At 41.4% G+C, this 144,179-nt stretch overlaps 1 pseudogene; it reads right to left on the reverse strand.

Moving 5' to 3' along the window:
• Nucleotides 1–94,316: 94,316 nt before the first annotated feature.
• On the reverse strand, nt 94,317–94,725 carry LOC124776781 (annotated as a pseudogene).
• Nucleotides 94,726–144,179: the final 49,454 nt, after the last annotated feature.

A 144,179-nucleotide genomic window follows, 5' to 3' on the forward strand; every position in this document is an offset into this window, starting at 1 on the left:
CTGCACTGTCACAGCCAAATTTCTGCACTGCCTGAGCCAGTAATCAAGATCAACTTCTACATACAACTTAAGTAAGGTTGTTGACTTAATTTTCTGGCTTAATCCTTTGTTTGTTTTAAAACTTCCCGATACCGTGCAACCAACTTTCACAACCACCTCCCGTTGGTGGTACGTTGGGATGTTTCACCAACTCTGTTAAGGCACCAGCCACTCCAATCATTTCCAGTGTTGTCCACAACAGCTTCTTTGGTACAGAATCATACGCTTTTACTAAGACAATAAATTCCAACTGCAGATCTTGATTTTTTGCCATCATTTTATGGTACAGCTGGCGTACACAAAAGATGTTGTCAACACAGCTTTTCCCAACATAAAAAGCCGACTGTTCCTCGATACATGAACCTGCGCCATCTTTTACAACCTGTTCGTTATTATGCTACTCAATAACTTACTCACTGAAGCCATAACACTTATTCTCCATTAATTAGTCGGATCTCTCCTGTTCGCTTTCAAAAGGTCGCAATGTATGATATCTTTCGTTTTTGGCCCACTTCATCTGTTTTTAGTAATGTTGATGCTCAAGAAAGGGAAGACGACATGCGGAGAGTTCCACCCCTTTATGCCAATTCGATCAACATCATTTGCATTTATATGATTTTGATATGTAGAGGTTTCAACTGCGCAAGCCCTATTTTTGGGTTGTGTTTAAATGTCAAATTACATCCACGATTTGTTCAATGAATCCATTGTCACGACGAATAAATTTTCATTTGTATAAATTAATACACCATGACCACCTACCAAATTTTGGTCTTTTTCTGTGGGGTATCAGATGGTAATTATTGTTTGCCAACGTAGAATTCAGTATCAGGGCCATACGCTTTATTAATCCGTTGTGCACAGATTAAAGAAGTGTTTCTTAAGGATAGCTCTGTGTCGAGGGTTATTCTGGGCCAGAAATTAAGCATAAGCTATTCCCGCACTAGGCATTAGGTATCTCGTAGCACTATGCCGTAAATCACATAGGAGAGTACAAAAAAAGTTTCGGTGTCTAGCACAGGGCACTAACACTTGGTCTCAAAGTAAGCATTCCGAACGAAGGACTCTACCGCTCATTTTAAAAATAGGTAATTTTTGCTCACCAGAACCGTAACATATGTTTTCTCCTCAACAATAATCGCAATTTTAGTTTGGTGAGCTTTCGTAACTGACGCTTTGTGTAAAGAACGACACGTTATCGATCGGCTGATGATCATCCTAGAAGAGGCTCCGCATTGACCTTCGGTTACAAAATTTATCAGAAGGTAGCTTGAAATAAGGGTGCGAAGATCTGGGTGTGTTAATTTTACAATTTTTTTCAGACCAACTGTTTTACATAGCTGGCAACCTGAGTACATATATTATTAAATTAAACACTCTTAAGCTAATCACTAAAATGTTTAAATTTAGCAACAAGTAAATCATACGCTTTAAACAAAACAATAACCTCCCTTGAAGAAAGATGTCTGTGCCTGAAAACTAGTGACTGACAGAATACCAATAATGAGATTTAAATTACAATCCACATATTAATTACAATACCATAAGAGCAAGTCAACAGCTAGCGAAGGAAGTTAGGGACTCATGTTGAAAAACTTACTTCAGAAGCTGGTAAAAGAATTATTTACATTCTCCATAGTTCTCAACAGATTTCCTCGGCAGATTAAGATATGTGTAATGAAACAGTTAGATTTTAGGCCTAAATCAGTGTAAAAGAATATTACCACACATGCCATAACATCTTGAAAAAGTTACATATAATAGTACCAGATTTTCCACAAATCAGCACCATAAAACAGCTTATGAGAGCATTGTTCAAGTAACTCAGCTGACTACACGGTTCCATTGGCCACAAATTTGTACCTAGAACGAGGTAATACCTTGGGAACCACACTTAAACTGCTGTCTTAAAATAATGTCTACAGTGACAAAACATCTCCACGAAAGATACCACAATGAAGAAACAATACTGACCGCAACCTCATCCAATTTAAAACAAAGTGAAACTTGTGGCAAGATGCCAACCAGGGGTTCAATTTTTACGGGGGCAATATTTACGGAGTAAATTACATCACATTGGTGCACAGGTTACTGTTAACACAACCTTTAGAACCTTAAATAAAAGAATTACATAATTTTAACACACTGTACCACAGTAGTTGGCACCTGATTTTTAAACATTAACCATGTAACAAATTATTTGTTATTACTGGGACAGCCGACTTCGCACAAGCAGTATCAGAGTTTACCCACGCAAGTAGTACATTCACTCGCTTAGACATAACTAAACCCTGTTAAGACGTAACTCAGCAGACGGAAGCTCACCATTAACTTCCGTTATCTCACACCAGATACGTCTCGGAGAACTACATTCGTGGCAGGATCGGAACCTGAATCCGTCACATGAAAATGTTTCACACCAGCAATTTAAAAGCAACGCAAATACAGAAGGATATATATGTGACTATCAAGTGCACAAACATCCCTAAACTGAAGAACCTGCCTGCTTCCCAAGTTGGCAGTCGGCACTGCAAGTGGAGTACGCCGACGTGTTTGTCACTGCTTGGAGACTCCGTGACTAGTGTCTCCCCAAATCCTCTCAGCCTTACCGCGCTTGAGGAGCGTAATAAAACTGGCGCATGCGAAACACGCATCTTCTCGCAAAGCGCCAAGGAAACTCCGGCCACTGCATGTCAAGGCACCGGGCCCCGCTTTTAATATACCAATAAGAATATACCACGCTATTTTGTCGAAAGTCGACATGTTGAACCTTTTTTAAACCATACATGTGGCTGGTAGCTGTTTTTTATATAAATTATAAACCTTAAGAATATACCATATGTGACGATTTGATTCCTGGTTGAAGACCCCCTGTTAGTAGCAGAGGATGAATTGTGTCCACAACTGGTCACAATATTGAGGGACATACGCAATGGAAAACAAATAAATACAGAAGAAATTAACGGGAAACAGTTCTGAGTCTATTAATACGTTTCCAGTGCGTTTTAGTTTCTCTGTGGTTAGTAACAATGTGGCAGATGTAGTGATCATTGATCAGCTTACTCATTTAGCTCGTAGTTAAATTTATGTAGTGTAACTTTTTTTCTTTCAGTTGTTTCCATTGCGTTAAACTATATTCTTGATTAAGTTCACAGTAATCATTAATTCATTACATATATTTTGATGAATATTTCCGATATTTTGATTTATAGTTTCCGTACCTAGATATCGAAATCTGATCATTATCTTCTTTATTACAACTTAAACGACAATAGCCGCCTTTAATTCACGAAACCAATATTGCTGACAGAATGAGCTGCGCTCCGCACTTCGCAGTTGACGAAAGCGCTCTCATTGTGTGACGAGCCGTTTCATGCACCCACAGGGCCAGTGCTTTTTCGAGCAAAAACGAAATATCGTTGCTCTAGAGAACACTAGCGTAAACACGCCTGCTGTAGACCTACGAGTGGCATTCAATACATAATGGGAGACATTTTCTTATCGGCCAGTTTCGTTTGAAAAATTAAGGAACTTTTGGTGGGACATCGTGGAATATTCACGCTGCTGCAGTTATAGTTTCATGAAGTTCCACAAGGTGGCGATGCTATTCGTGTTTTCAGAATGGCATCTGTAACAGAAACGCGTTCCAAGCAGAGAGTTCTCATTGAGTTCCTTTTGGTGGAAAACCAGAGCATCTGAGATTTTCATTGGCGCTTGTAGAATGTCTACGAATATCTGGCAGTGGACAAAAAGGGAGGTGAGTTGTTGAAGAGGTATCTGACATCATTGTAACTAGATTGCGCAACACTCTCACGCATCCAGCCTACAGCCCACATCTCGCACCTTCCGACATCCATGTGTTTGGCCTAATTAAGGACGCACTCCGCTGGAAGCAGTATATGAATGATGGTGAAGATTGTTCATGCAACAAGACGTTGGCTCTAACGTCGACCAGTAGAGGGGTACCATGCGGGTATACAGGCCCTTACAGTAAGGTATCATAAGGCCGTTTGAGGTTTTGTGGCCAAAAGAGCCTGGAATAGCATGGTGTATTGGAATCCTACATAAATGCAATCTGCTTGCAGAAAAGGTGTGTTACATTAATTACTGAAGGCCGCTCGTAAATTTGTCCCAGGCACTTTGTATCCATACTGAAAACGAAAAACGTCTGACACCCGTTGCTGTGTTTGTTACTGTATTTCTTGGAAAAACATCACCTTAGCTTCAAGACTTCATGACATACTAGAGTTGTCAGATAATTACGTCCAAGTTTCACTGCAACACATTCTGCTGAACACAAGATCCCCGCTTTGATTGGCGGTCCTTCACATTTTTAATCTTCCAAAATATTTCAAAACAATGAACACACCGGTGTTTACTAGTAAATCAAAGAAAATTTTTACTGATGAACATTACTGGTTTTGCTAATGAATCTTAATGCCGTGATGCTGTGCACCTATAGCTCAACCTGTATTTTCAGGAACACATAAATAAACTTATTCTTCTCGGAAAAAAGTTTCAGTTATTTAGAAGTCAGTAGTTTTCGGGAACTTATTATTTGTATGAATAACTTTCACAAAGAACCAGAAATTCCAGTAACTGCCCGGAATATTATATTCCGGCCAGCTGATCCTCGAAGTGGCTCAAAGTCTTAAGTAAATGAAGGTAAATAGCGAATATGTTGCTAGGTGACTGAAGCACCTTCAGCTAGTGCAAAAATTGGTTCAATTGGCTACGAGCACTATGGGACTCAACTTCTGAAGTCGTCAGTGCCCTAGAACTTAGAACTATTAACCTAAGGACATCACACACATCCATGCCCGAGGCAGGATTCGAACCTGAGACCGTAGTAGTCTCGCGGTTCCGGACTGAAGCGCCTAGAATCGCAAGGCCACCGCGACCGACCTCAGCTAATGCAGGCTCGTGTATGTTCCTCCATTTGATCTGAGGCTTTGGAAGACAAGACGGTTCATTTTATTCATAGGCTGGGTATTGTAGTTCTTGTATTACGTCAACAGTCGCTGAGATATATAAAAACATATTCACATTACGGTTCCATGAAATAGGTGCCATCTTCAGACGTGCTTAGTCTACAAAAAGATGTGTAAAGACAAATATAGTTACGCATTCTGAACCTCATAAAGTCATCTCAATGAATATACATCATATCTTAATATGATAAAAGATCTCTCGTCATGTAACAATATGATGTACGTTCATTGAAATGTCTTAATGATGTTCAGAGTGACTAACAATATCTGTTTATCTGTACGAAAAATTTTGTGCATTAAGCATATCTGAAGATGGCAAGTATTTGCCGAAACCGGTAATGTGAATATTTTTTCTATATCTAAGCTACCATTGGTCTAATAAGTTATTAGACAAACATTACAAGAGTCGCATACTTCCAACTGGCAATGTGTCAGTTTTCGTTTAATTGTAGCCGTGCTCCCTTCCAACGATTCATAGTTTTGCATGAACAATCTATTCATCCTAAGAATCTGGAGTCCGGTCAGACCCAATATTTGTATGACCAATTTGTTATACTTTTTGGTCATTGCGTTTCCTTACGAATCACTGTGTAAACTGCTACTGCAGAACAGCACGCTTTCTCTGCGATTACGGATACGACTTTAGCAACAAATGCATTAACACAATGTGGCTATCAGACGCTGCTGATAAAGATGTAAAATAATTTCTAACGCAACCTATTGTATTCCTTTTTTCAGCAGTGAACCAAAGTAGGATTCTGTTGTTAGAACCGCCTCTCAATGGCAAACGATGTCCATGATTTCTTGTCATAGAAGGGGCGAACGATATAGAAATCGGATGTGAATACTAAAGGAGCGGGTAAAGGAAAAATCTCACAAGTTCGGGGCAAGCACGTGTGGTCGTACATACATGTGTCATAGTGCATTGTTTCATATGTAACTAACTAACTATTAAAATATTTGACATTTGAACGATGATAAAATCTAGTAGTACATTTTACATAAAAAATAAAACATTTATGTATGAAACTGTCCATCAAAATAAGGTTACCGCTACATGTGTTCATACTAGACGTCCAACTGAGCAAGGTGCTTGAGGCTATAACTTACGTTTCGGATATGTGCATTACAACTACAATTTATAACGTGGACCCCTTTCTGAATCGTTCTTGGTGAAACTTAGCCTCTCATTCTTTCTCAAATTTACAACTAATTGGAAGGAAAGGCACTCGGCAATGAGTCACAGTCACATTAATTTTAATATTCTTGCAAATCTCTATTTCGGATGTAAATAATACTCCATTTGAGTTACAATTCAAGAGTCTCGTGGCAGTACACGTCACCTTGTGTTCTTACGACATATACTGCCGTGAGTCTCTTGAATCGTAACTCAAATGTACTGAAATTGGCTATTCATGGCCATAATCTGCAAGAATAATAGGAACTAATGGCATTGCAACCGATTCCTGTGTGTCTCTCTTTCCTTACTGTCTACTGTCGCTGTACACAACAGTTCGTTATGGAATCAAAATTGGTTGTAACCAACTTTCATCAAATAATGAAAAAAAAAATGTGTACTCTGGAAATAACTCCCCCTTAGTTTTGGTTCAAGAATAGAGGCTGTTGTCTGCATGAAATTGTGTAATTTCAGATGTGTTATTTCTATACTTTCACTCCTTTTGTACAAAATGTCATGAAAATGTAACACTTTCAGAGAAATAGAATTATCTAATAAGGTAAATGAATCAGTCAATAAAAGTGACATCTTTGGGCGCTAACACGTTAGTTTCAAATCGTTTCACGGTCGAAATTAAGAATATTTATGCTCTTGCTGCTGCAGACCAGCTTGCTGCGTGTCATAATGAGAGCTGATTTACTACCAAACAAAGTGTCGTCTACCTGAACAACGTGTCTTGGGCTACCTGGACCGCCGCGTTTTAAATATTTCTGGGACGCTGCTGTTACTCGAGCCTTACCATCACTAAGACATAATGTATTGGCGCCAAAAATGTATTGTAACTGTTAATTTGTGACTGGATAAATGAGTTTCTGACTACGTTACTCACAGAGATGGTAGAATTGCTCTACTGACTATATTTCACGTCAGGACGAATGGCGGTCCAATATACGGGCGTTCTACTCATCTTCATCCGTAAACCACCGGCAGGTAACGAGATTTATTTAGTTTCCTAGAGCATTGCTGAGCAATGCCGTTAGGCGGTAAAAATTATTGTCCTGTGGTCTGTGTTTTCATGTATCGAGACGATTCAATTTTCTTCAAAGAGGGGCCGAATCATTCATTGCAGTGCAAATGTCGGTGAAATATTACAATAGCAGAGTAGCTGTGAATGTGTAGCTATAGGCGTGATGGTTGGGTCTGTAACCAAGCATGTCAGGTGACGGGATGAGACGAAACGTGCTTCACTGACGTGCAAGGGGGATCATTTCCTTCCTCAAACGTTGATGCGGGACTCATATAGTTGACATTTTGAAGATAAGACAAGGGAATGCATACGCAAGCGAAGTCCGTAGGATAACTGTACAAGTAACCGTAAATCAAAATGTCGGAGTTGTAGAAACGTTAGGAAAATTTTGTTTCCTGTCGCCTGAATGCGTGCACAGCGCTAGAAACCATTAACACTTCCAATTCTGCTACTTTAGTTAATAAGAGGTCGCAAAGCTTAGGCATTTAAGAAGACCTGTCACTTGTGATTTCCTGTTTAGGAGCTTATGTGTTATTCATTCGCATATGACAAATGTTGTCCTCGTCACCAGACCATCGTTCTGCTTGACAAAAATCGTCTTTTAGGTTTTCACGAGAACTGTGTCAGCCGTCATCCATCTCTTGTCGGGCTCAGTGGGAAGTGTCTCTTTGGTCGTGCAGCAGGTAACGCGGCGTCGCCGGCCGCGGTGGTCTCGCGGTTCTAGGCGCTGAGTCAGGAACCGCGTTGCTGCTACGGTCGCAGGTTCGAATCCTGCCTCCGGCATGGATGTGTGTGATGTCCTTAGGTTGGTTAGTTTTAATTAGTTCTAAGTTCTGGGGGACTGATGACCACAGATGTTAAGTCCCATAGTGCTCAGAGCCATTTGAACCATTTTTTTTAACGCAGCGTCGTCTCGTCGCGTAGTAAAAGAGACAATTTTCTGGCGATAAACTGATCGAAATTGACAAAAATGTATGTTATTTTTCTCATTACTTTGAACGGTTAATACAACGTACTGTAGCAAACATATCTGTTGATCGCAGCAAAATGGCTTGGCGTCTTCGACATGTTCTCTAGCCCTCCTGCCCCCTCTGTCACCACGCGTAATAACACATCTCTTTCATGCTCTTCTGTCACCTTCACTATCTGGACTGTGTTTCTCTCCGACGTGATGAGTATTAAAGCAGCTCTTGGCCTTTTCAGCAGTCCACGATGTGTCGCTTCCGATTTCTTTCAGTTGTGCACATTTCCTCCTCCATTAACCAATCATAATACCAGGTATTCAGCATGGATCCCTTAACTTATTCAGGCAGTTACTAAGGTAATCAATAAGCAAATTGCTGTTTTGGGTCACTAGCCAGAGACCACACATTTTTCGCTGAAGATTGTACTTTCTGTTATGTATGTTATATGGGACAACGGTCGAATGAGTTATGATTCAATACATCGTTTCTTCTAGTGTAAAGCTACCTTCGAAAATACTACGTGAATGAGATATACAGACCTTCAGTGATACGGGTCTTATACCGTGATATTTATAAAAAATCCCAGTAAGACACCTCTTAGCTCTATTTGTTTTGTATCTGGTTCAGGAGATGGTAAGGGGCTACGCGCTAGGGAGGCCGCAGTTTCTGATTCTGGTGCCAGGCTACATCAGACATGACACTTAGTCAAGAAACGTTGCTGAGCGGTTCTAGGCGCTTCAGTCCTGAACCGTGCTGCTGCTACGGTCGCAGGTTTGACTCCTGCCTTGGGCATGGATGTGTGTGATGTTAGGATTAACTAGTTCTAAGTGTAGGGGACTGATAACCTCAGATGTTACGTCTCATAGTGCTCTGAGCCATTTTAACCATTTTTTGAAGAAACTTCAAGCTGATTATCTGTATTACATACATCCTGTAAACAGAGTGAAAACGTAACATATTCCTTCGTAAAACATGTTAGCTTAGCAAAGGGTTTCATAAGTTTCGAATTTCTTAAGTTTCGAATAACTTTTTCTGCACCAAACATAACTGCCAGCAGTTCAGCTAGCGCGAAAGGGCTGTCTTAAATTCTCCTGAGTATTTATTGAGCGCTTGCATTTACATTCAATGCACTATCACCTGAATTACGAAAGAAAGACTGTAGTACCTGAAACTTCAAAATTCCTTGTCCTTCTTGTAAGGTATCATTGAATGATATGATTATCATGGTAGGGTAACTGAACTGAAAGAGTACTTCTTTTTAATTTTACTGAATCGCTAGCCGAAATATCTTGACAGGGTAAGTCAAATAATAGTTTAGGACACTGAAAATGTACATTGATATGAATGCGTGGCGCAGATGCAGAAGTAAGTCCGACCTCCTCATAGTAGTGAGCATGGACGAGAGGGACGGGGATTGCGGGTAGGTGGCGCTCTGTGGGAAGGTCGATCGGTTGTGAAGCTTACCGAGATAGTCCGTGCTGTTAAAACAACAGTGTGTCACCGATGGCACAGCAATTAACGCACCTGAATAACAAGGAGGAGATCACATGATTCGAATCCCAGTACGGCACATATTTTCGCTCGTCATCGCGTAATGTCCCGATGCCCCTTGACGTCAGTCATCCCTTTCCCTTTCTTCCCCGTCCAACTTCTGTTTACATATAAAAGGTACAATATTGAAACTCAGAAGATTAATATGACTGGTTTGTTCCTCTTGCTGATTGCTTTTACTTCAACCGTTTCTCGTTCACTTACAGGTAATGCTGCCTAGTTGTTCCTTAATTTATATTTCCTGATAAATTTGAGGACAGTTTAAAGAACAAGTTGATAGAGTTAATGAAGAGTACCACCTGTGTGGTCCCTAGAATATACATGAGGTCTGAGGCAGCGTATTAAATGAGACGTCACTCTCTCTTTGTTTCTCTCACTGGACACAAAAATGTGTGAGATTAATCTGTTAATTTGGAAAGACTTTTGAAGTGTAAGTTTTCAAAGTGCAAGCGACTTTTAAAGTGGACGCTAGTAAATCTTGTAGTCCGATTTCATATCACACTGAACAAAAATGTACGAGCCAGATTTCTTCTAGACTCTGCTTCACTTCTGCCGAGTGAAATGCAGGTCTACTGACGAGTGGGAAACTTGGCCCAGTCTTAAAGTTCCTTTCTTTCGGTGAAAGCGAATAATCGGTGTAAGATGAAGCGTTCTCGCAGCAAAAGTTTTCGAGTTAGGAGAAATAACATTTTATTAACATACTTTCTTCGTCACTTTGCCTTATTCCACAGAGAGCCCTCCCGACATCGTGAGCCTCTGAAAGAAAACAGGGGGGTGGTGCGGCGTCCACAGGAACAAGCGGGATTTAATTTCCGAAGGCAGAGCGTGAGACCGACGCGACGGCTTCAAGTGAAGACAAAGTGGATCATGAAACTTTATAAAACTCCACTCCCGCCGACCATTCATCGTCGGGCATAATTTAATTCTGCGGCAAGCAAAGAGAAGATTATTAAACAAATCTGTCTGGTGGAGTCCCGCTGCCATCCATCACGGCAGGGAAACCCACTTTTCCGCATCGCGGCGGAAAATTGTGTTCCCGTCCCCAGCCCGGCCGACTTACTCTTTTCCCGGCGATGGCGGAAGGGTAGCATGCTTATAAGAGGCTACTCGCTAGGGAGCCCGCGGTGTCTAATTCTGGAGCCAGTCTTGAAGAGCCAAAAACAGGCTGTAATCTGCCGTGCACGGTATCCAGGAGCACCATAAGTGCTTCTTTGTAGTCCTACCTGCTGGTCCGCTGTCAAGATTGTCTGCTGCGTTGTCCCTGTGGATATAGAGTGCTTTTGGTACTGCAGTTTGATCTCTATTATAGTTTTCTCCCACAAAGGTCGGACCAAATTGCAAACAAGTAGAAAATTATTATAACAATATACATTATTAACCAAGGTTCCATCCTGTTCAGTAAACTTCAACGTAGAGATAAAGCACACTGGATACAGAAAAGTATTAATCACACCAAGGAGGCAACACAATCACAGTGTGTAAAACCACCTTTTGCTCTGATGACCTCATTTAAGAGAGAGAAAGAGAGTAGAAATGTCACCGACTAAGCCATATCCTTCTGGGGGTATTAATCGATCCTTCGATCCTACAGAGCAGGGGTAGTCAAGATTTCGGCTCGCGAGCCACGCCCTGGCACGGGTGCCGTAGCACTCAGCCTCGTTGCCCATTTCCCCCTCTGCTGCGCCACACGGCTGAGTGGTTGGTGTGGAGAGAGTGGAAAACAACGAATGCGACATCTTTAAATGGCAACACAATCGTACTGCATACAACATGATTTTATATTTAATATTTCTCAACAACTTAGATCACAAAAAAAAATTTTCACTGTTATTTACATTTGGGGCGCTTAATTAATAATTTATATCTGATACAAAAGGACAGAAGGCAGTTTCCCAGAGCACAGCTTCTCAGAGGCACAACATGTGACACATAAAGAGACGCACATTGACGGTTGTCCATTACTGAAACGTTTTCTTCTGCCACTGAAATCATGCTGGCGAACAGCAATAATCTTTTCGCTGGAGACATAAATTTTATTCAATCACCATGTGAGATGGTGCAGCTCCAGCGGTAACGAATCGTGAGCCCGAGGGCGGCAGCTATGATGCCTGTCCAACCACCCGGATTTAAATTTCTCATCGTTACTCTAATTTTCTTAGGGGGAATTTCGGGACGTTACGTGTGAAACGGAACAGCCGATTTCCTTCCCCATCCTTTCAGAATCCGAGCTTGTGCTCCATCTCTAATTACATCGCCGTTGGCGGTATGTTAAACTCAAATCTTCCAACCTCTCGTTTATGCAAAAAATGAAGGCACGCAGTAACCGTCTTAAAACATCTATCGTGCCAGAATAATGTGATGGACTTCTCGATAACGACCAGCGTTGTTGTTAGTTAGAACGACATTATTTATTTATTTAATCGTGTCTGAGCTACATCTGTAATTAATTAACAGGCTATATATACTAGGTTACAAATACAACTAAATAATAGTTACACATTAATATATACATTCATGATATTCACATATCGTAAGTCGTCATTATTGTCTATAGCAAGGCTAGTAACTCTCTCCAGTGTTCGGCACACTTCACTACAGCGTCGTTGGCCAACCACAGGTGTTGGAAAGTGCATAGGGCCAGCAAGGATGGACAGGTCAACATGTGTGTCATGGTTTGCTTTCCTCCACGTTGGCAGCGCTCTTCACCGGGGTATCTCGACTTGAACAGATTATCCTTTGATCTTCCAATTTGACACCTAAATCTATTTAGGCTCTTCCAGACTCTCCATTCTAACTGTGACCCAGCAGGTAGTTTTTCTTAAATGTTCCATTTCAGGCTGCCTTTATCCAATTTCTGTTTCCACATTGATTCTCTACTTGTGGATTGACTTTTGCTTATGGAAGTTCAGCTTTTATAAAATCTTTCCTAGATTTAAGTCTTGCCACCGCTGGCTGATGTGCTTGCAGGGAATGTCTTCTATCTTCGCACTGCCTGCTTCATTCGACCATCGCCAAAGTTTTCCATCTTATCGAGGGAGGGGGGGTGGGGGGGGGGGGACTGTTCCGGAATTTCAGGATTTGTTCCCCAGTGTGAGCTGGTAAGTTTGCGGATTAATATACCGTTTCGTGTGTTGTATTTCGCTCTAATTTTTTCTACATGTTTCTTGTAAGACAATGTTAGATCTAACGTGACTCCATGATAAACTGGGTTTGGGCAGTGTTTTAAGTTTCACTGAGTTCCATTCCAATTGTAATTCCCTGTATTATTCCTTATTGATCAGATGAAATAAACAAGTCTTATCTTTGCTGGATTCGGTCTAAGCTGGTTCCAGTTGTAATATTCAATTAGAACTAAGTCATCTGTTAGGTTTCTCTCAATCTGTTTGATTGATCTGGATTGACAGGCAATCGCTACATCATCAGCATATATAAAATTTTTTGTCTTTCATGCAACTGCTTCGTCATTTGTATGCAGATAGAAAAGTAGTGGGGAAAAGACACTACTTTGTGGGAGCCCAATCTTCTGGTTCTTCCAGCGACTTCGTTGGTCTTGAAATTCCACAGTGATCTCACAACTTCAGTAAGATGGTAGTTTCCCGTCATTTTGAAAATTTTTCGCAGGAGGATTTTGAGATTTACCGCGTCGTATGCCGCTAAGTCGATAAACACCACACCAGTCTTTTCTCTCTTCTCAAAACCGTCCTCTATAAATTGTGTGAGGCAGAAGACCTAGCCAGTGCGAGACATGATGGTACTTTGTCTATAACTTAAGCAGGGGGCAGCGGTGACAAGTTTCGGCTTCACTTTACCATTTCGGCCTGATTTTATCACACACGTTTTGTTTCACGCGTTTAAAACATTGTCACTGGTCTAGAATGAAAAACGTTTATGATTTAGATTTGCTTCTGTACTAAAGACAATTGCATGTAGAAGATAATGAGGTAGAGTTTTCACTTACAGCATTTTTATCTGGCTTCCGCTTACGTCTGAAAGCATTGTCTACAGGCAAATTTCCCTGCTATTCCTGCGCTTAGTACTAACGTTTTTGGCCTAATCTCACTTTGACTTGCTGTACTACATGGTTTTAACATAAAACACAGGAAAATTAACACCGCAAATCCTCGCTGAACATAAAATTTGTAGTGACGGCAACCTACCTGAGGAGATTTTCTTTTGATTTGTGGTTGTCGAATGTGTACTATGCCCTTTTATAACTGCGTTGAAGCGATTTATTTCAGTAGGTCCAGAAATATGTAGTTCTGTAAACCAAAAACATCAGTGGCTAACGCAGGAATACTAGGAACAATTGCTGACAGACAAGGGCTTCGTATGTAAGCTGAAATCAAACAAAACTGCAGTAAGTTATAATCACAGCTCATGTCTTCGTAACGAATTGTTTTCATATCCAGAATCAAAGGAAAGTGCTACATATGATTAATTCCAAACTACTGACGATTTAAATTAACAAAAACAAACAAGTATGTTAAAATTTGTTCACATACTTTAATAGGTGTAATGACGGATTTAAAACACTTCAGTAATTGTAAAGCAAGTATGGAAGTTATGGTGACACCAGTGAATATTTTATAATTATTTTATAAACAAAATTACTTGAATGAATGCAGTAATCGGCTACTTTTACCTAGTTTTTTTTAAATTAAGTGAAGCTTATTAACGAGAAAAGGATACAACGTATCAAGAGTAAGTTAAACGATGTGGTACACGAAGCGATATACATAGAAAGAGATGCTAATGTCCAATTCCATTTATTCCTCAGTGAATATGTATCACAATTTGAAATTAATTTCCCTAAAAAGATATTCAGAAAAGCCATTGAAAAAAGGTAAGCCATGGATAGCTAAAAGAATTGCAGTACCATCTAAGAGGAAGAGGGAAATTTATATAAAGGCCATAGTAAGACAACATTCGACGTTGCCTGCATACAGCAAAAATACTTTAGTATTTTAAGGAAAGTAATTGAAATTTCTAGACGTATCTACGTTCTGGCACAAATTGATAATGCAGACAGTGTAACGTCCCACCAGTTAATGAGTATTTAGAAAATGGTTTAAATATCTGTGAATATCTGGCTTTCGAAGTCCCTCGACGATTGCATACATGAGCTGAAATATGCTTTATCAATAAATACAGCGTTCCGTAATGGATTTCACTACAATCATGTAGGCCACAACTGAAGTAAAGTAAGTACGTAGATCTATTCACTTCAAAATCTGTATCCTATGAGCTCATGATCAATCTTCGATGTAATAAGCCACGTTGTTATTACTACAGCTAACCGATGGTAATACATACTACACTGGCGATATTATATAGTCCGGATGCAGTAATTTCATAGAAATGTGTGTGTGAGATCCACTGCATTGCTCAACACTAATAATCAACAAAGTACGAATACAAAGTCACACATCATTCTGCCTTTTGCGATATTAAATTAAACTTTTTAACATTCCGAAATAATCCGTCACTGCCCTGTTCTAATATGCTGTTTTAGACAACGTCCAACACACAAGTTGCTCTATTGTAAAGCCAAACCTGAATCATGCACCAAGCACTTTCTGAACTGTATGGACAGATCCGTCCTCTAGTGGGTCCAACACTCATCTGCCCTAACAATATTTGAGGCCGAATATTTGTACTCTTCCTACGATGTGCTACCGGTTATAATAATACAAACGTAATTTATAATATGAAATAGCTTGACAACATTATCAAACACCCTACAATATTCCCTACTTTGATCTAACAAGTTTAAGAGATTTTCTAAACACATAAAATTCACATTAATATTGAAATTGCAGATATAAACATTCTAACAATGCTAAACGATCAATTATCTGTATTTTGTTAATTAGGCTCGATATTCAGTTCCTATAATTTACATAATGATGAGAACGAAATATATTATTCTTTTATGTAAACATTTTCCATACGTTAATTTCCTGAATATGATTTTGATTGTTTATGTTACAAAGCGTATTGTAACTACTGTTGTTTGGTATTGCTATTATTCTTATAAAAGCATTTTTCCCTTTATCGAAAAGTAATTGGATTTAGATATAGCTGGAGATATGAGAGTATTGGTCTAGTAACAGATAATGTAGGGGTGGTAAGCATAAACCTGGAATGTACAACAGTAAGATTAAAACTGTATGAGATACTGTTAAACGTTAGACACAACAGATGGACAGTGTGAAAGATAGTAAAACAATCAAATTAAATGACAATTGTGTGACTAATAATTCACAGGCTGTGAGTACATCTAGCAGCAAAAATTGGATTGAATGGTTTAGTTAATGATGCGAGAGAATAAATTAAAAATTTCGTTCCACAAAACTTTAGGCAACTGTAAGTACCGCCAATATCCTTCACTGAAACTAACAGAATTATGAGAAAAGTTAAAAAAAAAACGAAAGCTCAAACCAATTCTGAAAAGTTGCTCTAACTTAATAAGTAAAGTCCTTAGTCATATTTGTAATGCATCAACGGCACAGGGAATTTTTACTGACAGATTCAAACATGCAAAAGTTAAAACTCTGTATAATAAAAGTAGCAAGAAAGACTTAAATAATTATCTTTCATTCACCTTACTAATATCTTTTTCCAAAATATTCGAAAAAGTAATATAACATATATTCTTATAGTCTCACATTTAAGTAAAGGCAATTTACTTAGCATATCACAGTTTGGATTCCAGAAAGACTGATCGAATGGGAATGTTGCTTATACATTCACTCCCTAAATATTACAAACCTTAAATAAAGAAATATCGCTAGTAGGTAGTTTTTCCGATTATTTCAAGACGTTTAATTAATTAAGAGTTGTTACACAATTAGACTATTTCAAGATTTATGTAATCGATTCCTTAACACTCAACTGATTAGAATCATACTTAACAGGATGAAAAATGTTGTGCTGAATAACTGAAAAAATGTTACAAGCGTAGATGATTTTAGTGATTCAGGAGAAACGACAGAGGAACTCCGACAGGATTCAATTTTTGGTGTTGTTGTTGTTGTTGTGGTCTTCAGTCCTGAGACTGGTTTGATGCAGCTCTCCATGCTACTCTATCCTGTGAAAGCTTCTTCATCTCCCAGTACCTACAGCAACCTCGTTCTTTCTGAATCTACTTAGTGTATTCACGTCTTGTTTCCCCTCCATGATTTTTACCCTACACGCTGCCCTCCAATACTAAACTGGTGATCCCTTGATGCCTCAGAACATGTCCTACCAACCGATCCCTTCTTCAAGTCAAGTTGTGCCTAAAACTTCTCCCCAATCCTATTCAATACTTCCTCATTAGTTATGAGATCTCCCCATGTAATCTTCAGCATTCTTCTGCAGCACCACATTTCGAAAGCTTCTATTCTCTTCTTGTCCAAACTATTTATCGTCCACGTTTCACTTCCATACATTGCTACACTCCATACAAATACTTTCAGAAATCAATTCCTGACATTTAAATCTATACTCGATGTTAACAAATTTCACTTCTTCAGAAACGCTTTCCATGCCAATGCCAGTCTACATTTTATATCCTATCTACTTCGACTATCATCAGTTATTTTGCTCCCCAAATAGCTAAACTCCTTTACTACTTTAAGTGTCTCATTTCCTAATCTAATTCCCTCCGCATCACCCGACTTCATTCGACTACATTCCATTATCCTCGTTTTCCTTTTGTTGATGTTCATTTTTTATCCTCCTTTCAAGACAATATCCATTCCGTTCAACTACACTTCCAAGTCCTCTGCTGTCTCTGACAGAATTACAATGTCATCGGCGAACCTCAAAGTTTTTATCTCTTCTCCATGGATTTTAATACCTACTCCGAATTTTTCTTTTGTTTCCTTCACTGCTTGCTCAGTGTACAGATTGAAAAACATCGGGGAGAGGCCTCAACCTCTCTCACTCCCTTACCAACCACTGCTTCTCTTTCATGCTCCTCGACTCTTATAACTGCCATCTGGTTTCTGCACAAATTGTAAATAGCCTTTCGCTCCCTGTATTTTACCCCTGCCACCTTCAGAATTTGAAAGAGAATATTCCAGTCAACATTGTCAAAAGCTTTCTCTAGGTCTACAAATGCTCGAAACGTATGTTTGCCTGTCCTGAATCTAGCTTCTAAGATATGTCGTAGGCTCAGTATTGCCTCACGTGTTCCGATATTTCTACGAAATTCTAACTGATCTTCCCCGAGGTCGGCGTCTACTAGTTTTTCCATTCGTCTGTAAAGAATTCGCGTTAGTATTTTGCAGCTGTGACTTATTTAGCTGATAGTTCGGTAATTTTCACATCTGTCAACACCTGCTTTCTTTGACTTTGGAATTATTATATTCTTCTTGATATCTGAGGTTATTTTGCCTGTCTCGTACATCTTGCTCACCAGATGGTAGAGTTTTGTCAGGACTGGCTCTCTCAAGGCTGTCAGTAGTTCTAATGGAATGTTGTCTACTCCCGGGACCTTGTTTCGACTCAGATCTTTCAGTGCTCTGTCAAACTCATCACGCAGTATCGTATCTCCCATTTCATCTTCATCTTCATCTAAATCCTCTTCCATTTCCATAATATTGTCCTCAAGTACATCGCCCTTGTATAGACTATATACTCCTTCCACCTTTCTGTTTTCCCTTCTTTGCTTAGAACTGAGTTTCCATCTGAGCTCTTGATATTCATACAAGTGGTTCTCTTTCCTCCAAAGGTCTCTTTAATTTTCCTGTAGGCAGTATCTGTCTAAGCCCCAGTGAGATAAGCCACTAAATCCTTGCATTTGTCCTCTAGCCATCCCTGCTTAGCGATTTTGCACTTCCTGTCGGTGTCATTTTTGAGACGTTTGTATTCCTTTTTGTCCGTTTCTTTTACTGCATTTTTATTTTTTCTCCTTTCATCAATTAAGTTGAATACTTCTTCTGTTACCCAGGGATTTCTACTAGCCCTTGTCTTTTTACTTACTTGATCCTCTGCTGCCTTCACTACTACATCCCTCAAAGCTACCCATTCCTCTTCTACAATATTTCTTTCCCCCATTCCTTGTCAATTGTTCCCTTATGCTCTCCCTGAAACTCTGTACAACCTCTGGTTTAATCAATGTTAGAAGCGTAGAAGATTTTGGTGACTCAGGAGAAACGACAATATTCAATTTTTGGTACACACCTATTTCTTACATGTGCAAATTCAACAAGCAGAAACGGTACGGCGTGCAGCTGATATTAGTGTCACAATAAATCCTATTAGAGAGAAAGCAACATAAGACATAGTTAATAATGGTCGTCAAAGGATTGTTAGAGAGGGGGGGGGGGGGGGGCGGGGTGAAATGGACTGCTGGCAGAACGGTCTTGATGGTCTAATTTCGTCTAGAGGCGCCGGAAGTGCCCTCCGACTGACAAGTGTTTAGCAAACCAGTTTCTGTTACATGAATATTGAGCTGGTATCTCTACAGATACCGTTGGTATTTATCAACACCTGTAAGCAGCTGAAGGTCTGGATTTCATTACAGTTTCTGTAAGGCTGCAACTACTGTCACGTGCTGGTTACGTCGTTGCCAATAAAAGAGAGCGAATCTCCTGTTCTATTAAAACTTAAGGAACTTTTCCAACTAAGGTTAGTCTGCAATGTTTTCATTCACAATCAACGTCTAAACCACCAAAATCAGCATGTTCGTAGCTATCTTTAATTGCAATGGAGTTGGAAGAAATTTGTTTACTATGGTTACTGAATATTTTCTCAGTAGCTACTCGTTTAGGGCTGAATGGTCTTCCCGTGCAGTCCGTTCCGCCGCGATCGCCTTTCACTCTTCATTTGGTGCATTCTACAGCATGTTTTGTGTTTCTCGTTTGCAGATCTTATTTCACTATGTACGGGAAACGGAGAGACAAAATTGTCCACGAAAAACATGGAAAAGCTATAGAATCGGTAATTAATATAACGATGAGCCACGAAAAATATAGAAACAATATGTCGTGGTTTTGGCAGTTTTAAACGGTGCGTAAAAAATAAAAGACGACTAGCCGTTTTCAACAATTTACAAAACGTGCGGAAAATATCAGTGTGTTCCCAATAATGAGAAAGAGTTAGAGCTTGTTTAATATCTAAAGGACATGCCAAACCGACTTTTTGGTAGGCCTGTGAAGGAATTGCGTAGCAAATTGCAGAACGAAACCGATGAGCGCATCCGCTCAACAACAAAACGAAAATGGCTAGAGAACATTGGGACCATGGATTTCTGGTTAGCAAACTTACCTTAAGTTTCAGGAAACTAGAAGCCACATCCTGGGTGCATGCTACGGCTTTACGTGACGTTGCAGTACCACAGTTTTCTGAAACGCTGGCTAAAGTTATCGACGCAAAAAGAATAATTGGAGAAAGGATTTGTAATTCTCGCGATACCGATGTAACTGTCGTACGGAAACCTTACTCAAAAATTATTGCCATTAAAGTAATGTGTCCAATCAGAATTCTCATATGTATCTTTAGAACGTGGAAATACAATGACAGCTGAAATTTGTAGTTCAGCGAACGGAAGATCCATGACTCAGATGTTAACATGTCCTAGGGAAAGAAAACAGCAAGAATTCGAATCTGGTTTGTCACCAGGAAGTTGGACAGAAGTCTGTGATTCTGCATGGATGACAACCAAAATATTCTTACGGTTGTTGCATAAATTTGTCGACTTTTCTAACACAGAGATGGAAAATCTTGTTCTGCTACTCCTTGATGGGCAAAACTGTCATACGAAAGCTTGTGTTATGAAGACGAACTGAGAAGCTGGTTAAAGATTGAAAGCTGTCAGTTTGTAGTATGTCTCATCCTTGCTCGGGTAAGCTTTTGTGTATTCTGTGAACATGAGAACTGAAACTGAAAAGATTGGAGAAAACTGTTATTTGACCAATGAATTTCAACGTCTTCTCAGACGATGACTTTCTGCCAGCTGCTACGACTGATATTCCGATTGAGACAGCAGCCACTACCACTGAAAATCCTTCATTCAATCGTTCACAAAATCTGGCCTCTAATCCTCCGTTGATTCCTCAAACTCACGTCCTGAACTCGAACAAACTACTTACAGTGGAAGATTACACACAAACTACTGAGCTGGAAGCTAGATCAGGGTGTCCTTTGATGACTGATACCCCAAATGCATCCATCAATAACTCCACGAAGTCCTGCTTCCCTACTTTTAGCCCGTAAAATGTTTTCACCAATAAGTAAATTACACCAGGGCAGAAACGAGTGACGAGAGAGAGAGGTAGAGCCGCTATTCTACAATCGCAGCCCTACAAGAATGAGCTCCAAGAAATGACCAAAACATCCCTGGAAGCGAAGAAAGTTAAAGAGAATACAACAAAAGTCGGGCTACTAGCTCAAGAAGAAGGGAGTGGGAAGGAAAGGGAAAGGTCTTCAGTCAAAGAGGAGGAAGACGAAAGAAAGAGACACTGATTCTACAGAAAATGAAACATCCTAAGATGACGAAGATGCACCTCGCATATACTGCGAGGAATTATACTCCACTTCAGCTGAGAGTTGCACTCCACGTCAGAAGTGCAACAGTGGGCTCGTGTACTGGCATAGATAGTCAGGACGATGAAGCTAAGGTTATTTGTAAGATGTGTCATGGAAGAAATTTAAGAAAAGGGGACGCTGTGGAACGGACTTAGTCTCTTAGTTTATTGATATATCAAACCAAATATATTGCTTTATGTCATCTTTATTTACAAACTGTATTGCAAAAATGTTTAAATAAATTGTTTCAAATTTTTCTAAAACTCTTTTCTTCATTGAGACCTGAAAAATGTGCTCCAAACGTTCGACAGGCCATTACACCCCGCCTTCTGTAAGTAGTTTTCTAAAAATAAATTCTCCCTTAATTTTGAAAAACAAACACTACATCCAGTTCTGCACAACAAGTAGAGTAATACCGACAACTGATGTAGCACATGAAACAGTGCAGAATATTCCAATTCGTTGTGTACATATTAATGAAAAGTTGAACTAGAAGAAACATTTTACTTAGCTTGTCAAACAATTAAATTGAGTTAACTCTAATTTTAGGTATAATTACTAGTCTTGGAACAAACAAATTAACCCCTGCCTATTTTGTATATGTCCACTCCGTAATGTCTTACACAAAATTGATCCTGGGTAGCTCGTTACTTAGGAAGAAAGTATTCTAGCAGAAATGAGATCATCATATAAGAACCTCTTGAAGGACTTAGGCGTTTTAACTGCACTCTCGTATATTTGCTAACGAAATTCGTTATTAAAAAGTCCATCGCAATTTGAGAACAAATACAACACCAGAGGAAAAAAATACCGTTGTTCCCCATTATTAAAGCTGTCAGTGCCTCATAAACGAGATCAACGCACAGCAAAAAAATCGTTGGTCGTTTGCTCAAAATCGCAAAATGTCTGTTTTGTTTTAAATTTACCGGAACATTATTTCTCCTGGATATGTCATTCTATTCCAAGTGAGGCGTAGGCGCATCGTGCCTATTGGGATCGGACATGGCGGTGAACAGGTATGTAGTGTCAGTTGCGCGCGGGACAGGTGGAGTCTGATGCTCGAGTGTATGTAGTTTCTGTGCGACTGGATAGAGATCACTGTCTGATGGACCCTGTTTGAGATGCGGACAAAATACTGTCATTTTAGTTCGCTGTTCTGTTTGCTTAAGTCTTTAATTGTTTATTAATTAATATGTGTGCTTAGTTATGAGGGTGAATGAAGGTGTCAGTGAGAAATAATGTTTTATGTAAATATTTCCTTTACCATATATTGAAGCAGCTGGTTTCGTGTGGAATGTTTGAGCATGACGTGTGTGTTAGTCATTCCTGCCGTGGAATTTGATATAAACTATTTCGTCAGTTTACTGGCACTGGGGAAATGAGAGTATGATTTCGGTAAGGTAGTTTCGTAAAAAGAGAGAAAATTTTATATTTGTGGGTTTTCAAAATTTATTTATGTTAATTCCTGTTCTCATTCAGGGACAAGTTTTTATTGGTTTTATATACACTCCTGGAAATGGAAAAAAGAACACATTGACACCGGTGTGTCAGACCCACCATACTTGCTCCGGACACTGCGAGAGGGCTGTACAAGCAATGATCACACGCACGGCACAGCGGACACACCAGGAACCGCGGTGTTGGCCGTCGAATGGCGCTAGCTGCGCAGCATTTGTGCACCGCCGTCGTCAGTGTCAGCCAGTTTGCCGTGGCATACGGAGCTCCATCGCAGTCTTTAACACTGGTAGCATGCCGCGACAGCGTGGACGTGAACCGTATGTGCAGTTGACGGACTTTGAGCGAGGGCGTATAGTGGGCATGCGGGAGGCCGGGTGGACGTACCGCCGAATTGCTCAACACGTGGGGCGTGAGGTCTCCACAGTACATCGATGTTGTCACCAGTGGTCGGCGGAAGGTGCACGTGCCCGTCGACCTGGGACCGGACCGCAGCGACGCACGGATGCACGCCAAGGCCGTAGGATCCTACGCAGTGCCGTAGGGGACCGCACCGCCACTTCCCAGCAAATTAGGGACACTGTTGCTCCTGGGGTATCGGCGAGGACCATTCGCAACCGTCTCCATGAAGCTGGGCTACGGTCCCGCACACCGTTAGGCCGTCTTCCGCTCACGCCCCAACATCGTGCAGCCCGCCTCCAGTGGTGTCGCGACAGGCGTGAATGGAGGGACGAATGTAGACGTGGCGTCTTCAGCGATGAGAGTCGCTTCTGCCTTGGTGCCAATGGTGGTCGTATGAGTGTTTGGCGCCGTGCAGGTGAGCGCCACAATCAGGACTGCATACGACCGGGGCACACAGGGCCAACACCCGGCATCATGGTGTGGGGAGCGATCTCCTACACTGGCCGTACACCACTGGTGATCGTCGAGGGGACACTGAATAGTGCACGGTACATCCAAACCGTCATCGAACCCATCGTTCTACCATTCCTAGGCCGGCAAGGGAACTTGCTGTTCCAACAGGACAATGCACGTCCGCATGTATCCCGTGCCACCCAACGTGCTCTAGAAGGTGTAAGTCAACTACCCTGGCCAGCAAGATCTCCGGATCTGTCCCCCATTGAGCAAGTTTGGGACTGGATGAAGCGTCGTCTCACGCGGTCTGCACGTCCAGCACGAACGCTGGTCCAACTGAGGCGCCAGGTGGAAATGGCATGGCAAGCCGTTCCACAGGACTAGATCCAGCATCTCTACGATCGTCTCCATGGGAGAATAGCAGCCTGCATTGCTGCGAAAGGTGGATATACACTGTACTAGTGCCGACATTGTGCATGCTCTGTTGCCTGTGTCTATGTGCCTGTGGTTCTGTCAGTGTGATCATGTGATGTATCTGACCCCAGGAATGTGTCAATAAAGTTTCCCCTTCCTGGGACAATGAATTCACGGTGTTCTTATTTCAATTTCCAGGAGTGTATATTTGCTGGGCTGAGCGGATTTGACACTGCTTTCTGATTGACTGAGATGTTTCTCTGCCAAACAGAAATTAACGTATTCGCGCGTATTTTGGGAACTATGAACTTGTTTTGTGTAGGGAGATGAGTAGAGCTGTCGCTTCGATCTCACAGTGATCATAACTATTGACAGATGCTCAGACGGAAATAATTAATATTGTGATTCTTCGGTACGAAAATATTTGAGAAATACCGGTAAGTGTAGAACAGAGTTCAGTTTAACGCATGGTGTGAAATTCAGAACTTTTGGTGACATTTTAAATAACTAAATTCCTCTTTGACTTGTTTACTCGAGAAAGTGGACGTTTTGTTACGTGAAATTGATTACAACAGCATCTGAGTAAGTTATTCTAAGAGAAACAATGCACTTGTAAACCTTCTGTGAATAATTAGCATAAACTGGATACGGTGTTGAACGATGTGAGCGTGTGGACTTTTCAGTCTTTGTACAGCTTAAAGTAAGACTTGATAGTAACTAGTGTATGCAAGCTTACCATAACAGAGGGAAATTTTAAGCACATAAATACTTTCATTTAACTATTTTTAACCTTCCACCGACAAAACAATTTTTAGTGAGACTTATTTCGATGTGTACAGGTGTTTTTTATGTAACGTTTTCCATCCGGGAACTGCATTTTAGTAACTTCAAGGGGGCGCGTGTGTGAGAAGATATTCACCCAGCAGCACAGCACCGCGCCACTGCACATGGATCTATTTCTATTTAAAAACTAGTAACCTGGAAATAAAACAAAATAAGAAAAGACACCTAATTTTTAAATGTTGTTGCATGATTGGGACTGAAAAGTAATATTCATTAATGTTAACACCTACAGGGTAGATATCCCGTAAACAGACTCATCCAACATGTAGTATGGAACATGTAACTACGTAACCAATTAACTGTGCCAAGAGACGATTCGGATTTCTAATTGTTTTCAATTTGCAAGACTCATTTATATTTTTATATATCTTTATAAATACATCGTTTTGTCGACTGTATTTTTAATGCTGCAGCGACCTTTTATTTTGTCTAGATCTACATGTACATGCTTACTCTGAAATTCACACTTAAGTGCCTGGCAGAAGGTTCATCGAACCATTTTCATACTACTTCTCTAACATTCCACTCTCGGATGACGCGTGGGAAAAAGAAACACCTAAATCCTTCCGTTCGTGCACTGATTTCTCTTATTTTATTAGGATGATCATTTCTCCCTACGTAGGTGGGTGCCAAAAAACATTTTCGGATTTGGAAGAGAAAGTTGATGATTGAACTTTCGTAAACAGATCTCGCCGCAAAGAAAACCACCTTTGTTTCAGTGACTGTCACCCCAACTCGCGTATCATATCAGTGACACTCTGACTCCTATTGCGCGATAACACGAAACGAGCTGCCCTTCTTTGCACTTTTTCGATGCCCTCCGTCAATCCTACCTGGTGAGCATCCCATACCGCGCAGCAATATTCCAGTAGAGGAAGGACAAGTGTAATGTAGGCTGTCTCTTTAGTGGGCTTGTCGCATCTTCTTTTTGCCAACAAATAGCAGTCTTCGTTTCGCCTGCCCCACAATATTATGTATGTGGTCTTTTCAATTTAAGTTACTCGTAAATGTAATTCCTAGGTATCTAGTCGAATTGACATCCCTTAGATCTCTGTGATTTATCGTATACCCAAAATTTACCAGATTTCTTTTAGTACCCATGTTGGTGACCTTGCACTTTTCTTTGTTTAGTCCCAATTGCCACTTTTCGCACCATACAGAAATTCTCTCTAGATAATTTTGTAATTTGAATTGATCGTCTGATGCTTTTACTAGACGGTAAATTACAGCGTCATCTGCAAACAACCTAAGGGGGCTGCTGAGGTTATCACCTAGATCATTTATGTAAATCAGTAACAGCAGAATGCCTATGACACTACCTTGCGGAACGCCAGATATCATTTCTGTTCTACTCGATGATTTACCGTCTATCACTACGAACTGTGACCTCTCTGAGAGGAAATCACGAATCTCGTCACACAACTGAGACGATACTCCATATGCACGCAATTTTGTTAATAGTCGCTTGTGAGGAACGGTATCAAAAGCCTTCTGGAAGTCTAGGAATATGGTTTCGATCTGAGAACCCTCGTCGATAGCACTCATTACTTCATGGGAATAAAGGGCTAGCTGTGTTGCACAAGAACGGTATTTTCAGAATCCTTGTTGGCTATGTATCAGTAAGTCATTTTCTTCAAAGTGATTCATAATGTTTGAGTACAGTATATGCTCCAAAATCCTACTGCAAATTGAGGTCAGTAACATGGGTGTGTAATTCAATGGGTTACTCCTGTCTCCTTTCTTGAATATTCGTGTGACCTGGGCTACTTTCCAGTCTTTAGGATCAGACCTTTCGTCAAGTGAACGGTTGTTTATGATTGCTAAGAAAGGCGCTATTGTATCTGCATACTCTGGAAGGAACCTGATTGGTATACCATCTGGACCGGAAGAGTTGCCGTTCTTATGTGATTTGAGTTGTTTCGCAACACCTAAGGTATCTACTTTTATGTCACTCATGCTAACAGCTATCCTGGTTTCGATTCGTCTAATATTTACTTCGTCTTCTTTCGTGAAGGAATTACGGAAAACTGTTTTTAGTAACTCCGTTTTAGTGGCACCATCATCGTTAACATATCCATCGCTATCGCGCAGTGACAGTATTGACTGTTATTGCCACTGGTGTACTTTACATATAACCATAATCTCTTGGGGTTTTCTACCGTATTTTGAGACAATATTTCATTGTGGAAACTATTAAAAGCATCTTGCATTGACGTTCGCACTAATTTTCGAGCTTCCGTGAAACTTAGCCAATCTTGCTGATTTTGCGTTCTTCTGTATTTGGCATGCTTTTTTCGTTGCTTCTGCAACAGTGTTCTGACGTGTTTTGTGTACCATGATGGATGAGTCCTGTCTCTTAATAACTTGTGCGGCATGAATCTATCTATTGCTGTCGATACTGTATCTTTGAATTTGAGCCATATCTGGTCTATACTTACATAATTAGCTTGGAAGGAATGGCGACTCTCTCTTAGCAAGGCATCATGCGAATTTTTATCTGCTGTTTTAAATAGATATATTTTGCGTTTAGTTTTAATGGTTTTGGTTGATACGGTTTCGAGCCTCGCTACAATGACCTTGTGTTCATTAATCCCTGTATCAGTCATGACACTCTCTATTAGAACAGGATTATTTGTGGCTACGAGGTTAAGTGTGCTTTCGCACCCATTTACAATTCGTGTGGGCTCATGACTAATTGTTCAAGGTAATTCTCAGAGAAAGCATTTAGTACAATTTCGGAAGATGTAATTCGTAGCTCTTTGCTTTGCATTTATATGCATAGTACATATACTTCCAGCTTCGCTGATGCAGCGTACAGTTTGTCATGTGACAGACAGCACTTGATAAGCATTGTATTAATAAAGACATAAATGTACTATGAGGATTGGTGATGAGTTTGAACCCCGAAGAGCATCTTGGCACAAATAAATCTATACAAAATGTGGCTGGTTCACGTATTTCTTCAAATAATGTAATCATTAGTCACAAATCTGAATCACCATTGTCACTAACAAATTAAAAATTTTATTATATCTGATATAAATACAGCAGCACACACCCCCGTCAGAGGACTGAAAACAGTTTTAAAAAATCGTTTTAGAATGTTTTCAGTGAGCCTCAGCTACCAAGTCTCATCAGAAGTTGCTGGTCTTGTGAACATTTCATTTGTCGAACACGAGACGAGTACCATTTCTGTAAAAGTTTTCCTCTTGCCTGCGTATTTATATTCAGTAAACACTGAAGTTCTCCCCTCCATAGACTAAAGGAATATGGTTACCTATTTACATTATCATCTTTAACTCTCTTACAAGTTCATCACTACATATATCATGGCGAAACTATTTAGCATGGTACGTACGTCACGTTGCCCATATTGCCCTCTATTTAGCTGTTCGTCATGCACTGAATACATATAGTTTTCCATTTGAATACAGCCAGTCAGTAGATACGTCCGAGAATCTTAGCTACGAGTCCTTGATACATTACGGCCTACATTCGTCGTGCACGTAACAAATTTGTGACTAATAAGACTACTTTCAGTGCTTGCTACAGCTTGGTAATTGCACGGAAAACCAGCAGCTGCACAGAGAGACCAGCGTCTAACAGCAGCGCTACTATCCCTAATTAATTGCGGCAGTGCGCAGTGCGATTGTCAGTAATTTAGCGGTCTCAGTTGCTGCTGCCAACTGTCACTACGACAAGTGTAACTTGGCATGCGATGAGAGTTTATTTGCGTTGTGCCAGCTCATTCGATTCCAGTATCCATATCGGCAGCAGTTATTAGCCTGTAAAATTACTGAAACGTTATGTATTCACTGAAATTAGGGCCTTATTCGATTACAGTTGCCTGATACTGAGCCAAACCAAAGAAAGAGTTGGTTTTACGAAGGACGCAGGAGTTTTCTTAACAATTGAAAATATTATTGACACCAGGACATGAGAAATGTATACTATGAAACCAAACACTTGTACCGCATTAATATAAGTTATAATGTTGAGACTAAGACACGGAGTCTCTCTTCCGAACTCACACAAGCTGAATAAAGACTGTTGGCATTTAAGATTTGGAACAGAGTGTGAAAACGTATCATTCAATGACAAAATTCTACTTCTTTGGAGGGCGCCAGGTAGCTGTATTCCCTTAACGGTATGGCGCAGTTTTTCAAGTTTTTAAGTGCACTCAAATGTTTTGGTTCCTGACAGACGAGCCTCTTCAACGTCACACTAATAGTTATCAACGCAGAAAAGGATACGTTGTTACTTACGGCACAATACAGTTGTAGCGCGAAACTTTTCTTCGAGGTTATGGACTTGTGTTGGAACATAATCTTGTGGAAACAAACCTCTGGCACAACTGAGATAAATCACTGATAAATCACTGAAGCTCGACACCAAGAATCAATGACATCCAACAGTTTCATGCTCAAAACATCGTGAGTCACTCCTCTGAGATATCTCATAAAATATTTGTTATCGTTTAACAGTGAAACATACGTATTAATATTCACCATTTGGATTAGCAGATCCTTGTGTTTACCGTGCTTGAAGTTAAAATTGTAGGACGTGAGGTCCGCCATTTCTGAAAAACGCCGGTTATGTGGATATTTACTTCAAACAATAGTTCGTTTCCTTTTATTAATATCTTTACACTAGGTGCGCATGATTTTTCATGATCACTTGTGTATTATTTGTTACAGGTAGCTTGTCATCTACAACCAAACGAAGTTGATGAAAAAGATTGCTGGGAAGTAGCCTATTATCTAAACGTAATGTAGTTTGTCACGATGTTTCTCGCGTTTATTCGTTTTTACTTACGTTATCATGTAGCGAGCCCTTTTATTCTCGGCATCATGGTGAGGTGTCGTGACGCACGCTTAAATATAACATGCATTTTCATAAATAAGGTCGTAAAAGCACTTTGGACTTCACCAAACCACATTGTGATTGTGGTTGTTGTGTGTCCTAGTCCAGTCAACTTTTATTTGTTCACGAGAGAGATCGGCGCCAAATTTTAATTTTGTTTACATTTCATGTTGTGTGTGTGTTTTCTGTATGGTTCTAGCTAGCTCTTTGTGTTGTCTTTTACATTTTTGTTAGTTCTGTGTGTAAATGGTGACTCTTTGCATAGTGTAGTGTATCAATTTTCCACGTGTGTGTGTGTGTGTGTGTGTGTGTGTGTGCGTGTAGGTGTCTGTGTCTATGTGTGTGGGTAGACTTTATCGGTGTGTCTTGTCTTTTTTTGTAAAGTTCTTTTAATGTGTTAAATAGTGTGCTCTTGCAGAGTGTTGTGTATTCATTTATAGCTTGTTTTCCTTTTGCTATTGCCTTCTGTATGAGGAAGTTTTCCTCAATAGTCAGTTTGCTGTATACCCTGTGGCACATACAGAAGCCAAAACCAGAGGGAAAGCAAATCATAAACGAATACGCTACACTCTGCGAGAGAACACTATTTAACACATTAGAGGAACTTTAGAAAAAATACAACCCAAACAGATAAAATCTATCCTCATGCATAGACACAGACAAAGACACACACACGCACACACACACACACACACACACACACACACACACACACACACACACACACACACACGAAAAATGGATATACTACACTCTGCGAAGACTCACCATTTACTCACAAAAGGAACAAAAATGTAAAAGACAACACACGGAGCTAAGAAACGTGTAGAACACACACACACACACACACACACACACACACACACACAAAGATAAAATGTAAACAAAATTCTAATTTCGCGCCGAGCTCTCTGGTTCACAACAGAACATTGACTGGACTAGGACACAAGAACTACAATTACACCGTGGATTGGTGAAGTGCAAAGTTCTTTTACCACCTTATTTGTGAAATACGTATTATATTTACATGTGCATCACGACACCCCACAATGATGTTTTTCATTACTGAATTATATGTTATTGCAAAGCTAGAGATCAAATTTGTCCTTAAACGGAACTGTTTTGTAATTTCCGATATTTTGCAATGCCCTTCACAGGACGATTTCTCATGTGTTTGCAGCTTTTTGTGTAGGCCAGTAGGTACGGTAGGGGCAGCTATGGTTGTCGTTTGTACGAAGGGCGTATATGCTACATCGACCATTATGCGCACACGAAGAAAGAGTAGGAAGAAATGAAGCTGTAGAGGAAAACGTAATGACAGGAACACCAATACTGTTCACCGAAGGCGGTGAGAATTCGTCTACTTTTGCCTAGTGAATTACACAAAAGATTTGAGCAGAATTTAGTTTTTTAATAGTTGACACTCAGTTGATGTTATAAAACACTAACCGAATTCTCCTGATATGTTTGACACAACATGACGATGCCAAGAAAACGAATCACATTCCTGCCGTTCTGCAGCTATTATTTATTTAGAGACTAATATCGGTTTTCCGGCCATCATCATATGGCGACAGCATGTCGCAACCGCGGATAAAACTGTACGTGATTTACATGGTGATTTATATACTGTAAGAATATCTACGTAGTAAGCATTCGGGTGATCAGAACAGAACGCTAGTAGCTAACGAACGTAACCACCAAAGTCACTTGACTGCACGTCGCAATATTTGCCCACAAGCACCCTGAAGACACTGTATGTCATCGTGTTGCTACCAGAGTCCGTTCCAAACTATCGTTCATTATGTACATGTAGTTCATAGGCATCTTAATAATTTGCATTTATAGGGATTGTACTGCACTTAATCGTATTGTCGAGTCTTGTTTAAACCAATTCCGGTACAGGGACATTGCTAAATGTCTTACTACGATGCCAAAGTGAAAGTGTCCAGGAACTGCCACTATAATATGAAGTAAATTAGCGATTTATCACACATTGAAATATTTTTAGGGACAATAAGCTACCATTTGTTTTCTATACGATGCCTTGTGTGAACCTTCGTTCACCATCAAAGGAAAAATATTAATCACACACACTCATTCTCCACGTCGGTGCTAGTTCACTTGTCTCTACGGCGAAACAGTTATCTTAATTAGCTCTATGATATTAACTCTTTATTGCACTGTGAATCAACGTTTTTCAAACATTATGAGCCTTTTGATAGCATGTACGATAACTTCAGTTTTACCTCTGGATTACTTATCTAAGAAAAACAATTTTTCTTCCTTTCATAGAATTCGAGTTGCATGTGCACTAGTAACAATTATTCAGCATTTCTGTTACTGATAAATAAATGTGTAAAACAGAACGAAAACGTGTAATATTAAAGTTCCGTTCGTAGCACAAAGCGCTAACAGCGTTACGCATCAAACCCACTTTAGTGCTGGTAAATTACTCAGAACACTTTGCTCATTCCGTAGATGTTCCTCCTTTATGGCGACTTAAAAAGATAACAGTCGCACTATGCACAGTCTTTGCAACAAAAAGCATCACCTTGAAAGAAGAGTGGACTGGGGCCTTCTCCAACTGTGAACTTTTTAATACTCTACGTCAAACGATTGAAACTATGAGGGTAATAAAATAGAATGCCTTATTAGACGACCTTAAGCAACAAAAGTTCGCTTTGATAAATAACACATGTTCTACTGAGTTAATCCTTTACTTAGCAGTTTGTTACACTGCTTCTCGTCCATCTTCTCATCCCCCGATAACCAAGGGTAGTGTCATTAAGAGATCCTGCGTTGTGATTACTAAATGTTTCTATAATAAACATCATTTTAGCTTTAACATGCTGATTTACGTAAGAGCTTCAGTAAAACTCACTTTGACACAAAACAAGTGACAATACGTTGTGCCATTACTTTCCTTGACTCTATGTCCTGTGGCTTCTATAGTTTAAACCAGACATGGGCAACATTTGCTGACCTACGGACCTGACTGACATACTTGCGCTCCACCTCATCACATGACGCTTGAGCATCGCTCTTATCGCATAAAGTTAAAACTATTGCTTCCGTGATTTTAATGTTTAAGGGGTAACGCACCCTTTCCCGACACGCGATGTCAACAATTATGCCTCAAAACACTAGTTTTTGAGAGTACATTCATTTTACATTCAACCCATCTTGAAATGCTTACATTTACTGCCTGGCGAGAACATTATTTCTTTACCTGCAACGTTTTCCAATAGCTGCAGCGTCTCAACCTACTTCCCACAGCTATTCTTAGCGGACCGCCTAGAAACCAATTGCGGGCAGGATCCGACCCCCCTGGCGCCAGTTGCTCACCCGTGGTTTAATCACGGTAATACACAACATTCTTGCAAGCGTGCATGAGCAATGTTAACTTCACCTGGACCCCTGCAGCCCTCTTCTCTCTCTAAGCAAGCTTTCACTCTACGCACCAACATTAGTTAAAAATATATTACATTGTTGACAACGGTTATTTGCTTCTCTTGCTTGCTCTTGTTATGAAATATTTTATCAGTGCAACGTAAGCCAGCGTACAGCAACAATTAAATGAAGAAAAAACATGCTATCGTGAACATGCTATGCTTAGACGTAGAGTGTACGCTTTTCTGCAATATGTTACTCATTACAGTAAATAATAGTGCTACTGAAGTACTCTATCGTAACGGTGACGGTTCATAGACACAAACTACGTAAGTAGCTATGTGCAGAGACTATTAGCTAATACAGACAATTTTATGTTCCTTAAACGTGTTATGATACTGGCGAGAAATGAGTGTTAATTGCTGTGCTAGTCTTAACACGTCTGTAAGTATTTATGATGTTTTATTAGCGTACTTTTATTTCATTGAAAAACTTTCCAGATGGAGCGTTAACGAGTACGAAGGAAAAAAAATTGCTCGAGGAAAGCAAATATTTGACGAAAATCCGGGGACAAGGGAGATAATTACAAGCAAAGAAACTTAAGTACCGCTGCTCTAAATATAGTCTCAATGTTCTGGAATGAATAAGTCGCTTCTGTGGATGAACCAGAGACGGAATTTAACTCTCGCTTCGTTGGCGAAAGGCTGTACTTAAATTTCATTAGGAGCTAAGGGCAGTTAGTTATACGAGAAACTGAGCAAATACTAGTGGATTTAGTCTTGTTCTATTTGACAAAACCGAAGTCTGACTGTATCCTATTACACTAAATGAATCAGATACAATATGTGTAATCACTGTCTTACAAATGAGAAAACGTAGTACTGGGGCCGGAGAAACGTGCTCCACTGAAATTTGGGAGACCGCTGATTTCGTTGCATACGTAAACCCTGATGGAGTCTTACCAGGCTGAAAGGGCAATAAATAATTATCATCAGAGTCTCCAATTATTAAACGATGACGGAAATACTGTGTGAACGTGTGCATATTTTATGAGTCCAGGTAGGAGTAAACCATCTGTTAGCCCTGTTTCGACGGAGAGTTGCCGTTTTGTCGGTTAAATAATGATCGTACAGAGAAATATTTGACTGATGTTAATTGCCGTGAATCATTCAATCTACAGACGTTCATTTATGCAATATTTGCTACCCCTGACGAACAACAAGCTATAATTCAATATTTCCAAGAACAGTATTCTCAACAACAAACAAAAGTTGTCATTAATTTAGTGTGAGTTTACATTTTTCATTCACATGTGAGAAATGTGCAAGACGCGACTCGTTGGCAGTTGCATTTCGGACTATACGAATAACGTGGATTTCACCTAACCAATATTTTACCTTTTGACCTGATATGTAAATTTCGCTGGTACATTGGACACGTTTTTTCTTGCATCCGATAAAATAACATAACAACAACTCTGTACTTCATAGCGTATTTTTGATTTGTTAATTTACCTTTACGTACAGATATGAGGCCGGTTTGTGCTTCACCGAAACTAGTGAATTTAAAAAAAAAAACGGTTTCGAATTTTCTGTGAGGGCATTACCACGATCTTAAAATTCCCACTTATTTCCACATTGATTCCTCTTGACGATTCTCCTAAACTCATGTCTACACTTCATTATTACCGAATTTTGATGCGAGTATTCATCTGTTCCAGTGTAAGTCTTCTCCTCGTCCCCCCCCCCCCACCCCACCCCACTCCTTCGCCGCTCCCCCGCCACAAGATCCGAATGGGATCTAATCTAGTAGTTTTTGTCAGTGAAGAGATCATTAGCACTTTCTTTCACTTACAGGTCACGTGTCGAGTGAATACTCACGCAGTGATTAACATTTCCTTCTGCATTCTCATGCCGTTGGTCGCTGATAATTTTTGTGCGTACTACGAGCAGTTTACCAACCCAAGAAGTATGGGTTCACCGAATCTCTGTCTGTTCCTCTGCCCCCTCTGAAAAAGCCGCTGACATAATGAGGATGACACTTTGTGCTGCAATTCTTCGGCCACCAGATTCGTTGAAAATGTGATTACTAATGCAAGATGTTATCCATAATTTATGTGCGTAGACATTTCGATATCGATTTTCTGGAATTTCTCATGGTTTCCCAGCGTACTTAAATCATTTTCTTACATTCTGTTTCATTCCTGTCTGTTTATGGTGGCTGAAAGATATGAGTTGGTGTAATGGCAGAAAGGAGGTAGATTTTTCTACATAGGCAGCCCACAATACGTCCCGTCAATTAATCATCGATTTAATTAGATCTCTAAACTAAAATGTTATTAATTTTACGTTCCAAATGGGGCTGCAACAAAGGGTGCCACAACGGTTTTTTGTGCTTAACGACCATTAATTACTTTGTAAAGTAGCTCCAGTTATTACCTACAAATACATTTCGAATTCCTTTGTTAGCACCATCCACTCCAGTTTATTCTTATGGCACCCATTAGCTACCACAGCATGTTATTATTACAGGCAGCAACAGATATGTGAAAGGATTCGAGACATACCTACCTCTCGAAGTGTTCAGATCACACGATGTCATCGAGATTAAATCTGTATTCCTTAGGAAAGTGAACATCCTTGTTTTGTGAACGTCTTTGCTCTGTCTGAAACGCTGTGGATCTTGCACAAAATTTAGTGGATGACAAGTCTAATCAAGGAGCATTGGAAAGAAAGTCGCATGCACAGCTGTCAAGAGTTACTGACAAAGTGATTCTTTATTACCGATCTGTTTCGTTAATTTGATCATCTACAGGTCTAAAATTATTTACAGCCATCGGCATGGCAATATTCTTATCGTCGTATCAAATGAAACAAAAGTCATCCTTCCTCACTGTCGTCTATAGTAAAATACATTATATGGAAGACAGCAAAATTTACTTACACTATCAATAAATCTACATTGCCATAATCTGGTTCCATGTTTTCGTGGGAGCGAGCTCTCTACGTACACCTATTGTACATACATATTTTAAAATTCGAACAGTTGTATATATTTTTACAAAACATTAGGACGATAAGATTATAAAAATCTACAGTTAATAAATAATTAATTTATGAGCTGCTCCTGGTTGTTCTGGAATACGACATGCTGCTGAGCACCACTTACGCATAAAATATGTTTCTACACATGGCGTATAATTTGAAAATCGTTTCCTTGCCCATATCGATAAAATAATTTCTTCTCCTTCCCATGCCAAAGTAGTGGAGACGCAATTCGATATTTCGTGTAATTCTCTGAATAAATCGTCTGGTGGTCTTCTGGCGACGTAAGACGTGTGATATCTCTCATAATAAGGGCCTATTCAAAATGAATATAGCAGATACGAAAAGCTACAACCGAGTAGTATATAGTAATACATTGATTTGAAGACTCATCAAAAATTAATGCGTTCTGGATGATTTCACCACCAAACAATGTATTATCTAACTATCATCACTGAGTTACTTCCACAATATGTGGAAATGCCGTAGTAAAGCACTGGCTGATACAGGCTGATACACGGGATGATACAGATACTCAATACTACATTTGCAATCAAGATGGAGCATCCCACCTTTCGGTACAGAGGTTCACACATTTTTAAACCAACAAGTTCTGAGCGAGTGGGTCAATCATAATGGACTTTCTAAAGCCACATTTTCATGCTGAGTTTTCATTAGCAGAAAACGTAATTATAAGTAATGAAATAAATAAATAATTAAAGCCATAGGTGTAGTCCACGGTTGTATAAAAATTGTATGCAGCCGCTGGAAACATTTGAAGATTTTTGATCGTCATGTCATTAACAGAATAAGAGGCACCTTTTGTTGTCTAGGTCTTGCCCAGATCAGACGTATTTTGGCATACCGCCATTAATACAACATTATTTTATTAATACATTCACGCGTTGCAACCAAACGGCACTCAAATTGCATAATGTAAGTGTCGTATTCAAAACTGTGTTTGTGTTTCAGAATATACAGCTATTACTAACCTATGTATTTTTAATTTTGTATCTTTAGTCATTGTAAGATTGTTGAGTGACTTGGCAATGCAAAAGGTTCTGTACTTCTAAGCAAAACGTCGTCCTGCTCGATCCACCGTCGTCTTCGGGTGCTGTCTTAATACGAAGCCAAATTTTAAACACAGAGAGAATAAAAACGGTTAAAAAATACATGAACGAACCTTTAACAAAAAAATCCATGTTCAAGCGCCGATATTCAATATTCATTACTATAATTCATTGAATTGTCTCGGGCCAGGTACGAATGAGCCGAAAAGAAAAAAAATTAAAATTTGAAGAGTCAGTTTTCTATTATTGGTCATTTAGATCCCTGGACCTGTCACCTGCAGATTTCTTTTTGTTGTTGTCTTGTCAAAGACCTTATCTATGTGCCAACCCAAATGAGTGATTCCACTGCGCACGTGTAAGTGACTACACATACACTCCAAACTGAATGGCGTAAGTTCTTCTTCTCTTACACGTAGTACTTCTGACAATGAGAAGGCTTATTCAGGGTGTTAGGGGTATAAGTGCAGTATTATGACCATTGGTACCTTGATATGTACACCCATTAGTGTCTTTGTTGTTTTTTCTCTGCGTTGAACAGTCTTCTCGCAGACACGTCACATAATTTACCACCTGACGGTTTTTTGCATGCTTTATTATTAGTGTTATTTAGGGTTTATGATTTTTCTAATACTTTATATTTTCCTTTATTGGTTGATTTTGGTTCTTATTATTTTATATTTTATGTGTTTATAATTCTTGCTTTTTTAGTTAAGATGCCAATATTTTTGGTTCATTCTTAACTGCACCATTAAGTGGACTACGTTGGTCGGTCTAGACTAACCATTTTGTGTCCACCCGTTTACACTTCAGCACCTAACCTGTTGCGACGGGGAAAATAAGTATTAATGGGTTTCTCGTGCCACACATGCTTGGAGGTCCTAACCAATCTCAAAAATACTTTCCATAATACGTGTATGTTTTAGTCTGCAAATGAAGAGAATACTGATGTAATGTTGTTCAGTACGCTGTACGCAGCCACCAGTAAAAGTATCTGCCCGTATGTCCCCAACATCCCGTACAACATCTGAAAAGTAAATAAAATTATTTTTATCTTTCTTTCTAATTCTCTGTAATTCTTATCCAAGTTTCGCTGTGCATCAAATAACTAAATCCTCTAAATCAATATCTGTACTCCGTATGCCATCTTCTAGTGTGCTACAGAGGGTAGATTTGTGACGATCCTCTATTCCTGACTCTATGTTCCTTTCGTGGATGTCGCATGGGAAAAATAATTCTCCGTATTATCTCTTAATTTCTCAGAATTTCTCGCTGTAATCACTTCGTCCTTTGTATGTAAAAGATTTTCTCTCTAATATACGACAAGAAGAATTAGTTCTTTTTTCAGATGACGCTAGTATTGTAATCATTCCAAACATACACACAGAACCAGGAGAAATGGTAAACAAGGTTCTTAATTGTTTGGTTTGCTAACAGTAGTCTCAATTTTAAAAAGTCACAAGATATTCGGTTCTACACATTTAGGGGTACTACACGAATTATAACTGTAGCACTTGGTGAATAAATAATTAAGATGGTAGAGATCTCTAATTCCTAGGTGTCGATATTCACGAAAATTTAAAGGCACAATTTGGAACTCGTGACACGAACTAGTTCAGCCATACTTGCACTTAGAATCATTGTAAATCTTAGTAAGAGATAAATCTGTAAGTTGACATATTTAGTGTACTTTCATCAATTGTGTCACATAGAATATTTTTCTTAAGCACTCACTTGTAAGAAATTCTTCATTACTCGAAAACGTGCTGAAGCAGTAAATAATATTTGATGGTTGCCACCAGTAATCTTGTAAAAATCTGTTTGAGGAGTAGAGCATTCTAACTATCATTTTCCCTCAAGAAATTTGTAGTAAATAATCCACTGAAGCGGACCAGGAAAAATGATATGCGTAATTACAATTTCAGGAGAAAAAATGACATTCATTAGTCGACATTAAGGTGTCTTTAGCACAAAATCAGGTGGGACAAATTGCAGCTTAAGTTACCCTACCCAGTGATATAAAATGTCTAGCAGGCAACAAAGTGAAGTTAGAAATAAAACCGAAAAAAGTTCTGCTTGTCATCTCCTCTTACTCTGTGGGAGAATTATTATTGTAATGTGTAAAAGCTGGTGGGTGGGAATTGTTGATTCATTCTGTAAATTAAAAATTAAAAATTAAAAACAAATTATAATGTTCAGTATGTAACCATATGTACAAATTAATTTGCGATGTGACTGTAAAATGATTCATTCCATATCATTAAGTTTTATTGTGCAGATGATCCGTATAACATGAAACTAGTTAACTAACTACGTCAGAGGAAGCATCATATCGCCCTGTTGCTCCCAGAATGTACCGTCTTCGAATTTAATTCGTAAATCTCTTGGGGATGCACAATGAATCTCTTGTAGTATCTGCCACTGGAGTGGGTTGAATTAAATAACACTATGAACAATCGTCATTTCGATTGATTTATTAGGAAACCAGTTTTGACGTTCCAATCACGTCATTTTCAGGCCTGTCGCTTGAATGACAAGAAGCACCACTCTTACATTGAAATGTAACCCAGTGTTGCGTCCAGCAGTGTAGGAGAGCAGCTGGTCGATGAAATCAAATAATACTGTACCGACAGCCGTTATTTTGACTGTTTTATTAGGCAACTTCCCATCGCCGTATCAATCGTCTGTAAGTATTTTGACAGTTTGCTACCGGATTCTGGCATTGCTACCTTCTCGTAAACAACTACAACACCTACGAATAGCCTCAGACACCTTCCGACGTTATTCACTAAATCATTCAATATATACTAGGCGTATCAGGTATAAGTGGAGATATTTTATATGTATTACCTTAACATTTACTCACATCATTGAGTTAGTTGTTTTCTGTCTCCACTGAAGTCATCCCACAAACACGTCTCAAACTTTCATGATTTCTTCTGCCTCGTCGTAACTACACCACTAGGTGGACTAGACCAGTCAGTATTGACTAACTGTTTTGCGTCGATGCGTCCACACTTCAATACCTGACCAGTTGCTCAGGGGAAAATAAAAATTAATGACTAGCTCTTGCCACATGTACTTGGAGATACCAACCAACCAAAAACACACTACTCCTAATAGCTATAGCTATTAGTATGCAAATGAAATGAACCGTGTCGCAATGTTTTCCGGAACACCGTCCTCAGTCATCATAGAAATATCTGCACTTATGCCTGGGATACCATGTCTAATGTTAATACATTATTTGTTTATGTTTCATGTGAATTTTTTAAATAATTCTTAGCTTTCAAATTTTCGCATATTGGTACTATATTTTCTGTATATGTACAGTAAACTGTGCTATACTGGAGATATTAAGTATTGCAAAGTATTATAGTAAAAGTTTGGTTATGTAAAATTTAATCAGATTGAAGCCAAGTTATTAAAATCTGTTAAATGACTATACATACCTAGTTCAAAGAATAAAAGCTTTTGAAAGTAAATTCCAATAAGAAAGAGGTTTTGTTGAAGAGAAATGTTCAGCATAAAAAGTGTGTGCTGTATTATCTAAGGAATTTATTTAGGTTGGGTTGTTTGGGGGAAGAGACCAAACAACCACGTCGTCGGTCTCATCGGATTATGGAAGGAAGTCGGCCTTGCCTTTTCAAAGGAACCACCCCAGCATTTGCCTGGAGCGATTTAGGGGAACAACATTGTTTACGTGGGGTAATATTTATTTGAAGAAGCAACTTAAACAGCAGCTCGAAAGTAGGCAAAATTCATAATTCTGCTTGTCCTAAGCTTCAATTTTTAATTGCCTGGATAGGCTGGCGAGCGTTAGTACATGTTTTAAACCACTAAATGAACTCGGAACTGAGGTGTGCATATAATACTATCCATATTGTATTTCTTTCTAACTGCTGGGAAAGATTTTAGGAAATGAATTGAACAGTCTGATTTACGTATCAGTTAGACGCAACATTCTGTCAAATCCTGAAAAAAGTGTAACTCTATTGATTAGCTTTTCCTATTAACAGTCCTATCGTCCCATAGTGTACATTATTTGGAAACTGAACTAAAATGAGAAAGAGGGGCATATATGGCAACACAGGGACAGGGTTTTGTGTTATTTAGGTAAAAGTACAGCAAATTACAATAGTAGTGGTAGGGTTATACGTAGCACCTGGTGAGAGGACCTTTTACAACAGTTAAGAGTCCATAAGTAGTTGAGCGTAGTTACCCCTCATCTTGTAGACAGGAAGAAGTGTAAAGGTCTGAGGGGTACGAATTTGTTAAAGCAGTTAGGAGAAATGTAAAGCAGTATAAATTATTATACATGTGGCTTAAGCAATTATTTAAAGTGGTTGAAGATAAGTATAAGCAGTATAGAGAAGTAAAGCAGGAGGATAAGGGTGTTGACACTTTTGTAAACAGTAATCAAGAGCAGGACAGAGAGGAATCGATTTTATTGATGGAAAATCAGATAGAAAATATTGATTTGGGATATGGGACTTCTAAGGAGTTAAGCCCATCTCAGATGAAGAAAAAAAGTAGTCAGAGGAAGAAGACAAGTCGGTGGACAATAATCCACAAAATAAACAACAGGCGACTGATTTGTATTTATTACTATACAGGATGCATACACAGCCGATAGCACAAAACAAGGACACTTCATTTTTAAGCGAACAAATACAGTCTCAAAATGAAAAACTTGAAAATCTGAATAAAATTAGTCAGAAGCAGGCTACGTTTATTAAATGTCCAGCTCAAAATATGGAAACACTGTCTAAAAGCACTAAAAGTATAAACGAAACGCTTAAGAAACAGAGTGAACAAATGGAAAAGAATAACCAAATGTTAGAAAAATTCAGTAATATAATTCATCTGACTGAAGAACTTATTAACATGAAGAAATATGTGAAAGATTTAGGTGAAACTGTTAGTAGTATACAAGCAGAATTTGTGGACATTAATGACAGGTTTGAAACCGAAGTATAGAAAGTATTGGAACAAGTCGAACGTATGGTAGAGTCAAAGGTTGAGGAATGATTTCCAAAGTTAAGAAAACAATAACGAAAGCGAACGGAGAACAGATATCTCAACTGAGAATGACTGCTCAAGACCCTTTCTAGGAAAGAAGAGCATTTCGAAGAGAAGTGTTGCAGTAACGCTTCCAGTATATAAGAAACAGTTAGGGACCTATAAGGAAAGATAACGTGAAATGGCCCTTATGTGGTAGACAGAACTCCAATTTACAAGGTACGAAAAGAAAAATTCGACCCTTACCGAAAACACCGTGGATTATCGAGTGCGGATTTTATTAAGAACTACGAAAGGCTATTTCCTGAATACGTCACAGATCAGGAAAAAGTAAATATCGTAATTAGTGGTTTAGCAGGAGACGCTAAACGATGGGGAATTAAGCACTGAAGCAATGACCTTCAGTGAAGTTCTTGGACGAGTACTGGTCCGAGCAGATACAAAATAGCCTTTGGCGTGAGTTTATAATGGTGAGAAGATCGAAGGTAAAGGCCGAATGAACATGAATGAATTTTGTGAATCATGGTACAGGAGATTTTCTCACTTGAGGAATCGAAGGAATGATTCCGAGATCATATAGGAACTCTGGAAGAAATTACCAGGAGATTCCAAAAGATATGTAGGCAGTAACCATCGTACTTTTTCTGCATTTTTAGAAGAAGCAATTGACGAAGACCACTGGCGAGAAAAGAACTTCCATCGGAGTAACAACCGCTAGGATGAAAGGAACGATCTGAATAACAGTATTGATGAGCAGAATGATAGCCAGCATCAGGTTAATACTGTTCAAAGAGGAAGAAGCACAAGAAGATTTTCCTGTAACCATCGCGAAGGAGGACATAGGCCGCGAAATAGCCCCCATGGAAAGGGGTTAAACTAAATAACGCAAACGTTGAGGATCGGACGGATGAAGGAACAAGATACGGGAGGCCCTGAATCAAGAAATGTTCTTGATATAGACAGAGAAGCTTCGATACGCTGCAATAGGGTGCAGATGAGAGGCCGGGCACTAGTCCTGCCGCGGCAGATGGTACTGCAGGTGAATCACAGTCAGCTAGCAACGAACGTATTTCGTGCTCTGACAAGCGTCTGCAGCGGACTGCAGTAGCGAGAACCAATTCAATAGCAGTGCAGATGGAGAGTGACATCACAGGGCAATCAGCTGAGGCTGTCAGTAAGCCAATAGATGGGGCATTGCTCGCTGTAACCAGTTCAGAGGATACGGACAGACAACGTGCAGTAACTGAGATGGAGGAGAGTTTGTATGGAATTGATAACTGGCATATACGGATGAGTAGTCTGTTTCACGGTATAAAGCAGTGTAACGCAAAGGAAGATGGCGTTACGACGTGCGGAAAGGAGGTAAAGGAGAAAGGTTTATTGTCTGGAGCCGCGCAGAGTACGTGAACTGCCAATAAAAATGAATCAAAAAGCACGCGCTAATGTTAAGGAAAATGAAGACGTTGTAATTAGACGCAAAGTAGGAGATGCATATTTACAATTTGCTGAAGAATCATTTCGTGACAATGAATCTGCGGATAACGTTTCTATCATTCATAAGCCTGATTTGAAGGATAACGAATTTGAGCAATTCATAGAAATCCACACAGATTATAATGTTTATGAAATGCAAGCTGATGACATCAGGTAAGCTAACGAAGCCAGTTCTGATGAAGACAAACTACCAACAGAGGAAAAAAAATCTGCCTGCTACAAACGATAAACAAGAGGAATTCTTTACTATAGAATGAATCCAGCAACACAGTGATAACTAGACTAGTGATGATATAGAGTTCTCAAAGAAATTAAGAAGGGCGTTAATGTTATAAGCCAACAGTGATAGCGAAGATGCTGACTTAAATGAAAATGCAGAAATAAATCAATCTATTGACTTAGAAGCGCAGGAAACGAAGCTTACTGAAAATCTCTGTCTGGTGGAAATGAGTATGCCAGAGAATGAGAATATTTCGTGTGAAAAATTGAGGAAACTGGACAATAAACAGGAAAAAGAAGTTAGTCAAGAGGAAATAAAATCTGTAAATGACGAGACCTGTGAAGAAGCAGTAATATCAATACAGGATCCGGAAGACATAATGGATCCTAAAAAAAGCAACCACCAGAAGAAGTGATTAGTAAACAGCAACAACTAAAGATCGTGAAGTATTTCGCGATCAGAAAGAAGAAAGAAACACCCAACATAGAGTGTAAAGAGATGAATGGCAGTAAAGAGATGGATTCCATTTCATGGGAAGATGTAATGTTAGACCAAGACTTATTGTGGAAGGAACAAGAGAACAAGGAAGTGAAAGTGATATAAACCAATGAGGACGGAACTTTTAAAATAATATACTTAGAAGAGGTAGCTGGTACTAGAAGAATAGCCAGTGTATGTAAAAACATTAGGAGACTCCAAAACGAAGATGAAGTGTGGACATCAGTGACGGTTAAACTTGACTGTAATGATTGTCCACAAACTTTTACAAAATATTTAAAGGGAGAAAAGGGAAAAATCGAGAATAAAGGCAAGTGTGTTGGCCATCACGGTTTGAAACAGAATTAACTGATTACTTTCATTTGGCATATGGACAATGGGGGGGGGAGGTGAAAAAGTGCCGTGAGAAAATTGCAGGTGTTGTCCAAATTGGGAGTAATGCTTTAAAACGGTTACAGAAAGTTTAAAGACATACAACGTTCGTCAAAGGGCTAAAGTGGCCACCAATACCAATAGAGGTGCTATGTAGAGTCTCAAACTATTAGATAACTTAGAGCTACTGTCTGTAGACCTATATGGGCCCCTACCAAAAACCACTGCAAATTTCACCTACATTCTAGTAATTTTAGATGTATTTTCAAAATTTATCGAACTATATCCAATCAGGAAACCCACAACTAGAGCAGTTTTCCATAAAATGTTGGAATACATTAATGAGATAGTTATTCCAAGAAAAGTACTATGTCACAGTACTGTCTGTCAATGGTCTGTTATTTATTGCAAGGTTTTGGTTAGAAGGAATGAAGCAAAAAGGAATACAACACATATTTCAGCCTATCATCGATCTAGTAATCCGGTAGGGCGCTATATGCTCGTATTAGGAATACTATGCAGGACATACTGTCGCAAAAGCCATAGAACTTGCGCCAAATATATCCCAAAAATTTGAAATTGACATGAACTCATTACAACATGAAACCACTGGTTTCACACCTGAAGAAGGTATGTTAGGCCATGAAACTAAAAGTTTGATAGAAGGAAAGTTAGAATACTCACCCAGTAAAGAAATAAATTTTTTAAAGGGAAAGGAAATGGTGACACAACCAAGAAGACGAAAAACAGAAGCAAGAGCCAAAAGGCACGATGAAAAGGTAAAATTTTCAAAATTTATTTTTGGTGAACTGGTACTTGTTAACGCTATCGAAAAATCCAATGAGGGAAATCACGAAATTCCAAAATCTAAATACGTTTGCTACGGTCCTTTTGAAATTCAAGGAATACCACACCCTAATGCATACTTCTGGTTTTATCCGAAGTCCAAAAACCCACTAGGAACAAGAAACATCGTTGACCTAAAGAAGTATATAGCGAGAAATGTGTAAAAATTTGTACCTATTATTATTATCCAATGTCTGTATTATGTATAAATTTTATTCCAACCATATTAACATCTACCGTGCATCACCAATTTAGTATTGCAGGGCAGCGTGGAGGGTAAAAATCGTAGAGGGAGACCAAGAGATGAATACACTAAGCAGATTCAGAAGGATGTAGGTTGCAGTAGGTACTGGGAGATGAAAAAGCTTGCACAGGACAGAGTAGCATGGAGAGCTGCATCAAACCAGTCTCAGGTCTGAAGACCACAACGACAACAACAACAACATGTTTGAGGTTGTGAGACACCTCTGTATAAATGTGTAATGATGGAAAATTGAAACAAACGTGTCAGTTAGAGGACTGTTCAGCGAAATAATGCAGCCTAAAGGACATAACAAACTCATGGTTTCTGACGAGAATTGAATGCCAAAAATTATGATAAAAGGAAAGGAATAATGCACAAAGTGTTCTTAAGGAAAATGTAAAATATACTGCTTCTGATCTCATAAAGGGCCAGCCAAAAGAAAAGAGTATGCCGTTGGTTCACAGGAGCCAAGAAAAACTGCCGTAATACCAATGCTAGGAGAGAATATTGTTCTACTAAAGTGTAGTAATTTTGTGTTATTAATATTAAAATGCTTATTTGTAAAGTTTGTTTTTATTATGTATCTTGTAACAGACTTAAGTGTATATTTTTTGTTCTGGAGGACAATGCTTTAATGTGAATGAACCGATGATACCTATTATTATTTGGTATTTCAATCATGCTAACCTGCAGGGACACATAACTATTTGTTTATGGTTCATCAATATTTATGTATAACTTCTTGCTTTAAAATTTTTTGTATTGATACTATATTTTCTTTATATGTAATGTGTGTGTATACTGGAGGTTAAAGTTTTTTGTATTGTATGTGAGTAATGTAAGTAAAATACTGTGTACATTGTTTACTACGTTAAATAATTTTCTGATGACATTTTTTATTTCAAAACATTAGTGTTTATAAACTGTTCATGTTGATTTAAATTTCACAATTGTAAGAAATGGTGACCCTCAGGAGTAATCTAAGAAATAGCTGTTGTGTAAAAGACAGTGTGCTTCTGTTTGGAAGTGGCTCTGGGGAGTGGAAAAGGTGACAAGGGCAAATTGGCGCGCGGCGTAGAACAGACGCGGGAAGTAAGTCACACTGCCAGAAGCGCAGTTTGCAGATGACACAAGTACTGCAATAAATAGTATGTCGAGTGTAGTTCTATTAATATCTGCTAATGATATTTTCATGGATATTAATACATAGTTTAAAGCCAACTCACTGACATTAAACTTCGAAAAGACTCACTATGTGCAATTCAGAACCTGTAAAGGGCTTCCACCCTGTATATGCATAAAGTATGAAGAAGAGCTGATAGAAGAGGTTGAGAGTCTTAAATTCCTGGGATCACAACTTGATAATAAATTCAGTTAGGTGGAGCACACCACAGAACTGCAGAAACGCCTTAATAAATCTGTATTTGCAATTCGAGTGGTAGCTGACATAGGCGACATAAAAAAGGAAAAGCTTCCATACTTTGCCTACTTTCATTCCATAATGTCATATGATATAATATTTTGGGGTAACTCTTCAAGTCAAACAAAAGTTTTCAGAGTCCAAACGCGTGTAATACGTATTATTTGTGGAGTAAATTCACGGACGTCCTGTAGAAACCTCTTCAAAGAACTGGGTATACTAACTACTGCCTCTCAGTATATATACTCCTTAATGAAATTTGTCCTTAATGATATATCTCTTTTTCCAACAAACAGCTCAGTTCATACATACAATACCAGGAACAAAAATGATCTGTGCAAGGACTTAAAAGCACTTACTTTAGTTAAAAAAGGGGTCCACTACTCAGGAACACTCATCTTCAATAATTTGCCAGCAAACATAAAAAATTTAGTTACAAATGAAGATCAGTTTAAAAAGAGCTTGAAAGACTTACTAGCGGCCAACTCCTTCTGCTCCATTGACGAATTTTTTAATAGAAACAAATGATGTATTGTATATATTCATACTGTTAGTATTGTTATTTCAGCTTTAAAAAAATGACATGTTCCACATCCACGAGGATCTCCTCTGCACGGATCTATGGAACGAAAAACTAATCTAATCTAATCTAACAGTCTGCAGGCAGCAGTGATTGAGGCAACGCCTTTTTGGAGCAGGACAAACTTTCCCCGCAAATTTGTACAAACCTGCCTCGGATGAAGACTGCAAATGACTTACGGCATAGCGGCGACTTGTTGGGCTACTGTATATAAAATTTAACAACGGCAAGAAGAGAAATTGAGCCCATGCAGCAAGATACTTGCACGCCATACTGTGGGAGTGAGGCCGCTATAATTATTCGCCACTCTCAAGCCTACAGACACCAGATAAGACTTTTTTGTGTTCTATTCTCGTGTAGCGTGAACCATTAACTTATACTGTGAATAGTTATTCTTGGCTTTAAAGAAATTGGTTCGCCCTGTTATTTCATCCTAATCGTACACCTATAAAGGGTTACTTTCTAGTATTTAATTATTCCGAATATCTTGTTCTACACAATTATGAAGTGCCAAGTTAAAGAGGCACGATTTAAACTGTTTTTGTGTAAATAATGAGAAAGTTATATTAACTATTGCAAATTATTACAGTAAAAGTTTGCTTATGTAGAATTCAATCAGAATGGAGCCAAGTTAAATGGCTATATAGAGTTAGTTCAAAGAATAATAGCTTTTGAAAGTAAATTCCTGTAAGAAAGAGGTTTTCTTGAAGTGAAATGTTCAGTATAAAAAGTGTGTGCTTTCATAAATAGGTATTTTAGTATTTAAGTTTGTTGATTATGGAAAGCGGTTTTCTATAGGTCCCCCTCCTGGCAAAATTTTTTTAGCTTCCTTGAAGTTATCTACTGAGCTTTTTCTCTTTTGAAAAGGAAATTTATGAGGGTGTAGTCCTACACTGTCTAAGTGGAGTAATATTTATTGGAAGAAACAACTTAAACAGTAGCAAGAAAGTAAGCAAAATTCGTACTTCTGCTTTTCCAAAACTTTAGTGTCTAATTGCCTGGAAGGCTGGCGACGTTTAGTACATGTTTTACACAACTAAATGACCTTCGAACCGAGTTATCCTAGCTTCACTATAGTACTGTTCATACTGCGTTCCTTTCTAACTTCTGCGTAGGATCTTAGGAAAAAATTGAATAGTCTGATTTACTTATCCTTTAGACATAACGCACTGTCAAATCCTGTGTAAAGGGTAACTCTGTTGATTAGCTTTTCCTATTAACAGGGCTATCCTCCCACAGGGTACATTATTTGGAAACTTAACTAAATTTAGTAAGAGGACTATATATGGCAGCATAGAGATAGGGTTTTCTGTTATTTAGGTAAAAGCATACTAAATTACAATAGTAATGGTAGGGTTATAATGTACACAGCAATAATTGTTGAAATTACCTGTTCTGTTAAGAGCGACGTGTTGAGTTATATCTGCATCGAAGCCATGAATCCAGTCGTAAATCTGGGCCGATACTCGGTAAGGTCATATTTTTCAGTTTATCAACGGGGTGAAACTGTAAAAAATACCTTCTTGATGTCCAGGAACACGGCAACAACCTGGCGGCCTATGCCCATGTCAATATGGATCTCATTGGCGAACAGATTGAGTTGAGTTTCACTAGATCATTGTTTACGAAGTAAATGCTGATTGCCGGCCCTAGTGGCCAAGCGGTTCTAGGCGCTACAGTCCGGAACCGCGTGACCGCTACGATCGCAGGTTCGATTCCTACCTCGGGCATGAATGTGTGTGATGTTCTTAGGTTAGTTAGGTTTAAGTAGTTCTAAGTTCTAGGGGACTGATGACCTCAGAAGTTAAGTCCCATAGTGCTCAGAGCCCTTTGAACCATTTGAACCTATTGCTGATTTTTCTATATGTCTTCGATCTCCTGAAACGTAGTAATTCATGAGTATAAAACATGTTCCGTAAGTCTACAAGACAGTGAAGTCAGAGATATACACCTATAATTATATGCGTCTCTGTTACGGCCATTCTTGGAAGCGGAATGGCGAGAGCTTTTTCCCCGTCGCAAAGTATGCTCCTTCGCTGCAGCGACGGACAATAAAGTACTAGCAGATTAAATTTTTTCACCTTGAGAAATTAGAAGGAGCGATCATATTGTAATTGGCAAGAAACTTTCAACAGCCAAGGTTTCATAAATTCCTCTTTAATTTTGCCAGCCAGTTTCAATATATACGACTATTAACTTCCGGTATGTAACATAATGCATATATGGAATATATCTCCCCCGTGATGTATGACGCAATATTCGAGAAAAATTTTTGTTTGACATTAGAAAAAGTAGAAATGGAAGCTCTTAAAAATTATTTTTAAAATAGTGTGTTCATTGTGAGTCTTTATGGTGGATAAAATGTAGCACAATATAGAATGGTTGTCAGAAACAATACATTTATAGTTCAAATGAATATTGTGCATCATAGACGTCGTCAAATATGGATCCTCTATGTACGAAACACGTCACGGAAACGTAAGCAGATGTGGAGATATCCACTTTACGGTATACTGTGATTTTTGAGAATTAACAATCATCTGTGAGTGCTACATATTCGTACATGGCCTCGTGTACAAGGTGCTTTTATTTTATTTCAAAAAAGTCTCGTAGGAACTGCTATATTTCACCCACCATAATTACAACATGGCATGAGGTTCTAATTCACAATAGACGCAGTTTGGAATGAAAATTTTTGAAGTTTGTAAATGTACAGCTTTCATTTTCATTTTTTGTAGTGTTAGACGAAAATATTTTCTCAAATATTACGTCATGACAGATATACTCGTATTTATTTACCGGGTGATGAAAAAGTCAGTATAAATTTGAAAACTTGGTAAACCACGGAATAATGTGGATAGAGCGGTAAAAATTGACACACTTGCTTGGAATGACATGGGGTTTTATCAGAACAAAAAAAAAAACAAAGTTCACAAAATGTCCGACAGATGGCGCTGGACAGCAAAACGTCAGTGACTGCGAATGACAATCGTGTATAAAAGGAGCTGTAATAAGAGAGAGAATCAGATGCGGCAGCAGTCGCAGCATGCAGACGTTACATCAAAAGGCACTTGTAGTGAAGCTGTATTATCAGAACGGGGAATGTGCTAGTTCAGCGTTACGATCCTATCGCCATAGGAAGGGGAATCGCAAGGGTAAAGGTCCGTTAAGAAATGCAGCTGTGGCGAGAACGATTTCGAAGTTCGAAGCCACGGGTTGTTTGGACGATATACCCCGTAGCGGGCGACCGAGCACCAGGCGTAATGCTGCTGAGACAGTTCAGGAAGAAATGGGGACTGTAGCGGGTTCGTCTATGCACGGGGAAGTCAGCGCTCGTGCAGTCGCACGTCGCACCAGTATTCCATACACTACTGTTTGGTTGGCACTTCGGCGGACCCTCTGATGCTACCCGTACAAAATCCGTCGGCATCATGAACTGTTACCTGGCAATTTGGTGAAGGGGAGGGCATTTACGCTATGGTCGTTTCAAAAGATGGCGGAAGTTGACGATTCGTTAAGTAACGTGTTGTGGTCAGACGCAGCTCATTTCACGCTCCAAGGGTCTGTCAAACCCCACAACTGCAGAATTTGGGCTACCGAAAATGCTAGAACTGTCGTGGAAACTCCACTGCACGATGAGAAAGTCACGGTATGGGTTGGATTTACCACATCTACCGTTTTCGGGCCTTTTTTCTTCGAAGAAATGCGTGATTCTGGTTTTGTAACTGCTACCGTGACGGGGAGAGGTACGCCGATATGTTACAGAATCGCATCATCCCCAGCCTGGCTGATAAACACCTGCTGGAACGTACGAAGTTTACGCAGGAAGGCGCTCCACCCCATATTGCTAGACGGCTGAAAGATCCTGCGCGCGTCGTTTGGTGATGATCGTGTGCTCAGCCGCCACTTTCGTCATGCTTACCCTCCCAGGTCCCCAGACCTCAGTCCGTGCGATTATTGGCTTTGGGGTTACCTGAAGTCGCAAGTGTGTCGTGATCGACCGACATCTCTAGGGATGCTGAAAGACAACATCCGACGCCAACGCCTCACCATAACTCCAGATATGCTTTCCAGTGCTGTTCACAACATTATTCCTCGACTACAGCTATTGTTGAGGTATGATGGTGGACATATTGAGCATTTTCTGTGAAGAACATCTTTGCTTTGTCTTACTTTGCTATGCTAATTGTTGCTATTCTGATCAGATGAAATGCCATCTGTCGGATATTTTTTGAACTTTAGTATTTTTTTGGTTCTAATAAAACACCATTTTCATTCCAAGCATGTGTGTCAATATGTACCTCTCTATCTACATTATTCCGTGATTTATTCAGTTTTTAAATTTATACTCTCTTTTTGATCACCTGGTATACAGGGTGTTAGAAAAAGATACGGCCCAACTTCCAGGAAACATTCCTTGCACACAAATAAAGATGTTATGTGGACATGTGTCCGGAAACGCTTAATTTCCATGTTAGAGCTCATTTTAGTTTCGTCAGTATGTACTGTACTTCCTCTATTCACCGCCAGTTGGCCCAATTGAAGGAAGGTAATGTTGACTTCGGTGCTTGTGTTGACATGCGACTCATTGCTCTACATACTAGCATCAAGCACATCAGTACGTAGCATCAACAGTTTAGTGTTCATCACGAACGTGGTTTTGCAGTCAGTGCAATGTTTACAAATGCGGAGTTGGAAGATGCCCATTTGATGTATGGATTAGCATGGGGCAATAGCCGTGGCGCGGTACGTTTGTATCGAGACAGATTTCCAGAACGAAGGTGTCCCGACAGGAAGACGTTCGAAGCAATTGATCGGCGTCTTAGGGAGCACGGAGCAATCCAGCCTTTGACTCGCGACTGGGGAAGACCTAGAACGACGAGGACACCTGCAATGGACGAAGCAGTTCTTCGTGCAGTTGACGATAACCCTAATGTCAACGTCAGAGAAGTTGCTGCTGTACAAGGTAACGTTGACCACGTCACTGTATGGAGAGTGCTACGGGAGAACCAGTTGTTTCCGTACCATGTACAGCGTGTGCAGGCACTGTCAGCAGCTGATTGGCCTCCACGGGTACACTACTGCGAATGGTTCATCCAACAATGTGTCAATCTTCATTTCAGTGCAGATGTTCTCTTTACGGATGAGGCTTCATTCCAACGTGATCAAATTGTAAATTTTCACAATCAACATGTGTGGGCTGACGAGAATCCGCACGCAATTGTGCAATCACGTAATCAACACAGATTTTCTGTGAACGTTTGGGCTGGCATTGTTGGTGATGTCTCGATTGGGCCTCATGTTCTTCCACCTACTCTCAATGGAGCACGTTATCATGATTTCATACGGGATACTCTACCTGTGCTGCTAGAACATGTGCCTTTACAAGTACGACACAACATGTGGTTCATGCACGATGGAGCTCCTGCATATTTCAGTCGAAGTGTTCGTACGCTTCTCAACAACAGATTCGGTGACCGATGGATTGGTAGAAGCGGACCAATTCCATAGCATCCACTCTCTCCTGACCTCAACCCTCTTGACTTTCATTTACGGGAGCATTTGGAAGCTCTTGTCTACGCAACCCCAGTACCAAATGTAGAGACTCTTCGTGCTCGTATTGTGGACGGCTGTGATACAATACGCCATTCTCCAGGGCTGCATCAGCGCATCAGGGATTCCATGCGACGGAGGGTGGATGCACGTATCCTCGCTAACGGAAGACATTTTGAACATTTCCTGTAACAAAGTGTTTGAAGTCACGCTGGTACGTTCTGTTGCTGTGTGTTTCCATTCCATGATCAATGTGATTTGAAGAGAAGTAATGAAATGAGCTCTAACATGGAAAGTAAGCGTTTCCGGACACATGTCCACATAACATATTTTCTTTCTTTGTGTGTGAGGAATGTTTCCTGAAAGTTTGGCAGTACCTTTCTTTTTGTAACTCCCTATATTCATTAGGTTACAAACAAGTGCTTGACAGCTATATCTGCCGAAACCGACTAAAAAAAAAGGTGGGGGGGGGGGGGGGAGTCATACGATTGCCTGCTGGTGTGACCGAGCGGTTCTAGGCGCTACAGTCTGGAACCGCGCGATCGCTATGGTCGCAGGTTCGAATCCTGCCTCGGCCATCGATGTTTGTGATGTCCTTAGGTTAGTTAGGTTTGGGTCTCGATATTTCATAGGCGAAGTACTGGTGCTAAACTGTTCGCATTGGCCCTGTGCACATAGTCATGTTGTACAAATGGAGAAGATGTCTTAATTATTGACGACGCCTTTGGCACAATTGTTTTATTAATCTCCATTGGATGACGTAATTTTAGATTTATTACTTCTGATGAAGGTATATTTATATATACCGAAACCTTGGTCAACAATTTTAATAAATATTTATCCTGCAACTGTTTCGGCTGTCATAATTTATCGCGAAGAATTTCAACAGTTGCTGTTACAGCCATGTTTAAAATCTTGAAATTAGGTTTAAGTAGTTCTAAGTTCTAGGAGACTGATGACCTCAGAAGTTAAGTCTCATAGTGCTCAGAGCCATTTGAACCGATCGTTCTTACGATCATTCCTGCTGGAAGTTTTTACCAAGTAAAAATACTAGGTGGTTGTAAATGCTATATTCATTTTGAGCTGCCGTTTATTTGGGGATTTTATTAGAGACAACAAGACTGGCAATGTGTGAAATTTCAACTGAGACAATGCCACGCGTGCGGCGTCCGTATGCAAGAGGCCAGCTGCAGACAAAGGGCGGCGGAGCTCACAAGGACAGCAAATGCGCCAGTCCAGACAGAGAGACGCTGACAGTGACGCACGCTGGCGGCGCGTACCGGTGCGTACCACGCACGGCTGCACGCAGAGGGGCGGCGGCGGCGGCGGCGGCGGCGCATTCCGTGGTGACCACCCCAAAGCGGGCACGCAGCGCCCACTGCGTGCCAGCGCCACGCGCCCCGAACACCGACAGCCACCGGCCGGGGAAGCGCGTGCGACGCACAGTAGTCCCGCGCCGCGCCGCGCTGTAGCGGGAAATAAATTTATATAGCCGTCTCCCCTCGGCGAAAAGGCAGCGCTGGCTTAGCTGCACCTGAAATATGCGAGCGAGGGCGCGGCTCACGGAAGGTACGGCGGCATTCTCCTCGAGATATGTGCAATCTTCCGTCGGCTGGCAGGGTGGCAGGGCAGGGAACGCCATCGCGTTATTGTTCAGTGAACACCACAGGAATTGCCTCGGAGTACGGGCTTTATTGCTTTGATTACCGTTTCGTAGCACGAATAAATGAGCCCAAATGGTCCACTTCTCAGCTATTATGGATTTCCCGTAGATGAGGATACTCCGTATGTGAATTGTAGCGGAAGTTAATTATCACCATTAATAACGAACAAATTGTTCCAAACATTAGGGCTCCTCCTTGGCAACCACTGGCTGACAAACACAGCATTGCCGAAGTATTCATTTTGCCAATTTTCTATTAAAAACTGAAACAAAAAAATGAAGTTTGCTTATAGTGTAAATCGTCAAAATGTCATTCCTTTGTATTCGTGAAAACACCTTTAAAATATATATTCCTGACACTGCCAGAAGGGAGGCGATCTGTAGCATTATTGACTGCGGAAAAGCTCCAAAGAATCTAGCTCACTAGTAAAGAATTTTTTTAGATGACCAGTTTCGGTAAGACTAAGTTACCATCTTCGAATCCTCAACTCTACAGTTCATACAAATTGCGGATGGTTGAGATTGTATGAAAGGTAAAGCTGACGATCTGGAGATGCTAACACAGTCTTACCGAAACCGATCATCTAAATAAACACTTTACTAGGGACCTTGACTGGAGTTTTTCCGGAGGTCATCTCTGAACCACTGGGACACAGTGTTACCGCAACTGCGCCGACTATCTCGACACACTTCACGGCCGATCCATATCCCCACCGAGCGCTACCCATCCGCCACCATATAATACTTTGACTTGAGGCTTACACAGTCTTACTCCCCAAGATTTGTATCTCTTAACTGTTTCCAGTTGTGATTCATAACTTACGTAGAGAAAGACGACTTTATATATCACTAATAGCATTATTTTCCACCCATCAATACTAGGCGCTACAGACTAACATTTACGGAACGTACGAAACTGTCCGGAAGTGATCGAACACAATTTTAACACATTTTGACGGCTAACTGGCTGCTATGTGGAAAAACTGAAAGTTTTAACCAAAAGTTTTAAGTGAATAACATCATGTACAGAAACGACTGCATCAAACTTCGCTGGAGCGCTCCTGAAAGTACTTCTGTGTCTGTGCACAAATCTTCATCTTGTCTTCAAATCACACTTTTGATTAATAAATTAATGACGAAATAATTTTTTTCAACCAGAAAATCTCCCCCGAGCGCCAGTGCCCAGAATGTCAAGAAGCAGTTGGGCAGTCGCCTCAGGAGAGGGTAAAACGACTTTATTGCAGCTATTCCAACCGGAATATTGCATGGGTCCAGGATAGATGGCGTGCAATGCCATACTGCTAAATGGACTCGTATTGCCTGTAAGGTGTCAGGCAAATCCAACACCGTCCATGAAAACCCTGACATGATAAGCAAATCCGGCAGTATGTTACATAGCTCCAATAAATCCTGACATTAAATTAACCAAAGTAATACGATCAACGAGTGAGCAAATGGAATACCACAGACTAACACAAGAACGCCTAAATGCATGTCATTCCTTCCCACCATGAAACAGACGCAGTTCCGAGGGGAGAAACGAGAACAGAAGCCGAGAGCTGAATCATGTAGGCTAGGAGGCCCTACGATAAGCGACGGACACCCACGTCGCCAGCTGACCGCCAAAACCACCCCTCCAGCCCACGTTAAAAGATAGAGCCCTCCAGAACAACAGTATAGATCTTACGATAACATTAAAAGGGCCACACCAGTTGCAAGTTTTAGCGTGAGACTTTTTCGCGTCTCTGTTACGTTGCAAACGTTAAAAACATTGCCCCACCACGAAAAGTATGACGTTTCTCATTGGATAGACAGAATTTTTGTTGGCGGAGCTTAAGGTTAACACTGAGACCCTGATTGGTCAGTTGAAAACACAGCCAGTTAGCTTTTTTTAAACCAACTGCGGTAAATTGTATTAAGGAGAAGTTAGAGAGAGTTGCTTCCCGAGATGGCGAGGTGAGGAGCTGCGCCATCCGCCGCCCCCTGATGCTGCCTAAGCACCGACGTGGTAATGAACGCACACGATGCCGCATTTTTGAGCGCATAAGGCTTCACTCAGAACTGCAGAAGTCTCATCTGTTACACCCCCGTTTTGAGTAATACTAGTGTCGATTGTCAATTATAGCTCATGCTATTCACATTTGCTACGTGAAGTAAAAATCTGAAATGCGATGATTTTTCTGTTATATAATTATTGAGAAGCCACATCAGCCACTGTAATTTACGACAAGTTAGATAACTAATTAAAGATAATTGAGGGTCACTGTAAACCATTTTGACAGTTTTCTCTTTTATGAAACTTAACTTAAATCTAGATTATAGATGTGATATGGCATAGGTCATCCTTCGATCCATTGTAGAACTTGGAAACCCATTCAGAGAATATTCGTTCACATTTTTGTTGAACGCAGTTGGTTTTTATCATCCTGTGTTAAATATTTCCTTTTATCAATAGTGCAATTTAGAAACAATGTTTGGTGAGTAGAATAAAATTTCCAATGGTAAACTTAACTGCTTTTTCGACGTTATTTTACCAGCTAACTAATAATAGGAAAGCCTTGAACCCCTTCCACTAAATTTAGTTAGTATTAAGATTCTTTTACAGGGAGTGCAGTGGAGCTGACGCTGAAATCATTAAGTATTAAATTATATCATCGCTAGTCTCACTGAACTCTTCTGAACTCTACATGTCATGTGTGGTCTGGCGTCACCATACCAGCAACAGGTCCCAGATTCAAGCTAGTCAATTCCCTAAAAAACACGCTCAGAGTATCGTTGCGCGAAAGTGGTAGGGGGACCCGACTTAGAACAGACAGACACCATGCAGAATGTTAGATGCCACGTTCTTTGTAAATTTTACTCGATCTTGTAACAAACGAAATTAAATCACATATCCTCCACCCACTTAGTTTCCTCTTTCTCTTCTGTCTGCTTTACTTAATTTTTGTGGGTGTGTATATCCGCCACATGTGACTGCAAACAACGAAATGTAACCTGTGTTCTTCACTTTGTTTACATTACTAAGAACTTCAGCTATGCATACAAAATCGATGGGTAAATACTTATCTGCTATTCAAGTTGCGGCTTGCAAGTAACGTGTCTCCGTAATGCCTTTATTCACATCAATTTACCTCATGATTGCCGATTTTATATCTTGTAAGTAAAGAAAACGCCATAGACCAGGATCGCTAAAAATATGTTTTATTGAATGACCAGTTTTTGACAGACCTATGCTGTCATCATCGGATCTTATGCTTCAAAATAGTACAACATACACTGACATGACAACACCACGGGATAGCGATATGCAACCATACAGATGGCGGTAGTATCGTGTACACAAGGTATAAAAGGGCTATGCTTTGGCAAGAAAATCATTTTTTCTCCGGTGACTAATGTGGAAGGGTTTCCGACGTGATTATGGTCGCACGACGCTAATTAACAGACTTTAAAAGTGAAGTGGTAGTGCGAGCTAAACGCATTCTATTTCGGAAATCGCTAGGAAATTCAAGATTCCGAAATCCAAAGTGACAAGAGTGTGCTAAAAGTACCAAATTTTAGACATTACTATTACAATTCACAACGCAGTGACCGACGGCCCTCACGTAACTACGAGAGCAGCGGACGTTTTTGTGGAGTTATAAATGCTAAAAAAAAGCAGCACTCCATGAAATAACCACAGATATCAATGTAGGACTTCCGTCCAACACATCCATTCGGACACTGCAACGAAGTTTGGGGTTTGCGGGCTATGGCAGCAGACGACCGACGCTATTGTCTTAGGTTACAGCACGACATCGCCTGCAGCGACTCAACTGGGCTCGTGACTATGTCGGCTGGACCCTATAGGATTGGAAAACCGTGGCCGGTCAGTATTCCAAATTTCAGTCCGTAAGAGCTGGTGTAACGACTCGAGTGTGTCGCGAAACAATGGTGCCACAAGGCACTGTGAAACCTGGCGGTAGCTCGATATTGGTGTGGGTTGTGTCTATATGGAGTGGACTGGGTCCTCTGGTCCAAACTAATCAATCATTTGCTGGAAAAGTTTATGATAGCTTCATGTACTTCATGTTCCCTAACAACAATGGAATCTTTATGGGTCACAGTGCGCCGTGTCAAAGGGTTATAGTTGTTCTCGATTGGTTTGAAGATAGTTCTTGACAATTCTAGAGAATGATATGGCCACTCAGATCACACGACATGAATCCCATCTAGCATTTATGGGATATAATCGAGAGGTCAGTTTGTGCGCAAAATCCTGGACCGGCAACATTTTCGCAGTTGTGGACGGGTATAAAGGCAAAATGGCTCAATATTTCTGCAGAGGACTTCCAACGACTTGTTCGATCCATGCCACCTGGAGCTGCAGCACTATACCATGCAAAAGAGGTCCGACAGGATAATAGGAGGTGTCTCACGGCTTTTGTCACCTCACTGGATTTTTCATTCCATCAGTGTTGCAAGTCGCTTTACATTGCATATTCACTCTCACTATGATTTTACATCTTTCGAAGTTGTGGGCATCTTAGTGCTCGTACAGTATCCAAGTTATTAAAAATTATATATCCGTTAACTTCGTAGATGGTTTTGCACTGAAATCATCTGCTTTATCAGCAATTTTGCTTGCTGTTTCGTCACTCCGGCACAAAATTTCAAACTGTACCCGTGTCTCTTTCACTGTCGTTGATGTAGTGACAACAGCTGAGCCCTGATATGGTCTCTATTTTCGATCCGAGAAGATGTGACGAAAACGAACGAAGTCTTTGCGGAATGCGACATCCCGGTGGGCGTCGTAGGCATCAGAAGCGAGGCCCGACGCCAAGTCTCGTTAAGTCTGACTTATCGCCTTTGCTCGCCTGCAGGCGGCAGTGTTGACTCGAGCAAACACCGGAGCGAGGCAACAGAGAAAAAGGTTTTTTCCCAGATTTACATCCAGATTTTGTCTCCCTGTGCCGGGAGCGAGGGTGGATGATAACGAACGGTGACCTCTTGCCTCGACGGGAAGAAGCAGCGAGGTGCGTACTTTGTACCTTCGAAATGGAAGTTATAAAAAGATTTAAAATTACAGTGCTAACGAACGAAACGTTGACTTTAACTTTTTTAATCGGATATAAAAGAAGAAGTCCAGGTTTTATCCTTTTCTTATAAAGTCACAAATGTCTCAGATCATGTTTTCGCTTCATTTTCCCTATCTCAGCCGTTATATTTTGCGATACTTGCTTCTCACAAATTCCCTCAGGTGTCTATATTGTTTTGCATCTTGATGCTTCTTGTAACATACATTGCAGGAAAGAGAATTACACTACTGGCCATTAAAATTGCTACACCACGAAGATGACGTGCTACAGACGCGAAATTTAACCGACAGGAAGAAGATGCCGTATTATTCAAATGATTAGCTTTTCAGGGCATTCACACAAGGTTGGCGCCGGTGGCGATTCCTACAACGTGCTGACACGAGGAAAGTTTCCAACCGATTTATCGTACTCAAACAGCAGTTGACCGGCGTTGCCTGGTGAAACGTTGTTGTGATGCCTGTTGTAAGGAGGAGAAATGTGTACCACCACGTTTCCGACTTCGAAAAGGGTCGGATTGTAGCCTATCGCGATTGCGGTTTATCGTATCGCGACATTGCTGCTCGCGTTGGTCGAGATCCAATGACTGCTGGCAGAATACGGAATCGGTGGGTTCAGGAGGCAAAACGTCAATTTTTCTGATGAATCCAGGTTCTGTTTACAGCATCATGATGGTCGCATCCGTGTTTGGCGACAATCGTGGTTAACGCACATTGGAAGCGTGTATTCGTCATCGCCATACTGGTGTATCACCCCGAGTGATGGTATGGGATGCCATTGGTTACACGTCTCGGTCACCTCTTGTTCGCTTTGACGGCACTTTGAACAGTGGACGTTACATTTCAGATGTGCTGCGACCCGTGGCTCTACCCTTCATTCGATCCCTGCAAGACCCTACATCTCAGCAGGATAATGCACGACCGCATGTTGCAGGTCCTGTATGGGCCTTTCTCAATACAGAAAATGTTCGACTGCTGCCCTGGACAGCACATTCTCCAGATTTCTCACCAACTGAAAAAGTCTGGTCAATGGTGGCTGAGCAACTGGCTCGCCATAATACGCCAGTCACTACTCTTGATGAACTGTGGTATCGTGTTGAAGCTGCATGGGTAGCTGTACCCGTACACGCCATCCAAGCTCTGTTTGACTCAACGGCCAGGCGTATCAAGGCCGTTATTACGGCCAGAAGTGGTTGTTCTGAATACTGATTTCTCAGGATCTATGCACCCAAATTCCTGGAAAATGTAATCACATGTCAGTTCTAGTATAATATATTTGTCCAATGAATACCTGTTTTTCATCTGCATTTCTTGTTGGTGAAGCAATTTTAATGGGCAGTAGTGTAGTACATTCTTCTAGAGGTTTACACTTCACTTAGTATTATTGTTGCTACAGTGTGCAGTATACGAAATGATTATACTTACGAATCAATAGACACCAGCTGTCGACTCACGGTGAAACCATCGTGTTAGTACGTGATTTAGCCTCAACGGGCGGAAATACAGACGCTGACTCTGGTATTCAATCGATCATGTACGTGGCGAATACTGCCCTGGGACGCATTCTGCCATTTCTATTCGACCTGCTCAGGTAGTTCTGAAAGAGTTGTTGGTTGACGAGCCGCACAAGTCATTTCTCGTGCCAACATATCCCACACATGCTTGACTGGAGACGAGTTAGGAGATCGTGCTGGCCACTTAGTTTCTGCACGTCATTCACAACACGCTGAGTTTCACGGGCAGTGTGTGGGCGAGCATTTTTCTGTTGAAACAACGCATCATCATCCTGTTGAAAATATGGCTAAAATACAGGTCGAACAACACTCTGCACGTACCGGTCGCTGGTTAGCGAATCCTCCAAAAACGCCAAGGATGAACTATAGTTGTAACTTACCGCACTCCAGACCATAAGACGTGGTGTGGGGCCAGTGTGCCTTGCACGAATGCACTCTATGAGATAGTACTCGCGAGGTCTAGATCGTATGTGTAAACGACCATCACTTGCATATAGACAGAATCTGCATTTATAGCTAAAGACCACAACATCCCATTCCGTCTCACAAGTGATCCTCTGACTGCACCAGCCGTACCATGCATATCGATGCCGTGGCGTGAGTGGAAGACGGAGTAGAAGTGTACATGCTGTTGCCCTCTGCTAATAACCAGTTCCCGACAGTTAGTGTTGACATGTCTGGGCTGACGAGCTCTTTTCTTTCTGTTGTGATAACTGTACGATCTGCCACTGCTGCCCTTACAACACGATGATCCTGGCAGGCGTCTGTGCTGCGTGGACTTCCAGAACCTCATCTATGGTAGTGAGATGTTCGCGTACCCACCGATACAGTATCGTTGCACAACTGAACCACTAGGTCCTACTTCTGCGGCAGTTGTCCAAAACGATCAGCCCCCCACAATCTGACCTCTTTCAAACAAGCTCTGTTGGCTGTAGGAAGCACGAGTGCATCTCCGTGGCGTAGTTGTGTGCTTGCTTCAGATGTTTGCACCACACTGAACCTTCTGGCTGTGAGCATTCCAAAACAAAAGGTAGACACAGATACCGCTCTGCTATGTCACTACGCTAAGTGTTGGCGGACGATACTTAAACCATTATCATTACATCTACTATCACCCAGGTGACATAAGCCGTCATCGCATCAAAATCAACGTCGTCTTTCCAATGGCAACAATTTTTTCCGGCAGTGTATTTTGAAGTCTTCTACTTCTCCGCGCCTTAATAAATGATTCAACACTTTACTAACATTTTGATTGGTGCTTTTTACTTATTTCCTTCTCCTTGTTTCCCGATATCTCACAGTTTCAGACATTACATATTAATTAAACCCACTAATTACTTGTTGCTATTGTGCATACAAAATCTTCCAGGTTCTTCTCCTATTTTCCTGTTGTTTCCTGAATCAAGTAACAATTTTGTTATGTTTCATCCATCTACCTGTAGTTGATTTTAAGCTTCTGCAGTTTCACCTTTCCCCTTCTCCTTCCAGCTTCACTTTAATTATCTCTAGATGCTGCAGCAGATATCCTTCTTACCTTTATCTTCCTGTGGTAAAGGTTTCTCGTAGATATAGTGCCTGAAATATTGTTTGGAATACCACGTCATTCCCACGTAACATTTTCCTTCATTTTTAGTATACATCTGTTGCATTACATTTACAATGTTTCTAGTCACTTCTTAGACAATTACAGTACTGTCTTCACCAGTTATGGGTCAGTATTTGATGAAATTAGAGGCTTCACCAGACGTAAGTTTGCTTCCCTGGTCCCACTCTACATCTAATGTTTCATGGCTTTTATGAACACGTATGACATTACTTCCTAAATAAAAGGAAGGTTTCAGTCACTTATTTTTCCTTTTACTTAAATTACACATGGAACCTTTCTCCTTTTAGTAGGTTTTATCACTTTCATCATTGCTTTGTTTGTTCCCAACATGTATACCTTGGTAAATATGCTGTATTACCAGTTCGACTTCTCTTTATCTTTATTTCTTCCAGTAGGCAACATCGTCTTCTTACTTTAACACTGATATCTGATCTCTGAACACGTTTACCTTATTGGGAAATTTTCTTTCACTTTATTCACTGTTGCCTCGAACTTCAAGTTACGTCAGCCTTTGCGTGAATATATCTTTAGAACACTTTTTTCCGCCCTACTGTCTACTAAAGCATTGTGCTTCCTCTAAGCTACTTCATTGTTCTCAAAACAATAGTAAACTCTTTGATTTCCTGTTGCATTCACACTCAAATGAGCTTTGCAGCACGTTATTCAGACAGAATATGATCTAACGTTATTTGCAGGCGTCTTCCTACAGCATTAATGTATTACATAATTTGCATGGCATGCAGTAGTATTAATACGTTTATATTTTTACTTACGTTTTCGGTATTATGCAATCTTCTCAGTATCTTTATCAACCAAAGTAAAGCAAAATCAACTACAGAAAAAGTACGAACTTTTATCGTTCATTTAATTGCTACATTATAGTAATACGAAAACAGTAGTATTACTTACATGTCATCTCTATCTCTGACATGGAAATTCATATTTTACATACGGACTCTTCATAACTGTGCATACATTGGAAGGCAACATATGCTTTAATATACAACACACCACACCCTATTAGAAGGGGAAATGTTATCTGATAGTCAAGTAGTAAGCGCATGGACAAAGTAGATACCAAAGATGATTGAATCAACCAGTTGACGAAACAGAGAACTAAGTTGAAGTACTTGTTCTACGCATAGTCGACTTAATCGATATCTTTTGATCAAATAATTAGAGTGGGAACAGTTATTGTAATATTTAAAAGTTAATATAAAAAAAACCTTTCAATACCAAACATATAAGGGAAATAAAACAGAGACCGTCTTAAAAGAGAATCTTGGACAAAAATAATAGTCGAATGACAACAGTTACCATGAAAACTCCGAGTTAGGTGTAAAAAATTGGAAGAAAATCAAACAGAAAGTCACAACATATTCTTTTCTTGTCTTCCTGATAATTTAGAGATTACACAAAGAGATTTCGGGCATATATGTTTAGTTAAACACAAGGAACAAGAATTATCACCCTTATTACACAGGGAGGATATATCACGTCATATGCCGTAACCTTGTTTTAAGACTGATGGCGTCTGCGAAGGATAACCACATGACGTATTTAACAAATAATTATTGTGCAACAAAGCTCTGTGTAAGACATGAAATGTGTCATAGACAATGCATGGATCACAATCTATCACAGGCTGTTTGACTTTGGCTCCCTTAAAATCGACGGTACTCGGTTTTCCACGCACGATGACACATATACACACATAGACGAAAAAATCAGCTTAGTGTAAATACAACATCACAGTACAAATTAGCGTCACTTCAAAGAATTTTCACATAGGGAAGTCAAACTGTTGTGAGATTACTTTTTTTCTTCTTTATTGGATTTCGATTCCCCTTCCTCCAGAGAGGGGGCGGCGGGCTGGTGGCACCACAGTACGCCGCTCTGTAGCCTACAGAAAAGTTAAAAAACGCTATTAGGAGATAGCAGAACAATAAAAGCAGACGATAGTGACATTATTTAGCACGGAACTGATATAAGTTACACATCTTCGATTGTTAGCACGAGAATAGGAAGTTACAAGAATAAAACAATGTAACAACAAATAAAAAACTGCGACAAATGTGTGTAGCTTAAAATAGGAAGTTAAAATTAGTAGCCTACTCGTAAGATGTAAGTTGTACATCAGGGACAGCAGACCACATGAACAGTGCCAGCATTAACACGTTCAAACCAGAGCTGAGATTTGTGTTTTTCGCTGTAAGGCGGCGCACGTTTTCATGCTTTCCTTCAGCTGTCGGCAATGCTTTCCCTGTTTCCCACCGCTGGGCGGTGGTCGTATTGAAACGCCCTGGGCTGCTTCTTTAATATATTGACCTTTTATTTTTGGAATGACGAGAGATCACACAAAAAACGAATGTACACTAAATTAATCACAAATTATGTGATACCTCGTTAGTTCAGAGAGCTCTCTCGTTGAAAGCTCACTCAAAGTTGTATTCAGAACCGTTCACTGCATCTGGTACATTACATAATACATCATACGCTATAGTACTGCTGGTAGCATAAATAGTAGGCGCGAGAGTGAGCCACCTGTGACACACGCCGCTCTATGAAAAGGAAAAATCGACCAGTTAAAAACCGATACCCTTATTTCATTTCCATGTAACCGGTGTTATCGGGTATCTGCTTGATGTCAGCAATAACGAGGTTTTTTTACTTTATTTTTCACTATGAACCGGGTAAAAAACCGGCATATCGATTTGTCATACCAACAGTGCTATAATTTTGGTTTTTAAATCGAACTACTTTTAAAAACGAGTAACGTTTATTCGCAAAATTTCCGTTGCTTTGCAATATTCGATTACTATAGAAAGTGGAAAAAGCCATTATTGTTGTTTTAATAACAGTTATAAACTATCAATAAACAAGTATCGGACGGCCTCCGTGACCGAACGGTTCTAGGCGCTACAGGTTCGAATCCTGCCTCGGGCATGGATGTGTGTCATGTCCTTAGGTTAGTTAGGTTTAAATAGTTTTAAGATCTCGGGTACTGATGACCTCAGAAGTTAAGTCCCATAGTGCTCAGAGCCATTTGATTTTTTTTCAGTCTGGAACCGTGCGACCGCTACGGTCGCAGGTTTGAGTCCTGCCTCGGGCATGAATGTGTGTGATGTCCTTAGGTTAGTTAGGTTTAAGAGGTTCTAAGTTCTAGGGGACTGGTGACCTCAGATGTTATGTCCCATAGTGCTCAGATCCATTTGAACCATTTGAGACAAGTATCATAAGAATCGATACAGCATAGCTAAGACAATAACGTACCTGTTAACGTCTGGCGTGGTGTATTAGGCGGTACGTGTGCATATGCAGTGTGCAAGGCTGGCTTCCACATCATCTATAAGGCCATTTCTCGCTGTTCAAATGGTTCAAATGGCTCTGAGCCCTATGGGACTTAACTTCTGAGGTCATCAGTCCCCTAGAACTTAGAAGTACTTAAACCTAGCTAACCTAAGGACATCACACACATCCATGCCCGAGGCAGGATTGGAGCCTGCGACCGTAGCGGTCACGTGGTGCCAGACTGTAGCGCCTAGATCCACTCGGCCACACCGGCTGGCGTTTCTCGCTGTCATCGTTGTACGTGCGTTGTATTGCAGAATGATTCCATCTCTAGTTTGGAAGTATTTCAACAGGTGCTGTATTAGTGAAGTAGAATGTTCTGTTTGCTTTAAAAGATTAAAAACAGGAGGGGGTTGAACAAACATGTAACATCATGTATGGAGTGAACTTCCATAGTCTTCACTGGAAGAGATGGTACATTTGATTGACGTACCAATAACTTTATTGATGTGTTACAAACTTGGGCAAACAACTGAACCGTCAATTCTGTGGTTGCTTCAGCGTGAAAAATTGATACCATCTAAAGGTGACGATGCAGGAATATCATCAACTTGCGATCTTTCTTTGTCGCCGTTCCTGCGCCTGTTACTCTCGGCTTCGCCATCGTGGAGGTAATGAATCCAATTCTGCCACAGCCTCAACCCCATATCGAGCGACATATCACTCTTGTTCAGCTTCTTTAGCTACTTTTAGTCCTTATTCGAAGTATACGTTTGTTACTGGAAGTAACAGCAGAAAGGAACCTAAAATTGACTATTTCAGAACCAAGTTATTTTGCGTGGTGTAATCTGTCACGTTAAACTGGGGACGGAAAAATTCAGTATTACAGAAAACCGGTTGTTTCAGCGGCAACCGCCATCCCTAACGTCACCCTATGGGAAAGTCTAGCGTCAGCCACTGGGTGGTAGACGCCACCCAATGGGAACGTCTAGCGTGATCGTGCCAACATGAAAGAGTGAAATAAGAGCATGTCTGTATCACATGAAGACCTGTATATGGTAAGCATGAGTTCTGCTTGGCTTGAAACCTAATGACAAAAGACACATATACATTACCAATAATACTCACCATGCCATGGGTCACACAATAACCAACACACAAATTACAGTGTCTCATAAGTTTCTCAAAAAGGGTGACAGGAATCTGGCAGGGAACTTCCTGGAAACAAGCAAGCTCAGTGTATAGAACCAGCAACGAAAGCAGATTATTGTGTGTCACATCACATGCTAAGATGAACGGTATAAAGATATATGCGTAAGGGAAAGGAGATCGTAAAATAAAAGTACATGTTTCTTCTAGAAAAATCTTATGAATACGGTGACATGTGAACAAAATTGTAAGACATTTACATAAATAGGCTTGAGTAGAAAGGATGAGATACATAATCAATAATATATTAATCTTCCACAATTTTTTAAAGGATCCGTTCATCAGATCGAAAACGTAAATCAAAGTATTAATTACAGTAAACTAGAAGACTTAGCTGTCACGATTTTCCCGAGATGTGTCTCCGATAGCCGAAACTTTTCGTTACACAGTCTTCTCCTTATGTGAGCGAGATAGGCTTCCTTCTTAATATTTTTCATGTGATAGTTTCAAAATATTCCGTAATATGAACGCAAACGTTGAGGAATCTACTGGGCTTACGACCACAAAGTCAGGGTGTGAGGTAACCACAGCGCTATTTCCCAGCTGCCCGTGTTTTTTGCGCTGTGAATATTTGTAGGCGAGGCTTAGGTAGGTGGTCATAGAGTCGACGTAGCATTCTGCCGCGGTAACTGCCGTAATGAAAACGAAATAATCGCCGGAGGCGTTTATTAGGGCTCGCAATCTCGTTCCGCGGACAGCGACGGCTGCCCATCGCGCGCGCGCCTGACAGTGCAATTTGCGTGTGCAGCGAGCTGCACTCGGCGATCCACCTGCGGGCTGCTGCTATCTGCTACCCTCCACACTGCCCACTGTGCCCACCAGCCTCGTGCGCGCCGCTGCCGCCGCGGCCGTCAGATTCCCCCGCCCGGTTGATTAATCTGACTTGTTGCAGTTGTGGCCTCCGGCATGTATCTGGCATCCTCAGAGAGAGACTTTCAAAGCCGCCACTGCACACTGTTAACTGTACACAAACACACAAGCTCAGTTTCTGATGGGAATGTTTAACAGATTGTTGATCTACTATAACAGGAGTGAAAATCTACAGCTTGTGATAGTTACCTTCTGTTAAATGTTTAATGTTTTTTTTTCTTTGTTAAAAAAAATTCAAATATGTGTGAAATCTTATGAGACTTAACTGCTAAGGTCGTTAGTCCCTAAGCTTACACATTACTTGAAACACGTATGTAACGCAGCAGCGATGGCGAGGCATTGTAGCATCTGTGACCAGAGAGTATGCGCTTGACCGCGCGAGTGTTGCGAGCGGTTCTCAGTTAGTAGTCTGTCGTTGCGAGGCGGTCAAGTCAGTCGTTGCGAGTGTGTAGCTCTGTCTAGTTGAGAGCAGTGCTGAGTCTGTAGTCGTCATGCAGAGCGGTCGGTCAGTAGTAGCAGCCCAGTGCGGTTGTGTGATGTAGGCGGTCGGCAACACTGGTCAAGATGAGGAATAAGGTATACTGTTAATTAATATAATCATTAGATAATGTAAAAATTTATTTATTGTAATTATTCTCCAACAAGTTCCCCAATAATAATTTTTATTTCAAAAGCATTTTTTCAAAAATTTAATTTTTTATTGAACTAAAGATCTCGTTGCACTTCCCATTTCATTCCACTTCTTTTGAAGAAAAATTCCACTAAAATCACAAAAAAAGAGAATATTATTATTTGCAATGCAGTTCCTCCAAGCGGTGCGCAACAACAAGAGCAGATATGTGACATCCATTTATTCTGAGGTAAGACTTTAATTCTGATTGTTTTACACAGGGCCAAAGACCGATATTTCGGTTTTATTGAATTTTCTTGTCATTGAATGGACTTTAATTTTTTGAAGGATTTATATTTGAGTCAGATTGCGAATTTCACATTTTTGTTGCCATTTTCAATACCTCTCATTGTGGGCGAGGTTACAATTAGAGCAATGTCCATAAGCATTCATAATTAAATATTGTCATGTTTCTTTCTTTCAAATTTTTGTGGGGAGGTTACACTCGGCTCCCATTTGTATTAAGTATTGTCATTACATTTCTTCTAAAATTTCGGTGGGGAGGTTACACTTGGCGACACCCAGTCCAGGATCGTATTTCGTTGAGAGTCTTTTGAACAACAGTCAGATATCTGCTCTTGTTTGCTTAGATATAATTAGGATTTAGCGCAACGCTGTTAATAATATTGTGACTTTCTCTCTACAGGTCAACGGCAGTTTGTTGCTTTGTTGTATTTGTGTGTTGCTTTTGCACTGTGTTGATTTGTTTTGTGAAAAATTTTGACTATTGTAAAAATGCCGCGAAAGACTGTGAATAGTGTATCGCGAAGTATTGTGAATGAAATTACCGACTTAAACAATGTGACCGATAGTAATTGTGATACGCAACGTAAAGATGATAATCCTGCGTTCACTAACAATCAGTGCATTCCAACCACTAATGATGACTTTCACCTTAATGATGAACAAACGAACTCAATTGTCTCGTCTGTTAACTTGACGACAATTGATGACGCAGAACGCTCTATTGTAATGAGCGCTGCAGAGCTTAACACACCCGATTTGGAAAACCCAAGTAACGAACAGACAAATTTGTCTAATGAAAATGAACAGGATACACAAAGTACGACGGATTTATTTAATTCCGAAATAGTGAGTGACAGTGTAGGTCCGACTGATAAACCTTTCTGTAAATTACAGAATGACCAAATGGTCACGCAAAACGAGAAAATTCCAGATCCACCACTAAACAGCACAGAGAATATAAACGCTAGTTTTGACTTGGTACGAATTATGAGAAGTTTGCTACAACAGCAAAGTGAGAAAATAAACAACAGTAATAAAGATCTCAAACAACAACTTAGTGCAGATATCAAACAACAGAGTGAGAAAACAGACAACAATTTCAGACAACAGAGTGAAGATTTTAAACAACTTAGGGAACAAAACAGACAGCTTAGTGAGCAAATTAGAGACGTTGCCGCGCAGTGCCATGACACTAAGGAACAGTTGCGCGTGGAAATTGAGGCTTGTTCTCAAAAAAATAGCGAAGAAATTAAGACTGTAGCGCAAGAATTAAGGGAAATGCAGACAGCCGCAACAGAAACACTCAGAGACGAAATTAGCGGAGTCGCCAAACAGTGCTCTGAAAAAGCTACACAATTACGGGACGAGTTTAGAGCAATGACGGTAGAACTTTCGCGCACTATGGACGCAAAGATAGACGCGAAATTCGAACAGCAGTACACTCAGATTAACGAGCGCTTTAGTCAGCACATACAGAACAGTAATACGCGTTTCCGCAGATTTATTCAAGATCAAAACAAAGTAAAACGACAAGTCATGGAAACAATCAGTGCACAGAGACAAGAGGACAAACGTAAAATACTCGCGAAAGCGAAGACGTATGTAGACAATAATATTACTACAGTGTCCGACAAAATTAATACCATAGAACAATTGAACGCGGAATTACGGGATGAAATTTCTGATCTTAAAGCAAAAACAGATACACACACAGTAAATATTCAAGCAGTGACAGATAGATTCGAACAATTAGATCTAACACAGGATTGTGATGTTATCAAAGCTGATGTTAAAAAACTGAGCGAAACTACGCGCAAGTTGCAAAAACAGATTAATGCGTCTGATTCTAAAACCGATGATCAGGTTAAGATATTGACTGAAAAATGTGATGAATTGGCCAGTCGTATTGATGCTATCGAAAACACTAATGACAATAAATCAGACGATACTGCACCGGTTTCTTTTATCCAAACACCTGAATTTCAAAATTTACAGCAGGCAATTAATGAGATCGATTCGTCTAACAACACGTTACGTCGGAAGTTATCAAATTTACAACAAGAAGTAACAGAAATGAAAAACACTTCAGTTAATAACATACAGCAGACGCCACGTTGCGAGCATTTGTCAGAGTCACGCAGCGTGTATAATGTGAACAATTCACAGAGACTACGCGACTTAAAATCCGAAAGGCCACGCGACTTAAAATCCGAAAAGCTACGCAACTTGAAATCCGAAATGACACAGACGAACAGATTCACACACAAACCTGAACGTGTTATCAAACTGAGGGACGAGAACGTAGATTTCGAGCAATTTGCATTTGTAAGAAAATGTAAGGAATTTAATAATGACAGCGTACAGGTACACGATTTGCACTGTATACGACAATTTATCTTTGTACATTCACTGCTATTATCTGTAATGGAGAAACTAGCTTTGAACCTGAGGCGACAATTTATTATTGCACTTTCAACAGCATTGCCTGTAATGAAGAAACTAGAATTAGCATGCAGACAGCAATTTATTTCTGAATTTGTACCGCCGTTGCCTATAACACAAAAGCTAAAAATTATTCTCAGTGCGTGATCGACCTCAGGGGATTCATTACGCTTTAATGAATATGTGCCGTAGCGAGCATAGGGCCCCGAGCTGTAGTAGTGCTGTTTCATCTTTAGTTTTCTGCACTGCTGCCTTCTCTTCTACTATCCTTTATATCTATCCAAACTGCTCTTTAACTATTGCTCTACCTAGTATTAAGAAATTTGTAATGAAAACCCGATATGACAAAACTTTTACCGAATGTGACAATTTTCCGTAGGCACTCCCGTAATGACAACTACCGCCGTAATTTTAATAACAGATAAAATCGTAGTCATCAGTGTGTGAAAAATTATTAGTAACAGGAACTACATTTTGGTAACAATAGATGTTTTTCACTACAATAGCATGAAAGTCAGCCGCTTAGCATACGTAACCAACAATGCAGTCTACAAGGTCAACCAAACTTTAATGTTTCGCCGCGTGCACGTGTAGTCTCAGCTACAACAAATAGTAACGCACAGCAGCAAAGAAATAACTACGTACAGATAACACACTATTTCAACTCGTATCGCAATGAGCCGTATAGAAATTACTATCAGGACAGACGTAAAAAAAAAATGATGAGCACAATTTTCAGCGTACATTTAATAACAGTCGATCTTATGAGCAGCAACAACATCAGCAACAACAAATAATCATGAATGAAACAGACAATAGGTGTCATCGATAGCGTAATACGTCAGTAAGAAATAACAGAGCAGTTCAAATAGTCGAAATGCCACAGCATCCTCCCGTAAATAATTGCACGTACGACAGAATTTGACCAGACACAGTACAGATTTCATATTCCAGTAACGTAAGCAATAATTTTGACACGCAGAATCTTCTTCACGAAAATGTTATTAATTCTGACGCCATCCGACACACGTTTGCATTAAGGACAGAATTACGACGTACGTAGACGATATTCTTATTGCAGAAGCTAACTGGTCTGAACACAATCTGATTCTTGAACAACTGTTACAAACTTTTCATGCACAAGGACTTACAGTTAACCTCAGTAAATCGCATTTTGGCAAAACTTCCATAAAATTTCTTGGACACGTAATTTCAGCAGAAGGCATTGCGCCTGATCCAGAAAAACTTCAGGCTCTACGTGACATTAGTGTTCCTACGACGAAGAAGCAATTACGCAGTTTTTTGGGCTTAATTAACTTTTTTCGTAAATTTATTCATCACTCTGCTTTAGACACACCCAGATTATGCCATTTAACAGGTAAAAACAGTATTTGGTCTTGGGATAAGCAAGCTCATTCTGAATTCATGAACCTGAAACATGCTTTGTTGAATGCTCCACTTTTATCGCACCCGGATCTTAGTAGAAATTTTTCCATTGCCACTGACAGTTCCAACACCGCTTTAGGCGTACATATTTTCCAGGAAATCGAAGAAGATGGTTCTATAGTAATTAAAAACATCGTATTTGCAAGCCGCATTTGTCACCCGCTGAACGAAATTATTCTGTTACAGAACTTGAAACATTATGTGTTGTATGGGCTTTCACGAGATTTAGGCACTTTCTTTATGGCAGACATACCACCGTTTACACAGACCATAGAGCTATACAATTTTTGCTTTCAGCTAAATTTACTCACGACAGATTAAGTAGATGGAAACTATATTTACAAGAATTTAGTTTTACGATTGTTCACATTCCCGGCACACAAAATGTTATAGCAGACGCACTATCGCGTTCTCTCGGCAACAATCAGCAAGACGTAGCAACCAACTTCTGCAAAACAAATTTCAGTGTCATGTACATTCAGCAAGTCGCATTTGAAAATTTTATTTCATCGTCATTACAGGACATAGCAAAAGAGCAAAATAAAGACAACGTGTGGATAGAAATTAAACAGCTTTGGCAAGATAAGAATAATGTTACGATTAGGAACCACTACACTGTACGCAATGACATTCTGTTTCGCCGCTCTCATCCTGACAGCAACAATTGGTTATTATGCATTCCTGACGAACTGGTTAACAAATTAATTTGGTACACTCATTTAAGTTACGCACATTACGGAGCACGAAAATGTTTTCTTATACTGAGACACAACTGTTATTTTACTAACATGGAAAAACGTATACGACGAGTTTTAGCGTCTTGTAAAATTTGCCAGAAAGCTAAATCAGACACCACTTCACATATTCCTCCTTTATATCCCATTATACCTGTTAAATTAAGACACATGGCCGCAGTAGATATTTTTGGTCCGATTCCGAGAACTAACAGAGGCTTTTGCTACATCTTTGTCGCTGTTGAGCTCACTTCAAAATTTGTTACTTTCACTCCGTTACGCAAAGCTACTGCTAAAACTGTTTCGAAAGCATTTGTAAAACATTTTCTATCTCATGTAGGGCATGTAATGAAAGTAATTTCCGACAATGGATCACAATTTCGTAGTAGTGTATGGACACGCATGTTACGAGCCAGAAACATTTCTCCGATCTATATATCCAAGTATCACGCTTCTTCGAACCCCTGTGAAAGATTAATGAAAGAAATTGGTAAACTGTGCCGAATATACTGCCACAAAAGACATATTGATTGGGACACACACATATTCTCATTCCAAGATTTAATTAATTCCATTCCAAATGAATCCACTATGCTATCTCCGACTGTTATACTGAAAAACGTTGAACCACCGAACAAAATTAAAGAATTAATAGAATTTCCCAAAAGTCGTCACCTACGACACCACGAAATAATTGACATTGCGCTGAAGAACATCAAACGTGCCGCAGAGCGCCGGAGAAGACAGCAAAAACAGGTTTGTAAACGCCGAGACTTTCACGTTGGACAGAAAATATTAGTGCGTACACACTATTTATCCAGCAAATTAAAAGGTAAGTGCAGTAAATTTGAACTTCTATACGCAGGTCCATATCGGATTCGCAGCATCCCTCACCCCAATGTTGTACACGTCGAAACTTTGAGAACCAGAAAATCGAAAGGCAATCACCATATATCAAATATTAAACCGTTTATTGAGTGAAACCACTGTATGATTCAACACACTATGATGCCATTTACTAATCCAATTATTTCACGTGACTAATTACTGATGATCATCGTATTTTTTCTTGGCAAGTGCCCGGCAAGGTAAGGTTAGCAGGTCGCTCTTCTTGTCGTTACACGTCAGACCGTGCATATTTTTCCAGATGAATTTACACATTTATGACTATTTTTGCAATTATATTTATGTGACTACTTATTGATGATTATCGTGTTTTTTCTTGGCAAGTGCCCGGCAAGGTAAGGTTAGCAGGTCGCTTTTCTTGTCGTTACACATCAGACCGTGCACATTTTCCATTTTTTTTGTGTATATGACTGTACTCCAGTTTTGTTTGTATGGACTATGAAATAGTTAAGATATAACACACACCAGTCGACTTTGACATTTTTTTTTGCCTTATGACATCTCAACATCGTGACTGTTTCACATTTTTTTTGCTGCTGCATTGTATTATTCTGTGTATATCTTTGTTTTTGAACACTGTCAATGTTTTTGACATATTACGTTTTCTGTCATGTTATGCTGTAGGGTTAATTATGTTACCATAAACCAGTCATTATCTAGTGGGTATATGATTTAAATGCAGGACATTAATCTTTGTTCATCAATTTCAGAAAGGAATGATGATTCTAAGAAATAAATTTAACATAAATGGAATTTCACCTACGGAATAAACGAAAGGAAATGCAATAACTTTATGAGGAAGAGTAAATGGATCAGGATTAACAAACATTAACAAGAATATACTATACTCATCGAAGAATAGCAGTCTTAACTAATTTTTTCTTTCAGAATACAAGGTGATTGATGCAGGCTGTCAGACTGAACTACACATCTTAGTTTTAGTGATGAAATATGCTAGAGATAAGGAATAGTTATGTAATGAGTAATGAAGTGATTTTTTGCAGATGATAATGAATACTGATGAATAATGATGAAGGATATGGTATTATGAATAATGAAGTTTTTCTTTACAGGTGATGATAATGGTGAGGTTATGATGATGTGGATAATGAAGTTTTTTCTTTACAGATGAGGATAATGTTGAAGTTATGTATTTATGCTACGTAGTTATTTAAGTATTTGTTGCAGTTTGCTTTGACAGCAGGTGTTACATTGCATAGTAGGATGACGGAAAGTTTTGGAAAGGACAGCTATGGAACACATTTTATACACATTTCACTACTTGTTAATTCGAAGTTCACTACTTTTCAGCATAGTGTGCGTTTCTTCTTTCAGGTCAATAATCCGTTTTTGTATTTTTTCCAGGAGAAGTTTTTGATGACACTTACTAAACCTGTTACTTATTATACCTGTTCTAGTACTTGCATTTTTATATTTTTACCCATTTGTGTTTATCATTTATAAATGTGATCACATGTACTGCCTTGTTACATAATCTTGCTACAGCTGACTCATGACGAATGACGTTACCTATCCTCATTTGCAGCAATAGGTCAAAAGCAAAAAGTATTATGCCTCAGCAATTAATTATCGATCCCAACGCAATGCATTGCTAACAAAAAAAATGTATTACCAGTCCCACATAATGTCACTAGTTTATGATAATTCTGAATAATACTGATCAACTCTGAATAGCATGTCACTTGATTAATGACCTCTTAATGAGACTATATTCAAAATGATGCTTTGTCACTAGCTAATAACTGCCACTGTTTATTGTAATGATACCACTTATAATGCCTGTGATTATTAATGATTTGACTGTAATTAACTGATTTTTAATAATGACTTCGTAATAACCTGAATAATACTGAATGATGATTCTATTCAATACTTGCTGGCCACTGAGTGCCAATAATTGTCACTTGAAGAATTGTGATTAATTATGCCATTGATTAGCTCTTGTTTCCAATGTTGATACTTTGTAACCAGAAAAGAATGTGACTGTTTAATAATGCTTTGTAATTAATTAAGGCTAATAATTCTTACTATATTGAAATGACAAATGATCAATTAATTAACTGTAATTAGACAAATGATTAATTAACGACAAATGATTAATTAACTGGAATTATACAAATGATTAATTAACTGTAATTAGACAAATGATTAATTAATGACAAATAATTAATTAACTGTAATTAGGAAAAGGCTAATGATTCTTAATTATACTCTGTAACTGGAAAAGAATGTGATTGTTTCATAATACTTTGTAACCAGGAAAAGAAGGCTACTGATTCTATGTACAACAATTAATGAACATTTTTCTGTAATACTACATACTTGGTACAGAAATGTTCAATAACTGGGCTATGAATGCCACAAACTACTAATTAAGTCTGTAATTGTCAATATTATGTGACTTGATGTCCTTCACCTCATAAGCTGACTACCCTGAATTACTGCAATGCCCATTTGTCCCGTTTATCCTAGTGATCATGGAGCACTATCTTTGGCTTTGCACTAATTCTACGTTGGTGTGCCTTGTAAGAGTGTGGTGTTGACACGACATGCTGTCCACCACCATGAGCGATGAAGACATTATTATGGTCCCACTGTTTGGTGTACGTAATGTACTGCCAAAATGAAAACATGGAACATTACTACGACAGTTCAGTGTCTTGGCTACACTGATAAATTCTGATGGGAAAAGAACTTCAAGTTGTGTCACTTGGTGTTGTACTTCTGTGGAAAGATATGGACTTTCAGAGCAGCTGTGTGCAATCTAAAGTGCTACAACCATGATGCAATCCTTCCCTTTCCTATCCTGATTCTTGCCACATAATTCATAGGTTATACATTTTTCGATTCGCTGAACTCCAATGCGAATACACTTATGTCACTTGTCAATATAATATTTTTGCCAGTCTGTTCATTTGTTCTGAATATGCTAAAGAATTTTTTCAGTGCCTGTGCACTTTATTATCTGTCAAGTAATTTGTATATACTTTTCTGATTTGCTACTATGTTTTGTACTCACATTTTGTCTTTGTCTGATATATTTTGTGCTTAGTGCGTGTGCACAACATTTACTTTATGTACTACATCTAATTATTCTTGCCAGTCTGTTTATTTGTTCTGAATATGCTAAAGAATTTTTTCAGTGCCTGTGCACTTTGTTATCTGTCAAAAATTTTGTATATACATTTTTCTGATTTGCTACTATGTTTTGTATTCACATTTTGTCTTTGTCTGGTATATTTTGTACTTAGTGCGTGTGCACAACATTTAAATATTCTGTAAGTTGTAGAATTTTGTTAATTAAAGAAAAATTTTGCCGCGCTTGGCAAGTCCAAATGACTCACCATCGCTGCCAAATTTTTGCCCCCCCAGTGGAGGGTTATGAAACACGTATGTAACGCAGCAGCGATGGCGAGGCATTGTAGCATCTGTGACCAGAGAGTATGCGCTTGACCGCGCGAGTGTTGCGAGCGGTTCTCAGTTAGTAGTCTGTCGTTGCGAGTCGGTCAAGTCAGTCGTTGCGAGTGTGTAGCTCTGTCTAGTTGAGAGCAGTGCTGAGTCTGTAGTCGTCATGCAGAGCGGTCGGTCAGTAGTAGCAGCCCAGTGCGGTTGTGTGATGTAGGCGGTCGGCAACACTGGTCAAGATGAGGAATAAGGTATACTGTTAATTAATATAATCATTAGATAATGTAAAAATTTATTTATTGTAATTATTCTCCAACAAGTTCCCCAATAATAATTTTTATTTCAAAAGCATTTTTTCAAAAATTTAATTTTTTATTGAACTAAAGATCTCGTTGCACTTCCCATTTCATTCCACTTCTTTTGAAGAAAAATTCCACTAAAATCACAAAAAAAGAGAATATTATTATTTGCAATGCAGTTCCTCCAAGCGGTGCGCAACAACAAGAGCAGATATGTGACATCCATTTATTCTGAGGTAAGACTTTAATTCTGATTGTTTTACACAGGGCCAAAGACCGATATTTCGGTTTTATTGAATTTTCTTGTCATTGAATGGACTTTAATTTTTTGAAGGATTTATATTTGAGTCAGATTGCGAATTTCACATTTTTGTTGCCATTTTCAATACCTCTCATTGTGGGCGAGGTTACAATTAGAGCAATGTCCATAAGCATTCATAATTAAATATTGTCATGTTTCTTTCTTTCAAATTTTTGTGGGGAGGTTACACTCGGCTCCCATTTGTATTAAGTATTGTCATTACATTTCTTCTAAAATTTCGGTGGGGAGGTTACATACTTAACATAAATTATCCTGAGAACAAACACACACACACCCATGCCCGATGGAGGACTCGAACCTCCGCCGGGACCAGCCGCACAGTCCATGATGACTGCAGCGCCTTAGACCGCGCCGCGTATTTTTTTTCTTCTTTCATCAGTGTGATCTATAAAAGTTCAAATAAAACAATTACCTGCCTTAGTTACTGTTTTATTTCACCCCTAGACCTGTTTCAAGAGTGTACACTTCGTTATTTATGAGGAACAAGGCGGATCGATGATATTGTGTTACACATTTGCTTGCTGGTTGCATCAGTTGTTCGTTGTAGTTTCATTTTGCTACAAGTACGTACAACACGCACGTGTTACAGTAATATGGCACTACTATGTTAGATTTTATACGGTGATAACGTCACTTACAATCAGACCCTGTGCACAGAAACCTGAGGTTCGTCGTAAATATACATTTTTAACTTAATTTATCTCACGAACACGAAGCACTATCGTTTCTTACGGACTATAAGACGCTACGAACTACGCGATGCACCTTAATGTTGAAGTTATTCGTTTTTTAAAATAACATTTTTACCATTTTTAATATTATATTGAAAAGCCTGACTAGAAAATTCTTAATTTCTAAAACCGAACTGACCTTTAAAACCCCTGAATCCTGTCAGCTAAACCTTCTACTTCCCCTTCTTTTCGTCGTTCTTACCCACCTTCTCCCTCTTCTTCGTCACCGTTGTCCTCTTATGCCGCACTTGAGTACTGCTCGAGCGTTTGGGATTCCTATCAGGTCGGATTGAGGGAGGACATAGAACCAATTCAGAGGCGGGCTGCTAGTTTTGTTACGGAAATGCTTCAGGAACTCGGGTGGGAGTCTCTAGAGGAAAGGAGGCGTTCTTTTCGTGAATCGCTACTAAGGAAATTTAGAGAACCAGCAATTGAGGCTGATTGCAGTACAATTTTACTGCCGCCAATTTGTATTTCGCGGAAAGACCACAAAAATAAGACAATAGAGATTAGGACTCGTACAGAGGCATATAGGCAGTCATTTTTTCCTCGTTCTGTTTGGGAGTGGAACAGGGAGAGAAGATGCTAGTTGTGGTACGAGGTACCTCCGTCACGCACCGTATTTGGATTGAGGAGTATGTACGTAGATGTAGATGTAACAATAATGTCTTCTCCCACTCTAGACCACGATTGTTTTATCCATTGACACACTTGTTTGATTGCAGGTCCTTTAAAGCTCCCTTCGGCGTCAATTCATGTTGGGTTTCTTCCATCAATCATTTATTTCATTCCTCTCTCACACACACTGTAAATGGTTTATTTACCGAGTCATCAAGACGTTGCAGTTGTGAAGTAAGTCCTCCCGGAATAACCGCAAGCTCTGTATTCGCTGTCTCAATTTCTCTTTCACAGAATTTTTCAAGTGATTACTAAGCTGATCTAGCACACGAAGAGAACTTTTCTTCGATAAAGCACCTTTCATTCTCTCCGACACTCTGTTAATCCTTAATTTCAAATCAGCCTCGTCCATCCAAAACTGGCCATCTATGTGAACAACAACAGTTGGTGGTATTTCAGGAGGTTTTGGCATTCTTTGCGCTTGAAAATGATCATTGTATTAAATTTAGTACCATCAGCACAACATGAAATGACAACATGGCAGTGCATTTTTTTCATGTCCACTCTTTTTTACAGTCATAGTTTTAGCACCTTTCATGGCAACAGTTCTGTTACTCGTCACATCAAATGTCAGTGGAGTTCCGTCCACATTTGCTATTTGGCTCAGTTCCGCAGTAGTTTTCTTTAGATGTTGAATAATAAAGCGATGGAAAGATAATACTTTATCTTCACTCTCTTGGGAAATTTTCTGAGGTATTTTGGTTTTGGTTCCCATGCTAAGTCCATGATGCTTCATGAGCCTGTAGCTCCAACCAACTCCACCCTTAAAGCTTGTTAACTTCAACTCAACGATAGCTTACAACAGTATAATTCAATAATTTTTGTATTAATTGTAATGCCATTTTCACTGTGAATCCATTTCAGTATGTTATCTTCTAGTTTTGACATTTTCGCATTCAGTCCTCTATTTGCATATTTAGTCTTTCTAATTTCATTCAGTTCTTCTTTACCAGCCCGCCAATCGTGTATGTTTTTTCTGATGATATGGTGTGATGGTGGCCCTCAACTACGTTCCCTCTGACTCAGAGTGACAAAATTAAATGTTTTGGCTGGATTCGTTGTCTAGGGGCTGGAATACGTAGTTGCCGCATTACAGGCCAAATACAGCTGAGTCTACAGTATACAATAAGAATACACACATGAATCGAATGGTCAAAGGTTTCTATCACTCGGCAATTGTGAATTATGAATGTAACACATAAATGTATAAATGAAAGATTGCAATTACATAAAATCTGTAGGTACTGTCTTAACGACTTTAAATGATGAATTCAATAGTATAAGTACTTTTGAGAATGCGGTATATTTCTCCAAAACACTTATTGGTGTCAATGGTCCAACAATTAAATAAAATATAAGTTGAATAACAAGGAAACAATAGATGCCTACTTCACGTAATTAGTAATGAAGAACAACATAGCTCGCGAGATATTCACTTCTGAATGCATACTACGTCTTCACTGCAGAAGCCACAGAAATCACACAAGAGCACATGTTGGCGCTACAAAATATTTCTATCCTCCGCGACCACGCGCAAACTGATCCACTGTCCAAGTCTTTCCGCCAACTGTCACCTCAAGCACTTCCTGTGTACTGTGCTGTACTGACCAGAAGAATCTCATGTCCTCTCTGGAAACGATGCTCCTCCCCAACCTCTATACGTCTCTCTTAGTAATGAGCGCTCTGATTGGCTAGAGCGCTCACTCCATGTCTCCAAGCCAACGTACACTCACAAACATATTGCACCACATACGGAATAGTGGATTTACATTTAAATAACTTGAAATTAAATAAATATTTCTACGGCGGGACCATAAACACGCTCTAACACACATTATTAAACACATAAAAAAATTAAATAAACATATATAAAAGGAATAGCAACAAAAGATAGGCCAGTAGCCTAATATCTCTGTGCTTTCTAAAACACAGTAAATATTTAACCAAACTCTTCATGAATAGTATATATCGGATATAAACAAAGACCTAGGCGAATAAATACATTTATAAGCATGCTACTACCATTTTTTCTTGTAACTGTGGAGTACTTATGGCTTGACGCGATCGATAGTAATCGGCCACTTTGACCTCCAATAGCTCATGTACTGTTCACGTTACATGCCTGTAATTTATACCAATTTAGGTTTACACTAATAGCTTTCTAAACACAGGTCGATCGACGAAACCGGATGAAACGTTTAGATTTTGGAAGTTCGTTGCTGTGTGTTACATCAGAATCGTCGTGCAAATAATGGTAATGTACAAGTTTCTTTTTTAGGTGTCATGATTCATCTGGCTACTATTAATTTCCATACGAACTGTGAAATATCTGCCGTTAAGGTTTCACACAAATCACTTTCAATTCAAGTTCACTGGCACCGTAAACTGCAACGACGCATCATTGGCTAGAAGGTGTTCTGCATTTGCGATGGCGAGGTTGGAAGGAGACAGTTTCAGCAAAGCCTGTTAATACCCGCAACTTATGCTCGTCGCATCGGTGCACTGCTGCTGCCATTTGAATCGAGCGTTGCCCGTAGAGATAGGTTTAATATATGGCCATTTTTAAGATCGATGGAAATTTTATACTAATTTCGAGTATTTTGAAGGTAATTTTTCAAAACAAAACCACCTCTTATAGCCGTTAAAATGCAGTGACGTAAACAAAAGAAAGACTGTAACCATGTAAGGACATAGTGCCTTCCCTCAGAGATCTTTCATTAGTAATTTACAATGTGTGTGGAAAGTAAATACATATGACAACTATAAAATTGTTTCACTCAATACAACTTGTTAAAATAAATGACTGTAAAGACACAAATAAAATCAGTTACTTCTGCTTAATTTTATTTGTGTCGTTACTGTCATGTATTTCCAATGCCCTTAGTAATGTAAGTTAGTAATAAATGATCTCTGAGGCGAGACACTACATCTTTACAATCTTTGATTTATTTACACTACTGCCCATTAAAAGTGCTACAACAAGAAGAAATGCAGAAGATAAACGGGTATTCATTGGACATATATATTATACTAGAACTGACATGTGACTACATTTTCACAAAATTTGGGTGCATAGATCCTGATAAATGAGTACCCAGAACAACCACCTCTGGCGGTAATAACGGCTTTGATATGCCTGGGCATTGCGTCAATCAGAGCTTCGATGGCGTGTACAGGTACAGCTGCCCATGCAGCTTCAACACGATACCAGAGTTCATCAAGAGTAGTGACTGGCGTGTTGTGACGAGCCAGTTACTCGGCCACCATTGACCAGACGTTTTCAGTTGGTGAGAGATCTGGAGAGGTTGCTGGCCAGCGCAGCAGTCGAGCATTTTCTGCATCCAGAAAGGCCCGTACAGGACCTGCAACATGCGATCGTGCATTATCCTGCTGAAATGTAGGGTTTCGCAGGTATCGAATGAAGGGTAGAGCCACGGGTCGTAACACATCGATGGAACGTCCACTGTTCAAAGTGCCGTCAATGCGGACAAGAGGTGACCGAGTGTGCCTCCTGCCGCCGTTGGATAAGCAGCTGAGCAGCAAGTCGTATACTCCTAGCTCACTCGTTTGTTATATAGTTTAATTCTTAATTTCTTTGCGTGTTTTTGGTGCTTGCATTGTTTAATTCATAATTTTCGGGCGTATTATAGTATTTGATAGTTGTAGCATCGCGTTTTAGTACCTGAATAGAGTAAATTCGCGTAGTCGTTTGTCTACTGTTTTTGTTTTGAACGGCCAGTGTCGGTTGGTCACAGTCAGTGTGCTCCCTGCCGCCGTTGGATAAGCAGCTGAGCAGCAAGTCGTATACTCCTAGCTCACTCATTTGTTACATAGTTTAATTCTTAATTTCTTTGCGTGTTTTTGGTACTTGCATTGTTTAATTCATAAATTTCGGGCGTATTATAGTATTTGAGAGTGTAGCATCGCGTTTTAGTACCTGAATAGTGTAATTTCGCTTAGTCTCCTTCCGCCGCCGAACAGTGTCAGCAGTGCGCAAGTAGCAGCATTACTGCATTTACTAGGCAATCTTGTATTTTAATAACCGTTTAAATTTTGTCGATTTGTTTGCGCTCTCTGTAGATTAGTTCAGAAGTTCTTTGCAAAACAGTTTTTAGCATGGATAGGGACTGCAACTGCTGTGTTCGGATGCAGGCTGAGTTGGCATCCCTTCGCTCCCAGCTTCAGGCAGTGTTGGCTTCGGTCACACAGCTTGAGGCTGTTGCCAATGGGCATCACTGTGGGGGTCCGGATGGGGGTTTGTCGGGGACGGCCAGCTCGTCCCACGCATCCCCTGATCGGACTAGGACTGTGGTGGCCCGGGATACTGCCCGCATTGAGGCTGATCCCTCACCTGTGGTAGAGTGGGAGGTCGTTTCAAGGTGTGGCAGGGGGCGAAAGACATTCCGGAGGGCTGAACAGAAAGCCTCTCCAGTTTGTCTGACGAACCGGTTTCAGGCTCTGTCTCAGGCTGATACTGATCTTCGGCCTGACATGGCTGCTTCTCCTGTTCCAGAGGTTGCCCCTCAGTCTGCAAGATCCGGGCAGTTGCAGAGGGTGGGCTTACTGGTAGTTGGGAGCTCCAACGTCAGGCGCGTAATGGGGCCCCTTAGGGAAATGGCAGCAAGAGAGGGGAAGAAAACCAGTGTGCACTCCGTGTGATTACCGGGGGGAGTCATTCCAGATGCGGAAAGGGTCCTTCCGGATGCCATGAAGGGTACAGGGTGCACCCATCTGCAGGTGGTCGCTCATCTCGGCACCAATGATGTGTGTCGCTATGGATCGGAGGAAATCCTCTCTGGCTTCCGGCGGCTATCTGATTTGGTGAAGACTGCCAGTCTCGCTAGCGGGATGAAAGCAGAGCTCACCATCTGCAGCATCGTCGACAGGACTGACTGCGGACCTTTGGTACAGAGCCGAGTGGAGGGTCTGAATCAGAGGCTGAGACGGTTCTGCGACCGTGTGGGCTGCAGATTCCTCGACTTGCGCCATAGGGTGGTGGGGTTTCGGGTTCCACTGGATAGGTCAGGAGTCCACTACACGCAACAAGCGGCTACACGGGTTGCAGGGGTTGTGTGGCGTGGGCTGGGCGGTTTTTTAGGTTAGATGGCCTTGGGCAAGTACAGAAAGGGCAACAGCCTCAACGGGTGCGGGGCAAAGTCAGGACATGCGGGGACCAAGCAGCAATCGGTATTGTAATTGTCAACTGTCGAAGCTGCGTTGGTAAAGTACCGGAACTTCAAGCGCTGATAGAAAGCACCGAAGCTGAAATCGTTATAGGTACAGAAAGCTGGCTTAAGCCAGAGATAAATTCTGCCGAAATTTTTACAAAGGTACAGACGGTGTTTAGAAAGGATAGATTGCATGCAACCGGTGGTGGAGTGTTCGTCGCTGTTAGTAGTAGTTTATCCTGTAGTGAAGTGTAAGTGGATACTTCCTGTGAATTATTATGGGTGGAGGTTACACTAAACAACCGAACTAGGTTAATAATTGGCTCCTTTTACCGACCTCCCGACTCAGCAGCATTAGTGGCACAACAACTGAGAGAAAATTTGGAATACATTTCACATAAATTTTCTAAGCATGTTGTAGTCTTAGGTGGAGATTTCAATTTACCAGATATAGACTGGGACACTCAGATGTTTAGGACGGGTGGTAGGGACAGAGCATCGAGTGACATTATACTGAGTGCACTATCCGAAAATTACCTCGAGCAATTAAACAGAGAACTGACTCGTGGAGATAACATCTTGGACCTACTGATAACAAACAGACACGAACTTTTCGACTCTGTATGTACAGAACAGGGAATCAGTGATCATAAGGCCGTTGCAGCATCCCTGAATATGGACGTTAATAGGAATACAAAAAAAGGGAGGAAGGTTTATCTGTTTAGCAAGAGTAATAGAAGGCAAATTTCAGACTACCTAACAGATCAAAACAAAAATTTCTGTTCCGACACTGACAATGTTGAGTGTTTAAGGAAAAAGTTCAAGGCAATCGTAAAATGCGTTTTAGACAGGTACGTGTCGAGTAAAACTGTGAGGGACGGGAAAAACCCACCGTGGTACAACAACAAAGTTAGGAAACTACTGCGAAAGCAAAGAGAGCTCCACTCCAAGTTTAAACGCAGCCAAAACCTCTCAGACAAACGGAAGCTAAACGATGTCAAAGTTAGCGTAAGGAGGGCTATGCGTGAAGCGTTCATTGAATTCGAAAGTGAAATTCTATGTACCGACTTGACAGAAAATCCTAGGAAGTTCTAGTCTTACGTTAAATCAGTAAGTGGCTCGAAACAGCATATCCAGACACTACGGGATGATGATGGCATTGAAACAGAGGATGACACGCGTAAAGCTGAAATACTAAACACCTTTTTCCAAAGCTGTTTCACAGAGGAAGACCGCACTGCAGTTCCTTCTCTAAATCCTCGCACAAACGAAAAAATGGCTGACATCGAAATAAGTGTCCTAGGAATAGAAAAGCAACTGGAATCACTCAATAGAGGAAAGTCCACTGGACCTGACGGGATACCAATTCGATTCTACACAGAGTACGCGAAAGAACTTGCCCCCCTTCTAACAGCCGTGTACCGCAAGTCTCTAGAGAAACGGAGGGTTCCAAATGATTGGAAAAGAGCACAGATAGTCCCATTCTTCAAGAAGGGTCGTCGAGCAGATGCGCAAAACTATAGACCTATATCTCTTACGTCGATCTCTTGTAGAATTTTAGAACATGTTTTTTGCTCGCGTATCATGTCATTTCTGGAAACCCAGAATCTACTATGTAGGAATCAACATGGATTCCGGAAACAGCGATCGTGTGAGACCCAACTCGCCTTATTTGTTCATGAGACCCAGAAAATATTAGATACGGGCTCCCAGGTAGATGCTATTTTTCTTGACTTCCAGAAGGCGTTCGATACAGTTCCGCACTGTCGCCTGATAAACAAAGTAAGAGCCTACGGAATATCAGACCAGCTGTGTGGTTGGATTGAAGAGTTTTTAGCAAACAGAACACAGCAAGTTGTTATCAATGGAGAGACGTCTACAGACGTTAAAGTAACCTCTGGCGTGCCACAGGGGAGTGTTATTGGACCATTGCTTTTCACAATATATCTAAATGACTCAGTAGATAGTGTCGGAAGTTCCAAGCGGCTTTTCGCGGATGATGCTGTAGTATACAGAGAAGTTGCAGCATTAGAAAATTGTAGCGAAATGCAGGAAGATCTGCAGCGGATAGGCACTTGGTGCAGGGAGTGGCAACTGACCCTTAACATAGACAAATGTAATGTATTGCGAATACATAGAAAGAAGGATCCTTTATTGTATGATTATATGATAGCGGAACAAACACTGGTAGCAGTTATTTCTGTAAAATATCTGGGAGTATGCGTGCGGAACGATTTGAAGTTGAATGATCATATAAAATTAATTGTTGGTAAGGCGGGTACCAGGTTGAGATTCATTGGGAGAGTGCTTAGAAAATGTAGTCCATCAACAAAGGAGGTGGCTTACAAAACACTCGTTCGACCTATACTTGAGTATTGCTCATCAGAGTGGGATCCGTACCAGATCGGTCTGACGGAGGAGATAGAGAAGATCCAAAGAAGAGCGGCGCGTTTCGTCACAGGGTTATTTGGTAACCGTGATAGCGTTACGGAGATGTTTAATAAACTCAAGTGGCAGACTCTGCAAGAGAGGCGCTCTGCATCGCGGTGTAGCTTGCTCGCCAGGTTTCGAGAGGGTGCGTTTCTGGATGAGGTATCGAATATATTGCTTCCCCCTACTTATACCTCCCGAGGAGATCACGAATGTAAAATTAGAGAGATTAGAGCGCGCACGGAGGCTTTCAGACAGTCGTTCTTCCCGCGAACCATACGCGACTGGAACAGGAAAGGGAGGTAATGACAGTGGCACGTAAAGTGCCCTCCGCCACACACCGTCGGGTGGCTTGCGGAGTATCAATGTAGATGTAGATGTAGATGTAGTCGTGTAACCAATGGCACCCCACATCACCTCGCAGGGTGATACGCCATGGCGATGACGAATACCCGCTTCCAATGTGCGTTCACAGCGATGTCGCCAAATACGGATGCGACCATCATGATGCTGTAAACAGAACCTGGATTCATCCGAAAAAATGACGTTTTGCCATTCGTGCAACCAGGTTCGTCGTTGAGTACACCATCGCAGTACGTGTCTGTGACGCAGCGTCAAGGGTAACCGCAGCCATGGTCTCCAAGCTGATAGTCCATGCTCCTGCATACGTCGTCGAACTGTTCGTGCACATGGTTGTTGTCTTGCGATACGATAAACCGCAATGGCGATAGGCTACACTCCGACCTTTATCAAAGTCGGAAATTTGATGGTGCGCCTTTCTCCTCCTTACACGAGGCATCACAACGTTTCATCAGGGAACGCCGGTCAGCAGCTGTTTGTGTATGAGAAATCGGTTGGAAACTTTCCTCAAGTCAGCACTTTGTAGGTGTCACCACCGGCGCCAACCTTGTGTGAATGCTCTGAAAAGCTAATCATTTGCACATCACATATCTTCTTCCTGTCGGTTAAATTTCGCGTCTGTTGCACGTCATCTTCGTAGTGTAGCAATTCTAATGGCCAGTAGTGTATGTTAGTCGTTCTTGTTCTGTGAGATAAATTAAATTAATAATTTCTATTTATGACGAACCGTAGGATATAGGTTATCGCCATTTGTACGTTCGTCCGAATTTTTCCAGACGCTTAAGCGTGAAGGAGTAACGAACATATTTACTCGACGAAGAAAGAAAATAAGGTATTTGTAGTTCGGTGCAGCGCATATTTCATACTATTTTTCCGGGCAACAACGTCATATCCCCTCACATCTGTGCCTCTCACCAGCAGATAACCTCGCATATCATAATCAAATCCAGCCTCACTAAAAGCGTACCACATTCAACGTCTCTTTGTAGCACCTCATTTAAATATCACTGTCGTCCTGAGCCTTCAAGCATCTAAGTATCTTCAAGATACGCCTGATGCACAGCGGCTAAAATGCAACGAAATTATGTTTCATGGAGAAACACTTCAAGGATTCTGTAAGCATAGTATTCATTATGCTGAATCGTATTATGTAGGTCATATCAAACAATAAATGCATTTTCACAAGTACGATACAGGTAAAAAGTCAAAGAATAAAGACGTTTTTCTGATAGTAGTTATCCTTCCATATGTCGCGTTACGTTCTTCAACTCAATAAGTATCTTGTGCTCTTTCTTTCTTTAAGTCATCAGTTTTCTGTCTGGTTTGATGAGACCCGCCACGATTTCCTCTCCTGTGCCAACTTCTTCATCTCAGGGTAGCACTTGCAACCTACGCCTTCAGTTATTTGCTGTATGTATTTCAGTCTCTGCCTTCCTCTACCGTTCTTGCCCTACACAGTCCCTCTAGTACCATGGAAGTCATTTCCTGATGTCTTAACAGATGTCCAATCATCCCGCCCTTTCTCCTTGTCATTGTTTTCCACACATTCATTTCCTCTCCGATTCTGAGCAGACCCTCCTAATTCCTTAACTTATCAGTCCATCTAATTTTCAACATCTGTCTGTAATACCACATCTGAAATGCTTAGATTGTCTTCTGTTCTGGTTTACAAAGCTGTGGTCCAAACCTACAGGGTTATTACAAATGATTGAAGCGATTTCACAGCTCTACAATAACTTTATTATTTGAGATATTTTCACAATGCTTTGCACACACATACAAAACTCAAAAAGTATTTTTAGGCATTCACAAATGTTCGATAAGTGCCCCTTTAGTGATTCGGCAGACATCAAGCCGATAATCAAGTTCCTCCCACACTCGGCACAGCATGTCCCCATCAATGAGTTCGAAAGCATTGTTGATGCGAGCTCGCAGTTCTGGCACGTTTCTTGGTAGAGGAGGTTTAAACACTGAATCTTTCACATAACCCCACAGAAAGAAATTGCATGGGTTTAAGTCGGGAGAGCGTGGAGACCATGACATGAATTGCTGATCATGATCTCCACCGCGCCGAAAATTCAAAGCATTTGACTCTGTGCCCCTTTGTGCCCCTTTGCGCTCTCGAGCGCTCTGGCGGCAGAAACCTGAAGTGCGGCTTCAGCCGAACAAAACTTTATGAGTTTTTCTACGTATCTGTAGTGTGTCGTGACCATATGTCAATGAATGGAGCTACAGTGAATTTATGAAATCGTTTCAATCATTTGTAATAGCCCTGTATATTCTCAGACATTTCTTCCTCGGATTAATCCCCAAGTTAAATATTAGTAAACTTCCCATGGCCAGGAATGCTCTTTTTGCCTGTGCTAGTCTGCTTTTCATGTCCTCCTTGCTCCGTCCGTCAGTGATTATTTTCTTGTCTTGGTATCAGAACATCTTCATCTCCTTCATGTCCAACAACCCTAATGTTATATTTCCCGCTGTTCTCATTAGTTTCGCCTTTTTTCGACTTACTCTCAATTTATATTCTCTGCTCATTAGACAGTTCATTCAATTCAGTAGACCATGTAATTCTTATCACTTTCTCTCAGGATACCACTGTCGTCAGTGAAACTATCATTGATATCAATTCACACTGAATTTTAATTCCACTCCTGAACATTTATTTCCGTCATTGCTTCTTCAAGGTATAGATTGAACACTAGGGGCAAAAGACTAAAAATGGCTCTGAGCACCATGGGACTCAACTGCTGTGGTCATTAGTCTCCTAGAATTTAGAACTACTTAAATCTAACTAACCTAAGGACATCACACACATCCATGCCCGAGGCAGGATTCGAACCTGCGACCGTAGCAGGCGCACGGTTCCGGACTGCGCGCCTAGAACCGCGAGACCACCGCGGCCGGCACAAAAGACTGCATCCTGGTCTTATACCCTTCTTAATTTGAACTCTTCTTTCATGGTCGTCCACTCTTATTAATCCCTCTTTGCTTATGTACAGATTATATTTTACTCGTCGCTTTCTACAGCTTGCCCCTATTTTTCTCAGAATTTCCAACATCGCGCACCATTTTACATTGTCGCACGTTTTTTCCAGGTCGACAAGGCCTATGAACACGTCTTGATATTTCCTTAGTCTTGCTTCTACTATCAACCGCAACTTCAGAATTGCCCCTCTGCTGCCCTTACATTTCCTGAAGCCAAAATGATCGTCTTCTAACGCATCGTCAACTATCATTTCCATTCTTCTGTTTATATTGTTCCCGTCAGCAACTAGGATGCACGAGCTGTTACGGTGATTGTGCGATAATTCTCACAATTTTCAGCTCTTGAAGTGTTCGGGATTCTGTGGATGATATTTTTCCGAAAGACAGATTGTATGTCGACAGACTCATTTATTCTACACGGCAACGTGAATAGTGATTTTGTTGCCAATGCCCCCAATGATTTTAGAAATTCTGATGGAATGTTTTGTCTCCCTTCTTCCTGATTTGATCTTAAGTCCTCCAAAGCTCTCTTAAATTCTGATTCTAACACTGGTTCCCCTATCTCTTCTAAATCTACTCCTGTTTCTTCATCTGTCACATCAGCCATATTTTCCCCCTCATACAGGCCTTCAGTATACTCTTTCCGCCAATCTGCTCTCTCCTTTTCAACTGACAGTGCAATTACCATTACACTGTTAATAATCCCTCTCTTGCTTTTAATTTCACCGAAGGTCGTTTTGACATTTCTATACGCTGAGTTAGTCCTTCCGTCAGTCACTTTTTTTTCTATTTCTTCAGATTTGTAATGCAACCATGTCGTCTTAGCTTTCCTCTGAATATTTTTCTACTTCCGTCTTTAGTCGATCATCTGAAGTACTTATTTTGCTATTTCTTCGCAGTTACCTTCTTTGTACCTACTATGTTTTCTTTCACACTTCTCTGACTACCCTTTTTATAGAAGTCCATTTCTATTCAACCTTACTGCCTACTGAGCTATTCTTCATTGCTCTGTATATAACCACATAGAGCTCCAAACATGTTTCATCATTTTTTAGTACTTCCGTATCCCACTTCTTTACATATTGATTCTTCCTGACTAATCTCTTAAACGTCGGCCTACTCTTCATCATTAATAAACTGCGATCTGGGCCTATGTCAGTTTCTGGGTTAGCCTTGCAGTCCAATATCTGATTTCAGAAGCTCTGTCTGACCATGATGTAATCTAACTGAAATCGTTTGGTATCACCCGCCCTTTTCCAAGTACATTTCCTCCCTTTGTGATTCCTGAACAGAGTAGTCGCGATTACTGGCTGAAATTTACTACAGGAAATTAATCTTTCTACTCTCTTATTCCTTGTCCCAAGCGTGTCTTCTACTCCTTCCCCTACAACTGCATTCAGTCTCCCATCATTACTAGATTTTCATCTCCTTTAACGAACTGTATTATCTTATCGACATCCTCTTATACTTTCTCTATCTATTCGTTTTCAGTTTGTGACGATGGCATGTATACCTGTACTATCGTTGTCGGTGTTGCTTTGCTGTCGATTCTGATCAGATCAACCCTACCATTGAACTACTCACAGTAACACCATTTCTACTCTACCTTCATATTCATAACGAATACTACTACCGTTATACCATTTCCTGGCGCTGTTGGTATTACCCTATACTCACATTACCAGAAATCATTCTCTTCTTTCCATTTCACCTCACTGACCATTACTATTTGTAGACTGAGCCTCTGAAATTCTCTTTTAAAATTTTCTTGCTTCCGTAGCCCGTCCAAGCTTCTGACATTCCTCGCCCCGACTCGTAGAACGTTATCCTTTCGCTGTTTATTGAATCTTTTTCACATGATCACCTCGCCCTTGGCAGTCACCTCCTGGAGTTCCGAATGGGAAACTACTCCGGAATATTTTGACAACGGAGAGATCATCATGATACTTTTTCAGTTAAAGGCCACATGTCCTGTGGATACACGTTACGTCTCTTTAATGCATTGGTTTCCATTGCCTTCTGCATCCTTATGCTGTTGATTATTGCCGACTCTTCCACCATTAAGGACAGTTTCCCACCCCAAGACCAAGAGAGTGCCCTTAACCTTTGTCTGCACCTTCACCCTCTTTGACAAGGCCGTTGGCAGGACTTCTTATGCTAGAAGTCTTCGACCGCCAATGATGACTATTAATGGAAAATTTGGCGGTGGCGGGTTTAGAATTCGAGAACGTTCAGATTAGTTACTGAAGTCGCTAACCCTACACCAACTTTAGTTCCTTTAATTTTTTTCTTCAGCAGCACAATCCCCTGTTTCTGGAATAAAAGTTCCTCTAGACATCCAACATTCCAATCAACATCACATTGCCATCACGAATATGTTAAATACAGGTAAAAATGGGGAATCCGTGGAAGCTGTAGGTTTCTACTACTAACTATCCTGATGTCTCTAGTGTCCTATTCTTAAAATTAAATTACCTGTTGTTTGTTTCATTTGCTAATCAATTATATCACTGTTCCATAACAAAATAAGTAAAGTCGGTTGGAGTAATTTACGAACTAAGTTCAGCTGACCAGTTTTTTAAATGCAATCAATGAGAGTATTAACTGAAACCACACTTGTGTTGCAAAATAACTTACATGACCATTAAACAAATTCCAGAAAAACCCTGTCAAAGAATATAAAATCAACACAGAAAACTTTGCTTAATAGAACAATCATCACCTACAACGATAAATATTTGCGACTTGTTGCCGGCAGCCAGGCATCAAACACATCCAGTACACAGATCACAATCATCAGTTCTGGAGGCTCCGCTTCTGTATGTCTTCCAGGATCTGTCGCAGCTCCTCATCTTCAAATCTCCCTTCCAAGCTCGGAATCAGCGACTTTGCATCTTCGGGGTTCTCCGGACGCAAGTTCGCTAACGAAGCCAGTTCAAATTTGTGCAGCTTCTTTTGTGCCAGCAGACTACGTACTGTGGCAGTTGTGTCTTTATTCTTGAACTTTCGGAATGATTGGTGTAGCCCAGTGTCTTGACGAACACTTCTGAGAATGCCTGCTCCTCCTCAGCACTTTCTGTGCCTTCTGGTGCTCTAGCAGCATGTGCACCTCGCTGATCAACAGCATTTTTGCATTCTCGAACTCTTGAGAATACTAACGCAGCCGATCTTCTTCTACCATATCTCTTAGAGCAGGATTAGCCATTTTTTATTATCAGAGTTTTCACTGTTTATTAAACAACAACTACTTCTTAGATCGTATATTACACACCGGTGCGCCTCTTGTACTACCTGCGTACAAACGTAGTGCATGTGTTAATACAGGGTGTAAGCTAAATCCAATCCCTATTTCTCCGAAATCCGTCCAGCGGTGTCAGCGTGAAGGAGTATATACCATACTGTTCAGGTGTACGTTCTGTTTTGTAAGTGCTGTGCCAAAACAAATCAAAATTAAAATCAGTGGAGACAGTTGAAGGACAGTGAGAGCGTGAGAGCGATAGTGAGTGGAATAAAAGTGACCGCGTTTGTTGGCTCGGTTGGTGACGGGATGTGCGAGACCCAACAAAGTCATACTAAAAGACTTTATTGGTTAATTATCGGTGTGGAAAGGAAATATGAAAATGGCCGTTTTGGCGGGAGTCTCCTTTCCGATACTAGTCGTTTTATTTTACGCCACTTCGCTGGTCTTAGGGTAAACGGGGATGAACCGATTGTGAGGACACCACACACAACCAGTCCGCAACGGAGATAAATCCGGATCGCCCGGATTGGAAGCTGGAGCCCCGTGATCGAGAGTCAGTAACTCTGGCCACAACACTGTGACATGAATGTGGAAAGTGGTGTGAAGTGAGATACGGTTCTTGAAACTCAACTTGAAACAAATATGATTCTGCTGCAGAGCCTATTTGCCTTCCGTTACAATTATTCAAAGAAAGAATGCTACGAGTTGGAAACTATTTTTATGAATTACCTGACGGAAAACCACCGAACACTAAAACACAGTCAATGTAGAGTAATGAACCTTCGGGAATACATTTCTGTAGGTAATATACAGTTGTTAGTGATTACCACAGGAAGATCACAGGTTCATACAAGCTGGTAATAAGCTACTGCAAATGTGAAATGATGGTACATTCATAAAGTGCATGAAACTGTCAAATAAAAACAAATACGCCTCGACCCCGATTCGAGCCCTCAACCTCCTATGTGCTAACCCAAAACGTTGTCCTCTGTACCAGCTGCACAGCACTAGTCCAAGATGCTGTTAGAGATAGTTACCGTAAATGTGATTACAGTGTTGCGACATTGCTAATCTTTAACGTCCGTTTACTGCCGGAAATATACACAGGACGAAATTTTGTGACAGACAATTTTGTATTGTTAGTATGTCAGGTACAGCGCGAGTTTTTCTTCACTCTTTATAATATAGATCTAAAGTAGTAAGGCGAGTTATTCCAAACATGTCTGTAGTACGTACGTTATAGATATCCATCATATTACATGTCTTGTTCTTGTTCTGTTAACAATTACAGGGTGGGGTAAATAAAAGTGGTCTGGACGAATGGATACATTTTGAAACCATTTGTGGCAGCATTAACAGAGGAGGAAAAGACCTACAGTTACTTCCAACTGGATGCAGCAACTGACCATACAGCCGGCCGATCCTTGGAGCACATTTACAAAATCTGCACGTCCGACAGAGCTGTTTGCAAAGGTCAGTCTGGTCGTGGCCCTATCTGACCGCACAGGTCATTCGATGTGTCAATGTGCATTTACATTGTGTGGGAACCTTAAGTCTAAGTAAGCTGTATTGCAACAACCCTAATAGTCGTCAAGAACTGCAGCAGCACATTTCGGATAAGATGGCAGCAATTCGAGCAGTCCAGCTTCCATGCGGCTTCAGCACTTTGCTGACCAAGGACAAAAGTGGCAAGAGATGAATGGTGGTCACTTTCAACATCTGCTAGAGTCATGTTAGTACTGTATTTCTTTCCTCTGCAGTGTTTGTTTGTAACCTGTAACTCTGTTCTCCGTTCCACTTTTATTTACCCCATCTCGTATTAAATTTTCTGGTTACACGAATAATCGTATTCAAGTATGAAGGATGTCCAAAAATTCGCTCTCGTGGCACCAATCATATAATGCGAGATCGAATTTACGAGCAAAACTAGTCTTTTCTTTCGAATGTCTTTTATTCCAGAATGTACCATTGCGTATTTGTAAGCCTGGTTAAACTAACTGTGCAAATTGCAATCTTTGAAAGGTAGCACTGTAAAATTTTTCCAGCTCTTATCCCAGCAATTCCGGCACTTGAATCAAGATTTTTAACGTACTTTCAATTGTGTGATTATTTAAAACTACGGGAAGGCGGGTCATTGTCATCACATCGCACTCTGTAAAGTTCCTCTGCCTGAGGAGCACTGCGATTACTCTCAACCACAATAAAAGCAACGAACTGATGATGCAGTTTCTGATCAAGGCCCACCTTGACTGTACACAATAAGTTGTTCAAAAATACTACAATACAGATTTACAGGGGCTGGTCAGAAATATGGAGACATCACGAGAATTGCACGCTTTAACAAAAAAGCAAGAGCCAAGCCTGCAGGTTGCGACGTTGTTTTTGATTACGAACGATCCCTGTGCTATGTCCTCAATAAGTTGAAACTGTCAGTCGTGATCAGAACAGAGTTCTGCGCAGTTGTGAGTGCATTATGTCGAAGCAAAGTGGATGTGTACACGAGCAGACAACTCAAAGCAAACTTTCTTGGCAGATCCTTTTGTCCGTTGTAAGCCATTCTGATATTTTGCGTTCTACGAGCACAAATGAGGCATTTGTTGTACATGTTTCAGATTCTTAGTTGCGTTCCTCATGACAGTTCCATTATATTGGGACGTAGCAGTATCACTTCCCTCACAACACTGTAATAAACTTTTTCTTGTATCTGTGAATGCAACTACGATGTCTTTACGAAATTCCCCTTTAATTTCTACAGCCTATCTGGCGATAAATATAGCATCTATAATTCGTCTTCCAGGTGTCATTCCTCGTTACTTTTCTCTTAATTGTGGTTCTATCTTATTCCTGATTTTCTGTAAATTTATCTTTTCATAAATCTTCAAGGGGTGGTGAAGTAGTGTTGTTCCTCTGTAGCTCTCACAGAAATCCTTGTTGCTCTTCTTAAAGGTAGGTACAATAACTGCCTTTGTCCAGTCATCCTGAATTTTTTCATTCGTCCAGATTATCCTCGTTACTCCATAGAGGCAATGAATTGCGATAGATTAGCGGCTTTGATCATATTCACTGTAATGTCATCTACTCCAGAATCTTTGCAATTTTTCATTTCCGGTAGAGCTTTCTTTTCATCCAACTTTTGCAAATCTACTCCTTCTATCTCCTCTATGATACTGCTATTTCTTTCCTCTTACCTTATCTCATTACACGCATTTTTTTCATGCTGACCTTCATACAGGTTTTGAAAGAATTCTTCCCATACTTTAAAACTTCTTCTTCTTCACTCAAAGGTTTTCCATCTACATTAATAAGTTTTCAATTTTTTTCCTTGCTGTTCTTCTTATTCGTTTCCATTTGTCTCTGTTCCATTCTGTTTTTCAACCATTCTCGCCATGCGTTATTCTTTCTCCTGACTGCTTCTGCAATACTCTCATTGGACCATGGAATTTGTTTATCAGTACGTTTTGTTCATGTCATTCCACGTGTTTCTTCTTCAAGCTATTTCCGTACAGTCGCCGCTCCATATTAGGCACCTGTCACAGCGTTCTACCAACTTTCCAATATCCTCGTCATACAAGGCAACCTCCAGTGCTTTCTGACGATTTTCTACTCTGCACTGCAGCTCACTATCTGTGCCCGATTGTTATTTTCTTAGCCAGTGATTCATTTGACCAAAGATAAATATCAGACGGACCCATATTCAGGCTGTGTGGGGGGTGCAGGACGTCTTCATTGGCCGTGCAGTGTCTGGCCCAGAAGTGCAATGAAGAAGGCAATGCATGACAGTTCTGTTGGGTTGCAGGAAATCACGCAAAATGTCACAGCAGGCAAACATACTTGGCAGGAGACACTACTTCGCGGTATATTTAAGCGCCCACTTTGTGCTCAGAAGTGAGAAGAGCGACTTGATGGGACTTGACTCACTCTAAAAGGTATCGTCGTAACCGCACAACAGACTACAAAACCATAGAAAACATTGAACTTACAACAACATCTGGAAACAATAAAAATCGCATTCCAGTGAAGAGTCTTGCAGCCCATGCCCTCGTCGATGGACCTGGTGTATTTCTTGGATGTTCTCTTAATTTTAGCGTCGATATAAACGACACATTCTCACATGGAAATGGATGGTTTACCGTTACCATAGTAAGAGATGGTAGCGGAGTACCTAGTGTACCTGGACTTGAAAGTTTTAATGATATACACTCCTGGAAATTGAAATAAGAACACCGTGAATTCATTGTCCCAGGAAGGGGAAACTTTATTGACACATTCCTGGGGTCAGATACATCACATGATCACATTGACAGAACCACAGGCACATAGACACAGGCAACAGAGCATGCACAATGTCGGCACTAGTATAGTGTATATCCACCTTTCGCAGCAATGCAGGCTGCTATTCTCCCATGGAGACGATCGTAGAGATGCTGGATGTAGTCCTGTGGAACGACTTGCCATGCCATTTCCACCTGGCGCCTCAGTTGGACCAGCGTTCGTGCTGGACGTGCAGACCGCGTGAGACGACGCTTCATCCAGTCCCAAACATGCTCAATGGGGGACAGATCCGGAGATTTTACTGGCCAGGGTAGTTGACTTACACCTTCTAGAGCACATTGGGTGGCACGGGATACATGCGGACGTGCATTGTCCTGTTGGAACAGCAAGTTCCCTTGCCGGTCTAGGAATGGTAGAACGATGGGTTCGATGACGGTTTGGATGTACCGTGCACTATTCAGTGTCCCCTCGACGATCACCAGTGGTATACGGCCAGTGTAGGAGGTCGCTCCCCACACCATGATGCCGGGTGTTGGCCCTGTGTGCCTCGGTCGTATGCAGTCCTGATTGTGGCGTTCACCTGCATGGCGCCAAACACGCATACGACCATCATTGGCACCAAGGCAGAAGCGACTCTCATCGCTGAAGACGACACGTCTCCATTCGTCCCTCCATTCACGCCTGTCGCGACACCACTGGAGGCGGGCTGCACGATGTTGGGGCGTGAGCGGAAGACGGCCTAACGGTGTGCGGGACCGTAGCCCAGCTTCATGGAGACGGTTGCGAATGGTCCTCGCCGATAACCCCAGGAGCAACAGTGTCCCTAATTTGCTGGGAAGTGGCGGTGCGGTCCCCTACGGCACTGCGTAGGACCCTACGGTCTTGGCGTGCATCCGTGCGTCGCTGCGGTCCGGTCCCAGGTCGACGGGCACGTGCACCTTCCGCCGACCACTGGCGACAACATCGATGTACTGTGGAGACCTCACGCCCCACGTGTTGAGCAATTCGGCGGTACGTCCACCCGGCCTCCCGCATGCCCACTATACGCCCTCGCTCAAAGTCCGTCAACTGCACATACGGTTCACGTCCACGCTGTCACGGCATGCTACCAGTGTTAAAGACTGCGATGGAGCTCCGTATGCCACGGCAAACTGGCTGACACTGACGGCGGCGGTGCACAAATGCTGCGCAGCTAGCGCCATTCGACGGCCAACACCGCGGTTCCTGGTGTGTCCGCTGTGCCGTGCGTGTGATCATTGCTTGTACAGCCCTCTCGCAGTGTCCGGAGCAAGTACGGTGGGTCTGACACACCGCTGTCAATGTGTTCTTTTTTCCATTTCCAGGAGTGTAGATGTAATTGCCTATCGTACCTATCATATGTTTGAAATTGGTAGTAAAGATTTTGGTAAATCAGCGTATGACTCAACACCTCCTCACGTCTTGTATACATCCGTGCGAAGTTTCAGCAGATTTTCACAGTTGTTTCCATTTCGATGCCGATCGTTCCTTACATTTCGAATAGCCCTCCTGTTTTACAAGGGGACGATTATTGAATTAAATAAGAAAAACATAAAGTAGTTATAAACTACGGGGTGCACCGACTTTATTCACCATGTAAACGTCATTACAGATATTCGGATTTAGGTTATGGCATGCATGATATGCCTGCCATCATTGGCGATGAAGTGGCGTAGACGAATAGTGACGTTCTGCGTGACCGGCTGAGGTGCCAGAGCATCGATGACCTCCCGAATGGCTGTCTGCTGCCCCGTCATGGTTTTGGGGTTATTGCTGTACACCTTGAATTTAACAGAGCCCCACAAAAAGGAGAATATAGGCTGGCAACCGAGGCCCTTGCCAGTGGCCTTTGGGTACAACAGAGACAGAATGCGGTCCTCAAAGTGCTGTCCAGGGCATCAAGCTCTCTCTTGCTTCGACGGGGACGAGATCAGTCTTGCATGAAAACAATCTTGTCTAAATTAGGGTCGCTATGGATAATGGGGATGAAATCATCTTCCAAAACCGTTCGGTAGTCACCGTGCCATCAAGGAATATCATACCGATTCCGTGGCTGCACATTGCACACCAGTCACCCGTTGAGGGTGAAGAGACTTACCGATCGCGGAATGCGGATTCTCAGTCCCCCAAATACGCCAATTTTGGTTATTGAGGAACACATCGAAATGAACCTTACAGCGAATACTAATTCCCATCAATATACATTATTATTGTGCGGTTTCCAAGTAATGAGTTTGGGAGTATACATTTCTGACTAGAACAAATCATATTAACATGTCCGGCGCTCGTGGTCTAGCGATACCGTTCTCGCTTCCCGCGCACGGAGTCCCGGGATCGATTCCCGGCGAGGTCAGGGATATTCCCTGCTTTGAGATGACTTGGTGGTGTGTGTTTTTCATCATCATTGACTCGCAAGTCGCCTAAGTAGCGTCAGCTAAAAAGCACCCCTCGTGGGGTCTCTCGGCCAACAATACCGTACGACGATTTCATTTCTATTGACTTTTCTTTTGAGTCATCAGTCTTTCGACTGGTTTGATGCTGCTCACCACGAATTCCTCTTGTATGACAAATTCTTCATCTTAGAGCAGCACATACAACCTACGTCCTCAATTATTTGCTGAATTTATTCCAAATTCCGCCTTCCTCTACTGCTACCTCTAGTACCGTGGAAATTATTCCCTGGTTTCTTGACAGATGTCCTATCATCCCGTCCCTTCTCCTTGTCAGTGTTTTCCACAAATTCCTTTATTCTCCAGTTCTGTGCAGAACCTACTCGTTCCTAACTTAATAATCCATCTAATTTTCAACATTCATCTGTAACACAGCATCTCAATTGCTTAGATTCTCTTGTGTTCCGGTTTTCCCACAGTCCATGTTTCACTACCATACATACAATACTGTGCTCCAAACGTACATTCTCAGAAATTTCTTACTCAGATTGAGGCCTATCTATGATACTAGTAGACATCTCTTACCAAGGAATGCCCTTTTTGCCAGTGCCGGTCTGCTTTTGATGTTCTCCTTTCGCCCCCTGCCATTGGTTATTTTGCTGTCTAGGTAGCAGAATTCTTTAACTTTATCAACTGCCGGCCGGAGTGGCCGAGCGGTTCTAGGCGCTACGGTCTGGAGCCACGCGACCGCTACGGTCGCAGGTTCGAATCCTGCCTCGGGCATGGATGTGTGTGTTGTCCTTAGGTTACTTAGTTTTAAGTAGTTGTAAGTTCTAGGGGACTGATGACCAAAGCAGTTAAGTCCCATAGTGCTCAGAGTCATTTGAACCATTTTTTTATCAATTTTGTGACTTTCGATGCTGATATTCAGTATCTCGCTGTTTTCATTTCTGCTACTTCTCATTACTTTCGTCTTCCTACGATTTACTCTCGGTACATATTCTGTATTCATTAGGCTGTTCATTCCATTCAACAGATCATGTAAGTCTTCTTCACTTTCATTCTGGATGGCAGTGTCCTTCCGACATACATTTCGTTTTCGATTCCTTCAGATTTTTCATGCAGTCATATCGTCTTAGCTTCCCTGCACTTCCTATTTATTTCATTCCTGAGCGACATGCGTATGAGTATTCCTGAATTTCCCTGAACATTTTTGTACTTCCTTCATTCGTCGATCACTTGAAGTATTTCTTTTGTTATACATGGTTTCTTCGCAGTTACCTTCTTTGCACCTATGTTTTTCTTTCCAACTACTGTGATGGTCCTTTCCATAGACGTCCTTTCCTCTTCAACTGCACTGCCTCCTTAGCTATTCCTTATTGCTGTACCTGTAGCTTTAGAGAACTTCATATGTATCGCACTTCTTTGGATATTGATTCTTCCTGACTAATCTTTTAAGTTTCACCTACTCTTCTCACTACTAAATAGTGATCTGCAAATATGTCTGTTTCGGGGTATGTCTTACAATCCACTATCTGATTTCAGAACCTCTGTCAGACCATTATGTAATCTAACTGAAATCCATCCGTATCTCCCGGCCTTTTCACTTATACTTCCTGCTCTTGTGATTCTTGAATAGAGTAGTCGTTATTAGTAGCTGAAATTTATTACATAACTCAATTAGTCTCTCTCCTCTATCATTCCCTGTCCGGAGCCTATATTCTCCTATAACCTTTCCTTCTACTCCTTCCCCTACAACTGCATTCCAGTCCCCGAGGAATATTAGATATTTAGCTTCCTTTACGTACTGCATTAGCTTTTCCATATCGTCATGTACTTTCACTCTCTCTTCATCTTCAGCTTGCGATGTCGGCGTTTATACCAGAAACATCGTTTTCGGCGTTGATTAGCTGTCCATTCTGATTAGAACAACTGTATCAGTGAACTGTTCACAGTAACAAACTCTCTGCCCTATCTTCCTATTCGTAACGGATCCTACTCCTGTTATACCGTTCTCTGCTGATGATAATATTACCCTTTACTTATCTGATCAGAAATCCTTGTCTTCTTCCCATTTCCCTCCACTGACAGCTACTGTATCTAGACTGAGCCTTTGTGCTTGATTTTCTAGCTTCCCTAACACGTTCAAGCTTCTGACAATCCATGGCCCGACTCGTTGTTTATTCAGTTGTTTTCTCATGATCACCTCACCATTGGATGTCCCCTCTCGGGAATCGTGAGCGTTAGTTGTTGCTGAAATTGGACCCGGTCAGCTGACATTAGTCGAGAATGTCTTTAGGGTGACAAAGATGCCATTATCAACACCTCACTGACTTTGAATGAGATGGTATATTGGGCTTCGAGGAGCTCGATGTTCCTTCCGCGATTTTGCAGAAAGACTTGAGAGGAATGCAGCCACTGCGCGTGATTCTTGGTAGCGTTGACCAGAAGAATATGTGGTCAAAAAAAAAAAAAAAAAGACGGGCTTCGGACGGCTACGTGAATTATTCGAGAGGGAAGGCCATTGTGTTCAACGCATAGCTCGGGAGCGAGGTACTGCGTGTGGAGCACCACATCTTCGGTTGGCACCACAGTGACGCAGAGAATTGTTAGAGGTTACTTCAAGGACAGCGCCCTGCCAGACGCCCTGTAATGTGCATTCGACTGACCCAAAACCATCTCCATCGGCGACTTCAAAGGTGCCAAGTGAGGCTCATTGGAGGTCTATTGTGTTTCCACATAAAATGTGGTTCTCTCTCGGTGGCAGTGATCGCCAGGCGTTGCTTAAAAGGAGTCCACTTGAGGGCCTGCAGACTCGCAGACCTACACGTATATTATGGTCAGGGTTACGATTTCATGACAGCAGGAGTACTTTCGTTATCCCACGCATATACACTGCAAATATGTAAGTTAGTCTGTGGATCATCTTTTTGTGATGCCAGTCACGAACAGCGTTTCTGAGGGTGTTTTCCTACAGAATAACGCTCGTCCACATCCGCTGTTATAACCCAACATGCTCTACAGAGCGTCGACCTGTCGCCTTGGCCTGCTCGATCACCAGATCTGTCTCCAGTCGAGCACATATGAGACATAATCGGACGACTCCAGCTGCATCCACAATCAGAATTAATTATCACTGTAATGATTGACCAAGTGCAATAGGCATGGAATCCCATCCTACAAACAGACCTCCAGCACATGTACTACATAATCAATTGACATTTGCATGTTAGTCTTCAACATTCTGGCGATTACACCGGTTATTAACGTCCAGCATTTCACATTTGCAATGGTTTATGCCTCACTTACAATAACTTGCGATCCTGCAATGCTAATCACATAAATATCTTTCCTAGGCAAATTTATTCCCTAAATTTCATTCTCTAAATTAATTGTTTTTTGTTGCTACGATTTTTTCGTCGTTGTATGTAATTATTCATAAGCACCCACTAGCTTTCACAAGCCTACACGAAAACGGCAAGATACACGGAAAACGAACACATTTCAGTGAATGGAACATCTCTCCAAGTTTGTAACGCACATTTCAGTGCTCAGTAGCGGCACCGTTTGTGGTGCGGCAAATTTCAATTAATTGCAGTCGCTGACACGAATTGACAGTGAAGACGTGACAGCTACTCTGCTTTGAAACCTATTCTTTCGGTTATCAACCTACAGGTGCGAACTAATTTGACCCGACAGTACGGATTTTACTACATATTCTGACACAAATGCTTCTAGTGGAATACCACCAGCTGCCTGTTACGAATCGAAACTCGGGAAGTCACTCTGCACGCTGATATGTGAGGATGTGTAAGGGAAAGTAAGACAGAATGGGGTAGAGCGCATGAAGTTTTCGTTAACCCTGTAATGTGTATGTTTAAAAACTTTTTATTAACACTTCAGCCAGGGCGCTTATTATCTCAACGTTAAAATCCCTCTCTATACATCAATATTTTATCATATTGCCCTAGCCCATACTGTGCCGTAAATGTCAGATGAACGCCAGAAGAAACATAAAATTTGTAGCAATGGCAGTTACGCTTCCATGCCAAAAATGAGCCTCATGCTGTTGAAACAAATGGTCCGTGACAATCAAAGCTTTCTGTTTATTTTACTTTTTCCGGTAGAACAGACAGAATTAGATTTAACCGCTTACTCATTGAGACTATTTTATTTACTAATGTGCAAAATTTAAGGATGAAAGTAAGTTTCTCGTGTTCTGTGGCTGCCAAATAACATAGCTTGATGAAACATGTACCATAGATAGAAAGACCTGCTACCGTATAATACAAATGGTAACCGAAATAAGTAAGCAATGAGACCGAGAGAAATGACATTTTATTCAAAAAAAGTAATTACGGTGAAGTCACAGCGATTTATCATGGTTTCTGGACATTTATGATTTCTGATAAGGTGTATGTTCTCCAAGGACGGCAATGCACACTCTGCAACGTGCTCCAATGGCAAGTAGTTGTTGCGGCTGAGCGTTCTTTTACTCCTCCAGCTCGGTTGAGAGCTGCTAGATGGTCACGGTGCATCTGAGTATGGTGCGATGCATCTTTCCAACCCAACCTTCCCGCGTTCGGATTAGATTTTAGCCGGGACAACGGACGGGCCAGCACACCCGCCAGGTTAGCCGAGAGCGCTAACGCGCTCCTTCCTGGACTCGGGTAGGCGCGCCGTCCCCGGATCGAATGCGCCCGGCGGCTTAACGACGGAGGCCGGTGTGCCGGCCGTCCTGGATGTGGTTTTTAGGCGGTTTTCCACAACCTCTAGGTAAATATCGGGCTGGTCCCCACGTCCCGACTCAGGTACACGGCTCGCAGACATCTGACCACATTCGCACTATTCCATGGATTACACTAGACACAGACAGTTTGGGTACACTTATTCTGTCCTAGGGGGTACAGGGTGGTGGGAGGAAGGGCATTTAGCCACCCCTTAAATTAGCCTTGCCAAATCCAATTAACCATGCCGACCCTGCGTCATTGCAGGAAAACGGAACAAGCAAAAGGAATAAAGAAAGAAAGAAAGAACGGAAGGGTCAGCACACCCGCCAGGTTAGCCTCCTTCCTGGACTCGGGTAGGCGCACATTCGTCTAACAACTTCTCGTTCCAAGAGCTCCTCGAACTAAGCTGTTCGATTCGGTCACGCATAATCACCCACAAAAATGAAGTCAGGCCTGAAAGCAACCCGCGAAAAGGCGCACGTGGGGAAGGAGTATAGTGTCATAATAATGCATGTTGGAGTATTTGTAGGAAAGTAGGAACATGCATCATTATTCCTCCAACCAGCGTAACAGCTGGACCACAAAACTATCATGTTCGACAACGTTAGTGGGTGCATTACTTGTTCCGACCTCTCACCGTACGAGAGTACGTCGAGGATCACAGCTGAGAGAGTATCTGCTCTCATTCGAGAGGAGCACGCGAGGTCATTCTTTGTTTTTTCTGTCTCCTAATCCGTGAATGGAACAGAACGCACTTGCCATCGGGCAAAGAGACCACTCACCTGCACTCGCCATGCAGCTGTGCAGCCCGAGATTGCGTGGCTTGCAGTCTTGTTAACTGTCGTTGCAGTTGCACACAATGTTTGACAAGGATTCCGTCTTGCCTGTTACACAATGTAACGTTCGTCTGCGGCTGTATCTGACTCTGCAGGTTGCCGTACGTGTGGTTCGGAACGCTTCCCATGACCGTCAAGCTATGTTGTGAGCAACACTAAATTTCTGGCCTACACTTGTTATACTTCGCCCTTCTCTCTATTTCCTGATGATTCTTTTCCGTGCCAAGTCCTGTAAGTGTTGCCTCTGGCCTTGTTGTAATAAAGAATACCACCACAGTGCACTATAACTGCTCGTTCATCAAATACGGTCAGAGTCTTCACCCCTCCCTTCAACAGCCTCATGTTCCCGACACAGTCCCTTTTGACAATATAGTCACGCTCACCTCACACAATATGACGTCCAGCTATCTGTGAATGACTGGGAGACGTCTGGCAACAAGATCCCGCATTTTTATTCATTTAAACTAAGTTGTTAATCTGTACGTCACTTTATCTATCTCGTCCTTAAGTTTCGCAGAGCAGTATATATTCTAATAAACATGAAACATCAGTAAAGGAAGATTTGACTAATCGTGCGCTGCGGTTAATAGTAAGCACCCAACATTTAAAACTTGTGGTAAATTTGAAGAATTTTTGATTACTGCTGCCCCTTCTGATGTCTTTAAGTAACAAACAGGACCAACAAAGAACACAGGTACCATGTGAGCTGCCGAACGCGTAAATGTAAGGCAAATGAAATCTGCCAGTTCCTTGCTGTTTTCAGCAGACAAAAACTTAGAGGGTAAACTTACGGTTGGTTACTGATTTACCTTTACCTTAATACGCTGTTAACAACTATGATTTATTTATAATTGCTTGGATAGGCTTTCATAAAGTACCAGTTACACATACAAAATTTGATCTTGTAGTACTGAGTGACACACTGGGGTAATTGTGCATTGAAACAGGACAGCGCACACCATAGTGAAAAAGGACTGGAAGAAGAAGAAACGAAGAAGAAAGGAAGACATTAAAAGAAACAATAGTCTGGGTAGAGATAATTATTATGAGAAAGCTGTACGTGTGGGCTTTACTCTGTCAGCTGAAAAGAAAGAAACAGGGAAGCAGTAGTAAGGATCAGACACCAGAGGCATCGGATGTATGGATGTTTTTAGCATTTGTGATGATGACGCTAACGGTGACCACAATTACTAATTTCGTGGAGTATTGAAATCAGTGCCTAGACGTAGTGTACAACCTAATGTGTTGTATTGCACCTCTAGAGAAATATGGACGGCGAAAAATTGTGGTAAAGGTGTGATGGGTACTCTGCTTGGGATCATGCTGCATGTACTGGAGATGAATCCTCTAGTCTACGCTTGTGATTACTGCTTATCCAAGATAATATTATTCTATAATTCACTGAAATACGAAAAAAGAAGTGTTTACAATTACCATGTTATGGTTACTATGCATTTCTATATTTTCGTTTCTTAACAGAAATGGGAACATAATTTAAGTGATGATTATTGTCAGTCACTTGTATTTAATATAAGCTCCCATTCTTAAGAACATAATTACCCAACCACTAAGGATAGTAACCCAATTGGGTGGGAAATCACGCACAGTTAGATCTTTGCGATATCTGTAATCAAACTTCATTGACCTGTTTTTCACGTCTAAAATAATGCAGTACAGTAGATTACATAAAATACAACAATCTTACATACATTTGGTACTAGGTTACTTATTATGAATATGTTAAAATAATAACTTTTGATTATGTACGTACCTACATCTACGTCTACGTCCATATTCGACAAGCCACCATATGATCCTTTGCAGAGGGCACCTTGTAACACTACTAGTCATTTCCTTTCCTGTTCCACTCACAAAGACAGCGAGAGGAAAACGACTGTCTATATGCCTCCATATAAACCCTAATTTCTCGTATCTTTTCTTCACGGCCCATACGCAAGATGCTTATGGCGCAGTAGAATCATTCTACAGGCAGCTTCAAATGCCGGTTCTCTAAATTTTACCAGTAGCGTTCCTCGAAGAGAACTACGTCTTCCTTCTAGGGATTCCCATTTGAGTTCCCGAAGCACGTCCATATATTCGTGTGTTGTTCGAATCTTCGGTTAACAGGTCTAGCAGCCCGCCTCCGAATTGCTTCCATTTCTTCCTTTTATCTGACTAGTACAGCCCTCATCAGATGGTGTAGAACCGGCGAGGCAGACTTGTCCACATCTTGCAATGATCCAACAGCAAGTCAACACTATGGACGAAGCTGTCCTGTTTGTTACGGCTATTCGGACAAAACCGCGGTCATCCTGTGCTTTAGCGACAATGTGTTTTCCAGTACCCGTTCGTCGTTGTACACGATCCTCGTTTATCTTCGGCTTCCACACCCAGATCACTATCCTAGCAGCGTGCCCTATACAAGCCGCAGTGTCAAGGTATGACAAACCAGTTTCCCGAGACCAAACAACATGCCCTGTTCGAAATAACCGACACGCTTATACTGCGCCCTTTAACGTCGATGAAGTATACAGGCACTTGCTTGCACGTTGCACTTCGTTTGACAGACCAGCACCTGCTGAGCATGGCGTGACATTGACCTGTCCGATCACATAAAAGAGAGCGCTTTTGGGTCTACGTGTGCGCTGTCTCTGTACAACCCTGATCATGTACCATGTCTGCAAGGTTGTACGTATGCTCCAATTTTAGGCCTTCCCTTCTGGATGTTGCAATTTTCACAAATACTAAACTATTTGTAACATTTATATTCAACGTATATTTGTCAGAAACTAATGTTTATTTAACAGTCAAGTATCTAGTTTTTGTGTATTTGGGTAATGACTGTGTGCTCCAGCCTCTTCTTCTCAGAGTAGCCCTTACTCCTTACGTTCTCATTCCTCATTTATCTTCTAGAAGTGTTCCAGTTCCGGCCTTCCCCTACAATTTTAACTGTCTACATTTCCCTTCAGTACCATGGAGCTTATTTCCTGACGTATCAGCATATGCTCTATCATCCTGTCCCATATTCTTGACAGTGATTTCCATTTGCTCATTCCATCGCCGGTTCTGCAAACAACCTCCTCATTGCTCACCTTATTAGTCCACCTAATTTTCAGCATTCCTCTTCAGTAGTATGACATGTCAAACGTTTGATTCACTTCTGGTTTTCCCACCGTCCATGTTTCAGTACCATACAGTGATGTGCACCAAGCGTAATTTCTTACAAATTTCTTCCTGCAAATTAAGGCCACTGTGAGGTGTCACTAGACTTCTAATGGCCAGGAATACCCTCTTTACTCGTGACAGTCCACCTTTTCGTCCTCCTTGCATCGTCCGAGTGACTTTTTTTGCTTCCAAAATACCACAATTCCTTAATTTCGTCTCCTTGGTTATTAACAACGTTGATGTTAAGTTTCTCGCTATTCTCAATTCTGCGACTTCTCATTACTTTTGTCTTTCTCCGGTTTACTTTAAGTCGATATTCTGGACTCACTAGACCGTTAATCCCATTCAACAAATGCTGTAAATTTTTTCACTTTCACTGAATGTAGTAATGTCACCAGCGAATCTTATCATTAATGTCCTTTCACCTTGAATTTTAATCTCAATCTTGAACTTTTTTTACTTCCGTCATTGCTTCTTCGACATACAGTTTGAAGTGTAGGGGCAAAATACTGCGTCTCTGTATACTTCCACCTTAATCAGAGCTCTTCGATCCTGGTCTTTCAATCTTCGTGTTCTCTCTTGGTTCTTGTACGCGTCTTTTCGTGCAGTTCACTCCAATTTTTCTCAGACTTTTTAGCATCTTGCACCACTTTATATTGTTGAGCTCCATTTTAGAGTGACAAATGATATGAACCTGTCTTACTTTTCTTCAGTCCGAAGACATTTCATATCAGTCTGGCCAGTCAATTATTCGTTGGCTAAACCAACTTTAGCGGGGCTAAAAAGATTAAAACAAAATATTCTTTTAAATAACAGTAGCCACAAAAGAAGAAACAATGTTTGTTGTAACAAGAGACAGTGTATGGCCTTTGGCCCTTAGTGTAGTGACACCAGTAAGTCCTCATACTCAACTTATCTACGATAGACACCAAGTAATATGGTCACCAGCTACTCTCTTCTCTCTACAATCTACATCCAATCACAAAATATTGACTAATAACAATGTATCCAACTACCATAATTATGTCTAAATGGTCAGTTATCTGGTTACACATACAATAAATGATTCACATAAAGCTATATAACTGATTTCAGTACACTTAACTAGATCACAGACTTGCTAACAGCAAAGCCATAACTCGATTCAAAATCACTGTTTACAGTCAAATAATATCAGCTCTCATTTAATCAGTACAATCCCACAATCCACGTGTACTGACTTAGCAGGCTTCCTTACTGACATAATTCGTACTATTGCACGCCCCAAGTGCAATATACAAACAAACCATTACATAGTTTCTTTGGCAGCCGGCGGGTGACCGGATCTTATGTCTAAGACTGCACGTGAATCCTTTCCCATAAAAAATTTCGGGCTCTTAGAAAACATTTCTGAACACTCTTGGAGATTCTTTCTTTCTCGACTATGATATCTCTCTTCCGTGTTCCCTATAATCTCATACTGTAGCGTACCACTTTTCCCCTTACATGTCTTACAGTCACATCACTGAACATAAAATGTGAAAAGATATTATAATTTTACAACTATCGCTTGTGATCAGTCTGAATAGTGAAATCATGGCGAATACATCACTGACTGGCCCTGAGTTGGAAGAATTAATAAATAGCTCAACAGAAGTGGGATCACTTTCCAAGATCGAAAATCATGTCAGTAACGCATCTGAAAGCGAGAGTTATGATGACATTGACGACAGTCCACAGCCTGTTCAAAGTAGTATGCACACTTTTGTTTCTAAAAACTGTAACATAGAACAGCAGTTGCAATCACAGCACAACACGGCCGCCTACCTGCTCCGAACGTCATCAGGAGCACTCTGTGAGCTACCAGGTATGCAAGCACCAGGGTAAGTGATGTAAAACGTTTCTTTTGAACTATTGTTTTCTACAGTACTTTAGAATGAAATAATAGAGATGAGAAATACTGAGGGGCAACAGTTCATGGGAAACAATGGACAAACATTGATGATTCTCTTTTTCACACTTACTATGACTGCTATTTCTTGCAGGTGTCTATCGCTCACACGGGGAATCCACAAACAGCTTGCAGGATAATGATAATGAGAGGAACATATTTCGAGCAACCATGGCCCTGGAAACATTCTGTAAAATATCGCGCGTTTTGCGATGTGATAGGAAATCCACAAGAGAGGAAAGAAGACGTACTGATAAGCTCGAAGCAATTCGCAGTATCTGGGAGAACTGGTCAGAAGACCTTCCTAAACTGTACAATCCAGGGGAAAAGTGGCCGTCGACGGGCAGATGGTAGCATTTAGAGGTTGCTGTCCATTCAAACACCACATGCTAAGCTAACCGGAAAAATACGGGATCAAGATGTGGACTCTGTGTGACACCAAATCTTCATATGTACTGAAAGCCCAAATTTATAGAGGAAAAAACAGTGGAGCGGCACCAGAAAAAAGTCAGTGAATTAAAGTAGTTGCTGATCTTACCCCTCATTTGCGAAGACAGAATTTTACACGTGACAATTTGTTTACGTCATACAATTTGCAGATAGCTGCTCCTGAACGGAAAAGTGACAATGCTGGGAACCATACTTAAAAATAAGCCAGCGCTTCCACAAAATATAACGAACCAGGAGGTTCATATTTTACTTAACAAATGACACCATGGTGGTCACTTATATTCCTAAGAGAAATAAAAACGTTGTACTAATGAGCACACTCCACCATAGTTGAGAAATAAGTGACAGGGCTGCTGAGAAGCCAAAAATTATTTTAGATTATAAATCAACCAAAGGGGATGTAGACACACATGCAAACGAAAAACCAATAGATGGCCCATGTTAGTTTTTTACAATATTCTTGATGTTGCTGCTTATAACGCGTATGTCTCGTGGACATCAATTGACACTAACAGGAATGTAATAACGGGCTAGAAGGAGAGTGTTTTGGAGGAACTTGCAAAGTCATTGATTGCAGAGCACATTATATAGAGGAATCATCTTCCAAGAACAGACGATTCATTGAGAATTGTCAGGAGCGTCCAAGACCATGAAGGAATAGCAGGTGTGGCTAAATCAGTAATAACAAGCAGTGCTAAATAAACAGACATGATATGCGGAAAGTGTAATATAATGTACGCAAAACGCACGTCACCTACTTGTGTCCAAACTGCAGTGAGCAAGAAGGAAAGAAAGTGATATTGGCAGACAGACAGATGATTGTTGAGAATGACTTTTTTGTGGATATGTCTGTTGTTCCTAATGTATCCTGTGTGAATATTAAAATAATAAATTTTCTTTGGTTATGTTCTATGTATTATTGTTTTTATTATTACTATTATTATAATCGTTTTGATCATTAATAACGTCCTGTAATATAGCAACAACGTCGATGGTTTACAACTGTACGAAAAGTACAAAAATGAACAGGACAGCAATTTTAAGAGAGTAAATGTACTACTTCCGAACAACTAAAAGGAATACAACAAATGTAAAATCAGTGAGAGCAAGCTGGCCTGTAGGGGCTGAAACGTCTCTCTTCTTACGTATTTTGTATTCCTGCTAGTTGTGTTGAAGTAGTTACATGACTACCATCTCCCTGTGCAGATGAGGCTAATGGACACTCCATTGAATGACCAATGTAATTCTAAAATACAATTAAAAAACAGAGTTTAATTACTCAGCGCAACAATTTTCCTGTCTATGCCAGTAGGACTCCTATTAGATGGACCTCTTCACTGCTCCATCCAAAGACAATACTACGAGTAACTCAAACAATGCTAATATCAGTCACTGGACAGTAACATGGGCAACTTGCAAATAATCAGGGGCACATGGAACCCACAAGTGGCCAAACAACACATTTCACATCGTCCTCTGAGATAACCGACCGATGCAATCAAAGGCAAGGGAAAACGATGCAAGTGAATCATCAACTGATAGCTTGTACCAAGTGGTAAGATACCACATGGTAACAAGCTACCAGTTGGAGATGGATGGCAAAGCATTTGACGGCAGTGGCAATACACCATCAATGGAAGACCAACAGATACCAGCCTGTCACAGAATGGAGCCTTTGGTCACTTCCTTCATAATCGGCTAGCCGCAGTCCCGACCGCTTCATCTCGGACCCCAGCTTCCTCCCAACACTGTCCAAACTAGATTCGCGCATTGCGGAGCAGCGCCGCCAGACGACCACAGGAGAACCCAAGCCGAGGAAGTCGCCCGGAACAGAAATCGAAATGAGGCTACGTGGCTGAACCTCCACCACTGAAACAATAACCCCACCTCACCCCAAGGAAGTGGGTGAACGGAACGGCTGTACCCGGCTTGTTTACCAGACTGATGCGTACTCCGAAGATCCCACTGCTAGCTAGATTATGAACCAAAACGTTAACAGGACCAAGCACCTGGAGGACTTGATAAGGTACTGGAAAACGTGACGCAAGCTTTCTAGCACAGCTGCCGCCATAGAGCCGATATTACGAACAAACTTTCGGTCACCAACTTTCACGCGAGTAGACTGCTTCCCCTGATAATAACATTTGGCTTGTTGGTGGTGAGACAATGAGATACTTTGTCTAGCCCTGTCCCATTTCAGCTGAATATCCTATTTTGAGGCAAAATAAGGTCGTTAATGGTCCAAAAATTGGACAAGTGAAAACTGAGCGGATAAGAAAACCTTAACGAAGTTGGAGTAGCCTTCATAGCCTCACGTTGGGCGAAATTAAAGGCATGGTTGATCTACAGGAGCGAGGCATCCAACTTGGTATGGGTGTTAGTAAGACGATGAGAGCCTCCTTCAGGTTCCTACTTGCTCTCAGCAAACGAAACTTGAGGTTAGAAAGGCCTGTCGTAATATATCTACTGGCATTCTGAAAACAAAAACGCTTGAACTGTTATGAAACAAAGGTTGGGACACTGTCACTGACTAAGGTCCTATGTGGACCAAATATAGAAAACACCTTAGAAAACACCTTAGAAATGTTGTAGTCAGTAATTTCGACTTGGGCCTCGGTCTGGATGATAAAGTTCATTTGAAAGTCCAGGATGGCCACGAGTGGTTGGTTATTCAAGGCAGTTTTAATGGTCTCAATGGCAGACTGATGATTCTCTCCCAAAACGAAGGCTTCCCTCTTTTTACGTAAACTGTTAACAGTGGCGGCAAGATGAGCAAAATTTTGAAGAAATATTCGGGAATAGGCTAATTCCTTTTTTATTTCTGGGAGTCGGGTACCGTCGTAATGCAGAGGTGTACTCTTGGTCCATCCTGATCCCGTCTTCTGAAGCAAGATGCCTCTGGAAGGAGATCTGACGTCTAGCCAGGGTGACTTCTGATGATTTAACCCAGCTGCCCGAAGATGCGATAACACTCCCTGAATATGACACTGATGCTGGTCAAAAGAACTACTGTAGATGAGGATGTCGTCGAGGTAGCTAATTTTGAGATCGCCCAATACATGGTCCAGCAGATGAGACAAGACCGCTACCCCAGTAGATAAGACAAAAAGAAACTGACTGAACTTATATACACTCATGCCCACAAATCAAGGATAATGCTGATACATGGTGAAACAACGCTCTGGTGGGCGGTGGGCGGGTTTTAATCACCTCGGGGTATGACCATGCAGTACATTTGACCTGCGGTCGTCGGACGGTGGCGCTGGCAGCAGTCCATATACGCAGAGATCTGTTGGTGAATGTCAGAGTACGGTGCAGCGAGTAAGTGTGCAGATGTTTTCAGACGTGCTAATGGTGACTGTGTGTTGAAAATGGCTCTAAGAACACATATTGATGACTTTATTAGGAGTAGAATACTAGGGCGACTGGACGCTGGTCAAACACAGCAGGTGATCTCAAGATTATGGTAATTCCAGCAGACAGGTAAGATGTCCAGGTGCTACAGTACGGGACGTCCACAGTGTACAACACCACAAGAAGACCGATATCTCACCATCAGTGTCCGCAACTGCCACGGAGTACTGCAGGCAGCCTTGCCTCGAGCCTTACCGCAGCCACTGGAGCAGTTGTATCCAAACGCACAGCAGACCAGACATGGTTTATTCGCCTGGAGACCTCGGAGAGCATTATACTGACCCCTGGTCACAGGAGATCCCTTGGAACCTCGTGTCAAGAACAACGTACATGGTCATTGGAACATTGATCCCAGGTTATGTTCACGGACGAGTTCGGGTATAGTCTGAACAGTGATTCTCGCCGGGTTTTCATCTGGCGTGAACCAGGAACTAGATACCAATCCCTTAATGGTTCAAATGGTTCAAATGGCTCTGAGCACTATGCGACTTAACTTCTGAGGTCATCAGTCACCTAGAACTTAGAACTAATTAAACCTAACCAACCTAAGGACATCACACACATCCATGCCCGAGGCAGGATTCGAACCTGCGACCGTAGCGGTCACGCGGTTCCAGACTGAAGTGCCTTTAACCGCACGGCAATCCCTTAATGTCCTTCAAAGGTATCTGTATAGACGTCGTGGTTTGATGGTGTGGGGTCGGATTATGATTGGTGCGCGTGCACCCCTGCATGTCTTAGACAGAGGACTGTAACAGGTCAGGTGTATCGGGACGACATTTTGCACCAATATGTCCGCCTTTTCAGGGGTACAGTGGGTCCCACCTTCCTCCTGATGGATGATAACGTACGGCCCCACCGAGTTGCCATCGTGGAGGGAGTACCTTGAAACAGAAGGTAACAGGCGAATGGCCTGCCTGTTCTCCAGACGTAAACCCCATCGAGCTCATCTGGGATGCTCACGGTCGACGTATCGCTGCAAGTCCTCAAACCCCTAGGACACTTTAGGAGTTCCGACAGGCACTGGTGCTAGAATGGGAGGCTGTACCCCAGCAGCAGCTCGACCAACTGATCCAGAGTATGCCACCTCGTTGTGCGGCCTGTGTACGTGTGGCGTTTTGTAGCACATGTGTTTCGGGACGATTTTCTCAACTTATCACGTGTACCGTGGAGTTACATATCTGTGTCGTGTGTGTTCCGTATGTGCCTATGCTATTAGCGCCAGTTTAGTGTAGCGCCACGTTGTGTAACACCACATTTTGCAATTACCCTTAATTTATGAGCATGAGTGTAGGTCCCAGTCGGTATAAAATGAAGTCACCTGCCTGAAATCCTCAGTAAGCGCTATCTGATGATAGGCTTGATTAAGATCAAGCATCGTAAACTAGCTGGCCACAGAGGACCACATGAAACAATTGTGTCAGTTGGGGTATGGCACGCATCCAAGGACGACGTTTTGGTCAAGAGCCCTACACTCGACCATCAGCCTACGATCCTTGTATTTTCCCTTGGGAACAAGAAAAATGGGTAACGCATAAGTCGATGTGCATGGCCTGATAACCACATCTTTGGCATTTGTTTCACTTTCTGCCGTAATATCCTCATTTTGGGGAATGACAAACGATATGGAGCTTGCCCTGCATTGACATCATCCGGTAAGCGAATTTTATACTGAATTTTGTCCATTACATGTAAACGGTTAGTGAGGATGTCGAGATAATGTTCCAAGATTCTTGTAGCTTGCGAGCCTGACCCTGCTCAAGATTGTTAACGACGAACTCAGATTGGTATGAGTTACATAGTTTGACCTTGCCACTGCTATTTTTTTCAAAGGCCGAAACATATAGGAGAAGATCTTATTGGCGAAATCAGCACCAATCTAGTCACAATCGACGAGTAAGGGAAGGGGCAAATTCTTGACGACGACCAATTTAAATGGCCATGAAAAATCACAAATGGATAGTTTCCCCACACCTAACCTATCAGAGGCCACACTTGGCTATGAACTGGCGGACACCTCTGAAGAGTGATATGCAAAGGGGACATTCTACAATTACCAGTGGTAATGTAACAAATAATTTGAAATGCCTGTGTCTAATAGGCCAAAGAGCAGTTCTTGGTTAAGATGGACACAAACACGTAGAAAGCAACAACCGCTGATGCCGTGGACACGAGCGCATCGGCTAGTAGGTTTGCACCGACCGCTCTCAGATAGGAACATACATCCTCATCTGTCAGGTCTTACGCTTTGCTCGACTGGGTCATCACCAGATGATTCTTTTCTCCACATGCTCTACGACCAGAAGGAGAGCGATGGGGTTTGCTGCCTTGCACCTGGAATTCGTTCTCTAACACCTTTTACTGGTTGTGCTGCTCTTCTGCAAACTTCAAAGCTTCCATGGTAGACGACAATTCGTTTAATTCAGAAAAGTAGTGAACGTCTGGACGAACGCAGCATATTGAGCACGGTATCATGTTCCATGTCCGTCGTCTGCAAAGCGGCAACTGCCGTATGCACACGCTCTATGTATTGGCGCAAATTCTCGGTAGGCCCTACTACCTGCCCATAATGGTCACGCTCTAATTCATTACGGACGCAGGGTGATAACTTCAACTGTACCACACGACTGCTCTAACCTCCCAGAGTGCCCCTTGCCTAAGTATTTCGGAAAGTACGCTACTCAGCGAACCCCGTGTCAAAGTATATAACAAACGCTGTGTAAGTGAGTGGAGAGCCCGCAAGGCATCAGCATGAATCTGAAAACCGACAATTAGCCATATCAGCTCTTCAACTTGAGGCAGTTGGTCAATGGATAGACCGGAAACGCTCCGAATCAAATGCACAATTCGGTTAGACAACTTATCAGTTGATTCTACAGTCAGTTTATCGGGACGGTAAGCATCAGCACCCTGGCCCACCTCATCTCACAGGTCCAGGCCGGCGCCACCCATCTTTGTGCCACTCATCTCTCCTGCTAGTAATTACTTGTAAATCCTTGACACGAGTAAACAATTGGCCAACCAGGTCATCTCACTACGTGCATGTGACTCAGCTGATCCCCTTCAAGGAATTGAATATTGCGACTAAGTTCACTGAGACAAGTATAAAGCAATGCACATACCTCGCCAATCAGGTTGGAAGAAATATGAATTGGGCTGTAGAAGGACATGTGCAACCCACCGCTAACTCAGCAATAGCGCCACCTATTGCGTGCGGCCGTAGTTTAAGCTCACATTCAAGCCGGTCCCTTTTTAAATAGGCCAGGTCAAGGCAGCTTCTGGGATCCATCTCCGGTACTATGCCGCTCCAAAACCACAACAAATATAGACGAGAATATTAACCAGTAATACAATTCAATAATGAAACCACAAGTGATGTCAACAGGGGAAGACATACTCCCCGTCCCCCTTTCAGACTCTGTAACAACCACACTCTGCTACCACTGAAATGTTCTTTCATTAGAGGTCGTAGGAACTCCTGGAAGGACCAGGTCCGAGGGTCAGTATCACTTGTAGTTGACAACGTCTAATTCATTTCGAGAAAACATTAAAAACAATTCCCTTAAAATCGAGTGAAGCGAAAAGCCAGTGAACAACAACCAGTAACTACAGAGTGCAAAAAGGGCTTAGAAATTTGCTTTCAAATTTGTCCCCTTTAAAAAAATTACGAAAAGATCAACATCAATAATCACAAATCGCCAGAAGGCTTAGAATTAATTTTAAAATTCTCTTTTAATAAAATTTACAAGATGAATCTTAGAATTGTCTTGAAATTTTTGAGTATTATAACTAGGTCGACATCAATACAGAGCCCCAGAAGGCTCAGAAATATTCCTTCTTAAAAATTAAAAAAGGCAGTTTAACAGAAACAGATCAAGATATTTCACAATTATTTCTTGTGGTTAACTAAACTTGTTATAGAATTTAACTTGTGAAATGCAGTAACTGTCTGATTACTCGAAACCTTCCTATTTTCACAATTTTGAGCCTTTATTTCGAGGGGGAAGACGGGAAAGGGTAAATTTAAAGAAGAACGGAAAATCAAGAAAATCCGTGGGACAGTGCATTGCAACAAGCATAAGAACTTAAGTGACCGAGGACCCGCTACCGCAGATGGGCACGGAATAGCGGTCCCAAAGAAGTCCTAGTCCGCCTGCGCCCAGAACCGTGTCCAGTTCCTCTCCCACCGTCGGATTGGCAGAGGAAGTCGCCAGGAACAGAAATCGATACGAACTGGCACAGCTCAACTTGTAAATACAGGATTTAAAGGAAGTACTTCCATGACTGTAGTTACTGTTTGCAAGGTTTTTCATACAGAGTTATTTGAGCTGGGAAGCCGTTTGTAATTCCAAAAATACTGCCCTGCTGGAGAAGATACATTGTCGAGTAATTGCATCACATGAATCACATTGTATTAGTAAAAGAAAGAACAAAAAGATAAACGGAGAAAAATATATTTCATTGGCGCGGTGTGAAAATTTATTCTGAAAACAATCACTCAGGCTGTCTTCCCACTATACCTTCCTTCGGATTTGCTACTTTCCCATGGTATACAAGAGAATTTCTGTAGAGTTTTCAAGACAGTAGTTAAGACACTGGCGGAAGTAATGCTGTGAGGGCTAGTCGTGTTTGGATTGCTCAGACAACAGCACTTGCCCCTGTAGCATCGGGTTGAGTGACTACAATAGTGGGTTGTAAGGCTGGCTTCCAGAAAGTGACTTATTTCACCACCCATGGCGTGGCTGTAGTGGTGTGATGGCAGGTATCAGGCGATCGTTCATCAAGGAAACGGCTCTAACTGAATAGTTCATTTCATAAAAATCACAGCAGCGAAAACATTGCTGGAGAGGCAGCCACTTCCCGTATATGTAGGATAGCCTTTGAAACTTCCCCTTCAAAAATTAAGAATTACTGTGCTGGTAAACTTCTGCGTTATTTGATTTTCAAACAGCTGAGAAAAACTGAGCGTACTCAGACAGTTCTCTCTTCAGTTATTCTGATTATCACTAAACTGACACACAATATTTTTTAGCGCAAAGCAGTCTGACTTTCAATAAACCCTAGAAAAGAATGGTCCTGACTAACAATGACCTGTACCTTTCATGAATCACTTACCTCACAAAAATCTTCGTTACTCGAACTACTGCAATACAGCGAGCGCCAATACCGCCAGCTAAATAAAAGATTCTAACTACTGAAGGCACTAACTACCGATAGGCATAGTTAGCAAATGAAAGATTTTTATAGAGAACAAGCAATGTATTTACCTTAATAGTTTTGAAAAGTCATTTTATATATATATACAGGGTGAGTCACCTAACGTTACCGCTGGATATATTTCGTAAACCACATCAAATACTGACGAACCGATTCCACAGACCGAACGTGAGGAGAGGGGCTAGTGTAATTGTTTAATACAAACCATATAAAATGCACGGAAGTATGTTTTTTAACACAAACCTACGTTTTCTTTAAATGGAACCACGTTAGTTTTGTTAGCACATCTGAACATATAAACAAATACGTAATCAGAGCCGTTTGTAGCATTGTAAAATGTTAATTACATCCGGAGGTATTGTAACCTAAAGTTGATGCTTGAAACCTCCGACGTTCAGTTGCGTGTTGTAACAAACACGGGCCACGGTCGGCGAGCAGCATCGGCAGGGACATGTTTACGATGACGACCGTGTTTACGAGTGTGGCTGTAGTGCACTGTTGTGGTTTGGTCTAGCTGTCGCAGTGTCCGCATGTAGCGCTTGCTGCTATTGTTATTCTGCATTCCTCTCCGCACGCAGACCAACTGTAGTACACCGTGTTACCAGACGTCTGTGATAGTGTAGTGTTGTAGGAACTGTGACCATGGTGTAATCGAACTCTGAAAAGGCGGAGATGATACTCATCTGTGGCGAGTGTCGACGAAAGCTGAAGCCTGCAGGGTGTATGCAGAACGGTACCCGGACAGAGAGCATCCAACGTGCCGCACATTGCAAAACATCTACCGCCAACTGTATGCAACAGGTATGATCGTAGCACGCAAACGGGTCCGTAACAGGCCCGTCATAGGAGAAGCGGGTGCAGTTGGTGTATTAGCTGCTGTTGCCATGAACCCACACGTGAGTACACGGGACATTGCGAGAGCCGGTGGACTGAGTCAAAGTAGTGTCATGAGCATACTGCATCGTCACCGCTTTCACCCGTTTCATGTGTCGCTACATCAACAATTACATGGTGATGACTTTCTGTCAATGGGCATTAACAGAGAATGCGTTGCAGTTCTACCCATTTACCGATGAAGCGGATTTCACAAACCATGGGCCAGTGATTCTACGGAACATGCATTACTGGTCCGTGGACAATCCTCGCTGGCTCAGACAGGTAGAGCGACAGCGACCGTAGACTGTAAATGTATGGTGCGGAATCATTGGGGACCACTTCATTGCAGGGGCCCAAACAGCTGCAACATATGTCGCGTTTCTACAGAATGATCTGCCAACGTTGCTTGAAAATGTTCCCCTGGAAACACGTCGACCTATGTGGTATAAGCATGATGGTGCACCTTCACATTCCGCAATTAACACTAGGCTGACCCTCGACAGGATGTTCGACAGGCGTTTCACAGGACGTGGAGGACGCATAAATTGGCCAGCCCGTTCTCCTGATCTTACACCTCTGGCCTTCATTCTGTGGGGTACGTTAAAGGAGAATGTGTACCGTGATGTGCCAACAACCCCAGAGGATATGAAACATCGTATTGTGGCAGCCGGCGGCGATATTGCACAAGATGTACTGCGGCGTGTACGACATTCATTACGCCAGATATTGCACTTGTGTGCAGCAAATGATGACCACCACATTGAACATCAATTGGCCTGACATGTCGGGACACACTCTATTCCAATCTGTAATTGAAAACGGAAACCACGTGTGTACGTGTACCTCACCCCTCATGGTAATGCACATGTGCGTCAGTGAAAAAGAGCAATAAAAAGGTGTTAGCGTGCGGACGTAATGTGCTGTTCCAGTCTCTTCTGTACCTAAGGTCCATCACCGTTCCCTTTGGATCCCTACGTAACTCGGTGCTCTCCGATCGAACAGCGGAGGAGTGGTACTCAAGCGTCAACTTTAGGTTACAATATCTACGGATGTAATTAATATTTTACAATGCAACAAACGGCACTGATTACGTATTTGTTTATATGTTCAGATGTGCTAACAAAACTAACGGGATTCCATTTAAAAAAACGTAGGTTTGTGTTAAAAAACATACTTTCGTGCATTTTTTTATGTTTTGTGTATTAACCAATAACACTAGCCCCACTCCTCACGTTCGGTCTGTGGAATCGATTCGTCAGTATTTGATGTGGTTTACGAAATATATCCATCGATAATGTTAGCTGACTCACCCTGTATATATATATATATATATATATATATATATATATATATATATATATATATATATATATCAGTTCATGACATCCAGTCTTACAAATTTCCTTTTTCTGACGGACACACGTCCAGATCGTCCGCTCTCAAAAGTCTTGCATCTCTCTCCCCACATCCACCACTGATGGCGGGTCACCTCCAACTGCCCAACGCTACGCGCTGTTCACATCCAACTGCCCAACACAAGAAATATTCCAACAATGATTCCAACCAGCCACAGACTGCACACAGCGCAGTTAGAAATTTTCATACTGATCACTTCGTGGCGTTACCAACATAAAAACCTAAACAGCCTACTTAAACACCTTGACCAGCAGAAGCACATTGTAGTCAGCAGGCGGAGAGAGCATGGCGACTGTAGCGCGTTTCAAGGAACGGGGACGGGTGGTATTCGACACCAAAGCAGTTAGCTTGCCTCCGCTGCTCAGCACGAAATGTGCCATGCCAGGCGGGATCAAAACGCCGCCCCCAGCATGGATGATGGTGGTGTGTGCTTGCGCTGAGAGATATGCAATGATATTATTTTCCTGCTGGCAGCTATATGGCTTAGGCTCCTACCATGATGTACAGGGCAGATGGTCAGCAGAACATGATAATCATCCAGTGGGTGGCCGCTCCGACGGATAGCCACTAAAACGTCAGCGGCTAGTGAAGACTGTCTCCTGGTGGCACACTGCTTTCTAATCTCGGTTTGTTGCCTGGCGTGAACCTTCACCCGTGACTAGCACCTAGTAATGACTGTAGTGCCTGTGCAATGACAGCAATTCCTGTGCAATGATTGTCTAATTTGAGCAGTATAAATGCAAGGCGGGTCTGCTAGTAGTTGTGACAAAACTGCAGGCCTGGTCTCTAACAGGTTGTAGGTGTCAACGTAATCATTCGGGAACAATGATACAGTTTGCCCCTGCATTCCGATCACCTTAGAGCCTCCGAAAGCCCTGCGATTGTTGTACTGTGTGGCTAATGTTCCTTTCAGATGCTCTTGACGATATCTTTTCAAATGTCACTTAGTGAATACGTATTCTAACGCCAGCACAACATTTTTCTGACCTTCATTATAACGTAGTTTTGCTGAATTGGTCACAAGAACTATCCACTTCGCCAGGCAGAACTGTGACACAATACCGCAAATGTCAAATTAATCGAGTCTCAGACTGCAAACAGTGTTTATACGCGAATGTGTTAGGTTAAAAATAAATTATAATTGCGTGTGAAACAACTTTCGCAAGCGATGTGATGTGATACTAGGCAGTGACAGCCCACCACTTGAACAGAAATAACAGCCTAGAAAAGAAAAATCCTAGCGCCGGCAGTCTGGGTCTGGTTGTGTTACGTCTGGGTGCTGCTACTGTGTGTGTCTGCCTCGCACTGTTCGGTAGGTAATAGGCCAAGGAGGCGCTGTGGACGTAGTCGTCAACATATTCCTCTTTATAGGAGCTTAAAAGCAGTTATCAGTGATTGCGCTACTCATTGTTAGTTTTTATCGTGATATTTCACGAGGCACGCTGACCCACTTCACCGTAAATGCACAACTAGCTTGATATCATTCACATTCCCATGCGTTTTTCTTAGCTGCCACTACACGTGTTTACTGTAACGTCACCACGTGTTTCCGATCATGTCCACGGTAGGATTGGTGAAATACTGCCGTGGTTGTGTAGTACTACTGAGATAACGGGTGGTCCTAGTGAATAACAATTTACAGGAGATTCTAATCCTTTGAGAAGATGAAGCTTCCTACTGACATTTTAAAAATATGTGCACCACCAAGGTAGGAATTCAGAAACTTTCTTTTTCTTAGACCTCTTCCACTTTAGGCATTGGCACGTAACACCTATACTACCCCAAAAAACTTATCTGACCAACAAACAAAACCAATATATGCTGCCACTACCACTTTCGTCCTAAAAGCCAACTAAGATGGATGTTTGCCGCCACTTCAGGCTCCACCCATGAACAAAAATGGAATACGCCTCTGATCGTTTTGCAAAAAAGGCGATAAATACTTTCATTTTATTAGCTTAATTATTATTATTATTATTATTATTATTAATCTTCTTCCAGGGGTGTCCACAGCCGGAAAACGGTTGTGTGTCCACGTTGTCTTCTCGTTGAACGCGGGTTAAACACCGTATAATTACCCGTTGAGGTCTCTCAGCAGTACTTCCTGTGCTGTATCTTCAGTGGCTTCTCAAATCCGGTACAATCTAACAGTCCGAAAGGTGCGGAAACAACGACCCCAAGTAATTCGCGAAGAGTGAACCTTGCGCCATAAAACCGTGTAGTCACTCGTTAAATAGTGCCAAAAATCTAACAACTCACCAAAAAAGTATGACAACGCAATACCTCTAACCCACACCATGGCGTTTTGACGAGTAGCAGGGAAATAACTGACTTCAGCATAGATGAGTTCGGTGGGCTCTACGAACCGAGTCGTCCGTGTCAAATGCGCTATCCCAGAACGACCGTCGACTCCTTCTCATAACTTTGCTTCTACCAGCATCTCCGGGTTCCCGGGTTCGATTCCCGGCGGGGTCAGGGATTTTCTCTGCCTCGTGATGACTGGGTGTTGTGTACTGCCCTTAGGTTAGTTAGGTTTAAGTAGTTCTAAGTTCTAGGGGACTGATGACCATAGATGTTAAGTCCCATAGTGCTCAGAGCCATTTGAACCATTTTTTACCAGCATCTGTAATCATATCTTCCACACTTCACACACGTTCTCCTGCGAAACTTGCAGGATTAGCACTCCTGGATGAAATGATATTCCGGAGACGTGGCTTAGCCATAACGGAGTGTCTGCTGATATGGAACTTCCTGGAAGATTAAAACGCATATGTCCCGAGTTCGAGTCTCGATCGTGCACACAGTTTGAATCTGCCAACAAGATTCATATCTGTGCACACTCCGCTGCAGAGTGAAAATTTCACTCTTTGCAGAAGACATCATTTTGATATTTCAGTACTTGCGAACAACCTGGATGAGTTCAGCTGTTTTCCCTCATTTCGGAAGTTTGAAAATATCATAGCAAGGAAGACCGTTGGAAAGTCAGAGACTACTAAGTATGTCCCATGCAGGATTATAAGCACAGTTGATCGGTGAGCAAAAACGGGTATTCGTGACACAGGATGCCAAACACCTAGTTTCGGTGCTGATGAAGTGAAGAGATTCGGTAGTCTGCGAGTGGGACAGCGCGGCCCCATTCTTTATTCGTCCCTCGGAGCTCCCAGGCCGGCGGTATCGCATGGCCGATAAAACCGCCGCGCCGGCGGCCTGTCGCGGCTGCCATTTATTTTTTAATAAACGGCGGTGCGTCGCGTTATGGGATCCGGACGCGCTGCGGCGGCGTCTAATGGAAGCGACCCACCCGTGCGGTCGCGGCCTGGCCCCGAGCCCGCGCCACCGGCCACCAGCCGGCGTGGTCGCGCCGAAACCGCGCCGCAGCGCTCGCTTGGAAAATCGCGCTCCACGTTTCCCCTGTGGTAAGGCATCGAATGGACTTGGCAATGCTTGAAAACTTAAAACATCGTCATCACAGCAATATACTTCAGTGCCGAACAAATGTACCGATATCAAGGACAAAGTCATATTATTTCCAAATGTGCGGTATTTAGCTCACCATTGTAGGAGTGCATAACAACAAATTCATGCCACAATAAAGGCTAAACAATCAGTCACATCAGTACAGAATGTACCTCCTGTAGTATCCCGGCTCGAAGAGCTTGACAGCAGGCTAGAACCAATGGACCTAGGTGACAACCGCTAGGCGACGCTCCTAAAATTAGCGAGCACTGCTGTCACTGCCTCAACGCTATGATCGGGCAATGTACCGCGTGCCAGTATACCGGTGCTCGCTGCCACGCCCTAAAGCCAACAATCAGGGGTCCGAATCTTCAGATTTCTGTCTCTCCATCTAAACCCAACCAATTCCTGTAACACAGTAAATTATTTAGGACTAACTTCTCGTTAGAAAGCTGACATTCTACGCACATCCAACACAAAGCCCGAAAACGATCAAAATTACTAAAACTACTAATGGGCCACACCTGGGATCAAAATTTTTCTGCCATTATCCTGGCCTATAAATCCCTCGTCCGTCCTCCCTAACCAACGCCAACGTTTCATGGGTATCTGCCAAGTCTAAATTCTATACGTCGTTTGAAATCTTGGAAAGATACGCCTTCTGCATCCGCCTACCTTCCCGACCTCGCCTCCTCCACCAACTCATCCACTTCCCACTCCTTCTCCTCCTCTTACAGCACCCAATTTCCCATCCACTAGCCACCTGTCCAGGTAACCTGCTGCAACACTATATCCGTATTCGACCTTCCACGAACCTCCATGCCGTATCCATCCTTTCCCGCCTGAAATTTAACCAATTGTCACTTCTCAGTGATGAATACCGTCCAGAGGTATACCCATCTGCCGGTCGGTATGGCCGAGCGGTTATAGACGCTACAGTCTGGAACCGCGCGTCCCATACTGCTCAGGCCATTAGAACCATTATACCCCTCTTTCCAATCGCATTCACAACGCTCAATCTCACACCATCCTCCAATTTTCTCTTTCCTCATTCATCCACCATGCTGATTTCTACTCACTACCTCCAGCTCTGCACGCCCGACAATTTTTTCATGTGTCATCTAGCAACACCATTACAACATGGCATCATTCACGTTCATCAGTCAGTGTACTTTAACTGTAATATAAAATCGTAAAACAAATTTTAAAAACCGTCACTGTATTTTACAAAGTCATTGTTATCGTCACCTGTTTTTATGTAAAAATCATCGTCCACCCACGTGGAACCCAGGTAGCAGGATCAGGATAGGAAAGGATCAAACATCAAGACGTGGAAGGGAGACCCATCAGATAGTTCGTCGTTTTCACCAAATAAACATTTATTTAAGAAAAATGTACTGATCAATTAAATTCCAGATTAATAACAACATGTAAATCTTCAGAAGTATAGTGACATATAAAGCGACAAATTACTGAAATTTACCAATACCATGAAAAAGAAACAGTATTCAATAAATAGGAAGTATCTGAGTTCTGGAACAGTAAGAATGAAATTTGAATCGTTTAGTAAAGGGAAACTACATTTACCAAATACAGAACACATCCGATTTTATGAAGCGCAGTTAGTAGAGATTTTGAACACTCTTCTTTTATGCACAGTAAGAGGATCAACAGCTTCATTACAATTTTACAAAGCTCATGAGGTAATACCGCTAATCTCCACACCCTACAATACTGGCGACAGTCGTTCAACCCAGGTGTAGCTCCCAGGGACAAGACAACTACTCAACTACTCAACTTTTGCAAGGTATGACAGACGACGCGGCAAAGCGTTCCCGTGGCTATAACTTAGACCTCGGGCGTTGGGCAGGATGCTGCCAAGGTAACGGCCTATAAGTCACAGCTGCAAACATCAAGGTAGACTCGCGTTGGTTCAAATGGCTCTGAGCACTATGGGACTTAACTTCTGAGGTCAGCAGTCCCCTAGAACTTAGAACTACTTAAACCTAACTAACCTAAGGACATCACACACATCCATGCCCGAGACAGGATTCGAACCTGCGACCGAAGCGGTTGCACGGTTCCAGAGTAAAGCGCCTAGAACCGCTCGGCCACTCCGGCCGGCTTCGCAATCAACTGTGAACATAAATCGCATGCTAGGAAGTACCCTCACACAATAACAGAATATACACTAACAAATGTATGTTGAAACTCGCTTTAGCAAGATAAAGTCAACTCGTAACATCAGATAAAACAAATCGTTAAAGCCTTTACAAAGCTTATAATCAGATCAGAGGAACCTCGCTAAGATTGACAGAGATAATTAGAATGGATTTTATCGTACACAGTAAACACATACACCTCTTTCTAGGTAGGATATAAGCGAGTGCATGTAACTGACAAGGTGCAGGTACAAACAAAGCAGTTGTAGTTAAACCCCCTGAGGCATGAATAAGTATTGCTAAAACACCTTTAGAAACATTAGTTTAGGTGAGCTTAAGCAAAGTAGAAAATTTCACTCAATAGTAGCTCTATGTAATTCAGTTATGACTCAAACACGTCAACGTAGGTTAGAATAAATACACTTTACTAAATCACAATTAGATTTCAGATTCATACCAGTGCCTGATACAGTACTACGACATTGTCGCCGGGTACAGTGCCACTCACCGCTGTTACCACTTCAATTCATGACATCTCACCACAAACGGGTGCACATAAGCGGTTTACCAATTAACAGAATCACGTCGCTTCAAAGAAGAAGCACTAACAACTGTTGGCCACTCTCAAGCCAAGGCACACTGCAGAACAAACAACTAGATTTTATTTAATGAACAAGACTCAATAATATTGCACCAATTATCCTTTTAACAGTATAACTACTGGGCCAGAATATCAAGAGGCAGTATGTTACGGTGCACTCTACCCACAGTCAATTATCATTTTATCTCCTTTTCAAATAACAGAAGGAGGCCCCCGTCAGTAGAGATCCAGAGCACGACCATTGTCATCTTCTTTAGCGGCTGCCCAACATTCGACAGCCGGCCGAGGTGACTACCGATACCGTTGCCACAGGTAGTTAGGCCAGCAAACCGTGCCACAACGGCTCACTATGTTCAAAAATGTGTGTGAAATCTTATGGGACTTATCTGCTAAGGTCATCAGTACCTAAGCTTACACACTACTTAACCTAAATTATCCTAAGGACAGCCGGCCGAAGTGGCCGTGCGGTTAAAGGCGCTGCAGTCAGGAACCGCAAGACCGCTACGGTCGCAGGTTCGAATCCTGCCTCGGGCATGGATGTTTGTGATGTCCGTAGGTTAGTTAGGTTTAACTAGTTCTAAGTTCTAGGGGACTAATGACCTCAGAAGTTGAGTCCCATAGTGATCAGAACCATTTGAATCATTTTTATCCTAAGGACAAACACACACTCCCATGTCCGAGGGAGGACTGGAACCTCGCCAGTCGGAGTGGCAGAGCGGTTCTAGGCGCTTCAGTTTGGAACCGCGCAACCGCTACGGTCGCAGGTTCGAATCCTGCCTCGGGCATGGATGTGTGTGATGTCCTTAGGTTAGTTATGTTAAAGTAGTTCTGAGTTCTAGGGGACTGATGACCTCAAAAGTTAAGTCCCATAGTGCTCAGAGCCATTTGAACCATTTGACTCGAACCTCCGCCGGGACCAGCATCGCAGTCCTTGACTGCAGCGCCTAGACCGCTCGGCTACTCCCACGCAGCGACTCACTACGTATTTTTTACAAAATCATCCGTCGTCATCATCATTTATATATTTTAAATCTTTAAATATGGTTTCGTAACCTTTGGCTGAAGCGTGGCTTTATCCGCTGCCAGTCCGCCGCAGTTGTGGGGAACTGAATAGCAATAAAGGGAATAAATCCCGGATCTCAGTTGTGTTCCGATTCCTCTCTCGTATTTGTTCGTTGTACTCATCGCTGTTGGCTTCCTGATGCTGCTACGTCTAGGATGTCGCTTTGGTTCACTCTCCGGACTTGTTCTGCCATGCTGTCTTCGTTGTCCGTCCATCGCTATTGCCTTTCCGTAGTTTTCGGCGACTGACTGTCGACGCCCTCAAATGGGTCGACCTGTGTCAACTTATCGTGTTCGATTGCGGTTACTATACCACTCTACCCCCCCCCCCCGCTCCCCTCCCCCCCGCCACCGGCTTAGACAAGTCGTCATAAAGGTGCGGAATGGCATCCTACAGTAGACTGCCCTGAGCATCTTGCGCCCGTTGTTAGAGTAGGGCAATGGTTCTAGCATGTTCTGAAAAGCGCATAAGCTCCGGCTTCATCATGTCACATACGTGTTCAATTGTCGACTCATCTGGTGTGTTTACTAGCCAGGACATTTGTTTCACAACACGAAGAGCGCGTTATACCGCAGCAGCGTATGTGGATATGCACTTTCCTGCTTAAAAGGCACACCACATTCCTGTCGAAAAAATCGCAGTAGCTTCATTTGACAGTCTGTGAAATGTAGCTGACACTGGTTACTCTACCGTGAGGAAACACCAAATGTGACCTTGAACTGTAACAGTTAGCCCCCCAAACCATAGACCCTGTATGTCGTGGGCGAATGCACTCTGGAATAGGCAGCTCACGAGGTTTACGCTATGCACGTGTGCTTTCATCACTCAGATACAGAAAGAACCTACTCTGATCAGTGACGAAAACAGAGACAGACATAAAGTGGTTTACGGGTGTGAGGATGTTCCACAGACTACTGCTGGCAACAGCGACACACTACAGATACACTGTGCTCAACATACGCAGCAATGCGTCGATAGATCCATCCAGCATCCGCACTGAGGACCAGTTCAAATGCCTGAAGCTGTTCAACAGGTGTACATACTAGTCGTTCGGGTATGGTCGTTCCCTAAACTGAATTTTGCGAACACTGTTCGTCTCTAAACTCAGCACAGTTTCTTCCTCCAGAGTCGAAACAGAGGATGCACGGACCGACCTCCTGACAGATCAGTATCTAACGCTGCAACCCCTAAGTATGAAAATATCAGACCCAGAAGCCACTGAACACATTCCTTGAGGGCGTTCCATTTTTTTTCCTGCGTCAAAAGTAGGACTTTGTGGGTGGGACAGACGAGGAATCGAATTTTAGATGGAGTACTAAACTCAGTGGTTAGAAGGAGATGTAGTTGTTCCTATAGCTGATTTTTACGTTACGTTTACCTGCCGCCGGAGTGTCCGAGTGGTTCTAGGCGCTGCAGTCTGGAACCGCGCGACCGTTACCGTCGCAGGTTCGAATCCAGCCTCGGGTATGGATGTGTGTGATGTCCTTGGGATAGTTAGGTTTAAGTAGTTCTAAGTTCTTAGGGACTGATGGCCTCAGAAGTTAAGTCCCATAGTGCTCAGAGCCATTTGAACCATTTACGTTTACCCGACAAATAATGACAGTGTGGAGCGCTGTAGATATTGTGGAAGCGTTCCCGCACCTACATTTCACGTTCCACCGCTAAAGTGAGACATAGAAGGGAGGCGGTGTGTATCTGGAAGTCCTTAAGTAAGATGGCACGAAGTCGAGATGTGATGAAATGGTAGGAAAACCCCACAGGAGGGACTTACAGTGTTTAGAAGTTGCCATGATCCCATTGTCAGTTGATGGTGTATCAACACAGACATGCCTAATATGTCTACAAGGAATGGTGTACAGTTCACCTAGAAGAAAGGTGAGATATATGGCAGAATACGAGAGTTATGTCTTCAAAGTGGACGTAAATAAACCGCAACATATATTTACAAAATTAGGGCAAGAATTAGTTAAGGAAGATTCAAAATTTATTTTTAAGTGGTTAATTACGCGATGTATTTACATAAAAACTGAATTTATGTTTGGTACAGCTATAGTAAACCAATGTCTAGTAGATTACTCAACAAAGAATTTAACAGTTTACAAAACCACAGCCACAAGTACAAAGCCATCAAAATATTTCTCAAAAACTTAAAAAATTTTAAAAATTTTAAAAAATCAGGAGTAAAAAGTTCAGTCTGGGCTTGTAAGCATTGGTTACGTCCAAAGTTACAAGAGTGTGATCAAATAAAAATGAGAGCAATAAAAAAATTAAAATTTTTTCAAAATGCGGGGATATAATTACAGCAGGACTTGAATAAGCATCCATGCCGCAGAAAAACATGAGTGAAAAATAATGTGAACCAAAAAGAATACATACAGCAATCATCGAAATATTCTTGGTTCGGCGTGGTAGCAGTACATCGACGAAGTGATAACCTAACTCAGAGATACACTCTATCCATATCCCGCAATTACCTTATAGTGTGAATGCTAATAACGAGGAAGACATCTCAAGGCATGTTTCAAAAAAATATTGCAAGCCGTTTGTTACTTCCAGAAACTAAAACAATATTTCTATTACGCTCATTAAGTAGGATTGAGGATGTGTTAGATGACGATCAGTTTGGCTTTAGGAAAGGTAAAGGCACCAGAAAGACAATTCTGACGTTGTGGTTGATAATGGATGCAAGACTAAAGAAATATCAAGACACGTTCCTAGGCTTTATCGACCTTGCAAAACCAATCGACAATGTAATGTGCTTCAGCCCGCCAGGCTAGCCGCACGGTCTAACGTGCTGCTTGCCGAGTGGGAAGGTGTGTCGTCCCCGGCACATATCCACCTGGCGGACTAGTATCGAGGTCCAGTGTGCCGGCCAGCTTGTGGATGGTTTTTAAGGCAGTTTTCCATCAGCCACAGCGAATGCGGTCTGGTTCCTCTTATTCCTCAGTTACACTATGTCGGCGATTGCTGTGCAAACAGTAAACACTGTCTCCATGTACGCGTACACCATAATTACTCTACCACGCAAATTTTGGATTACACTCGTGTAGTGTGAGACGTTCCTGGGGGGGACTTCACTGGGGCACTGGGGGCCGAATCGCACAATAACCTTGGGTTCGATATGGGTCGGCGGTGGGATGGGTGGACTGCTCTGGCCTGTTGCGAGGTTGTGAACCACTGAGGGCTACGGCGGGACGAAGCCTTCCATCGTTTCTAGGTCCCCGGTTCAATACAAATTACACACAAAGTGGTGCAAGATTTTCGAAATTCTGAGAAAAATAGGGGTACGCTCAAGGGAGAGACAGGTAATATACAATATGTACAAGAGCCAAGAGTAATAAAAGTAGACGACCAAGAACGAAATGCTAGATTTAAAAAGGGTGTTAGGCAAGGATGTAGTCTCTTGCCCCTATTATTCAATCTGTACATCGAAGAAGGAATGATGGAAATAAAAGAAAGGTTCAAGAGTGCCATTATAACTCAAGGTGAAAGGGTATCAATGGTACGATTCACTGATGACATTGCTATCCTGAGTGAAAGTGAAGAAGAAGTACATAATATAGTGAACGGAATGAACAATCTAATGAGTACAGAATATGGATTGAGAGTAAATAGAAGAAAGAGTAAAGTAGCAGAAATGAGGACAGCGAGAAAGTTAACATCAGAATTGATGGTCACCAAATACACGAAGTAAAAGAATTCTACTGCCTCCGCACCAAAATAACGAAGGACAGATGGAGCAAGGAGGATATCACAAGCAGATTACCACTGGCAGAAAGGGCAGTCCTGGCCAAGGGAAGTCCACTAGTATCAAATATAGGCCTTAATTTGAGGAAAATATTTCTGAGAATGTAAGCTGGGAGCTCAGCATTGTATGGTAGTGAAACGGACTGTCGGAAAACCGCAACAGAAGAGAATCGAAGCATTTGGGATGTAGTGCTACACACAAATGTTCAAAATTAGGTGGATTGATAACGTAAGGAATGAGGATATTCTGCTCAGAATCGGAGAGGAAAGGGATATGTGGAAAACAGTGACGAGGAGAAAGGACAGGATGATAGGAGAGGAATTCATGGTGTGCAGCATGAAGCCATCTCCCCATAGCTTACCCCTAATTTCCTCAGAGTTTCGAACATCTTGCACCGTATGATATTGTCGAACGTCTTTCCTAGCCAACAATTCCAATGAACGTGTTTTTACTTTTCCGTTAGTCACGCCCCCAGTGTCAACTGCAACGTCATAAATGCCTCTCTCATGCCTCTACCTTTCCTAAAGCCAAATTGATCGTCATCGAACACATCCTCATTTTCTCTTCCATTCTTCTGTATACTAATCTTGTCAGCAACTTCGATGCATGAGCTGTTAAGCTGATGGCGTGATAATTCTCGCACTTGTCAGCTCTGTTGTCTTCGGAACTGTGCCTATGATATTTTTCCGAAAGTCAAGTGGTATGTGTCTAAACTCATACATTCGGCACACCAACTTGAAGTGTCGTTTTCTAGCCACTTCCCCCAATGATATTAGAAATTCTAATGGAATTTTATCATTCTCTTCTGCCTTATTTGATTTTAAGTTCTTTTAAATTCTGATTCTAATACTGTATCTACAGTATCCCCTTGTCTTGTAAATCGACTTATGCTACTTCTATCGCATCAAACAAATCTTCCCCCTCATAGAGGCCTTCAATATATTCTTTTCGCCTAACCGCCCTCTCATCTACATGTAATAGTGGAATTCCCGTTGCACTCTTAATGTTATCACCTTTGTCCGCAGCTCTTGGTCGTGCGGTAGCGTTCTCGTTTCCAACGCCCGGATTCCCGGGTTCGATTCCCGGCGGGGTCAGGGATTTTCTCTGCCTCGTGATGACTGAGTGTTGTGTGATGTCCTTAGGTTAGTTAGGTTTAAGTAGTTCTAAGTTCTAGTGGACTGATGACCATAGATGTTAAGTCCCATAGTGCTCAGAGCCATTTGAACCGTTTTTTTTTCACCTTTGCTTTTAAATTCACCGAAGGTTGTTTTGCCTTTCCTATGTACTGAGTCAGTCCTTCCTACAATCATTTACTTTTCGATTTCTTCACATTTTCCATGCAGCCATTTCCTCTTAGCTTCCCTGCACTTACTATTTATTTCATACCTCAGCGAGTTGTATTTCTGTATTCCTGAATTGCCCTTCACTTTCTTTAAGCCCATTTCTCTGGAGACGCTGTTATTTCGCTATAGGTGTGTTGGTGGCTATTCCCCGCACTGGGCAGGCATATTTTGTGGTTGTCCAGATGGACGCTCTGTTTACTCGATAGCCACTCTGCACCGACCATGTGGACCGTTCATTCAGCAGAGGATAAGGAACTCCGGGCACAGGTGATTCCTTTTTCCAGTCGTCGATGTCATGCTTCCAGGTCAACTTCCGGTGAAGGGTGACTCTCAGGTATCTGGCTATTGGTGTCCAAGGAACGGAAGTGACACATAGCCTCACGTTATCCGCTAATACACGCCGTCGTGTCGTAAGTAATAGTACCTGTCTCTTAGCAGCATTAAACTGAACCCTCCTCAATGCAACGGCAGTCAGCCAGGAGAAGGCGATGAACAGCCACCGGACTTCGGCTGTGACAGATCACGGTAGCGTCTACAGCGTGGACTTTTTTTCAGTTCGAGGTAAGGTAGTAAAGTCCGTAGTGTAGACATTGTACAGGACAGGGCCCAACACCGAGTCCGGGTGATTCCAGAAAGGACACAACGACTCACGGGGGTGACATCTCAAACTTGCACAACGAAGGTCCTGTCCTCCAGATAATTAGCCAGTAAGTGCACCAAGTGGTTCAACAAACCAGACGTGAAAAGCTTGTAAATCAGTCCTCGGTGCTACACGCTGTCAAAAGCTCGTGAGACATCGAGGAAAATCAAGCCGAACATCTCCCTATTGTTGTATGTCTGCATGACGTGCTCGACCACCTGCAAGAGCTGGAGGAGGGTAGAATGGCATTCACGAAGCCCAAATTTTTCATCTGGCAATACTGCTTCATTAGTGAGGTATAAAATTAGTCGAGGCATTCACGAAGCCCAAATTACTCATCTGGAAATACTGCTTCTGTAATGGCGCATACGATTAGTCGGGGCAGCAGAGCTCTCTCAAGTGCCTTACTGAGAATTGACAGAAAGCTGATAGACCGATAGCTCATTGGTTCTACACGATTCTTTCCCGATTTGGGTATCACAACGACGTTTGCTTTCTTCCAAATCTCAGGATACTTTTTCTGTATCAGTATACCATCGAACAAGCATGTGACTTGCACGATGGCTGTCGGTGGTAATGAACTCCAGAGCTGGCACGATTTTCACCTTATACAGCCCCAATTGCGATCTCTGGCAGTAACCAGAGAAGGCTAAAATGACGCGTGCACGGAAGGTTAGTTGGGCAGCACACAGCAGCTCCGGTCCTCCGCGGAACCGAGTGACTTCAACTGGCGCGACGGGCTGGCGCCACGTCTGAAACTGCCGTTACCACCTCCCTACAAGCTCGAGCATCCGTCGCTGTTTCCTTCAGATACCCAAGTCACGCTCCCAAACCCTGTTGGCTGTTAAATTTCTTGCTTTATTCTAATCTTAACTGCCTCTTCTATAACGTAATGCCAGTATGGTGATGCAAGAGCCAAGATTCTTGGGTCTTTCAGACTGTATTCTGTGTCCGTTTTCTAGGCAATGCCCAGCGATGACCGAGTTGTCAAAATCCCTCTGTTTAATATGTCGCTTGTATGTATGATCTACATTGCCTTAGCAAGGCACTTTTCCAAGCCAATAGGAATGCCTACTGGGCGTCAGTAGATACCTGGATTCGAAGCCACCCCCAACCTTCCAGCAACTCAGTGACTTCTCCGAAGCCTCGGCTTTCCTGAAACAACTCTTCTTGGACACAGTATCGGCCCATGTCCCTACCAAGTCCATACATCCTAATCATCCCGCTCTCCGCCTACAAGCTCTATTCTTTCTCCGAGAATCCCATCGCCTGTACTGCTCCTTTCTATGGACTCGTGACGATGATACATAATTACATAAATGACCTTGTGGATGACATCGGAAGTTCACTGAGGCTTTTTGCAGATGATGCTGTGTTGTATCGAGAGGTTGTATCAATGGAAAATTGTACTGAAATGCAGGAGGATCTGCAGCGAATTGACGCATGGTGCAGGGAATGGCAATTGAATCTCAATGTAGGCAAGTGTAATGTGCTGCGAATACACAGAAAGATAGATCCCTTATCATTTAGCTACAAAATAGCAGGTCAGCAACTGGAAGCAGTTAATTCGATAAATTATCTGGGAGTACGCATTATGAGTAATTTAAAATGGAATGGTCATATAAAGTTGATCGTTGGTAAAGCAGATGCCAGACTGAGATTCATTGGAAGAATCCTAAGGAAATGCAATCCGAAAACAAAAGGAAGTAGGTTACAGTACGCTTGTTCGCCCACTACTTGAATACTGCTCGGCAGTGTGGGATCCGTACCAGATAGGGTTGATAGAGAAGATCCAACGGAGAGCAGCGCGCTTCGTTACAGGATCATTAAATAATCGCGAAAGCGTTACGGAGATGATAGATAAACTCTGGTGGAAGACTCTGCAGGAGAGACGCTCAGTAGCTCGGTACGGACTTTTGTTAAAGTTTCGAGAACATACCTTCACCGAAGAGTCAAGCTGTATATTGCTCCCTCCTACGTAAATCAGAGAGATTAGAGCCCACACAGAAGCATACCGACAATCCTTCTTTCCACGAACAATACGAGACTGGAATAGAAGGGAGAACCGATAGAGGTACCTAGGGTACCCTCCGCCACACACCGTCAGGTGGCTTGCGGAGTATGGATGTAGATGTAGATGTAGATACACTTGTTAGCCACTTGCAAATACAGAGACACATTAGGAACTTACTAAATGGTAAAAAACGCAGGGACTACACTCGTCATTAACTGTTATAAGCGTTGGAAAGCTTTCCATTGACTCACTGGGAATAATCCTGTATCTCACTATCCGATCCTCCACAGCAACCACTCCTTACCTGACAATCAGAGTACAGCTGATCACTTTGCAACCTATCTCTCTAATATCTTCTCCATCCCCGATTAGCATTTTCATTACTCTATCATCTATGAAGGTACTAACACTGCTGTCCCACTCCTGGCTCCCAGTTTGCAGAACTTGCACAACACACCTCAAACAGAATTAAATACACCAATCGCACCACATGACAAAACAAGAACTTCACAGCAAACACAACACATCTGCTAGTCATGACAGTATCACTTATTTATACGCTAAAGACTACTCCTCTCCTTACTCATCGCACTTGCTACCTTTTACATCATTATCTTCTACATCTACATCCACAGTAACTCTCTATAATTCCAATTTCAAAAAGTGTGCTGAAAAATCAGACACCTCCGTGCGATCTCAGATTTTCATTATTTTATCTTCTTCACAGGTTACTATCCTGAACTGCGTAAAATCTCTAAAATCTTACATTTCCTTAAACCACAGAAACTCCCTATTAATACCTCCTCCTGCATCCCTGTGTCCCTCACCTCAGTGTTCATCAAGGTCTTTGAATCCATCTTCTCCGATAGCTCCATCAACTCTGAACCAACACTACTTCCTACCTATTAAGCAGTGTGGCTTCTATCCTACCTTTCCTGGGACTTCCTGTTAATTAGGTCTACCTTATTCCATTCTCCCTCTCTAATCGCCCACCCTTTGCCACCATTAACAACGGCTACTCCTGCAGCTTTCATCCCACCGCAGGTGTGCCGCAAGGTTCTGTCCTCTCTCCTCTACACAGCCGATATGCCCAAACCACCTCCACTAGTTCTCATCCTTCACTATGCTGACGACACATCGTTCCTCACTCTCTACACTACAGTCATGAAATCACAAAGATCCCTCAGTCCATTTCAATCATATTTCTTCCTGGTGTAATTAATTTCCGCTCAAGATCAACCCTTCCAAAATCCAGGCCATAATCATAGGACGCACCAACAATACTTTCTCTCTCCATAACTTCCACTTTGCCATTTATTACCATCCTATCCAGCTAAATAATACGCTAAAATATATTGGACTAACAATCTAAAAGTGACTAATGAGGAAACCTCACCTACTACCCATCCAAAAAAAAGCCCACAATAGATTAAAATTATCAACTGGATGAACTTTGGGATTGAGCCCCTCCAGTGTCCTCCACACTTGTAAGTCGTTGATGCATCCAATCCTTTGTTATGTGAATGTTGCGTGGATCTCTGCCTCACCTAAATTCTATTAGTCTCTGTAAATTCAGGAACGCCATGTACTCTGCCTCACTTCATGTATCCATTTACCTTCCCCCACAAGTGTCCTTTGCCAATTCACCACGTCCCTGCTTCTGCTCAGTCACACTGAACACTTCTGAAACATCTACACCATCTGCAAACTCTACTCCAATAATCCTACCATTTCCTCTCTACTTTACAATCCTCATATACCACCGCGCCTTTACAAACAAATGCCAACAACCCTCCACCTACACACCCTTCACATGCTCTCCCAAAGAAACTTCAACCCTCTCCTCCTCGCAGATCACAAACTCTGACCAGACACTTACCCATCTTACAAGTGAATGTTATTCACCATGACTCAATCGTTCGTTCGTTCATGGCCATTAAAATGATTGTCTGCTTTCTTACTCCAAACTGAATGTACTCTCCTCTGTTATAAAAAGGTTGAACTTGGATGACTATTGCGACCAGCGTGCCTAAGTATACACATTTATATAAAGACACAAATAACTGGCGTTCACTGTGCAGGAAATTATATCAAAACTCTCAATAACCGCTACCAAAATCAAACTTTGCACTGCCCAAAAAAACTGAAACACAGAAATTACCTAGCAACACTATGATACACACACTGCTCACTAGCCCATCAGAACTCTGAATTAGAAAGAAAATGCTTAGAACTGGCGCAATGGAAACGTGAGATGAAAAACGAAAGAGCAAAAAAATGAAAAGATTATAATCAGAAGAAACAGCTCAGCAAGAAGAAATCGCTCCAGCTAAAATATCCTAAAGTAAAATTAAACTGCTGGGAGAAAAATTGAAATGAAAATACTAAACAGTTCATTATAATAAGAATGCTGTGTTTTCAACTGTTGTTTCACAAGAACATAAAACTCACAGAAAACCTAAAACTTTACTTTCTTTACAAAAGTCTTGCTTCAAAAATGTGTGTGATATCTTATGGGACTTAACTGCTAAGGTCATTAGTCCCTAAGCTTACACACTACTTAACCTAAATTATCCTAAAGACAAACACACACACCCATGCCCGAGGGAGGACTCGAACCTCTGCACAGTCTTTGACTGCAGCGCATTGACCGCTCGGCAAATCCCGCGCGGCTAAAATTCTTGCTTCTACGATTATGCAGATTTAAATGAATTAAACTAAAGCAACCTAAGCTCAGGTTGTGAGTTAGAGTGTTCTCTTGCAAAATCGCCAATACTATTAGTATGCACCAGCAAACATTATAACCCTATAATCACATCCATATTGAAAATCCATTCTGCCTGTTCCATAAATTCTGCGTCTGTGAGTCCTTCGATCAGATTAATAATTCCTAACAATTTTCTTCAGCAAAATTCTCCTCTATCATGCACTACGCTAAAAGTTCTGCCAATTTACGCCATGCCCAACACTCGACTACTGACCGTTCTATAAATGGCCAAAAATATTGTCACTGACGTTAAGTCGACTATTCCACAGATGTCATGAGCGACTGTTTCGCTCTCGTAACATGATATTTCCACTCATTCTGAAACTATCCGCAAATAAATGTCCACTCCGCCTAAATGTGTCCACCCGACAACATCCACCTTATCAGGGCATCCTCTCCTACAACACCCCATACCGTGTTACCGCCTATTTCCCTATCCGCCGCCGTCTTCTGTGGCCGAGAGTTTCTAGGCGCTACAGTCCGGAACATCGCTGCGGTCGCAGGTTCGAATCCTGCCTCGGGCATGAATGTGTGATGTCCCTAGGTTTAAGTAGTTCTAAGTCTAGGTGACTGATGACCTCTGATGTTAAGTCCCTTAGTGCTTAAAGCCATTTGAACCATTTTGAACCCTATCCGCCCTTCTTTCCCATACCCTTTTACCCTCTCTACACCACCCCTGTTCTTTCTCGACAGCCGATCCTACACAATCGTTACTATGCCCCAGTCAATCCATATAAAAACACATTCACCCTTCTCTGCACCCAACCTTTTCTCTTTCAAGAACTCTCTATCCCACGCCTGGTCGAATTTGCAGTGACAGGAAAGTACCTCTTTCAAACATCAGCCTTGCGGCAAAATTTTTTAAATTTTTTTCAAATGTACGCTTATTGTATTTCATTTTACCTACATTATTATTACGATTTTTTACCTACTAGTACAAGAAGTCATTTACCGTACATCTAAAAACTTTCATTTTATTTTTCACCTTCAAAAACTTTTAAATTCTGGGCAAATATATGCAACAACTCTCTGCTGTCAATTGGCTGAAGAGCGGGTTGTTTATACCACAACCCAAATCGGGCAAAGGAGGATGAAATAATAATGAGACAAAACTATTCCCAGTCGTCATCTGTTATATTTATGATGACTATGGCGGAGATAGCCATCTAAACCTCGAGAATTTTACTCGAATTGAAGCTGCTTGAAAACCGATAAGATCTTATTAAGAGCCATATTCATGTACGTAAGTCCTTTCTCTGTAAGAATCTTTATGTATAATAATAACTGTGCTCTGTAGAGATATTTATCGGTGATCAGCGATAATGAAATGGCTTGTTGCTCAAAAACAGAACAGAGATGGGAAAACTATTCTCTCGCTTTTCCTTAAGAGCGCAAACTCTCCCTCATTTACTTTGTCTTTCTCTCGCAGTCTTAGCAAGCAGACGTGCTGCGTAATTTCTCTGTTGGAAGTTATAGAGTTTATTTGCTCGTCGTAGAGTAATTAAACGTTGTGTCTGTTAAGAACTTTTGTGATTGTTTTAAATTTATCTCTTCCCAATTGAAGAGTTAACCCAAGTTTTTTGCCATAGGGTTCAACGGAGTCGGTAGAGGGTCGTGAAGAGACGCAATAACCGAACGCATATTACGTTCACTCCTTAACTTGCACTTTCTCATAGCAGTCAGCGACCCTGAGATTAGCGGCCGATCGTTATAATGTATTATTCCCTGCAATAGATGTTACAAATGATTTGGTCATTCGTCTCCAAACAATGATGCTGTCGGTTTTTGCCTGTGTCATACACCTGCCTCATGTTCAATAATTAGGTCGTTCCCATCTTACAGCGATGCGTTGATCTCCAGAAAGCTTATACAAACAATCAGAACTTTAGAAAAAACTGAGGTGTAACGTGTCAATGTGCTAAAGTCAAAAGAGCAAAATGTGTCCATTTGGATTTAGTCAATAATTCATTGCAGGGAAAATATTAGAACGATGAGAGATTGTGAGCTTACTCATATTGCAACCTTTTAACCACATGTCAGTATGAAGGGTCTATAAAGAGCAATGATTGTTGTGAAGTAAGTAATTCTGAATTGTAATGTAGTTTAGGTTTCCTAAAGAGACAATTCAAGTATTTATGCTGAGCAGACGTACAGTAAACATTTCATATTGCCCGTGACAACTGAGAATTTTGCTTCTGTTGGCCACCAACGGGCTATAATCACCTGTGTATCTTAATCATAATAATCTCAAGTTCTCCCAACAACTACAAGCGTCTTCTGTGATAAGGAATCGCCTATCAAAATTCATCGTGTTCGAGTTTGATGGATTGTGGAAGTAGATCTACATCAGTGGAGCGTTTAATCTTTCAAAAGTTATCTAAATTTTGACGACAAATGGTGCATTGTGTAGTAGTCTGTCACTTATATCAACTTGTTGGTGCACGTGTGCCACAGTGTCATGAGAGACAATTACTGAACTCAGCAGTCTTTACCCTCATTTATTTGATACTGTAAACTGCAAATGATCATTCGGAACGATATTTATTCATTTCCCATAATATGGAAAGTTTGCCATATACTTACAGCTCCAAAATGTGCTAGTTGCTCCAAAAAAGTAAAAGAAAAGTGCATCATAATTTCATAATAGAACCTCTGTTATTACGTAAATTACTGCATAATATATTACTGATATATTTATAAAAATGTAATACATTTTTTTTTAAAATGAAATTAAGATAGAACTACCTGATTCCTAGTAATCTAACAACCATAAAATATATATCGAAATACATCAGCCACCAGTTGCACAAAACAAATTTAATTTCTTAACCAGTTTCTGACAATGTACTTCTTCATAACGCTGTACAGAGCCTTCTGGAGAAGGCTGCTAAATGCACGAAACCGGTTAAG

Source organism: Schistocerca piceifrons, chromosome 1 (assembly GCF_021461385.2).
Source record: "Schistocerca piceifrons isolate TAMUIC-IGC-003096 chromosome 1, iqSchPice1.1, whole genome shotgun sequence".
Taxonomy (NCBI): domain Eukaryota; kingdom Metazoa; phylum Arthropoda; class Insecta; order Orthoptera; family Acrididae; genus Schistocerca; species Schistocerca piceifrons.